Below are 113,146 nucleotides of genomic sequence, written 5' to 3'. Positions count from 1 at the left end.
GATTGATGTAAGCGTTCATTGCCGCGGGAACGTCCGAGTTAACACGACTGCTGCTGATTGATACATATTCGCATAAAATCAAGTGACGCTGGATTGCGGAAATTCTCTTTTCCCTTTTAGGTCAAAAGTGTCATTCCAGGTGATTGCAATTATTACTGATGTTTGTTTGCTAAATAAATGCTTTACTTGGAACAAGAGAACTCACTTTCACCTGCAAGGATTTGCAAATTTACATATTCAGTGAGTGAGAAGTAGTATGCAACCAACCAACAAACCACCCAACCAACAAACCAACCAACCAACATCTTTTACAAAGAATATAAAATATACTGAAAGCGAACGTGTGCAAAAGTGCACATTGCATGGCAAACGTATCAATTCTTTAATAAACGTGTTGAGCGTCCACCCGGATAGCGGAAGGTCCGGGGTTCGATCCCCGGCCGCGTCATAACAAAAGAAGTTAAAAGATGGTACTTGTTGTTACTCTGTCTGGCGCTCGGCATTAAGGGGCTAAAACAAGGACTGGTCGGCTCAGAGTTAGTATACTGTGTTGATTGGGTTATTCATGTTAAACTGCGACATTGTATCTCAGTGAGCTTGCACTATAAATCGGCATCAGTCCGGACTAGTACAAGCAGCCACACAAACAAACAAACGTACATGCACGTCGCTATATAAGTGCAATAATGTTGGACGCGACGTTAAACCCCATTCCACCTCACCTTTAATAAACGAGTTGATCTTCAGCACATTGATTGTTTCTATTGACACTAAAGTGGTCTGTTCTCTCTGTCAAGAAACAGTTGGAAAACCAGAAGATCTCTGGCATCAAATTTGAAGATGAAGTGACCGCTTTTCTTGTTGATGTTATAAAACATAATCCCCACTGTTGTCATGGATCGGTTTCCAATTTCCCTGTGCTAAAACTATGTCATTTATGACATGAGATGGAAAACTGGTTCTGACACATTTTCCTTTTTATGCTCCTTGATACAGCACCCAAACATGATCCGCTAAAGCTGTTTTCAGTCTAATCCCCGGGTGATTGATATACGTGACAAGGTACTGCTGGGCTGATCTGTTCTGAAGGATTTTCCTACCAAAGTAATCAAGTGTCGGCCGCGTTACTCCAACCAGGGTCCCACAAGGGCGACGTACAGGTTCCATTCCAGTGGCAACTGGATGCACACGGGTTGGGTAACGCGTGACCTAGCGATCTGTGTAAGGGGAGGTTATTTAAGGCAATAATGTAGTTATTGATAAACTTAAAAGCTTATGACACAGTCTGAATAGTACAAGTGACTCTGCTTTAAGGACATAATTAAGGAAATGGTTTTGTCTCCATTAGTAAAACTAGATAATATTAGAACTGATGCAAGACCCGTTGTTACCGTTGCTGCAGATCTAAAGGTAATATGGTTTTAAGAAACGGATACAATGCATCAGCATATACACTCTATAAATGTTTTGTACATTTATCATTTGTCCACTAAACTGGAGCAAGGATGTTACCTGTCTTGTCTTGCTCTATATATTTGTATCAGATTACTACTCGTGTCCTCGAGTTTCACGTCGGGGTGAAAAAAGAATTACTCCGCCGTTCCGACCTATTTGATTGAGAATGTTTGAGAGGCAGACTCACGAATGCTCCATACGCAGGTAATGAAAACGGCTTTTGTGAATTGATACCGATTTGAAGAAAACCTTGAAAGCTGACATAGATAGGTCGCATTGTTGTGTCTTGTGTCGTGCATGCGGGTACTTTTCTTCTTTCATAAAATGAATTGGAAGCTTCATAATTAATTGCAGTGAAGATTTCCTGAAGGTAAGAATTGTTTTTTAACTGAACGTTCGAAACGAGATTGTTTTGGTAAACATTGAAACGAATTTAGTCTTAGAAATATTTTATAGGTGATGTATATGGTCTTATGAGCTTGGGAGTGGGCCATGAGACAGAGGGGCGTGAGGTGAGTTGAGTTGAGTTGAGTTGAGTTGAGGTGAGGTGGGTTTGGGTGAGGTGAGGTGAGGTGAAAATGGGATTTGTCGTCGCGTCCAAGATTTTTAACTTATATAGCGACGTACATGCATGTGTGTGTATGGCTGCTTGTACAAGTCCGGCCGCCATCATATAGCAGGGATATTGCTGAGTGCGGCGTAAAACAACCAATCACCAAACCAAATGTACTAGTCTGGACTGATGCCGATTTATTGTGCTAGCCCACTGAGATACCATTCCGCAGTTTAACATGAATACCCCACTGAGTCACAGTTTACTCCGAGCCGACCAGTCCTTGTTTTAACCCCTTTATCCTGAGCGCCAGACAGGGTAACAACAAGGGCCATCTTTTAACGTCTTTTAAAAGGGTCTAATCCTGACCTCCGGGTGGACGCTCTACCACTAGACCACGGAGGCGGTCAAGAGGGGCATAAACGAAATTGGGATGCGGCGTCTCCCAAATCGGTAATAGCCACACATGTATGTGTGTGCGCGTGACCCCATGTCAAGTTAACAATCATTACTAAGTATACAACACCGCCTCCGTGATATAGTGGTAGAGCGCCCGCCCGGAGAGCGGAAGGTCCGGGGTTTGATCCCTTGCCGCGTCATACAAAAAGACGTTTAAAGATTGTAATTGTTGTTACCCTGTCTGTTGCTCAGCATTAAGGGGCTAAAACAGGGACTGGTCGGCTCAGAGTCAGTATACTGTGTCTGATGTTAAACTGCGACATGGTATCTCAGTGTGCTGGCGCTATAAATCGGCATCAGTCCGGACTAGTACAAGCAGCCACACACACACACATACATACACGTGCATGCACGTTGTTATATAAGTGCAATAATCTTGGATGCGACGTTAAACCCCATTTCACCTCACTAAGTATACACTCCCCTTGCAGCGACTGGTCCAACTAGGCTAACGCAGTGAGTGGCCTTTGACGTCTCCCGATCATGCCATGTCTTATGGCGGAACGGTCAGCACTCATTGCTGGTCATTGCATTTTGGCAATGTTTTTTTCTGGTGTATGTCGTCAGAAATTCACTGCAGAAAAAATCCATATATACAAGCTTGTATATCCTTTGGAAAGATGATATTTCCAAAGGATATACAAGATTGGAATGATGATATATACAAAAATATACAAATTTGTATATATGGTGTATCCAAATTTGTTTTCTTTGTATATATTGGTAAAGGGAGATAATTATTATGTATTTGTGTATAAATATTATATATGTGCAAATTGAAGTGTTTTAAGTTGAGCACTGTGTTTCTTTGTATATGTTGGTAAAGGATGATAATTGCTATGTATTGCTCTATATCTGTTTTGTATGTGCAAAATAGTATCAGCAAGTTACAAAAAACTGATATAGTGGCGGGTAACATTACTGGAATGTTTAATTAGTACTCCACACTGTTAGCGGGAGTACATACTGTCCTTGCAATGATATTGACGGGTGGGCGGTTGAGGCGTCTGGTACTTTTCCTGGCGCGGTGCTTGGTATGTGAGTAGACTTTATGGTCAAATGCACAGAGAGGATTAGCTGTCGGGGGCGATTGCATTGGCGGTAACTTCTGTATTGAAAGTGTTTGAGCTTGGATTCGTTTTACGGGGAGGCCGCGATGTGTTTTGTAACATGCTCTCGTGCACATATGCCAACAGAGTGGATTGCACAGAGGATGAAAACTATTTTATCACTACTTAAAAGTGTTGAATTTGGTTTGTTCTGAGCTGTCGGTTTCATTGTAGATATACATTGTTATAATGTGAAATCTCGGCGGAAACGCGGAAAATCGCGTTTTGTAAAACGGTAGTCCTTGCAAAAATCATCTACAAAATATTATCAAAGATTATTTTTTAAAAATACTACGAAAATATTGTGTTGCCGGACTACAATGGCGGATGGTCCTGTTTTCGTTCAGAGCGTTCAGCATCAAACATGCCGTTATTATTATTCATAACACAATCGTCGGATCTTACGTTTCCAGACATCATACGTTTTCTATCATGGATACTTGCACTGTAACGGGGAATGTAGCGTCACACATAAAAACTGTTAATACTCCGATGATGACTATGTTTATGATGAAGTTGTCTTTTATAAGTGAATGAGATGTTGAGCTGGCTTGGTCTAATTGGTATTGACTCCCTGGAACAAAAATATTGTTTACTAGCATTGTATTATGAGCAACCGGATGCGTAAATAACGTGTGTAATATATTCCCGTATTATATTTTATAATACTTGTTCTTTTAATATTGTTATCAATGAGAGAACGAAGATTACCTTGTAAAAAAACAACAGCATGCATATGTTCTAGCTAAAGGAAACTTGATATATATTCATTTGGCTTAATTTCTACTTTGGAAAACTTAGTTGGCGCTCTGAAAGCTTGACGCTGTATAATTTGGCACGCGCATGGTTGGGTGCAAACCATATGTACATCAATAATAATAATAATAATAATAATAATAATAATAATAATAATAATAATAATACATCATGATGGCTGTTTCAATGTAAAGATTAAGTATTTCTAAAGATATGGAAAATAAATCTTGATAACTGCTTTAATCTTTGATCTTTGGGAAAATAATTAAAAGTGACAGGAACGTGATTTACATAATTAAAATATAGAATAATATACAAATTATAAGAGAGGGTTTGTGATTTATTTTGGGATGAAGTCAGTATTTAACTTGCGCTTTCCGACATTATGCGTATTTCGCACACGGTTAAGAAAAAAAATGCAATTCATTTATTTATAAGAAGTACGAATGCATCAATCCTACATCACAGGACCATGTACATAATTTGTTGAATGTTATTTCGTGAATACACAAATTGCATAACACATTCCCTGAGGACAAACCCAAATTGCCCGTCCCTTTGTGACAGGTGTTAATTAGAGAATGTATTGCCACCACATGTCCCGGCACTTTTATGACATGTAATGAACCTAGTCAATCCCTGGGTCTGTAACAACAACATGGGTCTAATAAAATCAAAGTAACATAAATGTTACGTAATTCGAATTAAAAAAAAGACTGAAAAAATGTAACATAAATATAATTGCCCTTTTGAGGGTAATATAATTTTGGGAAAATATACGTTTTCTTGTATTTATAGACGACTTCACACAAGCTGAAAAATTAAACATATGTTTATATAGCTATATTTACATACATGGCATTAATATGTAATAATAATATTGATCATGTTTGTTAATTTGTACATTTCGTTGTTATTGGTATCCTGAGTATGTTGTAATAATGTGTTCTGATCTTATTTGACGTAGATTACATGAACTAGAAGAGTGACTTTCTTTCATCAGCGTGAAAGGATTACCCACACATATACCCTTAATCCTTTGTCAAACAGAAAGAAGTCATATAGATATCATATCTAACTGGTACTAAAAGTTCACTATCAATCTCCTCTGATAACAAACTTACATTTAATATCCCCAGGCTACAATACCCAGCATGCTCATGGATTAATTATGAGAAATCCGAATGATATCCTGTCTACGTGGTCACACCCGGTGATTGTTAAGACATTCAGACAATATGGCAGTCTGTATTCATTTCCTATATCCCAAAAGTACCCACCAAGCTTCCTTTTATTAACATTGGGATGACGGGAGATATACATATTGTATTAAATAATACATCAATACATCAAAACAGAACAAAAAAGATAGGTCAACAGTGCGGTTGATGGAAAGGGGTTTCCTAAGTAAAAGCTATTTAACTGTTTAATACTTAATACGTGTCTCAAAGTATGTATTAATTCTTACTACTAGTTATTATATATGTGCAAATCCACCCGAACGTCGGATGTACATGGCCGAGTTCAAAATAGCTAAATTAGGCACTGTTAAAATTGTTCCAATAAACCACTGATTAGAAACTCACTCAACCTTTAGAATAGAATCGTTTCTTAATATATTGTAGTTGGGGCATGTGAAAAAATTAATGCAGTGTACCATTGTGACAGCCACAAGAGCATGCATGATGTGTTATCTGAGATGTATTTTTTAAGCCGATGGAAGTTTAAAGTGACAAAATCTGGTATCATGGCTTAACTGAATATAACATTCTCCAAGTTTAATAATCCTCTTTTTCCGGTGACTATTCCAATTATTAATTGTATCAGGTAGGAATGACTTGGCATAGCATTCTGTTCTACAACGTATAGCCTGTGAATTGGTTAGATGTCTTTATATGTAATCACTAACAGCAAAGATGTTTTCCATCTTGTAAAAAGGTGTAATGGCTACGTTGGTCTCATTTGGCAGGTGACCGAATCATCAGACAGACCAATCAAGTGTGACCAGTGTATTCGCCTGGTCTAAACTAATAATTACTGTGCTGCTCTCGACTGTGGGCAGAGTAAGCTATTCAAACTCGTTAAGTGATACAGATTAACCAGATTCCTCTACGCTGGGCAAACACTGGTCTATGTAGAATCATATCGTTATCTGGGACTACGGGTTGACGAGCATCTAGATATGTGATGTGTTTTAAATTTGTTCATAAAAGTTTGTCGAAAATGAATTTCACTTTATTCAATGTTATGTCTTTTATGATCTTAGAAGTATTTTACTTAGATAATGGTCATCTCTTTTGTAACACGTGACGCGTTCATAAAATAACTTCCAATTGTCAGACATCCCATTTGGCAGGTGACCAAATCATCAGACAGACCAGTCAAGTGTGACCAGTGTATTCGCCTGGTCTAAACTAATAATTACTGTGCTGCTCTCGACTGTGGGCAGAGTAAGCTATTCAAACTCGTTAAGTGATACAGATCAACCAGATTATGATTGTGTAAGTGGCGTTTGATCTGTGTCGGGTTGTGGGGGGTGTGTTGTTAGCACAGAGTAGTTTGTTCAGTGATATAGAACATAGGAAATTAAGAAGATTAATAAAAACAAATCGTTGAGGTTGTTTTGCATCATTTTCATTAAATATATTGTTACACAGATTAAACTGCTCCATAACCTGAGTACAATCTCACCCACTATAAGTACAGTATTATATTACATTGAGGAATTCTCTAGGATCGCAATGACAAGGTGCGCCTATATTTTGCAACCTGAATCAATTCCCTGGAGCGTCAAGACCATACTTTGCTCGGTTTAAACAAGAATTGCAGTTAGATCCGCTTTGTCGTAGATAAGTAATAGCGAAGGCCAAACAAACAAAATTTCCCTACATTTCTGAGAGATAGCTACTCTAACATATGTACACAGAGCAGCTAAAGAAAAAAAATGCAAATATATATATATATATATATAATAATGGGATCATCACAAGCATAAATTTTATGAATGCTAAAACTCGCAATAGATGTGTACCCTACTCACACACGAGTCCCACAGGAGACAGGTCAGCCAAAGTGGCCCAGACAGAAGACGATCACACTTAAACACTTAAAGCAAAGCAAGAACAACAACTTTGAGGAATAGTGTCCTTTGCAATGATCTAATGAAATACATCAAAATGTGTGATAGCACTCGTTTCAGTTTATGTTGTATATATAGTGTCTTTCTGATAATGAAAAAAATATAATTTCTTATGATAACTTTTCCGCCCACTGTATGAGTGGTATGTTCCACATTAAAGTTAATAAGAAATAAATATATCCCGTAAAAATATTTTACTTCTGGTGTATGATTTGATTAAAAGTGCATAACTTATCCTGTAAATTCTCAAAATGTCTGCTTTCTGGCCACTTGGTCTGTTCCACTTTAATGAAAGGTAAACAGGTAACTATTTCTTAACTAACCATCCTTGACTAATTCTGACTAAAGGTGTCGTACGCATTTTATATTGATCAAACTGTTATTAAGATCTGTACAAATCTTCTATTTCTTATGTAAAACATAACGAAATACAAATTATTTCATAACATCATATAGTTGTCATAATGAAAATAGTATTAAAGCATTGTTGTCACATGAAATAATAATACTGTTCGGTATCATTAGTAAACTTTGCAACCACATATTATGTGAAACCTTCTATAGGAGGTGAAGAAATTCAATGAAGCAGTGGTAAAATCTAACCATATATACAAAGTTGTATAGTTTTGGAAATACCAACTAAACAAAATTGTATATTTTGGAAATACTAAACATGCAAAATTGTATATTTTGTATAAATGGGTATCTTTTCTTGTGAAAAAAACGTTGGCTGAAATAATGCCAATGCGACGTTAAATCTTAACACACTCACACTACTAGACCAGTGACGAAAGTGTGCCCTCTTGAAACGGACAGCATTAGCTGATAAAGTACCAGATGCCATTGAACAAAAGGACAACACAGGATTCTATGGATTCTATTCTGACATTCGAAATGTGAACATTTGTAAGATTGATGGATTTAACATGAGAATCTATCCAATGTGAGATATACAATTTTGTGACAGAACCTTGACCAAAAAGATACGATTGTGGATGTGATCGAGGATATTATTTCGATTGTGGAAAGTTGGTTACTATTTTGTGTTGACAGACTCCGTTCTATCAAGGAGGGGGATATGGACATTAGGATATTGTCATCACAGATTGTATTGCTGTGAGTATGTTATGTTTCCGAACAGGTAGTTCTGTTTCGTTCCTGTGTGTGAAACACACTGCTTTACTTCGTGGATACATATCTAAAAGCAAAAAAAAGCATGCATGTTCGCCAGGTGTCGACCACCATGTGTCGTTGTTATTCAGTTTGGCTTAAGAGTTAGGATAGGCAGCATCATTCGACACGCGAGTCATTTGGTAATTGTGGTTATAATAGAAATTTGAGAATTCAGAAACTTTGTAAATGTGAATTGAAGTACAATAGTAATTGTTGTCTGTAACTGTTGCTTGAAACTAAAAAAAACTATCGTAAATGAATTAGTGTTCTTTGCCTGTCTATTGCACTTGTACTGTTTCTGTTGACCACACACCAAGTGGAAAGCTATTCCAATAGCTATAAGCTCGGATTATGCAATAAGTGTTAAATTGTCACAAACAGGCTACTGTGATGTTGGTGTAATAGCCTGTCGACTACCATCTACAGATGTGTTAAACTCTGTATACTGTAATGCCCTTGATTAACTGATTGATATATATGATAATCTGTGTGAATTAGGAACAGTTTTTATCTTGGGCGATTTAAATGCTGATGTTTGTAAGGGCAATCTAACAGCACGGGATAAGCTACTTAGAAATGTTGTAGAAAATAGACATCTATTACATGCAGTAAATATGGTACAATTCGGAGGACCAGGATATATACTGAACAAATTAAAAGCTTCACAATCCTAAAATTTTATCATTTTGACCAGTTATCATTGTGGGCCCTTGTTGTGTATTTAAACAGTAATTGCTACGTATTGTGTTCAGATAACATCCGTTTTTGTGCAGGTGAATCGATCAAAATCATGTGCACAGCACTATAGTGGCAAAAGTGTTTTTTTCACGTGCATCTGGTCACGTGGCCATAATACCGCACGTGTTTTCAGCCATACTTGTTAGCAGTCATTAACAAAAAAAGAAAAACACAAGAAAACAAAGTCTTTACGGCCATTTGTCATGCCACACCTTTCAAATGTGCAACGTGTACGTGCCATCGGCATGTTGCAGACGGGGACGTCCGCAGCTCAAGTCGCAAGGACGATGGGTTGTAGTCGACAGACTGTTTATGATTTACAGACGCGTCTACAGCAAACGGGTACCAGTGCTGATCGCCCTCGGCCAGGTCGACCACGTCTGACGTCACATGCAGAGGATCGTCAGATTGTCTTATGTCACCTCCGTAACCATTTTTTACGGCTACATCAACCAGAAATGAACTGTTTAGGGTAAGACTGAGTTCGCAAACTGTTCGAAACAGTCTGAGAACTGCTCACCTTCAAGTAGAAATTTCCTTCAGAATACGGGAGTCAACGTTATATGGACTGGCCGTCAAGGTCTCCCGACCTCAATCCCATCGAACACGTCTTGGAAGCTCTTGGCAGAAGTCTGCACACTCTCCAGAACCAACCACAGAATTTGCAAGATCTAGGCACCATTTTGCAGCAACAATGGCGTCGTCTTCCCAATCATGTGTTCACAAGCATTACGAGGTCCATGCGGAGGCGTTGTGTGGCAGTTGTCAACGCACATGGTGGCCATACACGCTACTGAACTTGTGTGCCATCAGATTCTCGTGCTTGGGATTACTTTTAAAAATGTGAAGTTTTTAATTTGACTCAGTATATTTTAATTTGTGGGATAGGTTTCAAGCCGCAGAGGTCTACAAGCACAGATATGGCTACTGGTCCCGCTTGGCTAGGCCTAGTGCCCTCGCAAAATTGTTTCAAAATTTATATCTCCAAAGTTGCCAAAACTTATAAAATGCCTTAGCTACGTCACAGCTAGACACTGATTTTAAGTATATTAGACTGTTCTTTTGATAATGATAGCAATTATCTCTGGAGTTTATCCAGATTCCCGATGGTTAATTCAGACTCGATTGCCGAATGACAAGGGCGACGCCATGTTTGTATATAAACACTGAAAGTAGTCCCTACTTGATCTTTGATATTTGCATCTCTGTCTGCATATGACCCCAACTGATATCGTTTTTATCCGTTGCCTTTATCTTGCCGAGAAACCTACTCATCATATGATAAAAAATTATATCACGCCAATTTCCAGATTGGATTTGCTCAAAGGTGCTATTGAATGAGTCAGATAATCAAAGAGAGAGTACAGTGAGTGTTGTATGACTGACTTAGTAGTGTCGAGAAGGGACAGTTTGATGTTCTGATTACTCCACACAGACAGCAGATGTGCGTATTTTTCTTGTGACAAAGCATTCGACGAGTTTTCAACAGTCTGGGGGGACTGGGATAGTATTCCACGAGCTATACAAGGATGCTAAAGACTGCTAAATAAGGGTAACAGTCTCCCGCGTTCATCTTATCAGATGTAGTGTCTCGTTCGGGGGCCGGGTATCAAAGGTGTCAGGGCTGTCACATATATTCGTGTTAGCGTAAATCGTACTAACTGTACTTTCTGTTTCTTTCTGATGTTCCTTTCAGTAATAATCCTGCATCGCCTTCACACAATTGGGGCAGTATAGATGTGGTAGCATTCCCTGGCAGTTGTTTACGAGTCGAAATTGAAGCGCCCCCTCAAAAATCGACTGGCTCCCATCTTTTTTGCACGTCACTCAAATTCACGCTAAACAAATGAAAAGTTTCGATTATATACACATCTGTTGACGAACCTACTTTTAACGTATATATAATGCAGGATCTCATGAACAGGATAGACTGCTTAGCCGTCGTCACGAAGCCAGGTTGATGTTCCAAAACAAGGTAGGGTATATCATATGATGTATATTTGTCAATTCACTTTCCACTATGTATACTTTCAACTTCATATTGTAAGAAATCAGGTACTGCTGCAGTATGTAAAGCGCCGTAATCTATGTGTAACTGCTCTGTTAAAAGTCCAAAAGTTAACAGTAAACTAAAAAGCTAAAAGTAACTGGGAATACAAAGTCACTGTGTTTCTATGTTGGTTTGGCGTCAAAAGTAAAAATCTTTTCCCTGTTAAAGCGCCATGAAATCTCGCACAAACGTTAGACATTTCGCTATAATAATGAGTGGAATCATTTCGTAAGGAGACAGTGTTTATTAAAGTCTTACTTGCTGTACAATCGTGACTTCAAACGTTTTTATGTTTTTATTTCACATAAAAAGTGTCTAAAGTCTATTCATAAAATACACCAAGAATAGTGATTACGACGCCTTGATTTACAACGTTTATAGCCTCATTTTCCATACATTGGGGACTTCAAACGGATATGTCAATAAATAGAAGACGAAGCCATTGTACAGTAAAATACACTGAAATACACACACCGCTCGTCACGGAAGCCCATTTCTGGTGTTCCCCACGGTGATATTGCTGGAATATTGCTAAAAGCGGCATAAAACTAAGCTCACTCACTCATACACACACAGGTGCGCGCACACACGAATGCACGCATACACAGTGAATAATTATAATCAAGATTAAATTAGTGGAGTAAGATTAACACTGTTTCAATTGGCTAGCGCTTTCAGGTCTTACCAGTTATGCCCAGTTACAATTTTCAAGTAATCAGTAATGCTTTCAAAACGTTTTATTGCAGACATATGGAGGACATTTTCGATATTGGCACATCAGTGACAAAAATGATGTCCAATTCCCCATTTTGACTTGTACCATATGTTCCTATGTTTTTTCGGGTGAACAATAATTGACTTATATAATTATAACTATTTAGGAATTATTTATCCAAATTGATTGTTTTGGTCGAAAGCTGGTCAGACATTAGTGTCCAAAGCTAGTGAAGCTAAGTTATAAACTGTGAAATATTTCTCCAAAGGTATTGTTTGACCTGCAGATTAAACGGAATATTTATGGAACACAGATCTTGGATCCTAATTAACAGGTGTTTCTCAAACTTGTTTTAGCTAAGTTTTCTAAATTTGTTTCGGAGTTGGTTGAAAGGATGCAAACGTTGCAGTGTTAGGGGAATGTGGTCGTTATGGTATTGATATGTTCACTAGATGTGTGAGATATCTGTTTTAAACTCCTCAGTATGTCTCGAGGAAGATATAGCAGACGGTGTTACGATATGTTAGTTGAACTATATGCAGTCGGGAGAAAACATGGGTTTCAAATATCAAGAATATAACTTTTTCTCAGTCTTCGTTCAAAATATTTCCCATTTTTCAATGTCCATACTTATGTTAACCCAAGGTACACTTTGCTAACAATGCTGCAGTCCTCCGATGTATGCTTTCTTAAACATTTAGCAGATTACATTTAAGATGCCATCAGTCTCTATCTTCACATTTGTACATAATTGCACTCGTGTTCGAGATACTATCATTGTATTAATTGTACGTTGGGCTGAAAATGATGATGATACATACTTAAAAATACCATTCCTTGTCGTCACTGTGATAGTGTTCAATTCTCTACATATTTTTACCCGCCAAGACATAAGTAAGTATCATATTTCATTATAACATATTTTCTTTTTTTTCACATTTTTGTGCAAAGACACTGTGCAATGCGAATTTCCCTTAGGATAATAAAGTCTTATCTTATCTGATGTCTCTTTGTCTTTATGTGAAACCATAGGAAAAATACACCATGGCCAGTGTCAGGCAATGACCATGTTCCCAGGCATGGGCGTTAACTGACTATAAAAGTCCAATTTCCATCCTTGTCGAATTAGGGGATAATGTTACATCTCGAGCTTGATCGAAATCCGAACGGTACGACTCGTCAATGTTTTTTATCCTTCTTACTGGTAGGCAACTTCGACGTGACTCTTATGTTCACGGCGTGACTCTAATGTTCATATTATTCTTATCACAACTTGTGTTAACTGACCGTCACCCGCCATTACCCGTCTCACGTCTCACGTATGCAGTCGCATCGTCATGTACGAGTTCAAGATTGTTCATATCAACCAGGTCTGTGTATTATCGGGAAATAGCGAGTTTAGGATAATTACTGTAGTTAATAAGTATCCCTTTCTATGTGGTTATATGTTTGTAATCAGGTAATAATTCACCTTTTCGTTGATAACGTCATCATGCTGTTTTCAAATAGACCGCTTCTTCCTCTTTATGAATCTGAACAGAGTTTATTATCGTATCCTTCACTTGACTCAACGAAGACGGCATTGCCTAAAAGTCAGGTCGGGTCGGGCCAAGACGGGCCAAAGTGTTATTGGCTAATTACATCATTGGCGGCGATCATACCTACATATTATTGATGCAACATACACACATGACATTACTGAACAGCCACCAACAAAAACGGGCACCATAATTAAGTATTTCGGAGTAAATCACTTGAAAACCAGTGTTGTTGGTAAGCGTCGCTGGTCTAGGTAAAATCGTTAAACGAAATAAGATTTGAAACGTACCAAATACTTCTAGCTATCGAGATACAAATTTTCATCTGTCGGCGTAGCGTTTATATTTATAGGAACGTACTATATCTAAATAAATACCACTTTATAATGTCACTGTTCTTCGTATATAAAGCAGACACGTTGATTAAAGTAGACCTCTGCTCCTCATACTCTCAACAGTCTCACAAATGTTCGGTCTGACTCGGACCGGGCTGTCAAAATCAACTTAAACCTCACAGATGTAACATGAAATGGATTCACACCTATAGATTAGTATTATATCTAAACAAATAAATACCACTTTATAGCGTCTTAGATCGCGGTATTTAGAGAAAACAAGGTTCTCAAAGTGAAGCCATTTCCTCTCTACATTCTAAACATAGTCTCTATGAGAAGTGATTGGCTTGTGTCGGGTCCGACTTGGCCCGGGCTGTCAAAATCAACTTTAAACACACAGATGTATCATCAAATGTGTTTACATCTGAAGCTTAGTATTGTATCTACCTATATACAGCTTTATAATGTCACAGTACAGTGTTTACATCTATAGATCGGTGTAATATCTACCTATATACCACTTTATAATGCCATAGTGTATCGCATTTAAAGAAAACTGCACCGTTAAAGTGAAACTCTTTTACTGTATTTTCTTAAGAAAATCTCTGTCAGAAGTGTTTGTTCCGACTTGGCCCGGGCTTTCAAATGAAAAATGTCAAAATTTGGGGGTGCATTTTGTTCACTCAAGTGTGAAACACATAAAAAAGTTATCTTTAAAATACCAACCCATTTGAAGGTTGCTGAAGGCATCTGGAAGGTTTCCGAAAGGTTTCCAGAAGGTATCCGGATGCAAATTTTCTTCATGTCTTGTTTCTGGTTAATGTTACCCTGTGCATTACCGATAGCTGTTGTAATATTCTGTGTTATATTAGTTGTAAATATCCTCCTCAAACTGAGATATGTGGGCATGCATTGTTCACAAGGTGTTTCGTGACATGGGTATAAATGTGTGAAGCTTATTGCTGGTGTCCGCCACCATGATATTGTTGCAATATTGCTCAAAGTGGCAAAACAGCATTCTCACTCAGAAAAAAATGGAAAGTCATTGGCTATGTGCTTTGGCATTTGGCCCTTGTGAGATTAAAATATTAGTTTGGAACGGTATCAGTACTTATTATATCGGGACAGTGTAGTTTCATGGGAATATGAAACAGAATTCCGTTCTCCCAAATTGGTGCATAAGACTAATGGCATCCATAGAAAACACCTAAATAAAGTACAGAAAAAATATCAATGTCATTTGTCTACTAAGGTGGAACTACAACTTTTGTTAAGTGAGCTGTATTTATAGTAGGAAAACATTCAGGGCATTAGGGCATTTAATATTTGTTCAGCACCTATGTTATGGCTGATCAGTATTATATTTCTTTATGCTAATGAAGCAAAACAAATAATGTTTTTGGAAAAAATTCTTATTGATTGATTATATGGCATTTCATTGGTACATATCACAATGAAATTTGATCAAGCAAGAAGAGGAGCTAGCATAAAGTAACCAGTGGTGTTTGCAAGGCCTTACAGAACAGACGCTTCAATGCCATTTTCTAAATAAACAAATTAGTCAAATCTCAGAAGAATTTCATTGAAGAAGAATATCTAAAGTCAATTATGTTTCTGCAGTAAACCACAAAAGTCATTCAGATTTGTATAGTCAGCATCAGTGTACACAACCTGGACATAGTCACAGTGCTTTGGCATAAATTCATTCAGACTTCATTAGTGTCATAATAAAACCACCTACAATAACACTGATGTGGCATAATTCATTCAGAATCATCACTTTCTGAGGTGAATCTGTTGGTTGTTATCGTGAGGATTGTTCATCATCCGGCGAGTCCCTTGTCTGAATTGTGTGAGCAAGATCTTCTTAAATGTAGCTGGTGTCAGACTGTGAAATCCAGGTACCTGAAACAATTCATAACATCTTTAGAAACTTGTCAGTCAAAAATTATGAAACACACACATATTTACAAATGTTTAAAGTTGTTTTCTCGAACAGTGAGGTATTGACAATTTATCTTGCAACTGATATTTAACCAATCTTTGAACATGTAAATAAGCCATTGCAAACAGAAAAGTGTTCTGAAAATACAAAAATGTATCCGGTCTTCTAAAACAATAACATAAGCGCCGCAAGGTTCATCTGAATTTTGCTTGAATGTTTGCATTACATCAAAATGTAAGGAAAGGTAAACAGGACAATGCAAAACTAAGTTACATAGGTTCTTATACATAAAAACAGAACTATTCATAATAATCAAAACACATGTCATGTCAGTGATCTCAAAATACAACATAATGAGCGAGTGAGTTGGTATAGTTTCATGCAGTTTGTTAGCAATATTCCAGCTATGGGCTTCACACATCGTACCCATGTGGTGAATTGAACCCGGGTTTCAGAGACTGTTTTACCCACTAGGCTACCCTAGCACACCAAATACAAAAGAAAGTACATTAGGAATTCAGACAATAGATATTCTCTCAAAATTCATTACTTCATTAATGGAAGCTATATTGAAATTCAAATTTTGACAAATTAGGATGAGACTGTAGAGGTATTTATCTATGTTATTATGGATATTTAATATCTACCGTTAATTGGTAGTCCATCTTAGACAGTGATAAGAAATTCAACTGAAAAGTACAACCTGAACCATCAACTAAAAACTATGTATATTACATTAAAGGGGCCGGTCATGTATTACCGGTGTGTTCTCATTCATTTTTGACACTACCCTCCCTGAAAGAAAATGCAAAGCACTTTATATTTTATTGTCCATTTTGTCAAAAGCCTCCCCTAGAGACTCTCACTTTTTGGGGTGACCCTCCCTGTTTGTTCTGATCTGAATTCAAAAATTCATGACTCATTATCATATTTTATCATTTATCCTATCTTTTTTGAAAATTATCTTAATGAAGATAACAATAACATGCAAATCTGCCAAAATATTGGTTTGGCAAAATTTAAATTAATCATAATTACTGTTATAAAGTTTTGGATCCATCGTCTGTTTCTAAGTACAGTGAAACCCAACTTTGACTTGTGTGGCATTATTGAATCTACCCAATGTTCTTTATGCATTGATATGCATCTGCACAGAGTGTTCAAAGTCCTTGTCTGACACATAGTGTGCTGCAAGGGAGACATCAGTTTGTGTCCAGCCAAACTGTCTGATAATCTCAAGGGCTGCCTTGGTAGCATCAAGGGATGTAGCTAATCCTAAATAAACATAATATCTCTTCTACAGAACACATGATCAAAGCCTGCCCCACCTTTGATGTTTATTACTTTGCTACTCTAAAAACAGCTAATTAGCAAAATTAACTCAATGTCAACTCATTGTGGACTAGGGATTAACAGGGCAATTAGTGCTGGTGGGTATTAGCACTTGCAATTGTCTGTTAATTACTTAATTGAGTAGTGATGGCTTAGTCAGTTGTGCATTTACAACCACGCTGACTGCTATTCAACATATCAAGTCAGTTTACATGACATCTATTCCAAATCTCAAAATTCCCAAATTCTATATAAGCAGCCCCTAAAACCCCCTCTTAGTCATCTAAGGCGTCGCGATTCGCTGTGCAGAGATGCGTCCCTTGGGCACGCCAGAAACCTATGATTGTGGGTTCGAATCTCGCTTCGCCTAAATTATGTTTCTAGGTTTGTCAGCACCATACCTGTGCTCGTGGGTTTCACCGAAGTGGTAAACGTCTGAGACCTGCATCTTCAGGCTTTCCTCCCAAAATAAGCTGACACGCCGTGATATAACTGGAATACTGTTAAAAGCGGCGTTAAAACCCAACTCACTCACTCACTCACTCACTCACGCTGTGGGGTGTTGTGACTTAATTTGACGGGTGTGTGATTACACGCCATTTTGTGTACTGGTAGCTGAAGGCTCAGCAGAAAATCTCCCGTAGTGCTTCTTCGGCTGCAATGAAAAGAAGCCGTGTTTAAACATTGATCATCATACACATTATAAAGCACACAAATGGCGGGGCTCTTGCTAATATGTTAAATAAGATTGCAAGATGCAATAAGGTGTGTTAGCACTTACCGTTCCTTCTTTTCTTCATCACTGATGTAGAAGCGTTCTAGTAGTTCAAAAGCCTCATGCAGCTTCACTATTTCGATGTTGAAGTCGTTAAGATGGAAGTACAGGTGTCTAAAAAGCTCCCAGTTGATATACATCTCTTCTGCGAGATAGCATAGGAATCTGTGTGCGACTGGATACATGAAGGTGCGGTTGAGGAAGCAGATTGCTGCAGATTGCATTGTATGGTGGTAAGCTGAACGGTATTATCACATAGACCGGTATTGATTTATATAGATTGTTTCGATACGGTTTTATGCAATATAGCTAGATTTACGCGGTGTGGTTGCATAGAATACGACTCTATAATTTTGTACTGCGTTAAACTTTGTGACACCCACCAGGTGAGAGGAAGTGAAAGGTGCCAGGTAATTAAATTAGCCGCGTGCACTGTTAAACTGTGCGAGACTGGACATTATGGGCCTAGATGTAAGTACATAATTACCGTATGTGTTTGGAGAATGACACTGACATGGTAAACCCTTCTGTTAACATATGCTAAATCAAAAACCGTTGATGGGTTTATGTACATAGGTATATACTAATTTGTTAGCGGTTGTTTCTGTTTAATACTACTGGGGTGCCACGTTTAGGGATTAGTGGAGATCAAAAGATAATTGGGGTGGCATATTAATGGATTAGTGAAAATTAAAAGATAACAAAATCAGCAATTGGTAGTTTGATAAATCACTTTTTAATGAGGCAGATGTACAGGGTGATGGGTTACGTAAAAGTTAGCTGTAGTGGTAACCTAGCTACTTGCCTGATTATGACATCGTGCTTTGTTAACAGTTTAGTTACTGATCCCATAAACTCGCAACTAAGTGACTGATATAGAAGATTTAACGTGCGCCTGGCCAGACCATTTAGTGTATTCCGAAAAGGGTGAAAGTGGTGTGTGCAACCCAAGAGGGGGCTTTTAGGGGTTGCTTATATTGAAGTTTTGGAATTTTTAAATTTGGAATAAATGCAGAGGTGGGTGTAGGAGGGAACTAAAGGAGCCGGGTGAGGTGGGTGTTTGTATGTTTATTGGATTTTGGATTGGTAGATTAATTAGTTTTTAGATGCGCTTAATTAGGTCTGTTTTGATTAGGAATACGTCTTGGGCCTTGAAGTTTTCTAGGTTTTTTTTAGGGTTTAGTATTTCATCTAGAGTAGGAACCTTCTTTAGATTGAGGGTGGTTTGTAGTGTGGTTCTGTTTGTTTGGTAGTGGGTGCAGTGGATGAGTGCGTGTTCTGTGGTCTCGGGTTGTTTGCAGTGGGGGCAGTTGCCTTTGGTGTGCCTTTTAGTTTTTTTTAGGTGGTTATTTAGGTTAGTGTGTCCTGTTTGGAGTTTTGTAATTAATCTGACAATTTTTGTTTAGGGGTGTAGGATTTTAGGTTTGGCTAGTGGTTTTCTGAGCACTTTTTTGATTTGGCTATTAGAGTTTTGATATTGATTATGCCATTTTTTGATTATGTTTTGTTTGTTTACACTTTTAATTTCTGATTTTGAGATGGGTAGGTTTAGGCTTATGTCTGGTATTTTGAGAGATAATTTAGCTGCTTTATCGGCGCTTTCGTTGCCGTAAATTCCTACGTTGGCGGGGATCCACAAGAAGGTTATTTGTTTGCCTGCTTTTGTTGGGTCGTTGGAGCTTTTAAGTATTTGGTTTATTAATTTAGGTCGTTTTTTGGTATTTTTGTTTTGGAAGGCTTGTAGTCCACTAAGGGAGTCGGTGAGAATTAGGATTTTATTGTTGTTTTTAGATTGTTGGTTATGCAGGGCTGAGGCCATGCCCATACGTTCTGCCGTGAATATAGATTGGTTGTTTGGGAGTCGGTAAGATTATGTGGATATAACTGGTTGTGTGGTGGACTCCGAAGCCTGTGTGGTTGGAGATCGGGTCTGAAGATCCGTCAGTGTATATGTGACACCAATTTGGCCAATTTTCGTGTATGTATGCAAGTGTGGTGGTTTTAGCTATGTTTGGGTCGGTTTGTTTATTTATTTGGTTTGCTAGCGTTGTGTCTATTTTGGGTATTTTGAGTTTAGAATATATTTGATTTTTTGCAGTTTTGTTTAAGATTTTGAGTTTGGTGTTCATTGAGGTAGTTAGTTATTCTTTGTGATATTGGGGTGAGTATGGGGTGTTTGCGAGCTAGAGCTTGGTTTCTTGGGCTAATGTTTTGTTTAGGCTAAACTCGCGACCGGGATCTACTTGAAATAGATTTGGCTATTTTAGTGGTCCGCGTTTATATATGTGGCTCAGTGCATTAGCTACTTCTGTTGAATCTTTCGAGGTTAATGGCTCAGCCTCCTTGTAGCCACTAGCCACATCCACTACTGTTAAAGTGTATTTTGCATCTTACCTTATCATGGGGAAGAAACAAGAGGTCAGCCTGATGAACTTCATTCGTTGTAAAAATATCAAACTTCTTCCTCGGTATATAACGTGGTGCCGGTAAGTATATTTGCCACATCGCTTGTTTCTTTAACCAATCCTTGGCCACATCTTTAGATACCTTAGCCGCAGTGGCTAATTTTTGTATTGCTCCTATACCTTTCCAATATCCTCGTGGGCGATAGTTAATTTTATTCATTATTAATTAATATTCATGTTTCTTTTAATACGACTCATGACGATCGTTGAATCGCATCAGCATTTTCCCTCTGTAGTAGCAGTATAGGTATATAAATCTGGCTCCAGTGGGGTTGCGGCAGAATCACCATTACCTATACTACTTATCGTCGAAATTGCTATGAAAAATACTTTTCCATGAAAACAGACTATCACTGGCCACTGACAAACATGGGAGCAGTATTAGAATAAGAAAAAATAATTATACACAGTATGACGTGATGATGTGTAAGCATACAGAAAACCTAGATAGGTAAACCTGCACAACTTACTTTAAATACGATGTACTGTGACATTATAAAGCTGTATATAGGTAGATACAATACTAAGCTTCAGATGCATTTAAAGTTGATTTTGACAGCCAAGCCCAAGTCGGACCCACTACAAGTCAATCACTTCTGATAGAGACTATGTTGAGAATGTAGAGGGAAAAGGACTTTGAGCACCTTGTTTTCTTTAACTACCCCAATATGAGACAATAAATTGGTATATAGGTTGATAAATACTAGTCTTTAGATATGAAGAATGTTAAGTAACTTAAGAAGTGCTAGGACAGTTATTAACACGTGTTGATTTGGCCCGGGCTGTCAAAATCAACTTTTAACAGATAGATGTATCATCAATGTAGAGGGAAAAGGGCTTCACTTTGAGCAGCTAGTTTTCTTTACATACTGCCTTCTGAGACTCTATAAAGTGGTATATAGGTAGATATATATTATATTATTTTCTCTTGGAACATCTATAAGATGTACAGCTACATGTACATGTATTTACCAAAAGAAAGAATCTACATTTTTACTTCAATAAATAAACATTCTCTCATTGAACATCTCCAACAGGTTTGTCCATGTTGAGAGATCCACTGAAATGGTTAGTTCACTTGTTACATTTATACAGAACAGAACGATCTCTGTGATTAAATAGCTTGCGTGTGGTTTGTTTGGAAGCATAAATCAACTAACAAACCCCTATCATGTAATTATATTTTCCTGAATAACACGTTGTTTGCATGTAAAATAAATGTCCCTGTTCACCTATGTAGAAAGTCAATAAGTGAAATAAAACTGAGTAACAGACTGTGTATTATAGATCCATAGAAATACGATTGCATAGATGATCAATTCAGAATACAACAGGTGTAAAGTGTGGCTAATTGAAATGTATCTCGATGACTAAATGAAATATGTTTCGCAGGTAATAATCAATAAACAATGTGACAACAACAAGTGAAGGATTGGCAACAGCTGATTGAGTTGATTTTTAGTTTTGCGAAAAAAGTCCGTGGTTTCTGTGGATGAAACTAAGTTTGACAAGGTTACAAATGATCCCTTTCTTTGTCTCCATTTGGCATTCCTCATCCTGTATTGAGGAGAATTGTTTACAGTTAAGTAAAACTCTAATTAAGATTTCTTAAAGCTGTCACGGTGGCAAATTCAAACTTCGATATCATGCTACACAGTTCTATCGTAAAGTCAGATTGGGACCGAATCCGAGCTCGAGATGGCGCTTTGTATTTTTATCTCGAATTTGAAATAAGCTGCGAAATTTATATGCTTTGTTTGTTTGTTTTGTTGTTTAACGTCTCACTCAGCAATATGCCAGCTATATGACGCAGGTCATGCAAAAAAAATCAAGTCTGGACCTGACAATCCGGTGATTGACACCACGAGCATTAATCCACACAATTGAGATAAGATGACATGCATCCAATCAACCAAGTCTGTTCTAACCCTGATCTTCACAGGTCCAAATCTATATGTATTCTTGTGGTCAGGCGGTCGTGATCGGAAAGTAGGTTCGAGAGTTCGGTACACAGATTAGTGGTAAATATCTCTCATGTTGTGACTGATAGGGACTTTGTCATGTTTTGAAGAAATGTCATCACTGTCAGGCTTTTGATTGTAAACATAGCGTAATCTTTACCTCGAACATGCTACTTGTGGTCACAAAATATATGCTTTACTGCATTTCTTCTGATTTTCGTATCAATAACATTACAATGTTTCTAAAGGTTACAGACTCCAAGGATTCATTAAAGTGCATTTTAAGCACCTGAAATTGACAACTCACACTCACTCACCTAACGATTTATACTAAAAATAGATACGAGATTTGAATGACTGACAAATACGTACTTTCTTGTGTTCTCATACATAAAACAGCAGTGAAAACATGATCTAACATGGCTTACTGTGGAAATGTGTGTAGGATTGTAAACTGTCCGTATTATTCCAAATTGCATGCATACACATGTACATGTCTTTATTTGGTTTTGTGTCTCTACCCGCTAACATATGTGGCAAGATACACCTTCCAGGATAGTGGACGATGAAGACACTGACGTAAATTTCTACAACATGTCGAAAAATTCCCAAACAGACAGAATCATATGCTTTCTTAAAGTCAATCCAGCACATTGTTGTTGTCGTTGTCGTTTTTGTCGTCTACGTCACCATTATCCTCCAAGGATAGTGGACGGTATGGACACTGACGTAAACGACACCAAACTAGGCATACATGTAAAAAGGATTTGGAATATTTGGAAATGTGTGCATTTTAATTAATACAAACACTATTTTAAGCCCCAGGAAACGGGATTTTTCTTGCCATGAATAGCGAGTATAACAACTTGGGAAGCTAGCTTGACATTTCGTATACGTAAGTACAGTCCTCATACTGTCTTTGCCTTGTTTCTCCCGATTCTCATTAGTTTCAAAAGAAACAGATAAATGAGTCATAAAAGGATTTCATTGGATTTATCAAAAAGGACCTATCGGGTTTGTTCACTTGGATACGTCTGACTCTGTATGTGGGCGTATTCTAAAGAATTTTATATGTAATTATCATTTTCCATGACGCCCTCTACATATTCTGCGTCGTACCATTGATGGTCTCGGAGTCAAAACCAAAAAGGCGATAGGCGATGACGGTAACAAGAGGATCGAACCATGCCTTAGATACTTTGTTTGTGTCAAGTTGAACACCCACTTTGATACAAAATCACACATTGACGTTTTCGAGTGGGAAGTGACTGGTTCTGGGTCGATTTGAAATGGCACTTCGCTTGGTTGACACCATCCAGCACCATCAACAAAATAAACATTAACATTGATATTCGGTACTACATCAATGGGTCATTTAGGATATATTGAATGACTTGTTTTCAGTCTTGACATGCTTCACAAGAGGATCTTCAGATAAATACATATGTGCAATAGTGCACGATAAAATTCAATCATGAAAGGCCTCCTTGTTAATCACGCCATGGTTCCCGACCTCGTCATACCAAAAGATGTTAACATATGGTGATCATCATCATTATAAACTACTATCATCATCATTATCATTATAATGTTTATGTTCCCGTAGATGCTGATCCTCCTAAAGCTGTGTGTTTCAGTCTGGGTGCTAGTGTTGGATGCAGGAGCACAGGTCGACAGTAAGTAGCCTGCTATTATTTCTACTTTGGTGTGTTGTTTTCCAGGTCTTTTCCGATCAGGGCACTGGGATGAGAACTAAACCATTTTAAAATTGTCTATTTCTTAAATGGTATTTATGAGAAACTGGAATGTTAAAAGGTGTAGAAATACATATTTTATGTTATTATTAATAATTCTGAAGACTTACGTGTGAATATCAGACTCGAGGTTAATTAAGAAAAAATAAACCTGGATGCTGTGTCACATTCCTGTCTTTTAGGCTTGACTGTATTAGATGGTGTATTAAGGAGCGCCTTAAAATCAAAAGAAAATGCCAAAGTCCTACAACCTAGAAGACCGCATGTAACTCTATTCAATAACTTGAACTGAAAATATAGTTATATATTTAACTTTTAGGATAATAATCAGACAATGTTTTTTTTCTCAGTTTGTGGTAGTGCATCAGTGCTAGTTGCCAACTCAACGCCCCAGACACTCCACAACACAGATGGGTTATCTTCAGAATGTATAGTACAAATCACCGTGCCAGCTGGTTCCTCTTTGAAACTTGATTTCACCAGATTTAATGCCACGGCCCATGGTATTGATCTATTTGCGAATGGTGAGTTAAACACAAACGTATCGTGAAAATTGCTTAACTTCAGCCTGCTTCTATAGTGTAGTGGGCAGAGAAGGGGTGTAGTGGGCAGGGTGTTCGCCTTGAGAGTTGTTCAATTGTTCAATCTCCTGGCCGTGTCATACCAAACGATTTTTAAAGATGGCACCTCTGTTTCCTTGCCTGGATCCCGCCACACAGGGAATAACACAAGGACGGGTCGACTCAGAGTCAGTGGATTGTGACTAAGTGAGGCTACCATGTTAAACTGCGGCATCTCCGTGGGCGAGCACAATAAAACCAGAATAATTCCAGGCTAGTACAAGCAGCCACACATACGTGCAGAAACGTTGCTATATAAATGGAATAATCTTGAATACGACGTTATTTTTCATTTCCTCAGTGGGGACCCGGGGTCGAATAGAATGTGTCCTCAGCACCCCACTTCTGGTCGCAAGAGGCGACCGAATTGTGCAACTTGTGTGCCATGGGTTGCCGCCCTGTGTCGGTGGAGGAAGGGAGTCTGGTGGTTGAAGGCACTGGAGCCAGGAGCAGGTGTTCCTTTTGCCCAACACTTCACTTTGATCCTTACTTCATCTAGAAAGGTGGTAGAATGGGCCCGGTTCTATCAATCGGCTGGTCATACCGTGCCTTGTGCATGGTCAATTTCAATTTTGATTATATAAGTGTACTACACAGTAAATGTGGTACATGGCAACCTTGCCTAGAGTCCTATGCCAGAAGGCAGTGGCGCATTGGCCAAACTGGCATTATCGACCTCCAGGTTCCAATTGTCTTCAAATGACTGTTAAAAGGCAGAACCAAACTGACTTTTATTCTGTTTGACATTATTAGCTACCTATGTTGATATAGCTTTCGTATAGCACGCCTGTCGCCCTATAGTGTATGTTGACACTCCATGGTGGGTGGGGAGTAGGGTTGTCATATCTGTTTTCTTTCATCATGGCTTCCCAACAAATCTCTGGTTCTCGTAACAAAAGTAATTGAAGGCACGTTGACACAGATCTAGTTTCAACTTCTGATGATTTGCCAGTGCCACCCTCGTTGGATCCAGGACTATCTCATCCAGATTACCAGATAACTGTTCAATTTTACAGCAGAAACGATTCTCTTTCAACAGCACTAAAATATATCAACAACCAAACTAAACATTAACAGTTAATCAGTTTTTCAGATTCTCTATTTTGTCTTCCACACATGTTCTGTTTGACTATAGATTTATCCATCACAAGGGATAACTATTTCAAGACATCATATATACACATGCACAAAAGTTAAGCGCCACCATATTCATAGTCTCTTGATTTGACGTGTGGGAATCAGAAATACGAAATATGATGATGTATGACTGAATTAGGCTTCAATAGTTTCATGAACCCATATTTGTCCAGATACAACAAGGAAAGCGTGCTTTACGTGTTGCTGCAGTTCCCCTGCCCTATAAAAAGTGAAATTCAAGTTTCAGACACGTGGTTGCATTTTGCTCCTGTGTGAGATTCCACTTCCAATAGAGGTTGAAAATCAGCCACAGTGTGGAGAAAGTTAACGAACGCTGAAAGATGGCAAGTGATAGGCATGAATAATGCTGGCATGTCATGCAGGGCCATTGCAAGACAAATGGGTCGTCATCACAGTGTTATCACTCGTTTGATTGTCAAACATGGTCAAACCAATGATGTCAATGACAGGCTTAGGTCTGGTAGGCCACGAAAGACCTCTAACAGAGGGGATAGACGTCTTTTCAGGACAGTCAGATGCCACTTCAACAGATTTAAGACTGCAGTGGATTACCCATAAGAGACTCTCGACGATGACCGTAAGGCATCACCTCAGAGCGGCTTGTTATAACGCCAGAAGACCAGTAAAACATCCTCAACTGACTGAGAGGCACATGCGGAATCGTCTGATATGGTGTCGTGCCCGTAGTCGATGGAACTTGGCCAACTGGAGACGAGTGTCGAATGCTGCTACGAACTGTTGATGGTCAAATACGTGTTTGGAGGCAACATAACACTCGTTTTGCACCAAGGAACATCCAGAGGTCTAAGCATGTGGCGGGGGATCTGTCATGATATGGGTTGTGTTTCCTTCGGCTGCAAACTTTCGCTGTTGACAATTGTTGAAGCCTGAATGGCCAACAATACCAAGATGCCGTTCTTCGTCCAGTGGTAGTCTCTCATTTTGACAACCATCCTCTTCAGACAAGACCTGTTTACATGGTCGGCAATGCTAGACCACACATATCTCCGTCAGTTTTTGCTTATTTGCATCAAGAAGCTATTGCCACTCTTCCTTGGCCGGCCTGTAGTCCGGATCTTAATCCGACTGAGCATCTCTGGGACATTCTTGGCCGGAAAATCAGACATCGTGATCCCCCAGTTCAAAATCTCGCTGGTCTTGAAGCCGGACTTCATGAAGAATGGATCCGTTTGTCTCTGAGAAGCATTCAACTTCTTGTAATGAGTATGAGTCGTAGGGTTGAAGCTGTGGTCAATGTCGATGGATGATACACACGTTACTGACGTTTCTGTCGTGCAATAGACTCTGCACTCCCTAGGGTGTCTATGTGACACCTGATATGGTCTGCTGATAAAGTAAAAGCTCACAAATATGGTTTGTGGCGCTCAACTTGTGTGCATGTGTATATTAAGAATCTCCATGATCCCAAGTATGCTGATCTACCTTCAACTGTTGTCGATCTATTTTTAAGGTATTGTTATATACAATGATGTCCATTTGATGATTCCATACTACTTGTAAATCTTTTTCTGTGATACGACCAGTTATTTTACTTTCCTTCGTTGGGCGGTCGTGGGTAGCCTATTGGTTGTGCTGGAATACTGCTAAAAGCCGCGTAAAACCATACTCACTCACTCACTCATTCACTACTGTCCTTTTTTGGCAGGTTTAGATGTAAGCCTCAATGTATTTATTATGTTTAACCCTTGATAGTCACCATATGGATGAATGTTGACGATGTGACTTAAAATTTATCTCACCCTCTCATTAGAATTCATTTCATTTCAACTAATTAAGGGGCATTATTGTTGGCCAATGAGGTTCCAGGGACAGATTACTATATCCCCAGCAATATATACATGGTTGTCTACTAAAACTAACCGGGAGGTTCTGTTGTTATAAAATGCTGCTTAAACAGCTCCACATCGGATTGAGTAGGCTTCACTCATCTTTCATTGCTGTGTAATTTTGTATTCGTATTCTTGTCATCTTCTCTGTCACCACTGTGATTTAGGACAATATTCATCGCTGCGAGTGAATGATGATGTCAGACAACATTAATCAATATGAAATTATGCAAATTATCCCTACAAAATAGCCGTGCCATTGAGATAGATTGTTCTTGATTTTAAGTATTGTTCATTCTTGTATAGATCCGTCAGTCAACAGGCAGAGGCTTGCAGCAGTCATCACAAATATGAGAGAGGCCGGAGGCGCACCCACCTACGTTTACCATGGATCTGTCTACATCAGAGTTTATTTCTCATTCACAAATTCGACATTTGTCATGACGTATCAAGAGGTAGACTTCGAAGAGAACAGTAAGTCGTAGCCACAGTGTTTAGTATTTTGGAAACTGGGGGCCCATTTGAATAAAGTTGTGCATTTGACAGGATCTGCTGATCACAGACAAAAAGAGATTCACCTGATTATGTTTAAACCTTTGTTATGTTCATTGTAATTCCTGCATTTTGATTAGCTGAAATGGTCACGTGTTCAATAGTATTCATTTCCAAATGAATGTAAAAAAAAATCAGCCATGCCCACCGAGGATGACTACTTTCACCACTACGGAATATGTGGGAATCCCAATTTTGCTGTTGATGGAATTGCCTTCCTGCTCACCTGTATTATCATGCAAGGGGCTTGTGATCTAAAGTCATGCATTCATCATCCAAACTTGATTCATGTCACGTCACAATATGTATTCCTACGCAGGACATTTTAATCAATCTCGTTATATTTTGTGTCTGCTTTGATTAATATAACTGTTTTTCATTAATTGGGTATGCATAACACATAATGTAATATCGAACCTATTTATAAGGATTGATTCTTTTCGGTCCGTTTTGAGGTATGACTAAAAATAGTGATGTGCACACTTTTGCAAGAATCCACTGTGCCCCAATGAACCGAAAAAAACACAGAGTTAATCATTGAGTAATCACTCTAATATCAGCACCCAACTAGGGCTCGTGTGCGTCCCCAGTTTGTCAACCTGCATCAATTCCGGCTTTTTCCCTTCACTCACTCATTCTCTCACGTTAACTAGGATATATAACCCCAAAACGAGGTCCGTCACAAAATTGCTACCACAACATGTAAACTTAAAATGGGAACTTGAAACAGGTTAAAGGTGTGGTGTTTTTAATCAAGAGTAACAAGCTAGATTAGCTCAGTGATCTTAGGGGAGGAGATGTGGTCATTATTTGCATGAAAGACATCATACCCAATGTATGGATACGATAGGGGTTTCCTTACAGTTTTTTTTAAGTTATCAGAACAATTAGTGAAGTATCATTTTTACTGACCGTGTACCTTGTTGTATGTGATGACATGAGAATAATCACCAATAAGTCATATTCTTCTGTCATACTTCTCCATGGATGATTTCAGTCAAACTCATGTAAAAGAAACACTCAAAACCAGTTTCTTTCCAGCCAAACATAGGCCACAAAATAGAACATTTTTAATGTTTTTTCAGCGTGGGTTAAGTCAGTGCATGATGTTGTCATTGGTAGAATGCTCAAACCTAAAAAGAGGAAGCGGAATTGGAATAAACCCTGTCCCAAGTCTGTCTACCCTACAAGAAAAGTCACGTTTTGTTCTTAATCAGCCAAAGGCCCTCGTCCCTTTACAAAAGCCCAAACAGTGAATGGGACCGCTCCAAGGAAGCGCTACCTAATCGAAATCACCGAGAACGTTTTGGAGAATGTGAAGACTCCCCAACACTGCAGCATTCTGCATTATCCAGATTGGCAGAAGGCCTGTATTCCTGGCCGAAAACCCATGTACTCACCCAATGTCAGATAACCGATTGGGAGGTGCCAAACCTAAGGCACCGAGAACAATGGGCAGTCGGATAGCTTGGTACTTGGGATGCAAGCGTGACATTGCGAAAGTGAGGTCTGCATATTTGCCATGTTTTCCTCAATCTTGTCAATAACATTAGTGTCAAAAGTGATAGAAAATTCAATGATATACATTGGATTTATCAAAAAGGACGAGATCAGGTTTGTTGGAGTTGAAACGGGACTATTCCTAAGAATTTTGTATTTATCATTTTCCATGACGCCCTCTACATATTCTTGGCCGAACCGTTGATTGACCTCTGTGTCAAAACCACAAGCATGGCGAAGACGGTAATACAATCATCGAGCCACTCTATCATGTCGCTTAAGATACTGTATTTGTGCCAAAGCTTGCTATCCACTGACAATGTGTTTGACAGTCTCATTTCATTACATAATCTACATTTCACACTAACATTTTGATGCAAAATCCTATATTGACGGTTTCGAGTGGAAGTGACCGATCTTGAGCAGCAAACAGAAAGGCTTCTGTTTTAATTTTTCAGGCCAGACAACTTCATTCATGTGAAGGACTCTTCAGGGTTGCTCATTTTCTGAACACACTGCACATAAACTCGATGCAGTGCTCGTTCCGATAGCCTCCCCTTGAAAAAAACGGAGTCTGGGCCGATTTGATATGGCACTATACTTGGTTTACATCGTCCAGCAGTACAGAAGCTTTAACAAAATCAATATTGACAATGAAATTCTGTCCCACATCTTTGGCTCGTTTACGAATACGGTTGAATGCCTTCTTTTCATAATTAGTCTTGACATGCTTCACAAGAGGATCATGAGACAAATAGATGTGTGCAAAAGTGCACAAAACCATTATATCCTGAAGAGCCTCAACGTTAATCAAACCACGCCCTGCCATTACGATTGGTAAATATAAGCGATTGAGGGAAGAGTGAGGGGTAGTTGGATCTATTGTCTGACATGATGCTTCGTGTGAGAGTGTCAATACCGTCAATATTCTTGTTTCGTCTAATAACAACACCAATAGGATATGGGGTACAGCATAAGTATTTGTGGCTTTTACTTCAGCTCTGAACTCCAGATTTTGAGTCTACATTTGTACTCTGCCCAAAGTTGTTTCTTGATACAGGCATTCTGGAGTTTGTCCCTAATCTGCTTCCCTAAGTATGTCTAGGCCTGACCTTTCACGAGATGGTCAATAAGTCACCCCCTTCCCCCAGGTATACTGACTGATCTTAACATTTCTACCTTGCCACGTTCCAAATGAAGAATGTTGCATTTGTCGAGTGCAAAGGACATGCCGATATCATTAGACAAGGACTCGACAATCAATGAGGCGAAGGTGCCATGTCTGCATCAATGCATGAACTGGACACAGTCGCTACTGACCATGGGAACTTGCTTGTGAACCCCCTCTTGTGTTGTGGCTCATTTGCATATGCCAGGTGCCCTGTTCTTATGGACTGTTGACCGTTACCACACATTGAGACATTTGGGTAAGCTTTATGTATGAACTACCCGATAAACTACACGACTGGTCGACAAAGCTACAATCAAAAACGAAATGCCCAATTGTTCCCGAGAAGTATAGTGTAGTTTCACCTTGAATTGGCTATTGTAATGGCCAGTGCTTGATACAATTGGGCATTATTGATAAGGGACAGATGAAAGCATCTATGTGTGCCATATGTCTGTTGCAGTCTGTACTCTACCGAGTCTGGTCTTTGCTGACACCACTGTCCAGGAAGTTGTGACGCCCAACTTCGGGAACGGTCCTTATTTTGACAATGCAGATTGCGAAGTCATGATCGAAAGTAGCATCACTGGTGCGAGGGAAGTAAAGGTGGAGGTTATGTCTCACAATTTTGAGTGTTGTTGTGACGGTGTACGAATATGTGACGGTAAGTATATAGAGGTTATCACGCGAGTGTTTTGGGGGATGGAAACTATACTTCATTAGGAATATGCAATCTATTTAGCGAGACTTGGTGAGCTAAATACACAGCGTTTATTCCGTATACCTAGGGCATTACCAGAGATGAAAGTAATACAGAGGGTATCCCAGAAGATGGAAGTAAGACGGAGGGTATCCCCTGAAATAGAAGTAAGACACAGGGTATCCCTACAGATTAAGATAAGACAGAGGTTATCCAATGAGATGAAGGTGACGGAGGGCATACCCTGATATGGAAATAACACAGAGGGTATCCCCTGAAATGGGAGTAAGACGGAGGGTATCCCCTTATATGAAGGGAAGACCGAGGGTATCCCCTGAGAAGAAAATAAGACAGCGGGTATCCCTTTAGATGTATGTAAGGCAGATTGTATCCCCAGAGATGGACATAAGACAGATTGTATCCCCAGAGATGGGAGTAAGACAGAGGTTATCCACTGAGAGGGGAGTAAGACAGAGGGTATCCCCTGAGATGGGAGTAAGACAGAGGTTATCCACTGAGAGGGGAGTAAGACAGAGGGTATCCCCTGAGATGGGAGTAAGACAGAGGTTATCCACTGAGAGGGGAGTAAGACAGAGGGTATCCCCTGAGATGGGAGTAAGACAGAGGTTATCCACTGAGAGGGGAGTAAGACAGAGGGTATCCCCTGAGATGCAGGTAAGACGGAAGGCTTCCATAGAGATGAAGGTAAGACAGAGGGTATCCCCAGAGAAGAAAATAAGACAGCGGGTATCCCTTGAGATGTATGTAAGGCAGATGGTATCCCCATAGATGGAAATAAGACGGATGGTATCCCCAGAGATGGGAGGAAACCAGGGGTTATCCCCTGAGATAAAAGTGAGACAGAGGGTATCCCCACAGATTAAGATAAGACAGAGGTTATCCAATGAGATGAAGGTGACTGGGAGTATCCCCTGATATGGAAATAACACAGAGGGTATCCCCCGAAATGGCAGTAAGACGGGGGGTATCCCCTAATATGAAGGGAAGACAGAGGGTATCCCCTCAAATGGGGGTAAGATGGGGGGTATCCACTGAGATGCAGGTAAGACGGATGGCCTCCATAGAGATGAAGATAAGACAGAGGGTATCCCCAGAGAAGAAAATAAGACAGTGGGTATCCCTTGAGATGTAGGTAAGGCAGATGGTATCCACAGAGATGGAAATAAGACAGAGGGTATCCTCAGAGATATGAACGTTAGAGGCTGGGGCAGAGATGAAAGTAATATGGAGGGTCTCTTCAGAGATTGAAGTAAGACAGGGGGTATCCCTACATATTTAGATAAGACAGAGGGTATCCCCTGAGATGGGAGTAAGCCAGTCGGTATCCCCAGAAATGGGAGTAAGACAGAGGGTATCCCCTGAGATTGTAGTAAGACAGAGGGTATTCCCTGAAATGGATGTTAGTATGCGAGTATGACAGAGAATATCCCCTGAGACTGTTGTAAGAGGGAGTGTATCTCGTGAGATGGGAATAAGACGGAGGGTATCTCCTAAGATTGTAGTAAGATAGAGGATATGCCTTGAGATAGGAGTAAGACAGAGGGTATCTTCTAAGATGGGCATAAGACAGAGGGTATCTCCTGAGATAGGAATAAGACAGAGGGTATCTCCTGAGATGGAATAAGACAGCGGGTATCCCCAGAGATAGGAGTAGGACGGAGGGTATCTTCTGATATGGGCATAAGACAGAGGGTATCCCCTGAGATTGAAGTAAGACAGAGGGTATCTTCTGAGATGGGCATAAGACAGAGGGTATCTCCTGCGATGGGAATAAGACTGTGGGTATTTCCTGAGATGGGAATAAGACAGAGGGTATCCAATAAGATTGGACTAAGACAGAGGTTATCCTCTTATTCGGTGAATAAGACAGAGGGTATCTCCTGAGATGTGAGTAATACAGAGGTTATCCCCTGAGATGGGTAGTAAGACGGAGGGTACCCCCTGAGATAGGAGTAAGAGAAAGGGCATCTCCTGAGATGGGAGTAGGACAGAGGGTATCTTCTGAGTTGGGCATAAGACAGAGGGTATCCCCGAAGATGGGAATAAGACAGCGGGTATCCACTGAGATTGGAGAAGAACAGAGAGTATCTTTTGAGGTGGGACATCGGGTATTTCCTGAGATGGAAGTGAGACAGAGGGTATCCCCTGAGATGGCAGTTAGTCAGAGGGTATTCCCTGAGATTGTAGTAAGACAGAGGGTATCTTCTGAGATGGGAATAAGACAGAGGGTATTTCCTGAGACGGAAGTAAAACAGAGGGTATTCCCTGAAATGGATGTTAGGCAGAGGGTATCCCCGGAGATGGGAGTAAGACAGTCGGTATCCACTGAGATGTGAATAAGACGGAAAGTATCCCATGAGATGGGTGTGAGGCAGAGGGTATCCCCAGAGATGGCAGTTAGGGAGAGGGTATTCCCTGAGATGGTAGTAACACAGAGGGTATCCTCTCAGATGGGAGAAAGACGGAGGGTATCCCCAGATATGGGAGTAAGACAGTGCATATCCCCTGAGATGGAAATGAGACAGAGGGTATCCCCTGATATGGGAGTAAGACAGAGGGTATCCACTGAGATGTGACTAAGACCGAGGGTATCCCCTGAAATGGGAGTGAGGCAGAGGGTATCCCCAGAGATGACAGTTAGGGAGAGGGTATTCCCTGAGATGGTAGTAACACAGAGGGTATCCTCTCAGACGGGAGAAAGACGGAGGGTATCCCCAGAGATGGGAGTAAGAAAGAGCATATCCCCTGAAATGAAGTGAGACAGAGGGTATCCACTGAGAAGGGAGTAAGACAGAGGGTATCCGCAGAGATGGAAATGAGCGAGAGGGTATCCCTATAGATGGAAGTGAGACAGAGGCTATCCTCAGTGATGGAAGTGAGGCAGAAGGTATCCCCAGAGAGGAAGGTAAAACAGAGGGTATCCCCAAAGAGAAAGGTAAGACAGACGGCATTAGTGGCGATAGTATTGAGAGAAGGAAGTAAGATGGAGTCTATCCACATGGTTTAAAGTAAGTCAAGTGAAAGGATATCACCAAAATTGCAGTTTGGAGGGATTTCAATCTCATTATATTCACATCTTTAATTTTGACGCGATACATGTACGCGTGAAGATGGCCACCCCTACGGGACCACCTTTTGCTCACTGTCGAAGCTTCTAAATCGGAACCAAATGAAAACAAAGTAGCACCGCCTTAATATATTATTGTTGTGGATATTTTACACATTCCGTCGTTTGGGGGTATTGGCATGTACACCTCAACGGGTGTATCATAAAGAGTATATCTGGGTTTTGTGGGGATTTTCATTAGCTAAGATGGACATTTCCGAATCGAGGTGTTTAAAACAGAATCATTCAGAAAGCCGGCGGGTGATTGGCTCAATAATCCACAATCCGTGGTTTACATTGGATTGTCAAATTTTGCTCAGGGTTCTCATATGATGTGATCTCCTTTGGAGTGAGTGAGTGAGTTTGGTTTTACACAGCTTTTAGGAATATTCCAGCAATATCACGGCGGGGAACAGCAGAATGGGCTTCACACATTGTACCCATGTGGGGAATCGAACCCGGGCCTTCGGCGTGACGAGCGAACGCTTTAACCACTAGGCTACCCCACCCCCCCCCGATCTCCTTTGGGAATGTGATTAGATTTACATGTGTAGTATCTGAGTATAATATCTGATTTTAAAACGGTACACTATAATCCACACACGATAAACACAATGTTTTCTTTATTTCTTCTTCAGATGACGGCTGTCTTAATTTGTGTAGTACATCCAAAAGGATCTTCCGTGGAAGCAATGTTACAATTCATCATTGGTCAGATTTCCTATTTGCTTACAATGGTACGAGATTAGAGTACACTGTAGGTAAATATCTTCTTTATTATCTTCTTTAACCCCTCCTTTCTCAAAAGTAAACATAGTATATGATTAAAATTAACCATTTATATCTTCCAAATGATTAGATCTGTTTTAGATTTATTGCTTAATGTAATCATAAAAAATGCAAAATGAATTACTTGTTATAGGAATAAAATAAAAGGTCAAAGTTCATAATCAATGGCAGGCCCTATCATTAAACACTATTACAATTGATCAAATCAAAATGTTATTGTTCTCGTTTTTATACTTGGCGTGTCACATTTCCTCCAAACCCAGCATACAACAATTGGACAATATGTGGCATAATGCACGAAATTTGTGTCATCAAATTTGCAAACATAACCACGTTTTCGTTATTTCGTCATTTTGGTCATTAAAATCCATGTATTATGTATATGATTTCGTGACAATAGTGAGGTGACACGAAATGTTAACGCACATGTCGCTACTAAAAAGGTTCTATCCCATTTATCAAACATGCCAACAAGGAATATATATATACATATTAAAAAAATATATATGCTCTTCAAAATAAGAAACACAAAGCCAGATTTGTGTGAGGTAGCCTAGATGTTGTGGAGAGAACATTTGGTCATTGTAGTCCTCTCAGTTATCGGTACATAGGAAAAGTCCAAGGTGAAGGTCAGCTACCATCAATAACGCGTATTTCGCCCGTTGGAATCGATAGCGGCCTGACATCTCCTGCCCATGGAAGAGACGAGTATGCGAATCACCTTCCTTGGATATGTGATTCTGTAGCCCACACTCTGCCTGCAACGCAAAAGCCAACTGCTGCAACGTCTGGGGTTGTGGTTGACTTCGGCGTAGCCGTCTATCCAATTCATCCCACAGGTACTTTATCGGTTTCAAATCTTGGGTTCTGGAGGGCCAGGGGAGAACATCAATGTTGGTGTTGTATAGACAGGATCTTGTGATCCGTGATGTCCTCTTGGAATACACCTTTGCCGTTGGCTGAATTTAGCAGGACATGTGGCAGGAGAATTTCGTTGATGTATCGTTGAGCCGTAAGATTGCCCTGGATAGCGATCAAAAATGTTCTGCCATGATGAAGGATAACCGCCCACATCATAACGCTACTACCACCAAACATGTCCACTTCATGTACGCAGTTTCCGGCGTATCGTTCTCCCCGATGTCTGCAGACCCGTGCCCATCCATTCCCTCGATGGGCGAGAAATCTCGATTCGTCGCTCAACCAGACATCTCTCCATTGCAGTTAACCACCAATGCAGTCGTTGTTGGCGATGTTGTCGACTCAATATGACGCGTCGAACAGAACGTCTTGCTCGTAGACCTGCTGCTCTTAAATGGTTTCGTACAGTCTGGTCGGAAAATCTGTGCAGTCCAGATATTTCTGATGTGGTTGAAGTGGCTGTGATGGTCTTTTCACGTATGTGGCGCAGTCGAATGTAGCGATCTTGGGCGGGGGTGGTTGCTCTTAGGCTTCCCGAACTTTGCCGATCACGTGTTGACCCATGCTGTTGAAACCGATCCCATAGCCTTGTGATGGTGCTCGGCGCTACATTGAAAACACTGGCTTCAGCTGATCGGGATTCCCCAGCTAGCAAGCGGCATTTGACGCTGTTTCTTTGCACTTCTGTTAATCATGGCATGTTGTTGAGCTGTCACTGTTCGATTGACGCAGATGCCAAGCAATAAAAAAACCTGCATTTTAATGCCGTTCATAGTACTGCTGCACGTGCAGCTCCATGGCCCTTTTTTTACTGCACTGGGTGCGTTTTTCCGAATCGTACGTGTTTCCCGACTAATGGTTTGCATGTCCTGGGTGTGAACATTTGATCCCGGAAATTTGTCACTGACACTATAACACGTTAAACCTCTTCATTTTGAACATCTTGGTCCGTAAAGTTTGCTCTTATGGCCAACAATATCGGTTTTGTGTTTCTATTTTTGAAGAGTATAAAATATTATAATTCTGATTGGCTTGCGCCGTTCCGACGCACGTCAGCCTTCGAAAGGGGGACAAGCCGTCTTGTAGGTTACGGCTACTCTCTCACCACATGTCTATTCCCGTTTCTCGTTTGCACAAAACATATGTCCTTGTTACGTTGTAGCGTTAAAAAGTAGCGTATTAGAACACTTAGAACATATACCTCGTATGGTGGAGTAATCCAGTTATATCACGGCGCGTCAGCTTAATGTGGGAGGAAAGCCAAAAGTGATGCAGGTGCCAGACGTTACCCCTGGGTATGGTGTATGGTGTAGCACGGATGTGGTGCTGAGAAACCTAGAAAGATAATCGGGGCGATTCGGGTTTCTGGCCTGCCGAAGGGGCGCAACTCTGCAGAGCGAATCGCAAAGCCTTAGACGAATGGGCCACCCGTGCCTCCTATGATAAAGTAAACCTAACTCACTCACTCAAAGGAAGAGGCCTTCTGCCTGGGTCACGACGGCGATGGTCATCACGTGACGATGTAAAACCGTCGAACCGAGGCTTGTTCGACTCCCGTCCGACCGAGGGTTATGGTGTATGGTGTAGCACGGGTATGGTGCTGAGAAACCTAGAAAGATAATTGGGGCGATTCGGGATTCGAACCCACAATCATAGGTTTCTGGCCTGCCGAAGGGACGCAACTCTGCAGAGCGAATCGCGACGCCTTAGACGAATGGGCCACCCGTGCCTCCTATCATAAAGTAAACCTAACTCACTCACTCAAACGAAGAGGCCTTCTGCCTGGATCACGACGGCGATGGTCATCACGTGACGATGTAAAACCGTCGAACCGAGGCTTGTTCGACTCCCGTCCGACCTTGGCGCGTTGTGCCTGTTTTGGTCGTTACGAGTTGAGTTAAAATTAGGTTTAACGTCGCGTCAAAGATTATTGCACTCAATAAGCGACGTGCATGCACGTGCGCGTGCGTTTGGGGCTGCTTGTACTTGTCCGGACTGATGCCGATTTATAGTGCTAGCTCACTGAGATACCATGCCGCAGTTTAACATGAATAGCCACTCAGACACAGTGTACTGACTCCGAGCCGACCAGACCTTGTTTTAGCCCCTGAATGCCAAGAGCCAGACAGGGTAAAAAGAAGAACCATCTTTTAACGTCTTTTGGAATGACGCGGCCGGGGATGGAACCCCGGACCTTCCGCTCTCCATGAGGGTGCTCTACCACTACACCACAGAGGGGATCTGGTCGTTACGAATAATAATGACGAAAAATATCGAATATGGGCATAGTGAATCCTAGTGGTATAATTTACGTTGTTCTTACTAATATTCCAGCTTTATGACGACGGTCTGAAGTAATCGAGTCTGGACCAGACAATCCAATATTTGCCATAATGGGCATGAAAACACACGCAACTGGAATACGACGACAAACATCAATCAATTCAGTGAACATGCCTAACTGATCCAATTAGTTCCCTTTACAACAGACATTGATTGCTGAAGAAAACTTCTAACCCAGATATTCACGGGAGAGGGAAGATGAAATGGGGTTTAAGGTCGCGTTTCAGATTATTGGACTTATATAGCAAAGTGTTTGCGTGTGGCGGCTTTCATTAGTCCAGATTTCAGTCAGTTTTATAGTGCCACTGAGATAGAGCAGGCCCACTGAGATAGAGCAGGCCAACTGAGATAGAGCAGGCCCACTGATATATGTTGCTGTTGACCAGTCCTTGCTCTCGTCGAGCGCCAAGCACCATCATTTAACATATTTTGATAGCATGCCACACTCAACAATATTCCAGCTATATGAGGGCGGTATGTAAATATTCGACCCACCTCCACCCCTACCAAACAAACAAAGAGGTAATGTCCTTTTGTGGATCAAGCCTTTATTTCATGTACTTATATTGGACGTCCGTTGCAGATTTTACTGACTGGACTCCGTGGAAGAGCAACGCCTGTTACTTTGACTGTACCACCAAACAACGCCTTGTCGACGACACTAGAACAAGGACTTGCCTCAAGGACAGCTGCATGGGCGAGACGAACCAGAAACGAACCCGGGTCTGCAGAACCACGTGTAAGGATTGCGTCCTCGGGAATTAGGTAAAGCTTATGAACAATACAATATTTGGTTCCAGACAGGATATGTTTAGGACTAATGCATGGAGGAAGAGCAGAACAGTGGGTATTTTACACAACACAAGTTTTCACAGGATATCCAACATGTTTCGCGAGGACATATGTTCTTTGAAGAAACACGGGAACACATGACACACCATTTTGATCACTGATGTGGCAAAGTTTGAAGTGTCCTACACCTGCCTAACACAACACTTCCTGAAAGCGCCACCAATGCTGTAACCCGTATCAAACAACCTCTGATAAAGCGTCTCATGACACTGTTTTGAAATCGTCGTAGAAAGAACACATTCAATTGCACGGCAAAGGTGAAATCACACCAGATGCTGGCGCTGATCGTCACAAAGAAAAATCTGGCTTTTGGAAATTGAAATAAAAACTCTGGTCATGGTCTTGTGTATACATGCTTCTGAATACTTTACATGTATTGTCATTCTAAATCTTAATGCATAAATCTCGAATGCACAAAAGACATCATATGTTAAAAGAAAATCATGTTATTTTTGTCTCTTCTAAATGTCTTTATAAACCTCAAGTGACGGCATGCCTTTCTTGTCGTGGCGGGTTATGCCTCTTAAAAGTAAAAACCAGGAAATCATGTTAATTAGCATTACCTTCAATATGTGTACAGATTATGGAGGTATTAACGTGTAAGCAGGCGTGCATACCATGTAAATTCGCGTTGAGGATTTACGCAAAGCCTGTACGCCCGTTTATAACTACATAGCCGAAGTAAATACGTCAACAAAAATAACTCCACAGACTGCATATTTTCACCAGGAACAAACACAAACTGTAAACAATAATTATCATTAGCGGCAAGTGATAAAATATGTAACTGTTTTGTATAATGGAAGACGCCCTTTCATGTTTTACAGTTCCGGTCTGACAGAATACAAAGAATAATATTCTGAAAATGGATTCAAGATATGGTTGCGCATTCATCACTGACTAGAGAGGGATTCACAAAGCTGAAAATGTTTCGGTGCAAATACTGATATTTGAAAGTATTTCTAGGGGAAAATCAACACGGTATCTGCTTATATTATTTGAAGACATGTCTATCTTAGAGGGCCAACGACTTTTGCATTTTGTTTTCTTTTAACTTGCTTTCGGGATTTACAAAGAAATAAAGCAAATGGTATACGTCTCCTGGCCTTCTTGGATTTGCTGTTGTGCACAAGTGAGCTAATATTAGTTATTCTGTCATGACATAAAAGAATGTTTGGGGTATCACGGGGCATCAAATGGTATCTAGTGGTATAGTGTCCGCCCGGGGAGCGGAAGTCGCGGGTTTGATCCCCGGTCACATCATACCAAATGACTTGAAAGATGGTACTTGTTGTTACCCTGTCTGGCGCTCGGCATTAAGGGGCTAAACAGGGGCCATCTTCCCGAGGCAAGAGAGTTAACTGATTTTAAACGTCCAGTTTCCATCTTTGCCGAACTAGGCTGGAATTCGGGGGCTCGATCGTAGCTTCACCAGTGGCTATTATGAGTTATGTCCCTTCTAAGCCTCTGCTATGGACCAATCAGGTTCCATCTCTCGTATCAGCCGCGCCCAGTCAAGACGATCTGATCGATAATCAAGTTCTATATTGTGATTAAATGGGTCTTACATCGCGAAGTGCATCAAATCAAGTGAGCACCTTGATTAAAAGCATGAAGAGATTAGGAAAATATCTGTTGACAACGAGTTGGCGGTGCACATACTTTGCAAATCCTGCAATCGACCGAAATCTGCATGACAGTTTACGAACCGGATTTCGATTTCGGTGCGCTATTTTAATTGGACTATGCATAGAGTCGTTAGTCCAGCCAACATAAAACTCTATAATACCAGCCTTGATCGGCAAGGGAGGAAACTGGTCTTTTGCAGTCAGTAAACTCTCTTGCCCTGGGAAGATGAACAGGGGCCGACGGAGTCATCATGCTGTGTCTGAGTGAGGTATTCTTGTTAAACTGCGGCATGGTATCTCAGTGGTATAGTACTATAAAATCGGTATTGGTCGGGACTAGTACAAACAACCACATACACACACGTGCAATAATCATGAACGAGACGGTCAACCCCATTTTACCTCACCTCACACAAAAGGCGAGTGTAGGGATACATTCATAGCCTACATCATACATACACCAATGACTACAGATAACCCATCACAACTATAAAAGAACATTGTCGGATAGTTTGGGGGAGGATTTCGATGTCCTGGACCTTAAACCTGACTGGTTTGTGATGAGATGGCAACTAGTTTGTTAGTTTGTCTTGTCTGGGGATGAACATTTATAGTCAACTTGGGCTGGCCCAACGACTCACTGTGAAGCCAGAGGAATTCGTTATTGATCAGTGAATACAAAAAAGTACCCCCTCCATGTCAGTAGAGAAAAGTCACTCGCCATTTGGCCCCTTTGTTTACAGCAACGAAATATACGGCCGAAAATCCAGCCAAGGTAGGCAAGGGTGGAACTTGGACGGCTATAGTTAGTTCACACAATTGATTCGGGAAGATGAAGTAGGTCAGCCAATCAGGTTGGCCGTGCCTAATTCCGCTCGCCTTTCGTGACTTTTTTTCAAACTCAAATGTGTGTTTTACAACAAGTGTGGCATGTACAATATACGGGAGGATGAGGAGTGACAGAGTGCATATTTGTCAATTGTTATGTGTTCTTAAATGCGATTCCAAACCTATGAGTAGTGATGTTGAATTTTTCTCACTGAAGCAGAAGCGTGAATTCTCCTTCACCTGGTGATTTTGTTTGGAAACCCATTATATGAGAGACATGAACACTTCTGTAAACATTACTGACTAACTGAGACATCAGATATTTTGTTAAAGCGTCGAATATTTTGATAATCCACAGAAACCACCTACCCAGCAGGTGATATGTTTTGAATAAAAAAAAAATAGACTTCAAAACGCAAATTGCTTCGCAGATTATTTGAATTCGTTTTGCACTCTCCCTTCCCAAAAAACTGTATCCGTGCTTTCTTGGCGCCTATAATTGTGTGCACCAATTTATAGAACCGTTCGAAGTACCTCTTTAAATGTTATTGAGAGTGCGTGCGTGTGTGAGTGAGTTCGTCATAGTTTGGTTTAACACCGCTTTGAAAGTAGCGATTGCAAATATATATCAACTCCATGTGTGAGAAAGGTTCTGCGTGAGGCGTTAAACAACAAACAAGCAAACAAATTCTGACGTTTACCACTTTTGTTTAAAACCATAATCACGATGTTATGATTCGGAAACCAGTTTGTTATAAGTGGGATCAAATCGTAGTCCTGAACCATTCGTCAGATAAAATCTGATGACATATAAGAGATAACGTCAGTGTTTTGAGGTTCTACCATGATGACAACTACACATGGTACACAGGTCAGCGATCTCAGAACGTTCCGAAAAGGAGTCACAGATCTTGATAGGTGTAACACATTTTACTCAAGTTTTAGATGAATTACTTATATTCCTGCCTGTTTAAAAAAATGTTGTTAAATAACACTTTTAACACTTTTAATAACACTTGTTTCTATCTTTACACAAAATAGATACATATTTATATACTCAACAACAAAAGCTCCTGTGACACCAATATTTTAGTTTATTTTTCAAAGAAGTAAAGTTTGGTTTTCAGTGTTGTAGTACATATATGGAATCAAGTGCTACAGAAAAACATGTATTCCATGCAAAAGTTTACGTTTATGCAAGCCCCATGCATTTCACTACCCAAGAATAGGTATAAAAAAAACATGTGCGTTCACGGGATCCATATGCATTGTTTAGCATCATGCTGACAACAACCACTCAGAAAAACAACAAAATACGCAATTTATTCAACATTATTAAATGCCACGCCTGTCCGAAAATGAGCGTCTGCGAGCCATTGGTATGCTTGAAGCAGGATCGAGTCAACGTGATGTTGCAAGACAATTTAACGTCCACAGAAACACCGTTTGGTGTTTATGTCAACGTTGGCAACAGATGAAAGCAGCCAGAGACCATCCTCGGAGTGGCAGGCCATGCATAACCAATAATCGACAAGACAACTGGATTCGAACAACACACCTACGAAATCGATTCCAGTCAGCAACAGTGACTGCAAGAAGCATCCCTGGCCTTCGACGAATATCTTCACAAACCGTACGTCGCGCCTCAGATGTGCAGGGATTGTCGCCAGAAGACCAACCAGACGTCCCATTTTGACAGGAAACCACCCTCAAGCACGTCTACATTGGTGCAGTCAGCGTCTACGCTGGACGGCCATGCAAGCGGGACAAGTTCTATTCACTGACGAGTCTCGTTTTCACATCAACCACAGCGATGGACGGATTCGAGTGTACCCACGTCGAGGTGAACGTTACGTCAATCATTGTGTCATTGAAGATCGGTTCGGGGGCGGCAGCGTTATGGTATGGGTTGGGATTAGAGCAAGACAGAGGACCCGTTTGATAGTGTTAGAGGGAAATCTGAATGAACAGCGCTACCGCGACGTGATCATCGGCCCAGTTGTTCTACCGTTTTTGCGTCGTCATGGCCCAGGCATTACCTTTCATTATGACAACGCCCGGCCTCATATTGCCCGACTTGTTCAGGATTCTCTTCAACAAAACAACGTGAATGCCATCCCTTGGCCGGCTCGCTCCCCTGATCTCTTACCAATCGAGCACATGTGGGATGAGATGGATCGGCGCCTTCGACGTCAACCACGTTTTTTACAGACACTCCAGGAACTTCGAAACATGCTCCAGCAAATATGGACAGATATCCCACAGGTCTTTGTGCGACGCCTGGTCCATTCCAGGAGACGTAGATGTGTTGCTTGCATCGCAACCAGAGGTGGACACACACGCTATTGATTTGTAAATTGACATTTTGGCATGTTCATGGTTTTTTTCATGGAATCACGCATTTTCTGAAGATACTATGGCAAATTAAACCATTTGAACACTTACTGGATTCTTTTATCTGTTGCAAACCGAAATTGTTTCAGATTTGGTAAAAAACATAACTTTGCATTAAATCTTATTCAATGTTTCAGGAACTTTTGTTGTTCAGTATATTTACTGACAATATATAGAGCTGCTCATCTTCCCGAGGCATCGGGGTTAACTGACTTTAAAAATCAAATTTCCACCCTTGCCGAACTAGTCTGGAATTTCGTGACTCAATCGTTGCCCCACCATTGGCTGTTACAAGTTACGCCCCTTCTATGTCCCTCCTATTGACAAATCAGTTTCTCTTATTTCACATGCATTTGCTTCAAACAAAATGGCGGCGCCCAGTCGACACTGTCTGATCGATTTTCAAGATCTATATTGTAATAAAATAGGTGTTACCTCTTGAAGCGCACCTGTTACCCTCACTTGAGCACCTTGTTTGAAAACATGAAAACATTTCCAAATATCCGTCGACGCCCAGTGCATGGTAGTCTGCAATCGACCGAAATTTGCACGTCAGGCGCTATGTTGTTTATGGATTGGTTGTCTATTTCGTTTTGCGATTTTGATTGGACTATGCAAAGACTCGTTTGTCCAGCCAAAATATAACTTTATAATTCGAGCCTTGTTCGTCAAGGGCGGAAACTTGACCTTTATAATGAGTTATCTCCCTTGCATCGGGAAGATGAGGATTGCGGTAATGTCAGCCTATTTTGGAAGGAGATTCGGTGAAAATAAAGAATGAATCAGTCGGCGATTCAGTTATCATCAGACGAGGACCTTATTTGTTTACTTTAAAGAGAGGACTGGGCAAGCAGGAGGTAGAAAACTCAACATGATCTGATGCGTAATTCTTTCCGTGTCGAGGTCGACGAGGTCGGGTTACAGGTTATCACCAGCACATACAGAGATGGCAAAATCCAACACGGTGATCTTCTGATTTAAAGATCCGGGTCAGAACTGGTCTTCAGCAACTGGCTTTCTGATTTGCTGAAAATTGGCAGTGCTCTAATTAAACAAATTGGCGTGAAATGTGAAGAGGATTAATATTTGAGCATTTCAGAGGAGACATTTTGACAGCAGAATTTCCAAAATGACAACATAGAATTTCTTTACATTTTAAATACTTGTTTTTAAGATAAATACATTTTTCTTTTGAGAAATGATTGACATTTTTTTTGTTACTCAATTAAAACAAACATATTGTGAAATTCAGTTTTTGTAAATTCGTATTTTGAAGTATAAGGGATACCAATTTCACCATGACGCACATTTTAGTCGATTTACGTTTCATGTTACAGTGGATCGCAGTGTCCCAGTTGCAGGTATATTTTTTCAGATTCACTCAAATAGTAGTGTTTCCAATCCAATACGTAACAACACAGCTCATTGTTAACCACCCGACCTTCACCTCTAATAAATAACCAGTGATGTACAAGGTGTACAAGTTGGCGTATGACATCACAACCGGTGATCAACATTTACAAAATGGCGTGTCCTCTGACATCATTATGCGAGATTTTACGAGGGGAATTTAATTTATTCAGGGATCGATAATACATAAATGTGCCTTATAAGTATTCAGAAACCTTCTGATAATCCACGTATTGTTACTTGTTTTTATGTTTTTACGGATTTTTACAGGAAAATACCTGTCAATAGGTGGGAAAAACAATTATGTTCCCTGAATTAAAAAAGAAACGTAAAAGTAGAAAATTCGTAAACATCTGACAGAGTGTTCAAATCATCCATACAAAATCAATGCCAAAAATGATTTGGTCATTTCTGCTTAGACTGGATTGATTTGTGTGGAAAGAAAATGTAACTGTAGAAGTTTTGTGAAAAGATGGGACAATCACGAACCCATAACCGTGTGAGAGCCTGGTGCCGAAACACACCAACATGACATGTATGCACGTTTGGTTTTCATTTGAATGCCATCACAATCTTACAGCAAGTGAACTGCAAAAATATGACACAACGTACCCTTACCAGACGCGGCCGACCACGTATTACTACTAGAACCACCACGGTCACCTCACTGAACCAAATCTTGATATCTACCCGTGAAGATCCGCGTTACTATTATTAAAGATCTTCAATAACCCATGCTTGTCGTAAGAGGCGACTAACGGGATCAAGTGGTCGGGCTCGGGGACTTGGTTCATGCATGTCATCGGTCCCAATTGCGTGGATCGATGCTCATGATATCATCACTTGATTGTCTGGCCCACACTGCATTAATTACAGACCGTCGGTTTTAAATTTGAATGTTGCTGAGTGCGGCGTTAAACAACAAAAAAACATTGCCAGATATAAGAAATTCGAATCATAACTTTGGTATATCAATGTGATTTCTTGGAGTATACTACAACATATAAGCTGCATGTACCAGACAACAATATTGTTGCCTTACATGTCTATCATGTATTTAAGTTGATGGATATATTTCTTGTTTGTGAATTATTCCACCATGACTACGTGAAATACTCGAATTTGGTTTGACAATCCATAACATTTGACATAATCAATTTGGATTCAAAATAATGCGTCTGATTTTATGACCGTTTCACTGCGCAGTCTCACTACTTGAGTTTGACCATCAACACGGCTGAAATCAATACAACATACGTGATGGGTTTCGGATTTGTTTTAATTCTGCATTTTTTCCATATGTGGTTCGAACTTGGCATAATTCAGTGATGATGAGCTTACCTCTATCATAGCCAGTTTAACCATTTCAGGTAAATTAAGCCCAGAAAGTTTAGCATCATAAAACATTGTGAAAATACATAAATCGAAAGAAAATATCGTCTCCTTTCAAATGTCTTTCTGAATATTTCGTTACAAGGTAACAAAAGTACATAATTTTTTTTCACCTCATTTAAAAATATGCTACACGTTCGGTTTCAAATAAATCTAGAGACCATCAGTTCGGTCTAACATAAATGGAAATTTCAAACACTGTGCGTTTATCTCCTAATTATTTCAAGACATCTTGGCTATGTTGAAAACTAAACCTGACATTCTGAAATGCCGCATTCCTTATTTGTACAGCAAAGGGATAATTGGTGTGAAGAGGTGATTTATTGATATCAGAAATTCGAAGATATCACAAAAAGAACATCACAAAGTATAATATGACATATCATTATCACATTCAGAACCTAAAAGCCCCTTGACCAAAATATCGTTTCCATTTTGTCAATCGCATCAGAGATTCCGATTTCTATGCAAGAAGAAACATGTCAGTTAGGAGGGAAGGGCAATTGGTGCCCATGGGGATGCCTATTCTATGCCTCAATCTTCTCTTCAAACTTTATCTATGATAATAGAAAACGTCAACACAAGAGAATAACCCGTTTCGATAATCCACCCAAACATATCGCATTTGGTGCAAAAGGCGAGATAGCTGTGCCAATTCTTACTAATTGATTTTGACGTTAAAAGATGGATGTGTAAGTATTTCTATGGTTCCACATTTATTAATATAATATGCCGCCATAGATCAAAGAATACGTTTTTCCTTTTTCCTGATTTAGTTGTGTTGAATAGTGGTGTACCATCATGTTTTGACAGAATGAAACATTTCTGCGATTCAAAAACATTAAAGCAGATTCTTTGTTTTACTTTAAATTCTCCGGATGAACAGTTTGTACAAATATAGTTCACAATATCACAGTCTACATTAAAATTGTGTAATGAAATTCTAAGTTTACATTTAGCTCTGATAAGTTAAATATCTTTCAGTCTGTAACAATGATTTTACTTTGCGGTAACTGCTAAGATAAGATGATTCAGAAATACTTTGGTGCCACTGTTGACAAAATATATCCTGTAGTCTTTGCTTAAATGAATATAACAATAACTGTGGATCTCCCTCATCTTGGGGAATCCATACATATGAAAAGCCACTAACAAATAATAGATTTCTCACATCTGAAACCCAATTATTTTTACCATTATCACGAAGTGCCTATAACATTTTGTGACACTGATATGGGTATCTATCAGGCATTTAATCCAATACTTAATTACCCTTAATTGGGTGGCTACAAAAATATTATTACGGCCTGTTTCACCAAGGATTGCTCTGTTTGAGGCAAACTTACCAACACCTAGAAAACATTTGAAATATGAAGTGTGAACATTTTCAGTTGCAGCGTAATACAGCTTCCCATATTTCAAACACCATACAAAAGTATAGGCATAATTTTGCCTTCAAAAATGGCACATGTTTTGAAAAAAGAAACACAACTATTTTTCCTGAAACATTATAAAAAGGCATAATGGCTTTCGATTCAGTTAATTGCTTACATGTCATAGACCATGACAATCCAGAGGAGAACATAAAACCTCAATATTTATAGTAAGTGACTACACTCAAGACATATGAACCAAGAAACCATTTTACATGTTTTGCAACAATACCACCTTTTCTAAGGACTACATCATTGAGGTTTTTAGATTCACTTCAAGGCTCCATTTCGAACAGTAACTCTGTAACACATTTAACTGTTTTTGCAAGTCATTTACAGAATAGAAAAAATTACATCATCAGCAAAGAGAAGGAGCATATTGTCCATTATTTCTTGAGTTAAAGATATCCAATGTTGACACAGTATACTGACCCGACCTATCCTTGTTTGATGCCATTAATGCCGATTCCAAGGCAGAACCATATTCTAATGTATTTTGGTGTGACACGGCCAGGGATCGAACCGCTCACAGTACAGGCTCTCTTTGTGAGGATTTCGGAGAGCGTCATACGACTCTTCCTCAAAAGTTGTTTGAAACATTCGAGGTCTCAGCTGTGCTTTCACAAATCTTTATGTGTAGTTCATGTCCGAATTAGACGCGGCAGTGTAAAAAATGATGTCCGATCAGATTTAATGTTTTGACTTATACCATGTGTTTTCCGTCCTTTCAGGTGAACAATTGACTTGCCTTTGTACGTGTTTGTGTAATATGCCCGAAGGTGATGAGGTGAGGTGAAATGGGGTTTAACGTTGCGTCCAAGATTATTGCACTTATATAGCGACGTGCATGCCCGCGCGTGCGTGCGTACGTGCGTGGCTGCTTGTACTAGTCCGGACTTATGCCGATTTTATAGTTGTTAGCCCACTGAAATACCATGTCGCTGTGTGAGACGAATACCCTACCCAGACACAGTACGCTGATGCCGCGCCGACCAGTCCTTGTTAGAGCTGCGAAATGCCCAGCGTCTGCAGGGTAATAACAAGTACCAGCTTTTAACGTCGTTTGGGATGACGCGGCCTGGGATCGAATCCGGGCCCTTCCGCTCCCCGGGCTGACGCTATATCCACTAGACCACGGAGGTGGTTGACACCTTGGAACTGACGAAAATGGAGAAGTGAACTGATTGTTTGTTGTTTTACGCCTCTCTCAGCAATATTCCAGCTATATGACCGCGGTCTGTAAATAATCGAGTCTGGACCAGGCAGTTCAGTGATTTACATCATGAGCATAGACGCGCGCAATTGGGATCGATGATATGCATCAACCAAGTCAGCGAGCCTGACACTCGATCCCGTTAGTCGCCTCTTACGACAAACATAGTCGCCTTTTACGGCAAGCATGGTTGCTGAAGACCTATTCTCTACCCGGATCTTCACGGGTCAATGATCTTTTTGAAAAGGCGAACGAAAATTACGCTTTATCATGACAAACAACTAATCATGAAGTGTATTCAATGTACAAACAAAATTGGAACCAGATACAGGAACTGGCTGTTGACTCTCGGTGATGGATAACATTATTTTTTATGCTTTACCAGTTCACTGCTCCTCCTTCGTTACAAATCGTTTTAATGCTCATTTTAAAATGGGAAGATTGGTACACACATTGATCTCCGCTAGAGCCTCATTGGATGACTAAGGAATAATGCTGACGTCTTATTTTATGCAAATCAAGATCCTTGACTATGTATGGGGTCACGTTGAACATTTATCAACAATTCAGCGCACCTTATCAACAGCGTAAAGAAACTTAAACTGACACGTTCTAATGTCATTTAATCTTAGTGCCCTTCTTTATAACATATGAGACTATCACACATGAGGATAAATCCCTTTTTTCAACACACTCGGGAACAGCAATTGCCTCCAAAATAATCCAACCCCTACCACCCCCACCAAACCCAAAATATTAATGAAAGTAAAATAGAAGAAAATTAATGACCTTAAATAATAGATTAGTATAATCTATTAGTACTTATCGAAGGTTTGTAGATTGATATACGACCTGATGTGTATGGTCAGAGCTACAAACATTTAAAGTCGTTTGTTTGTTTGTTTGTTTGTTTGTTTGTTGTTTAACGCCGCACACAGCATTATTACAGCTATAGTCTGGAAGGTAATTTAAGACACCGACGTTTACTACAATATTTGTAAAACTATTGGACCTACTCCAGTCAAAGTTGGTATGAGATTATTAAACAGTCATACATAACTGGATATTACATTCAAAGACAATCGGTGCATAAACAAAATCTGTCTATTTTTCTATCACTATATTTCATCAACAACCAGACCTGTTCGTCACGGGTAAAACATTGAAACAGCCATCTGCATAATGCTACCCCTGCGTCACTCATAGCCTTATGGCTGGACGTTACTCTTACATTATATGTCCACTTTTGGGAATATACACTGCTTATGTAACGTGTGACACATAAATAAACGAGAGAGAGAGAGAGAGAGAGAGAGAGAGAGAGAGAGAGAGAGAGAGAGAGAGAGAGAGAGAGAGAGAGAGAGACCGAATGTTTACTCGACGAATATTTTAAAAAGCGTCATACGTCAAAACGTTCAAGGCCATAGTAAAACTTTCAAAATGTTTTATTGCAGACATTTAGGGGTGTGACCAACGGGTGTGCCATGAACACACACGACCGGGTATTAGGCTAACGTGTAAATAGAGACATAATCTAAACAAATAGATGTGAATCGTAAGTTAATGATCGGCCATGGACGTCTGTGTACCAGACCATAGACATAAGGTTGTCTCGTCCTAACGCGACGACAGTGCATGAATGATTCCACAAGGAACAGTCTAGCCTTGATGACGAGCCAACAGTAGAACAGCAGTGATTTTAGCAGTAAACATCTGGTGCCATCACTGATTTATCATAATCCATACATTTAACTTTCACGGCTATTTTGCCTTGTGCTCCCATTGGAATCTGTTTGTCGGATACTCGATACTGGTTGTTCTCTGGCGTTGACGTTTTGCATTGAGGTACGGACTTGTTGTATAGGTCAGCGATTGATGTAAGCGTTCATTGCCGCGGGAACGGCCTAGTTAACACGACTGCTGCGGATTGATAAATATTCGCATAAAATCAAGTGACGCTGGATTGCCGAAATTCTCTTTTCACTTTTAGGTCAAAAGTGTCATTTCAGGTGATTGCAATTATTATTGATGTTTGTTTGCTAAATAAATGCTTTACTTGGAACAAGAGATCTCACTTTCACCTGCAAGGATTTGCAAATTTACATATTCAGTGAGTGAGAAGTAGTATGCAACCAACCAACAAACCAACCAACCAACAAACCAACCAACCAACATCTTTTACAAAGAATATAAAATATACTGAAAGCGAACGTGTGCAAAAGTGCACATTGCATGGCAAACGTATCAATTCTTTAATAAACGTGTTGAGCGTCCGCCCAGATAGCAGAAGGTCCGGGGTTCGATCCCCGGCCGCGTCATAACAAAAGACGTTAAAAGATGGTACTTGTTGTTACTCTGTCTGGCGCTCGACATTAAGGGGCTAAAACAAGGACTGGTCGGCTCGGAGTTAGTATACTGTGTTGAGTGGGTTATTCATGTTAAACTGTGACATTGTATCTCAGTGAGCTTGCACTATAAATCGGCATCAGTCCGGACTAGTACAAGCAGCCACACAAACACACATACGTGTATGCACGTCGCTATATAAGTGCAATAATGTTGGACGCGACGTTAAACCCCATTCCACCTCACCTTTAATAAACGAGTTGATCTTCAGCACATTGATTGTTTCTATTGACACTAAAGTGGTATGTTATCTCTGTCAAAAAACAGTTGGAAAACCAGAAGATCTCTGGCATCAAATTTGAAGATGAAGTGACCGCTTTTCTTGTTGATGTTATAAAACATAATCCCCACTGTTGTATCGGTTTCCAATTTCCCTGTGCTAAAACTACGAATTCATGACATGAGATGGAAAACTGGTTCTGACACATTTTCCTTTTTATGCTCCTTGATACAGCACTCAAACATAATCCGCTAAAGCTGTTTTCAGTCTAATCCCCGGGTGATTGATATACGTGACAAGGTACTGCTGGGCTGATCTGTTCTGGAGGATTTTCTTACAAAAGTAATCAAGTGTCGGCCGCGTTACCCCAACCAGGGTCCCACAAGGGCGACGGACAGGTTCCACTCCAATGACCTAGCGATCTGTGTAAGGGGATGTTATTTAAGGCAATAATGTAGTTATTAATAAACTTAAAAGCTTATGACACAGTCTGAATAGTACAAGTGACTCTGCTTTAAGGACATAATTAAGGAAATGGTTTTGTCTCCATTAGTAAAACTAGATAATATTAGAACTGATGCAAGACCCGTTGTTACCGTTGCTGCAGATCTAAAGGTAATATGGTTTTAAGAAACGGATACAATGCGTCACCATATACACTCTATAAATGTTTTGTACATTAATACATTTGTCCACTTAACTGGAGCAAGGATGTTACCTGTCTTGTCTTGCTCTATATATTTGTATCAGATTACTACTTGTGTCCTCGAGTTTCACGTCGGGGTGAAAAAAGAATTACTCCGCCGTTCCGAACTATTTGATTGAGAATGTTCGAGAGGCATACTCACGAATGCTCCATACGCAGGTAATGAAAACGGCTTGTGTGAATCGATACCGATTTGAAGAAAACCTTGAAAGCTGACATAGATAGGTCGCATTGTTGTGTCTTGTGTCGTGCATGCGGGTACTTTTCTTCTTTCATAAAATGAATTGGAAGCTTCATAATTAATTGCAGTGAAGATTTCCTGAAGGTAAGAATTGTTTTTTAACTGAACGTTCGAAACGAGATTGTTTTGGTAAACATTGAAACGAATTTAGTCTTAGAAATATTTTATAGGTGATGTATATGGTCTTATCAGCTTGGGAGTGGGCCGTGAGACAGAGGGGCGTGAGTTGAATTGAGGTGAGGTGAGGTGGGTTTGGTGAGGTGAGGTGAGGTTTGTCGTCGCGTCCAAGATTTTTGCACTTATATAGCGACGTACATGCATGTGTGTGTATGGCTGCTTGTACAAGTCCGGCCGCCATCATATAGCAGGGATATGGCTGAGTGCGGCGTATAACAACCAACCACCCAACCAAATGTACTAGTCTGGACTGATGCCGATTTATTGTGCTAGCCCACTGAGATACTATTCCGCAGTTTAACATGAATACCCCACTGAGTCACAGTTTACTCCGAGCCGACCAGTCCTTGTTTTAACCCCTTTATCCTGAGCGCCAGACAGGGTAACAACAAGGGCCATCTTTTAACGTCTTTTAAAAGGGTGTAATCCTGACCTCCGGGTGGACGCTCTACCACTAGACCACGGAGGCGGTCAAGAGGGGCATAAACGAAATTGGGATGCGGCGTCCCCCAAATCGGTAATAGCCACACATGTATGTGTGTGCGCGTGACCCCATGTCAAGTTAACAATCATTACTAAGTATACAAGACCGCCTCCGTGATCTAGTGGTAGAGCGCCCGCCCGGAGAGCAGAAGGTCCGGGGTTCGATCCCGTGCCGCGTCATACAAAAAGACGTTTAAAGAATGTAATTGTTGTTACCCTGTCTGTTGCTCGGCATTAAGGGGCTAAAACAGGGACTGGTCGGCTCGGAGTCAGTTTACTGTGTCTGATGTTAAACTGCGACATGGTATCTCAGTGAGCTAGCACTATAAATCGGCATCAGTCCGGACTAGTACAAGCAGCCACACACACACATACATACACGTGCATGCACGTCACTATATACGTGCAATAATCTTGGATGCGACGTTTAACCCCATTTCACCTCACTAAGTATACATTCCCCTTGCAGCGACTGGTCCAACTAGGCTAACGCAGTGAGTGGCCTTTGACGTCTCCCGATCATGCCATGTCTTATGGCGGAACGGTCAGCACTCATTGCTGGCCATTGCATTTTGGCAATGTTTTTTCTGGTGTATGTCGTCAGAAAAAAAAGTTGGCCAGCACGGCGCTCAAATTGCACAACTATTGGCTGAAATAATGCCGATGCGACGTTAAATTTTAACACACTCACACTACTAGACCAGTGACGAAAGTGTGCCCTCTTGAAACGGACAGCATTAGCTGATAAAGTACCAGATGTCACTGAACAAAAGGACAACACAGGATTCTATGGATTCTATTCTGACATTCGAAATGTGAACATTTGTAAGATTGATGGATTTAACATGAGAATCTATCCAATGTGAGATATACAATTTTGTGATAGAACCTTGACCAAAAAGATACGATTGTGGATGTGATCGAGGATATTATTTCGATTGTGGAAAGTTGGTTACTATTTTGTGTTGACAGACTCCGTTCTATCAAGGAGGGGGATATGGACATAAGGATATTGTCATCACAGATTGTATTGCTGTGAGTATGTTATGTTTCCGAACAGGTAGTTCTGTTTCGTTCCTGTGTGTGAAAACATTTCACGCACACACTGCTTTACTTCGTGGATAGCATGTTCGCCAGGTGTCGACCACCATGTGTCGTTGTTATTCAGTTTGGCTTAAGAGTTAGGATAGGCAACATCGTTCGACACGCGAGTCATTTGGTAATTGTGGTTATAATAGAAATTTGAGAATTCAGAAACTTTGTAAATGTGAATTGAAGTACAATAGTAATTGTTGTCTGTAATTGTTGCTTGAAACTAAATAAAACTATCGTAAATGAATTAGTGTTCTTTGCCTGTCTATTGCACTTGTACTGTTTCTGTTGACCACACACCAAGTGGAAAGCTATTCCAATAGCTATAAGCTCGGATTATGCAATAAGTGTTAAATTGTCACAAACAGGCTACTGTGATGTTGATGTAATAGCCAGTCGACTACCATCTACAAATGTTTTAAACTCTGTATACTGCAATGCCCTTGATTAACTGATTGATATATATGATAATCTGTGTGAATTAGGAACAGTTTTTATCTTGGGCGATTTAAATGCTGATGTTTGTAAGGGCAATCTAACAGCACGGGATGAGCTACTAAGAAATGTTGTAGAAAATAGACATCTATTACATGCAGTAAATATGGTACAATTCCGAGGACCAGGATATATACTGAACCAAATTAAAAACTTCACAATCCTAACATTTTAACATTTTGACCAGTTATCATTGTGGGCCCTTGTTGTGTATTTAAACAGTAATGGCCACGTATTGTGTTCAGATAACACCCGTTTTTGTGCAGGTAAATCGATCAAAATCATGTGCACAGCACTATGGTGGCAAAAGTGGTTTTTCACGTGCAACTGGTCACATGGCCATAATACCGCACGTGTTTTCAGCCATACTTGATAGCAGTCATTAAAAAAAAAAAACCACAAGAAAACAGAAGTCTTTCCGGCCATTTGTCATGCCACACCTTTCAAATGTGCAACGTGAACGTGCAATCGGCATGTTGCAGACGGGAACGTCCGTAGCTGAAGTCGCAAGGACGATGGGTTGTAGTCGACAGACTGTTTATGATTTACAGACGCGTCTACAACAAACGGGTACCAGTGCTGATCGCCCTCGGCCAGGTCGACCACGTCTGACGTCACATGCAGAGGATCGTCAGATTGTCTTACGTCACCTCCGTAGCCGATTTTTGACGGATACATCAACCAGAAATGAACTGTTTAGGGTAAGACTGAGTGCGCAAACTGTTCGAAACAGTCTGAGAACTGCTCACCTTCAAGTACGACGGCCATACTGCGGGCCGATTCTGACTCAATTACACAGACGTCAACGTCAATTGTGGGCACAGCGACACTTACGATGGACTTGGAATCTAGTCGTCTTCATTGATGAATCCCGATTTAATCTTCGACTTGCTGATGGTAGGGCGAGGGTGTGGAGGCGCCGTCATGAACGATACGCCCAGTGTTGTGTACAGGAAGTTGACAGATTTCGAGGCGGAAGTGTCATGGTGTGGTGTGCTTTCTGTGGCAATGCACGTTCCAGGCTTCTTGTCATCCATGGCAACCTCAACGCTGCTGCTTACTGCGACCAGGTTCTGGCACCAGAACTTTTGCCTTTTATGGCAGCGCATGGACCCGGTTTGATCTTCATTCCAACACGACAATGCCAAACCCCACACAGCAATTTTGACAAGGAATTTCCTTCAGAATGCGGGAGTCAACGTCATGGACTGGCTGTCAAGGTCTCCCGACCTCAATCCCATCGAACACGTCTGGGATACTCTTGGCAGAAGTCTGCACACTCTCCAGAACCAACCACAGAATTTGCAAGATCTGGGCACCATTTTGCAGCAACAATGGCGTCGTCTTCCCAATCATGTGTTCACAAGCATCACAAGGTCCATGCGGAGGCGTTGTGTGGCAGTTGTCAACGCACATGGTGGCCATACACGCTACTGAACTTGTGTGCCCTCAGATTCTCGTGCTTGGGATTACTTTTGAAAATGTGAAGTTTTTAATTTGACTCAGTATATTTTAATTTGTTGGAAAGGTTTTGACTCAGTATATTTTAATTTGTTGGAAAGGTTTCAAGCCGCAGAGGTCTACAAGCACAGATATGGCTACTGGTCCCGCTTGGCTAGGCCTAGTGCCCTCGCAAAACTGTTTCAAAATTTATATGTCCAAAGTTGCCAAAACTTATAAAATGCCTTAGCTACGTCACAGCTAGACACTGATTTTAAGTATATTAGACTGTTCTTTTGATAATGATAGCAATTATCTCTGTAGTTTATCCAGATTCCCGATGGTTAATTCTGACTCGATTGCCGAATGACAAGGGCCACGCCGTGTTTGTATATAAGCACTGAAAGTAGTCCCTACTTGATCTTTGATATTTGTATCTCTATCTGCATATGACCCCAACTGATATCGTTTTTATCCGTTGGCTTTATCTTGCCAAGAAACCTTCCCATTATATGATAAAAATTTATATCACGCCAATTTCCAGATTGGATCTGCTCATAGGCGCTTTTGCATGAGTCAGGTGGTCAAAGAGAGAGTACAGAGAGTATGACTGACATAGTATTATCGAGTAGGGACAGTTTGATGATCTGATTACTCCACACAGACAGCAGATGTGCGTATTTTTCTTCGGACAAAGCATTCGACGAGTTTTCAACAGCCTGGGGCGACTGGGATAGTATCCCACGAGCTATACAAGGATGCTAAAAACTGCTAAATAAGGGTAACAGTCTCCCGTGCTCATCTTATCAGATGTAGTGTCTCGTTCGGGGGCCGGGTATCAGAGGTGTCCGGGCTGTCACATATATTCGTGTTAGCGTAAATCATACTAACTGTAGTTTCTGTTTCTTTCTGATGTTCCGTTTAGTCATAATCCTGCATCACCTTCACACAACTGGGGCAGTATAGATGTGGTAGCATTCCCTGGCAGTTGTTTGCGAGTCAGAATTGAACCGCCCCCTCAAAAATCGACTGGCTCCCATCTTCTTCGCACGTCACTCAAATTCACGCTAAACAAATGAAAAGTTTCGATTATATGCACATCTGTTGACGAACCTACTTTTAACGTATATATAATGCAGGATCTCATGAACAGGATAGACTGCTTAGCCGTCGTCACGAAGCCAGGTTGATGTTCCAAAACAAGGTAGGGTATATCATATGATGTATATTTGTCAATTCACTTTCCACTATGTATACTTTCAACTTCATATTGTAAGAAATCAGGTACTGCTGCAGTATGTAAAGCGCCGTACTCTATGTGTAACTGCTCTGTTAAAAGTCCGAAAGTTAACAGTAAACTAAAAAGCTAAAAGTAACTGGGAATGCAAAGTCACTGTGTTTCTATGTTCATTTGACGTCAAAAGTAAAATCTTTTCCCTCTTAAAGCGCCATGAAATCTCGCACAAACGTTAGACATTTCGCTATAATAATGAGTGGAATCATTTCGTAAGGAGACAGTGTTTATTAAAGTCTTACTTGCTGTACAATCGTGACTTCAAACGTTTTTATTTTTTCATTTTACATGAAAAGTGTCTAAAGTCTATTCATAAAATACACCAAGAATAGTGATTACGACGCCTTGATTTACAACGTTTATAAATGGCCTCATTTTCCATACATTGGGGACTTCAAACGGATATGTCAATAAAAAGAAGACGAAGCCATTGTACAGTATAATACACTGAAGTGTACATAACGGAGTTTGAGGTATTGAGAAGCCACTAAAACAGTAAAACTAGAATGTAAAGCATAGAATACAAAAAAATATTTACCACACTATTTGACACATATTGTATCGCATACACACACCGCTCGTCACGGAAGCCCATTTCTGGTGTTCCCCACGGTGATATTGCTGGAATATTGCTAAAAGCGGCATAAAACCAAGCTCACTCACTCATACACACACGCGCGCGAACACACGAATGCACGCATACACAGTGAATAATTATAATCAAGATTTAATTAGTGGAGTAAGATTAACACTGTTTTAATTGGCTAGAGCTTTCAACTCTTACCATTTATGCCCAGTTACAATTTTCAAGTAATCAGTAATGCTTTCAAAACGCTTTATGGCAGACATGTGGAGGCCATTTCTGATATTGACGCATCAGTGACAAAAATGATGTCCAATTCCCTATTTTGACTTGTACCATATGTTCCTATGTTTTTCCGGGTGAACAATAATTGACTTATATAATTATAACTATTTAGGAATTATTTATCCAAATTGATTGTGTTGGTCGAAAGCTGGTCAGACATTGGTGTCCAAAGCTAGTGAATCTAAGTTATAAACTGTGAACTATTTCTCCAAAGGTATTGTTTGACCTTCAGATTAAACCGAATATTTATGGATCAGAGATCTTGGATCCTAATTAACAGGTGTTTCTCAAACGTGTTTTAGCTAAGTTTTCTAAATTTGTTTCGGAGTTGGTTGAAAGGATGCAAACGTTGCAGTGTTAGGGGATTGTGGTCGTTATGGTATTGATATTTTCACTAGATGTGTGAAATACTGTTTTAAACTCCTCAGTATGTCTCGAGGCAGATATACTAGACGGTGTTACGATATGTTAGTTGAACTATATGCAGTCGGGAGAAAACATGGGCTTCAAATATCAAGAATATAACTTTTTCTTAGTCTTCATTCAAAGTATTTCCCATTTTTCAATGTCCATACTTATGTTAACCCAAGGTACACTTTGATAACAATGCTGCAGTCCTCCGATGTATGCTTTCTTAAACATTTAGCAGATTACATTTAAGAAGCCATCAATCTCCTATCTTCACATTTGTACATAATTGCACTCCTGTTCGAGATACTATCATTGTATTAATTGTACGTTGTCCTGAAAATGATGATGATACACACTTAAAAATACCATAGTGTTCAATTCTCTACATATTTTTATCCGCCAAGATATAAGTAAGTGTCATATTTCATTATAACATATTTTCTTTTTTTTCATATTTTTGTGCAAAGCAACTGTGCAATATGAATTTCCGTTAGGATAATATAGTCTTATCTTATCTGATGTCTCTTTGTCTTTATGTGAAACCATAGGAAAATACACCATGGCCAGTGTCAGGCAATGACCATGTTCCCAGGGATGGGCGTTAACTGACTATAAAAGTCCAGTTTCCATCCTTGTCGAATTAGGGGATAATGTTACATCTCGAGCTTGATCGAAATCTGAACGGTACGAGTCGTCAATGGTTTTGATCCTTCTTACTGGTAGGCAACTTCGACGTGACTCTTATGTTCATATTATTCTTCTCACAAATGTCAACTTGTGTTAACTGACTGTCACCCGCCATTACCCGTCTCACGTCTCACGTATGCAGTCGCATGGTCATGTACGAGTTCAAGATTGTTCATATCAACCAGGTCTGTGTATTATCGGGAAATAGCGAGTTTAGGATAATTACTGTAGTTAATAAGTATCCCTTTCTATGTGGTTATATGTTTGTAATCAAGTAATAATTCCCCTTTTCGTTGATAACGTCATCATGCTGTTTTCAAATAGACCGCTTCTTCCTCTTTATGAATCTGAACATAGTTTATTATCGTATCCTTCACTTGACTCAACGAAGACGGCATTGCCTAAAAAGTCGGCATTGCCTAAAAGTCACCTTGGGCCGGGCCAAGACGGGCCAAAGTGTTATTGGCTAATGACATAATTGTCGGCGATCATACCTACATATTATTGATGCAACATACACATGACATTACTGAACAACCACCAACAAAAACGGGCACCGTAATTAAGTATTTCGGAGCAAATCACTTGAAAACCAGTGCTGTGTGTAAGCGTCGCTGGTCTAGGTAAAATCGTTAAACGAAATAAGATTTGAAACGTACCGAATACTTCTAGCTATCGTGATACAAATTTTCATCTGTCGGTGTAGCGTTTATATTTCTATGAACGTACTATATCTAAATAAATACCACTTTATAATGTCACTGTTCATCGTATTTAAAGCAGACACGTTGGTTGAAGTAGACCTCTGCTCCTCATACTCTCAACAGTCTCACAAATGTTCGGTCTGACTCGGACCGGGCTGTCAAAATCAACTTAAACCTCACAGATGTAACATGAAGTGGATTCACACCTATAGATTAGTATTATATCTAAACTTACTTACTTACTTACTTTGGAGATTTAACGTGCGCTTTCCGACTGATGCGTATTTCGCACACAGGCCCGGCCAGGCCATTTAATGTGTTTCCGAAAGGGGCGAGGGTGGTCTGTGCAACCCAAGAGGGGGGTTTAGGGGTTGCTTATATAGAATTTGGGAATTTTGAGATTTGGAATAGATGCCGATGGGGTTGGGGAGGAGAACTAAGGGAGCTGGGTATGGTGGATGATTGTTTGTTTATGTGATTTTGATTTGGTAGGTTATTATGGTTTTAGATGCGTTTTATTAGTTCCGTTTTGATTAAGAATACGCCTAAGGTCTTGAAGTTTTCTAGTATATTTTGTGGGTTTAGTATTGCTTCAAGAGTGAGAGCCTTGTTTAGATTGAGGGTGGTTTGTAAAGCGGTTCGATGTGTTAGGTAGTGTGTGCAGTGGATGAGTGCGTGTTCTGGGGTTTCTGGTTGTTTGCAGTGTGGGCAGTTACCTGTAGTGTGTTTTTAAAATTTTTTTAGGTGGTTATTTAGGTTGGTGTGTCCTGTTTGGAGTTTAGTGATTACTCTGTCGATTTTTTTGGATGGATGGAGAATTTTTGGTTTGGTTAGTGGTTTGCTGAGCACTGTTTTGATTTGGCTATTTGAGTTTAGATATAGGTTATGCCATTTTTTGTGATTTTTTGTTTGTTTACACTTTTAATTCCTGATTTTGAGATGGGTAAGTTTAAGCTTATTTCTGGGATTTTGGGGGATAGTTTAGCTGCTTTATCGGCGTTTTCATTACCGTATATTCCTACGTGGGCGGGTATCCATAAGAAGGTTATTTGTTTGCCTGCCTTAGTTAGGTGGTTGGAGCTTTTAAGTTTTTGATTTATTAATTTATGTCGGTTTTTGGTATTTTTGTTTTGGAGGGCTTGTAGTCCACTTAGGGAGTCAGTAAGTATTAGGATTTTTTGGTGGTTTTTGGATTCTTGATTGTGGAGGGCTGAGGCCATGCCCATTAGTTCTGCCGTGAATATTGATTGGTTATCTGGGAGTCGGAAGGATTGTGTGGTTTTAGTTGGTTGTGTGGTATGGACTCCGAAACCCGTGTGTTTGGAGGTCGGATCTGAGGATCCGTCCGTGTAAATGTGACACCAATTTGGCCAATTTTTGTGTATGTATGCTAGTGTGGTAGTTTTAGCCATGTTTGGGTCGGTTTGTTTATTTATTTGGCTAGCTAGTGTTGTGTCTAGTCTATTTTGGGTATTTTAAGTTTAAGGGTGAAGATATTTGATTGTTTGCAGTTTTGTTTAAGATTTTTAATTTGGTGTTCATTTAGGTAGTTTGTTATTCTTTGGGATATTGGGGTAAGTAAGGGGTGTTTACGAGCTAGAGCTTGGTTTTTAGGGCTGATGTTTTGGTTTATTAAGTTTTGGATGAGAGGGTTTGATTGGGACGCGGCCCAGAAATTTAAGCTTAGCTGTTCCCTGCGTAGACTTAGTGGCATTTCTCCTGTTAAGGCCTGAAGTGAGGTGTAGGAGGTGCCATGTTAGGTGCGTGTAATGAGTTTGAGCGTCTTAGATCGCGGTATTTAAAGAAAACAAGGTTCTCAAAGTGAAGCCATTTCCCCTCTACATTCTAAACATAGTCTCTTTCAGATGTGATTGGCTTGTGTTGTGTCCGACTTGGCCCGGGCTGTCAAAATCAACACAGATGTATCTTCAAATGTGTTTACATCTATAGATCGTTGTTATATCTACCTATATACCACTTTATAATGCCATAGTGTATCGCATTTAAACTGCACCGTTAAAGTCAAACTCTTTTACTGTATTTTCTTAAGAAAATCTCTGTCAGAAGTGTTCGTTCCAACTTGGCCCGGGCTTTCAAATGAACTTAAACCTCACAGATGTAACATGAAATGGATCACATCTATAGCTCAGTATTTTATCTACCTATATGTACCACTTTATAGTGTCTCAGATCGCGTTACAGGGGCAGAATATTTCCACAGCACCCTATTGCTGGTCGTAAAAGGCGACCAACGTGGGCAGCCCGTTAGCCGTGGGTTGCGTCCCTGTGTCGGCGGAGGACGGGAGTCTGGTGGTTGAGAGCACTGGATCCAGTAATTGTGTTCCTTTGCCCAATACACCACTTTGACCCCTACTTCGCCTAGACGGGTGGTAAGATGGGCCCAGTCACAGCAAAAAAACTGTAGGTTTCCGTCTTCCGGAAACCTTCCCATTTTGGATCCGGCCCGGATACCTTCCGGAAACCTTCCCCAAAAAATGTCAAAATTTTTGGGGGTGCATTTTGTTCACTTAAGTGTGAAACATAAAAAAGTTATCTTTAAAATACCAAGCCATTTTAAGGTTGCTGAAGGCATCTGGAAGGTTTCCGAAAGGTTTCCGGATGCAAATTTTCTTCATGTCTTGTTTCTGGTTAATAATGTTACCCTGTGCATTACCGATAGCTGTTGTAATATTCTGTGTTATTTTAGTTGTAAATATCCTCCTCAAACTGAGATATGTGGGCATGCATTGTTCACAAGTTGTTTCGCGACATGGGTACAAATGTGTGAAGCTTATTGCTGGTGTCCCCCACCATGATATTGTTGCAATATTGCTCAAAGTGGCAAAACAGCATTCTCACTCAGAAAAAAATGGAAAGTCATTGGCTATGTGCTTTGGCATTTGGCCCTGGTGAGTTTAAAGATTAGTTTGGAACGGTATCAGTACTTATTATATCGGGACAGTGTAGTTTCATGGGAATATGAAACAGAATACAATTGTCCCAAATTAGTGCATAAGACTAATGGCATCTATAGAAAACACCTAAATAAAGTACAGACAAAATATCAATGTCATTTGTCTACTAAGGTGGAAGTACAACTTTTGTTAAGTGAGCTGTATTTATAGTAGGAAAACATTCAGGTCATTAGGACATTTTATATTTGTTCAGCACCTATGTTATGGCTGATCAGTATTATATTTCTTTATGCTAATGAAGCAAAAAAATAATGTTTTTGGAAAAAAATCTTATTTATTGATTATATGGCATTTCATTGGTACATATCACAATGAAATTTGATCAAGCAAGAAGAGGAGCTAGCATAAAGTAACCAGTGGTGTTTGCAAGGCCTTACAGAACAGACGCTTCAATGCCATTTTCTAAATAAACAAATTAGTCAAATCTCAGAAGAATTTCATTGAAGAAGAATATCTAAAGTCAATTATGTTTCTGCAGTAAACCACAAAAGTCATTCAGATTTGTATAGTCAGCATCAGTGTACACAACCTGGACATAGTCACAGTACTTTGGCATAAATTCATTCAGACTTTATTAGTGTCATAATAAAACCACCTACAATAACACTGATGTGGCATAATTCATTCAGAATCATCACTTTCTGAGGTGAATCTGTTGGTTGTTATCGGGAGGATTGTTCATCATCCGGCGAGTCCCTTGTCTGAATTGTGTGAGCAAGATCTTCTTAAATGTAGCTGGTGTCAGATTGTGAAATCCAGGTACCTGAAACAATTCATAACATCTTTAGAAACTTGTTAGTCAAAAATTATGAAACCGACACATATTTACAAATGTTTAAAGTTGTTTTCTCGAACAGTGAGGTATTGACAATTTATCTTGCAACTGATATTTAACCAATGTTTGAACATGTAAATAAGCCATTGCAAACAGAAAAGTGTTCAGAAAATACAAAAATGTATCCGGTCTTCTAAAACAATAACTTAAGCGCCACAAGGTTCACCTGAATTTTGCTTGAATGTTTGCATTACATCAAAATGTAAGGACAGGTAAACAGGACAATGCAAAACTAAGGTACATAGGTTCTTATACATAAAAACAGAACTATTCATAATAATCAAAACACATGTCATGTAAGTGATCTCAAAATACAACATAATGAGCGAGTGAGTTGGTATAGTTTCATGCAGCTTGTTAGCAATATTCCAGCTATGGGCTTTACACATTGTACCCATGTGGTGAATTGAACCCGGGTTTCAGAGACTGTTTTACCCACTAGGCTACTCTAGCACACCAAATACAAAAGAAAGTACATTAGAATTCAGACAATAGATATTCACTCCAAATCCATTACTTCATTAATGGAAGCTATATTGAAATTCAAATTTTGACAAATTAGGATGAGACTGTAGAGGTATTTATATATGTTATTATGGATATTTAATATCTACCGTTAATTGGTAGTCCATCAAAGACAGTGATAAGAAATTCAACTGAAAAGTACAACCTGAACCATCAACTAAAAACTATGTATATTACATTAAAGGGGCCGGTCATGTTTTACCGGTGTGTTCTCATTCATTTTTGACACTACCCTCCCTGAAAGAAAATGCAAAGCACTTTATATTTTATTGTCCATTTTGTCAAAAGCCTCCCCTAGAGACTCTCACATTTTGGGGTGACCCTCCCTGTTTGTTCTGAATTCAAATATTCATGACTCATTATCATATTTTGTCATTAAAATTTTTATCCTATCTTTTTTGAAAATTATCTTAATGAAGATTAACAATAACATGCAAATCTGCCAAAATATTGGTCTGGCAAAATTTAAATTAATCATAATTACTGTTATAAAGTTTTGGATCCATCGTCTGTTTCTAAATACAATGAAACCCAACTTTGACTTGCGTGGCATTATTGAATCTACCAAATGTTCTTTATGCATTGATATGCATCTGCACAGAGTGTTCAAAGTCCTTGTCTGACACATAGTGTGCTGCAAGGGAGACATCAGTTTGTGTTCAGCTTAACTGTCTGAAAATCTCAAGGGCTGCCTTGGTAGCATCAAGGGACTTACTTACTTACTTACTTTGGAGATTTAACGTGCGCTTTCCGACTGATGCGTATTTTGCACACGGGCCCGGCCAGGCCATTTAATGTGTTTCCGAAAGGGGCGAGGGTGGTCTGTGCAACCCAAGAGGGGTTACTTACTTATATTGGAGATTTAGCGTGCGCTTTCCGACTGCAAGCGTATGTCGCACACGGGCCCGGCCAGGCCATTTAATGTGTTTCCAAAAAGGGGAAAAGTGAGTTTGTGCAACCCAAGAGGGGGCTTTAGGGGTTACTTATATAGTAATTTTGAAATTTTGAGATTTGGAAAGAATGCCAAGAGTGGGTGGGGGACGAACTAAGGGAGCTGTGTGTGTTGGGTGGTTATCAAATAAGGTAGTTTTGGTTTTAATATTTTATTTGGGGTTTAAATGCGACTAATTAGTCCTGTTTTTATTAGGTATATGGCTAAGGCTTTAAATTTTTCTAATTTATTTTGCGGATTTAGGATTAATTCTAGTGTAAGTCCGGTTTTAAGATTTAGGGTGGTCTGTAGTGTTGTTCGGTGTGTTTGGTAGTGTGTGCAGTGAATGAGTACGTGTTCTGGTGTTTCTTGTTGTTTGCAATGTGGGCAGTTTCCTGTTGTGTGTAGTTTAGCTATTTTACGGTGATTATTTAGTTTAGTGTGGCCTGTTTGTAGTTTGGTAATTATTCTGTCGATTTTTTTGGATGGGTGTAGTATTTTGGGTTTATTTAGGTTTTTTTTGAGTACTTTCCTGATTTGGCTATTTGAGTTTTGGTATATATTTTGCCATTTTTGGTTGATTTTTTGTTTAGTGACACTTTTGATTTCTGATTTTGAGCTGGGTAAGTTTAAGCTTATTTCTGGGAGTTTAAGGGATAATTTTGCTGCTTTATCTGCCTTTTCATTTCCAAAGATTCCTACGTGGGCGGGGATCCAAATGAACTCTATTTGTTTACCTACCTTAGTTAAGTTGTTTGAGCTATTGAGTATTTGATTTATTAGTTTGGGGCGGTTTTTAGTGTTTTTATTTTTGAGGGCTTGTAGTCCACTGAGGGAGTCGGTTAGGATGAGGATTTTTTGGTGTTTTTTAGATTGCTGATTGTGTAGTGCTGAGGCCATGCCCATTAGTTCGGCCGTGAATATGGATTGGTTGTTTGGGAGTCGGTAAGATTGTGTGTCTTTGGTTGGTTGTGCAATGTGGACTCCGAAACCTGTGTGTTTTGAGATCGGATCTGAGGATCCGTCTGTGTATATGTGACACCAATTTGGCCAATTTTCATGTATGTATGCTAGTGTGGTGGTTTTAGCGATGTTAGGATCGGTCTGTTTATTTAGTGTATCGGCTAGTGTTGTGTCTATTTTTGGTATTTTAAGTTTTGGAGTGAAGATATTGGATGATTTATTGTTTTGTTTAAGATTATTTATTTTGTGTTCGTTTAGGTAATTGGTTATTCTTTGGGAAATTGGCGTAAGTAGTGGATGTTTCCGGGCTAGGGCTTGGTTTCTAGGGCTAATATTTTGTTTTATTAAGTTTTCGATTAGTGGGTTTGATTGGGACGCGGCCCAGAAGTTTAGGGTAAGTTGTTCTCTACGTAGTTTAAGTGGCATTTCTCCTGTTAAGGCCTGGAGTGAGGTGGAAGAGGTGCCATGTTGAGTTCGTGTGATTAGTTTTAGGGCCTGATACTGGATTGAGTCTAGTTTTTTAATGAGAGAGTTGTTTAAGGTGTCGTAAATGGCACTGCCATAGTCTAGTTTGGACCTAATTAGTGATATATAGAGTGAGAGGAGGGTGTTTTTAGAGGCCCCCCAGTTGGAGCCGGTTAGGCATCTTAACGTGTTTAGGTCTTTGCTGCATCTGGTTACAAGGTTTTTAATGTGAGCATCCCAGGTGAGATGTTCATCGAAGATTAATCCTAAGAATTTGGTTTGTTTTTGGAATTTGATTGGTTTGTTGTTTAGTTGGAGGTTTAGGGTGGCGGGTTGCATATTTTTGTGTTTAAATACTATTCCTGTGTTTTTTTCTGAGTTAAGGGAGAAGCCCCATTTGTCAGCCCATTTTTGTATTTTATTTAGAGATTTTTGTAGTAAGTTTTGGGTCATTTTAATGCTTTTAGTGCGGATCCAGAGGGCTCCATCATCCGCGAATTTTGATGTGTTTACTTTGGGGGATAGTCCCTCGAATAGATCGTTAATCATAATATTGAAGAGTGTTGGGCTTAGGATGCTGCCCTGGGGAGTGCCATTTTCTAGGGGACATTGGTCCGATAGCGTTTGGTCTATGCCCACGGTAATTTTGCGGTTTGTTAGGAAACTTTGGATGTAGTTAATTATTTGACCTTTAAGTCCTATTTTTGTAGTTTTTGTATTAGCCCGTTATGCCAAACCATGTCGAATGCTTTGGAGAAGTCTAGAAAGATGCCTGTAGTATATTGTTTGTTAAGTTGGCCTGTTTTAATGTCCTGCTCTAGTCGGGCGAGGTTATCTAAGGTTGAGCGTCCAGGAGTGAAACCGCTTTGGTCTGGATTTATTATGTTGTTTTGTTCTAAGTAGTGTTGTAACCTGTTTTTGGCCATTGATTCCATTACTTTGCATAAGTTAGAAGTTAGGGAGATTGGTCTGTATGAATTAGCCTGGTCAGCTGGTTTATTGGGTTTGGGGATTGGTATGACCAGGGCTTGTTTCCAAGGTGATGGGACCTGTCCGTTTAGATATATGAGGTTATAGAGTTTCAGAAGAGTTTGGAGTAGTTTGGGTGGTAGTTGTTTAATTATCTGGTATGAAGTAAGGTCTAAGCCTGGGGCTGTGCCCTTTTTCCTATTTTGTAGGACGTGGAGTAGTTCTTCCATTGTGAAATGGAGATTAATTTCTAGGTTATTATCTTTTGGCTCTTTGGTAAATTTGGTTTCTGCTTTTAGTTGTTCCTGGAATTTTTGGTTGAAGTTGCTATTGCTACTGACGGCCGAGAAGTGATTTGCTAGGTTATTAGCTTTTTCAGTGGGGTTTGTTGAATTGTTTACGTTGGGAGTTTTTTTATGACGTTTAATGCCCCTAATGGCATGGATTTTGCGCCAAACTGTTCTGGCGTCTGTATGATGGTTAATTTCTTCGCAAAATTTTTTCCAGTCTCTTGTTTTAGCTGTTTTAACTAAGCTTTGTACTTTGTGATTTAGTTCATGTGCTATCTTTAGGTGTTTGAAGTCACGTTTGGCTTTATTGAATGCGGATTTGCGTTTACGCCTAGTTTGTTCTATCTCCTCGTTCCACCAAGGAACCGAGGGTTTGCCTATGCTGGTTGTTTTGAAAGGAATGGAGTTTTTAGCTGCGTTTATTATATAGTCTGTGAGGTTTTTACAGTAGATTTCGGGGTCGTTACTTTCTAGGTCAGCTAGGTTAGCCTGGTTGCAAATGTCCTGAAATTTGTCCCAGTCGGCTTTGTTGTAGTGGAATTTAGGTTCCTGGTTTGGGGCTGGTGATGGGATGTTTACGTCTCCTATAGTTATATTTATGGGGAAGTGGTCACTACCTAGTGGTACCCCGTGTACTTCCCATTGAATACTTTGGGCTAAATCTGGGGTGCATATGGTTAAGTCGATAGCCGACATTTTGTGGTGTATTTTGTCGTATCTAGTAGGTTGGTTGTTATTTAGTAGTATTAGGTCATTTTGTTCTATCCATTCTGAGATGAGTTTTCCGTGTTTATCTATTTTATCTTCTATACCCCAGGTAGGTGGGCATTAAAGTCTCCTAGGAAGATTGTAGATTTATTGCCTATTTGGAGGAGGGTGTTTAAATCCTCAGGTTTGACCTGTTTTTCTACCCAGTGGTATATATTTATGATATTAATTTTTTGGTTGTTATTTGTTATTTGGATACCGTTGGCTTCCAGGTTCGGTGTGTTTATTTTTAGTTCTTTGTAGCTTAAATCTTCCCTGACGTATATGATTAGGCCGCCTCCGGCTCTACCTGGGTTTGTTTTGGCTCGGTCAGTTCTTATTGAGTTATACATTGGTAGGGTGAATTTAGATCTGGTAGAGAATTTAGTTTCCTGTATACAGACTATGTGTGGACCTTTGTCTCGTTTGAATTTAGCTTTTAATTCCTGGCCGTGGGAGGCTAATCCGTTGGCGTTCCACTGAAATATATTTAGTCCTTCCATTTTGGGGGATGAGAGGTTATTAGTTTGTTTTGAGTTTTAGGTTTTGTTTAATTGGTAGCTTCCCTAAGTTGGGAGAGAAATAACTCAAAGGAGAGAGTTGTGAGTTTTAGTTTTTGTGCTACTGAGTGAAAAGCTTTAGTACTAGCATTTGGTGAGTTTTGCTTATGCATGTAGGCTAGGAGTATTGTGAGGTTATTAAGAGTTTTAGTGCTGGTTAATTGAGGATTTTTGCGCCTGAAGTTTTTGTTGGTTTTAGGGGCTGAGAAAGTGATTTCATTTATTTCCTCGGTGGAAGAATACTCGTCTTCGTCGGTTAGGTTGGTTTTTATTGTTTGAGTTTTCATTGGGGAGGCCTGTGGAGGTGTTTGTGGTGTGGGGTGTTGAGTTTGTGCTTGAGTGTTGGGTGTAGCTGTGGTTTCCTCAGTGTTTGAGTTTTTTTGTTGTGGTTGCTTGTGGGGAAGTGTTGTTGCCTTGTGGGCTGTAGAGTGTCTGGCTGAGGGTCGTTGTGTGTCTGTGGTTTTGCTGTTTGCTTTGCATGCGGGTGTTGATGTTATGGGGGAGTTGGTAGGCGGCTGTGTGAGGTGGTGTGTGGAAGTGGTGGATGCGGTTTCTATGTGGTTGCCCCAGATTGAATCCGAGAGTTTGTGTGTGGTGTTTGAGTGTGGTGTGGGGAGGAGAGGTTTGGATGTAGGTGGTGCATATTTTCTTGTTTGGATTTTGGCCGAATCTATGTTTATGTGTTTGTTGGCCTGTTGTGTTAGGGCATGTCTGTGCGGACACTGGTTTGAGAGTGATGTATGTTTTATGCATTTGCAATGGATGCACCAGGGAGAGCATGTACCTGGGCAATCGGTTTGGGCACATTTTTTACATTTAGTTTTTTTGAATGTACATTGGGTGGCCGTGTGGTTATATCTAAGGCAGTTAGAACAATGTTTGACCTGTTTGATGTATGGTTTAACTTCTAGTTTAGTGTGGGCACCGAAAGAGATGTGATTAGGGGCTTCAGGAAATTTAGCAGTTTTTTTTAAGTTTACAATAACGATTGATGTAGGGGCCGTTTTGCCGTTTCTGTTTGTTGTTATCCTGCGGGTGCTTGTTATTTGGGGTTGAGGGTATTGATTTGTGTTTGCTTCTTGGGTGTAGAGTTCTAGGTCTTCGGCTGTTTCTCTAGGGTTTACTCTTATTACCCCTCGGGTGAATTGCTGCCAATTTGGAATTTGTTTTGTTACGGTTACGTGAAAAATTTATACTATTTTTTTAGCTGCATTGAATGAATCTTGATTTGGGAATATTATTTGGTAACCTTTATTTGCTTTTTTGATGTTGCTGTAATGGATTTTTTCGCGTTTAAACCATAAACCTATCCTGTCTGCTGAGAGTTGTTTAGTTAGGATTGATGCTGAGCCTGCGGCGAAAAAGTATATATGTGCGAAGGTGGTGATGAAGGAAGCCGGGGTGGGTGTGGGAAAAGGTGGTGGAGTGGATGAGTCGAGCTTACGTTTTGGGGGGTTTGTGTATTGTGGAGGCGAGTTGGCTGGTTTGGTGGGGGTGGTATGTTCCATGTCTGAGCCATACTCGTCCGGAACAATGTTTTCGACTGTCCTCCCGGAGGTGTTGTGCGCTTCCGCGGGTGTGGGTAAGTCAGGATCTGGGGTGTCTGCGTGTGAGATGATGCGTGTGTCTGTCATGTTTTGGGGTGTTTGATTTGGGTGAGTTGAGATGTGTGGTGCCTGAACCCTAGAGATTTATTTTTTTGCTGGAAGGCTGGGGTTGGTGAGACAAGTGGAAAGCTGGGATTAGGAAATATTTAGTCGAAGGAGTGGAGTGATAGGTGAGTGGTGGGCGTGGGTGGTGAGTAGGAAAAAGCGTGCGTTGTGTTTAGGAGAAGGGGGGATTAGGTGTTTTTTGTTTTTAGGAGTTGGGTCAAAGGGTGCGTTTGAGTGGTGGGCGTGGGTAGTGAATAGAAATGAGAGCGTGCTGTGTTAAGGAGATGGGGGAGGGTAAGGTGTTGGTTTGAGACTAAAGGGTGTGTTTGAGTGTTGTTGTTTTTTTTAAGGATTTAGGGGTTTTGTGATTAATTTGGTGAGAGTGATAAGAGTGTGTGAGTAAGGATGAAAGGGGCTTTAGGGGTTGCTTATATAGAATTTGGGAATTTTGAGATTTGGAATAGATGCCGATGGGGTAGGGGAGGAGAACTAAGGGAGCTGGGTATGGTGGATGATTGTTTGTTTATGTGATTTTGATTTGGTAGGTTATTATGGTTTTAGATGCGTTTTATTAGTTCCGTTTTGATTAAGAATACGCCTAAGGTCTTGAAGTTTTCTAGTTTATTTTGTGGGTTTAGTATTGCTTCTAGAGTGAGAGCCTTGTTTAGATTGAGGGCCGTTTGTAAAGCGGTTCGATGTGTTAGGTAGTGTGTGCAGTGGATGAGTGCGTGTTCTGGGGTTTCTAGTTGTTTGCAGTGTGGGCAGTTACCTGTAGTGTGTTTTTTAAATTTTTTTAGGTGGTTATTTAGGTTGGTGTGTCCTGTTTGGAGTTTAGTGATTACTCTGTCGATTTTTTTGGATGGATGGAGAATTTTTGGTTTGGTTACTGGTTTGCTGAGCACTCTTTTGATTTGGCTATTTGAGTTTAGATATAGGTTATGCCATTTTTTGTGATTTTTTGTTTGTTTACACTTTTAATTTCTGATTTTGAGATGGGTAAGTTTAAGCTTATTTCTGGGATTTTGAGGGATAGTTTAGCTGCTTTATCAGCGTTTTCATTACCGTATATTCCTACGTGGGCGGGTATCCACAAGAAGGTTATTTGTTTGCCTGCTTTTGTTAGGTCGTTGGAGCTTTTAAGTTTTTGATTTATCAATTTTATGTCGGTTTTTGGTATTTTTGTTTTGGAGGGCTTGTAGTCCACTTAGGGAGTCAGTAAGTATTAGGATTTTTTTGTGGTTTTGGGATTCTTGATTGTGGAGGGCTGAGGCCATGCCCATTAGTTCTGCCGTGAATATTGATTGGTTATTTGGGAGTCGGAAGGATTGTGTGGTTTTATTTGGTTGTGTGGTATGGACTCCGAAACCCGTGTGTTTGGAGGTCGGATCTGAGGATCCGTCCGTGTAAATGTGACACCAATTTGGCCAATTTTTGTGTATGTATGCTAGTGTGGTAGTTTGAGCTATGTTTGGGTCGGTTTGTTTATTTATTTGGCTAGCTAGTGTTGTGTCTATTTTGGGTATTTTAAGTTTAAGGGTGAAGATATTTGATTGTTTGCAGTTTTGTTTAAGATTTTTAATTTGGTGTTCATTTAGGTAGTTTGTTATTCTTTGGGATATTGGAGTAAGTAAGGGGTGTTTACGAGCTAGAGCTTGGTTTTTAGGGCTGATGTTTTGGTTTATTAAGTTTTGGATGAGAGGGTTTGATTGGGACGCGGCCCAGAAATTTAAGCTTAGCTGTTCCCTGCGTAGACTTAGTGGCATTTCTCCTGTTAAGGCCTGAAGTGAGGTGTAGGAGGTGCCATGTTGGGTGCGTGTAATGAGTTTGAGAGCCTGATATTGTATTGAGTCAAGTTTTTTAGATAGAGAGTTGTTTAGGGTGTTGTATATGGCGCAGACGTAGTCTAGTTTTGATCTAATTAGGGATATGTAGAGAGAGAGGAGAGTATCTTTGGAGGCTCCCCAGTTAGAGCCAGTTAGGCATCTTAGGGTGTTTAGGTCTTTACTGCATTTAGTTGTTACGTTTTGGATGTGAGCATCCCAGGTGAGATGTTCATCGAAAATAAGTCCTAAGAATTTGGTTTGTTTTTGAAATTTGATTGTTTGATTGTTTAGCTGGAGGATCAAGGGATGTAGCCAATCCTAAATAAACATAAAACAAGTGACATCATCTCTTCTACAGAACACATGATCAAAGCCTGCCCCACCTTTGATGTTTATTACCTTGCTACTCTAAAAACAGCTAATTAGCAAAATTAACTCAATGTCAACTCATTGTGGACTAGGGATTAACAGGGCAATTAGTGTCGGGTGGGTATTAGCGCTTGCAATTGTCCGTTAATTACTTAATTGAGTAGTGACAGCTTAGTCAGTTGTGCATTTACAACCACGCTGACTGCTATTCAACTTATCAAGTCAGTTGACTATGTAACATGCTTCTTGGGACCAAGAAAAAGTATCTTGCTGGATAACATTTTTTGCTACTTTATCAGAGATCAGAAATAATAATAATGAAGTTTTTGATGTGCATTTTTTTGTTGTGTTCACTAGGATGATTAGTAGTAACTGTGTTTGAATTATTAGACACTTTTTATTCCAAAAGAGGAATAGTGTTGGTGAAGAGGCAAAGCTTATTTGAACAACATATACATTTAATAAACAGAAACTGTACAAAAAAAACAGATTAACTGTATCTAGAGTTGAAACTATCATGATGCAAATTTTCACTGTATCAAAGTCATATCTTTTCAAGACTCAGATCAGGTTGTACTGATTGAAGGTCACATAAAACTTGCTAATTTCAAATGACCCATCCCGCACTTATGATTTGGTTTGTTGTTTTATGCCGCACTCAAGCAATATTCCGGCTATATGTAAATAATCGAGTCTGGACCAGACAGTCCAGTGATTGACATCATGAGCATCGACCCACACACTTGGGATCAATGACATGCATCAACCAAGTCACCGAGCCTGACCGCCACCTGATCGCTTTAGTCAACTCTTTAGACAAGCATTGTCGCCTGTTACGGCAAGTATTGGGTTACTTTATATTTGTGTGTCCAAATTACGCCATTATTAGAAATAATATGTATTATTATACACATGAATATGGTATAAAAATGGCAAATATGGTTGACAATATGAGCATTGATCTAAGCAATTGGAGCAGAATTGTTGTGATCAGAATAAAGAAGTTGACATCAATACATTCTCCACCTTTAAGTCCTTATGTGTATCACTCGTAAATAACTTTCATAGGAGTATATCTGTGATATATGTGTGCACATAAATAAATCACTACACAGACGCCCTGTTGTGAGCCGCGATACATTTTAGTCATAGCACAGTTCAAAAGAAGGTAACATCTTCTGGTATCATGGGTGTGGATATTTTGACGTGGAGAGCACGAATTGGGACATTTAAACAGCCTGCTTCACTGAAAGGTATTGTTGTTGATGAATATGACCCCATGTCGCGCTGGTCATGGATGAATGACTTGATGTTTCGATTTTCGTGTATGGGGATTTTACTGGCGATTTTTACAGCTGGCGTTTCGTGTGTACGTGCAGTTGGTAATGAGATTGAACATGGCAATGCTACTTTATTTTGTGCCAAAAAACTCAACTTGTTCGTACTGTACACCCCTTTTGACAGTGTTGACATGTTTACCCCCTTATTCCGCCACTCATCGAGTACAATAAATGGTGATCTGTCACCTTCAGTCTGCCTGGTAATAAGTACTGTCTTGAGAAGACTACTTCTCATTGCTGGTGATATTGAACAGCAACCAGGCCCGACGGTGGAGGAACAGATAATGGGTTTGAAGGATGCACTGTTCAACAAAATGGAGGAAAACAAGAAAGAAATATGTGCAACAGTGAGTGAAGTTCGAACACAGATGATAGCCATTGAAAAGAAATACTATTCACTGGAGGTGATGTGTGAAGACATAAATAGCCAAGTGTCTGAATCACTAAGCTTTTTTACAGAAGTTCGTGAAGACAATAAGCAAATAAAATCTGATTTGGAATCCCTTACAGCACGTTACAACGAGATAGAAGACAGACTGCAAAGTACAGAAGAGGAGATTTCCGAAATGGACGTGATGGACGAGCGTCTCGACAGCGTCATGGAGGCCGTTGATAGGCTAGAGGCCTATAGTAGGCGGGACAATGTCATCATATACGGCATGTCAGAGGTCAGGGATGAAACAGCTGAAGATTGTAAACAAGGTGTATTGGAACTATTGGACTCTGTTAACAGGGATGAACCGATACTTGCAACTGATATTGTCCGATCACACCGTCTCGGGGTACGAGTAAGCGGTAAACCACGACCAGTAATTGTCCGATTTGTCTGTAATGATATTAAAATTAGAGTTCTAAAGATGCGAGGTGACCTCAAAACGTCTAATATCGGGCTTGCAAATGATCTGACAAGAAATGAACGTGACAAACTGAAACGTTTGAGAGAGTAGAACAAGCGCGGATACTACAAGGGAGGTAGGCTATTCATTTTGGACAACGAGGACAAGGCTGAGTCCAATTCGTTCCCAGTCCACACAACCGATCCCACCAACAAAACTCCAAATCAGACTAGGGGTAGAGGCTCGGGGCGCAGGGGCCCAGGATCCATAGGTAGAGGAATCAACACAGACACTAACCAGCTGTCGCTACGATCGAATTCTAAAGGAAGAACTGGGAAAAAGCGGCGTGGCCAGGGCCCCGAGAGTAGTGATAGACAATACAAAGTGTCATTCCTTTCATGGAATGTGGACGGACTTGAAAATAAAAAACGTGATGATGATTTTTTTATCCTTTGTTACCAGTTTTGACATTATAGCTTTGTTTGTAACATGGACTACAGAAAAAGACTTCAGTGCTATTTTTTCTGATTTTCAGTTATATAGTGTGCCTGCAACCAGACTTTCTAAACATGGGCGTTTATCAGGTGGAATTATCCTTTTAGTAAGAAATTTTCTTTATATTGTTACTTTTGAACATAGCATATGCATTGTTTTCTCAAAAGAAATGCTAAATTTGACAGATAATATCCTGTATGTCTTTTCATATGTACACCCTGAACGTTCCAGATGGTATGAAAATAAGGAAAACAAGAATGGTATTGAAGTACTTCAAAATGATATTCTGGAACTGTTTCGGCAAATATCCAAATATTCCTATTGTTTTGATGGGAGACCTTAATGCAAGAACAGGCGAAAAAGTAGATTATTTAGAAGATGACATTTTCCCATTCCTTGATAATAATGGGTGTTACTCAGATTATTTTCCAAGGTTCTGCCAACCAAGATATTCCTGCGATAAAGTAGTCAACATGTATGGAACAAGCCTACTTGAGTTACGCTTACTATTAGACATTCACATAGTGAATGGTAGACTAGGGGCGGATAACCAAATAGGAGAGTACACTTATGTCAGCCCTAATGATTGTAGTACCATAGATTATGTTGTATGCTCATCTGACTTCTTTTATCATATATGTGATTTTGAGGTTGTGCCTCGATGTGACTCTCTACATCTACCTGTAACTATGACAACGCCTGTGGTAAAATGCTTCGCGGAAACGCAATCAACAGACCGTCGTGTTCGATACACCTGGGTGGATAACAAGCAGGAACAGTTCATACATAATATGGAATCGCCCGAAATTGCAACGAATCTGGAAAAAGCGAGCTTGGAAGCTCTTACTGACATAGACAAGAGTGTATCAACGTTTACAGAGGCAATTCTTTCAGCAGCATGTATGTTAAAAAAACGTGGAATAATAATAACAATCATCAACATATTTGTAAAACAATAAAAACCCGTGGCATGATGATGACTGTCTGTTAATGAAACACGAACGCTGTCGTGCACTGAACAAATTTAGGAAAACTAAAGACAATGAAGACTTGCTGAACTACCATCAAATTAGGAATGAATATAAGACTATTTGTAGAAAAAAAACAAGGGGATTACATGACCAGTAAACGTACCACACTGGAGCAAACTACTGAGTCATTCTGGAAGAACATCAAGGACTTGCAGAATACGAAAAGTAACTATAATCCCATAGATTCAAAAGAATGGATGGAATACTTTGAACATTTATTTAATCAATCTGCCATTGAAGAAGATAGTGATTTCTTAAACGACGAAGCTGAACCACTAATAATAGAAAGCAAGGAAATCTCCCGCGACATCCTGGATGGACCAATCACAAAAGATGAAATTATTGACAGTATTAATTCTCTCAAAAACTCTAAATCACCTAAGTCAATTTATGGTAATGTCAAGGCATGTGTCAGAAGTAACAACCTGTTGTCAAACCAATTTCAATGTAATTTAGATGTAAGACAAGGTTGCGTTTTAAGCCCCTTCTTATTTCAATTATTCATAAATGAAATTGTACACACAATGGAACAGGAGCAGCTATATGGAGTACAGATACACCCTGATATTATACAAGTTTAAATATTGCTCTTTGCAGATGATTTGATTTTAATTTCAGACACTATTGGGGGACTACAGAAGGAACTATCTATCTTAGATAAATATTGTGTGGACTGGAGTATGTCAGTTAACATTGAAAAAACTAAAATTGTAGTTTTTCAGAAAGGTGGGCGGCTGAAAAAAAGTGAAAAATGGTATCTAAATGGACAACTTGTGGAAGTCAGACAAGGATATAAATATTTAGGTTTGTTTTTTAGCAGCAGGCTTTCAGGGACACAAGCTTTAACCAACATAGCAGTTCAAGCTAAAATGGTACTAATCAACTTATTAAAATCCGTACAGGTATTTACTTCGATGTTATTTCAACGTTTGAAAGATAATTTTCAACAAATATGGCACAGAAGTTTATGTAATAGCTCCAAAATGTCCTTCTATTCTCATTTTAAATAAACGTTGAAGTGTGAAGAATATTTGTTTTGTGTAACCGTGAGTAAATTCCGGTCATATATGTCAAGGTTTAGATGCAGTGCACACTGGCTGGAAATAGAAACTGGTAGAAAACTTAATATCCCTCGCGAAACAAAGATTTTGCAAACTATTTCAAGTTGGCCTAATAGAAAACGAGTTTCATTTCCTGCTAGTGTGCCCTGCATACACTCACCTACGCCATCTCTATATTCTTTCAAGATATTATTTACACCCAAATGTCCATAAGTTTAACATTCTTTTATCTACAACCAACACAAAGCTGATTATTAATATCGCTAAATATCTGTATCACAGTAAAGAAGAAAGAACACGTATTTTATCATTGTGACTGTTGCCATAAATATGCCATACATTTTGTACAAAGGGCCTGTGGCCTGTACTGTACTGAATAAAGATTTTGAATACATCCTTACCTGAGGCAGGAATAGATAATTTCACAGAAACAATAGTCAAATTTATAGCCAAATACAGGTATTTGAAGATTTTCAGTTGTGGCAACACTTTCAGTAAAACCCATACAGTGTTTGATTTGTAGTAGTAAACTGTTCTAGTATTTTCTGTCTGTAGCTGTAAAGAAGTTCCGAAATTGTAGCGAGCAACTGCTCAGATATTAGGAGGAACAAGATGACATAGATATTAACCTATTTGTAAAATGTACAGCCTGAAGTATGTTGCCACATATCAATAAAATAGTTCAATATTGGCTGATTTATTTGTTGTAATGTAAGGGCAGAAATAGCATCAGTTACTGCTGACAAATTTCTCTTGTAAAACCTTTCAACTTGTTCAAATGACACATCGAAAGGCCATGGGAAAAATTGTGATCTGATAGCACCATGTTAGGATTCTTAAATACAGTTTCAGCTTGACATTGAGTACTTTAAAGCGTATAATACATTCACAATAAGTTAGCTGTGTCTGCCAATCAGAGTCGGCGAGTAAATTGGAGTAGGGGACTAATTTCTAAGGTAAACTTGTTTCAACATTTAACAACTATTTGTGTTTGTATGAGACGATGTGTGTTTAATTCCATATATTTTACTTCAAAGCATGTTATCACAATAAATTGAGTCGGGTATAGGATAAGTTGGAGTAGAGGCTAATTTCTAATGTAAACTTGTTTTAACATTTCACAATTATTGGTCTTTAGGCACGGCGATTCGCTGTGCAGAGTTGCGTCCCTTGGGCACGCCAGAAACCTATGATTGTGGGTTCAAATCCCGGTTCGCCTAAATTATGTTTCTAGGTTTGTCAGCACCATACCCGTGCTCATGGGTTTCACCAAAGTGGTAAACGTCTGAGACCTGCATCACTTCGGGCTTTCCTCACACATTAAGCTGACACGCCGTGATATAACTTGAATACTGTTAAAAGCGGCGTTAAAAGCAAACTTACTCACTCACTCACTCACTCACTCACTCACGCTGTGGGGTGTTGTGACTTAATTTGAGGGGTGTGTGATTACACGCCATTTTGTGTACTGGTAGCTGAAGGCTCAGCAGAAAATCTCCCGTAGTGGTTCTTCGGCTGCAATGAGAAGAAGCCGTGTTTAAACATTGATCATCATACACATTATAAAGCACACAAATGGCGGGACTCTTGCTAATATGTTAAATAAGATTGCAAGATGCAATAAGTTGTGTTAGCACTTACCGTTCCTTCTTTTCTTCATCCCTGATGTAGAAGCGTTTTAGTAGTTCAAAAGCCACATGCAGCTTCAACATTTCGATGTTGAAGTCGTTAAGATAGAAGTACAGGTGTCTAAAAAGCTCCCAGTTGATATACATCTCTACTGCGAGATAGCATAGGAATCTGTGTGCGACTGGATACATGAAGGTGCGGTTGAGGAGGCAGATTGCTGCAGATTGCTGCAGATTGCTGCAGATTGCATTGTATGGTGGTAGGCTGGACGGTATTTGCACATAGACCGGTATTGATTTATATAGATTGTTTAGATACGGTTTTATGCAATTTAGCTAGATTACGGGGTGTGGTTGCATAGAATGCGACTCTATAATTTTGTACTTAGTTAAACTTTGTGACACCCATCAGGTGAGAGGAAGTGAAAGGTGCCAGGTAATTAAATTAGCCGCGTGCACTGTTAAACTGTGCGAGACTGGACATTATGGGCCTAGATGTAAGTACATAATTACCGTATGTGTTTGGAGAATGACACTGACATGGTAAACCCTTCTGTTAACAGATGCTAAATCAAAAACCGTTGATGGGTTTATGTACATAGATATATACCAATTTGATAGCGGGTGGTTCCGTTTAATACTACTGGGGTGCCATGTTTAGGGATTAGTGGAGATCAAAAGATAATTGGGGTGGCATTTTTATGGATTAGTGAAGATTAAAAGATAACAAAATCAGCAATTGGTAGTTTGATAAATCACTTTTTAATGAGGCAGATGTACAGGGTGATGGGTTACGTAAAAGTGTAGTGGTAACCTAGCTACTTGCCTGATTATGACATCGTGCTTTGTTAACAGTTTAGTTACTGATCTCATAAACTCACGACTGACTGACTGGTAACCTCCCAAAACCCCTACATCCCATTTCCCCTACAGCTTAAGACAACAAAGTTCACGGTCCATGGCACTGCTAATCCCTAGTCTGTTACCTATTTCATACAATGGAACAACCCAAGAAACACGAATAGATTGAGATAAATATTAAATTACGATTATGATATTATTCAAAGTTCATAATACATTATAATAAAATGTTCATTTTTCAAAATTCATAATACATCATAATAAATTTCATCTCAAATGTTCAATTCACTCTTTATCCCAGCCTGAGGAAATGGCCAACCGCATCTAGAAACTGCATTGGGGATTTCACCTCTCTATTCAACTCGTCTATTCAAGAGGGTTCTCCTCCTCTCTGTACACTCTCTTCCTGTCATCAAATAGGACTTGGGGCTTTCCTCTCTGTGACATAACAAACTAAACATAGCGAAGCCCAGACATGTTGATGTCATGTTAGTACTTACTTACTTACTTACTTACTTTGGAGATTTACCGTGCGCTTTCCGACTGATGCGTATTTCGCACACGGGCCCGGCCAGGCCATTTAATGTGTTTCCGAAAGGGGCGAAAGTGGTCTGTGCAACACAAGAGGGGGGTTTAGGGGTTGCCTATATAGAATTTGGGAATTTTGAGATTTGGAATAGATGCCGATGGGGTTGGGGAGGAGAACTAAGGGAGCTGGGTATGGAGGATGATTGTTTGTTTATGTGATTTTGATTTGGTAGGTTATTGTGTTTTTAGATGCGTTTTATTAGTTCCGTTTTGATTAAGAATACGCCTAAGGCCTTGAAGTTTTCTAGTTTATTTTGTGGGTTTAGTATTGCTTCTAGAGTGAGAGCCTTGTTTAGATTGAGGGTGGTTTGTAATGCGGTTCGATGTGTTAGGTAGTGTGTGCAGTGGATGAGTGCGTGTTCTGGGGTTTCTGGTTGTTTGCAGTGTGGGCAGTTACCTGTAATGTGTTTTTTTAATTTTTTTAGGTGTTTTTTTAGGTTATGCCATTTTTTGGTGCTTTTTTGCTTTTTTACGCTTTTAATTTCTGATTTTGAGCTGCGTAAGTTTAAGCTTATTTCTGTGATTTTGAGGGATAGTTTAGCTGCTTTATCGGCGTTTTCATTACCGTATATTCCTACGTGGGCGGGTATCCACAAGAAGGTTATTTGTTTGCCTGCCTTAGTTAGGTCGTTGGAGCTTTTAAGTATTTGATTTATTCATTTAGGTCGGTTTTTGGTATTTTTGTTTTGGAGGGCTTGTAGTCCACTTAGGGAGTCGGTAAGTGTTAGGATTTTTTTGTGGTTTTTGGATTCTTGATTATGGAGGGCTGAGGCCATGCCCATTAGTTCTGCCGTGAATATTGATTGGTTGTTTGACAGTCGGAAGGATTGTGTGGTTTTAGTTGGTTGTGTGGTATGGACTCCGAAACCTGTGTGTTTGGAGGTCGGATCTGAGGATCCGTCCGTGTAAATGTGACACCATTTTGGCCAATTTTCGTGTATGTATGCTAGTGTGGTAGTTTTAGCTATGTTTGGGTCGGTTTGTTTATTTATTTGGCTAGCTAGTGTTGTGTCTATTTTGGGTATTTTAAGTTTAGGGGTGAAGATATTTGATTGTTTGCAGTTTTGTTTAAGATTTTTAATTTGGTGTTCATTTAGGTAGTTTGTTATTCTTTGGGATATTGGGGTAAGTAAGGGGTGTTTACGAGCTAGAGCTTGGTTTTTAGGGCTGATGTTTTGGTTTATTAAGTTTTGGATGAGAGGGTTTGAATGGGACGCGGCCCAGAAATTTAAGCTTAGCTCTTCCCTGCGTAGACTTAGTGGCATTTCTCCTATTAAGGCCTGAAGTGAGGTGTAGGAGGTGCCATGTTGGGTGCGTGTAATTAGTGTGAGAGCCTGATATTGTATTTAGTCAAGTTTTTTAGATAGAGAGTTGTTTAGGTTGTTGTATATGGCGCAGCCGTAGTCTAGTTTTGATCTAATTAGTGATATGTAGAGAGAGAGGAGGGTATCTTTGGAGGCTCCCCAGTTAGAGCCAGTTAGGCATCTTAGGGTGTTTAGGTCTTTACTGCATTTAGTTGTTAGGTTTTGGATGTGAGCATCCCAGGTGAGATGTTCATCGAACATAAGTCCTAAGAATTTGGTTTGTTTTTGAAATTTGATTGTTTGATTGTTTAGCTGGAGGATTGGGGAGGCGGGTTTCATGTTTTTATGTTTGAATACTATTCCTGTTGTTTTTTCTGAGTTAAGGGAGAAGCCCCATTTGTCAGCCCATTGTTGTATTTTATTAAGAGATGTTTGGAGTAAATTTTTGACCATTTTCATGCTTTTAGTGCGGATCCAGATGGCTCCATCATCCGCGAATTTTGATGTGTTTACTTTAGGGGATAGGCCCTCGAATAGATCGTTTATCATTATATTGAAGAGGGTGGGGCTGAGGATACTGCCCTGTGGAGTGCCATTTTCTAGGGGGCATTGGTCCGATGTCATGTTAGTACTTACTTACTTACTTTGGAGATTTAACGTGCGCTTTCCGACTGATGCGTAATTCGCACACAGGCCCGGCCAGGCCATTTAATGTGTTTCCAAAAGGGGCAAAAGTGGTGTGTGCAACCCAAGAGGGGGCTTTAGGGGCTGCTTATATAGAATTTGGGAATTTTGAGATTTGGAATAGATGCCGATGGGGTTAGGGAGGAGAACTAAGGGAGCTGGGTATGCTGGATGTTTATTTGTTTATGTAATTTTGATTTGGTAGATTATAGTGTTTTTGGATGCGTTTTATTAGTTCCGTTTTGATTAAGAATACGCCTAAGGCCTTGAATTTTTCTAGTTTATTTTGTGGGTTTAGTATTGCTTCTAGAGTGAGAGCCTTGTTTAGATTGAGGGTGGTTTTTAATGCGGTTCGATGTGTTAGGTAGTGTGTGCAGTGGATGAGTGCGTGTTCTGGGGTTTCTAGTTGTTTGCAGTGTGGGCAGTTACCTGTAGTATGTTTTTTAATTTTTTTTAGATCGTTATTTTGGTTGGTGTGTCCTGTTTGGAGTTTAGTCATTACTCTGTCGATTTTTTTTTATGGATGGAGAATTTTTGGTTTGGTTACTGGTTTGCAGAGTACTTTTTTGATTTGGCTATTTGAGTTTAGATAAAGGTTATGCCATTTTTTGGTGATTTTTTGCTTGTTTACGCTTTTAATTTCTGATTTTGAGCTGGGTAAGTTTAAGCTTATTTCTGGGATTTTGAGGGATAGTTTAGCTGCTTTATCGGCGTTTTCATTACCGTATATTCCTACGTGGGCGGGTACACACAAGAAGGTTATTTGTTTGCCTGCCTTAGTTAGGTCGTTGGAGCTTTTAAGTATTTGATTTATTAATTGAGGTCGGGTTTGGTATTTTTGTTTTGGAGGGCTTGCAGTCCACGTAGGGAGTCAGTAAGTATTAGTATTTGTTTTGTGGTTTTTGGATTCTTGATTATGGAGGGCTGAGGCCATGCCCATTAGTTCTGCCGTGAATATTGATTGGTTGTTTGACAGTCGGAAGGATTGTGTGGTTTTAGTTGGTTGTGTGGTATGGACTCCGAAACCTGTTTGTTTGGAGGTCGGATCTGAGGATCCGTCCGTGTAAATGTGACACCAATTTGGCCAATTTTCGTGTATGTATGCTAGTGTGGTAGTTTTAGCTATGTTTGGGTCGGTTTGTTTATTTATTTGGCTAGCTGGTGTTGTGTCTATTTTGGGTATTTTAAGTTTAGGGGTGAAGATATTTGATTGTTTGCAGTTTTGTTTAAGATTTTTAATTTGGTGTTCATTTAGGTAGTTTGTTATTCTTTGGGATAATGGGGTAAGTAAGGGGTGTTTACGAGCTAGAGCTTGGTTTTTGGGGCTGATGTTTTGGTTTATTAAGTTTTGGATGAGAGGGTTTGAATGGGACGCGGCCCAGAAATTTAAGCTTAGCTGTTCCCTGCGGAGACTTAGTGGCATTTCTCCTGTTAAGGCCTGAAGTGAGGTGTAGGAGGTGCCATGTTGGGTGCATGTAATCAGTTTGAGAGCCTGATATTGTATTTAGTCAAGTTTTTTAGATAGAGAGTTGTTTAGGTTGTTGTATATGGCGCAGCCGTAGTCTAGTTTTGATCTAATTAGTGATATGTGGAGAGAGAGGAGGGTATCTTTGGAGGCTCCCCAGTTAGAGCCAGTTAGACATCATAGGGTGTTTAGGTCTTTACTGCATTTAGTTATTAGGTTTTGGATGTGAGCATCCCAGGTGAGATGTTCATCGAACATAAGTCCTAAGAATTTGGTTTGTTTTTGAAATTTGATTGTTTGATTGTTTAGCTGGAGGATTGGGGAGGCGGGTTTCATGTTTTTATGTTTGAATACTATTCCTGTTGTTTTTTCTGAGTTAAGGGAGAAGCCCTATTTGTCAGCCCATTGTTGTATTTTATTAAGAGAGTTTTGGAGTAAATTTTTGACCATTTTCATGCTTTTAGTGTGGATCCAGATGGCTCCATCATCCGCGAATTTTGATGTGTTTACTTTAGGGGATAGGCTCTCGAATAGATCGTTTATCATTATATTGAAGAAGGTGGGGCTGAGGATACTGCCCTGTGGAGTGCCATTTTCTAGGGGACATTGGTCCGATGTCATGTTAGTCAGTTTCAAGTATCTATATACTAAACCTAGCCATCTCAACTGTAAATCGTCCATCTCAGTTTCTAAGTGTAATAATTTTTTCTTCCTATTGTTATTTTTTGTAATTTTTAAAAATTGTCTTCTCATCATATAGGCATCTTTCATTACACTTACATTATTTACTTTTTTTAAACTTCCCCTAGTCCCCTAAAGCTCTACCCCTTTCATTTCTACTACCTCTACTCCAGACCTTAATCTCTCCTTTAGGTGAGTTCATAATACCAGACAGGTAAATGCCGCGTGTTGTTTTAACTAATTGTAGGGGAACTGGGTTGTAGGGGAAATGGGATGTAGGGGTTGTGGTAGATAACCGACTGACTGATATAGAAGATTTAACGTGCGCTTTCCGACTGTAGCGTATTTCGCACACGGGCCTGGCCAGACCATTTAGTGTATTCCGAAAAGGGTGAAAGTGGTGTGTGCAACCAAAGAGGGGGCTTTTAGGGGTTGCTTATATTGAAGTTTTGGAATTTTTAAATTTGGAATAAATGCCGAGGTGGGAGGGAACTAAGGGAGCCGGGTGAGGTGGGTGTTTGTATGTTTATTGGATTTTGGATTGGTAGATTAATTAGTTTTTAGATGCGCTTAATTAGGTCTGTTTTGATTAGGAATACGCCTAGGGCCTTGAAGTTTTCTAGTTTATTTTGAGGGTTTAGTATTTCATCCTGAGTAGGAACCTTATTTAGATTGAGGGTGGTTCTGTGTGTTTGGTAGTGGGTGCAGTGGATGAGTGCGTGTTCTGTGGTGTCAGGTTGTTTGCATTTGGGGCAGTTGCCTGTGGTGTGCCTTTAAAGTTTTTTTAGGTGGTTATTTAGGTTAGTGTGTCCTGTTTGGAGTTTTGTAATTAATCTGTCAATTTTTTTTAGGGGTGTACGATTTTAGGTTTGGCAAGTGGTTTTCTGAGCACTTTTTTGATTTGGCTATTTGAGTTTTGATATTGATTATGCCATTTTTTGGTTATTTTTTGTTTGTTTACACTTTAAATTTCTGATTTTGAGATGGGTAGGTTTATGCTTATTTCTGGTATTTTGAGAGATGATTTAGCTGCTTTATCGGCGCTTTCGTTGCCGTAAATTCCTACATGGGCGGGGATCCACAAGAAACAAGAGGTCAGCCTGATGAACTTCATTCGTTGTAAAAATATCAAACTTCTTCCGCGGTATATAACACGTGTGTATTTATACGTTTTGCATCTTACCTTATCATGAGGAAGAAACAAGAGGTCAGCCTGATGAACTTCATTCGTTGTAAAAATATCAAACTGCTTCCGCGGTATATAACACGGTGCCGGTAAGTATATTTGCCACATCGCTTGTTTCTTTAACCAATCCTTGGCCACATCTTTAGATACCTTAGCCGCAGTGGCTAATTTTTGTAATGCTCCTATACCTTTCCAATATCCTGGTGGGCGATAGTTAATTTTATTCATTATTAATTAATATTCATGTTTCTTTTAATACGACTCATGACGATCGTTGAATCGCATCAGCATTTTGACATAAAGAAATTCCCTCTGTAGTAGCAGTATAGGTATTTAAATCTGGCTCCAGTGTTGTTGCGGCAGAATAACCATTACCTATACTACTTATCGTCAAAATTGCTATGCAAAATACTATTCCATAAAAAAACAGACCATCATTGGCCACTGACAAACATGGGAGCAGTATTAGAATCAGAACAAATAATTATACACAGTAAGACGTGATGATGTGTAAGCACACAGAAAAACCTAGATAGGTTAACCTGCACAACTTACTTTAAAGACGATGTACTGTGACATTATAAAGCTGTATATAGGTAGATACAATACTAAGCTTCAGATGTAAACACATTTGATGATACATCTGTGTGTTTAAAGTTGATTTTGACAGCCAGGTCCAAGTCGGACCCAACACAAGCCAAACACTACTGATAGAAACTATGTTGAAAAGGTAGAGTGAAAAGGGCTTCGCTTTGAGCACTGTGTTTTCTTTAACTACCCCAATATGAGACAATAAAGTGGTAGATAGGTTGATATAATACTAGTCTTTAGATATATCAAGTGCTAGGACAGTTATTAACACGTGTCGTGTAAGCCCTATGACCTTCGCGAATATCCACTTCCCGAAAACATCCTGTGTTGGTTTAACATGAATTAGTAGAGGGATGCCCAACACGTTAATTAGTGAAAGAAGAGTAGTGAAAGCGTAGTCAAAACACTGTCTTTCCTACCCAGGACCCCTACATGCTAATGTTGGTGAGAAACATTCTCATCAAAGAAAACACACAGTCACGACACTGACTTTTCTACAAGGACTCACGGTATGTAGTCATAATTACCAGTTTATTACATTGTTGAAGATGCATTTTCATTCAAACTCAATTAAATGAGCAAAACTATACGTTTGTGGGCATTTGAGATCTGGCTAGATATGCACGTTTCGTTTTATTATTCTACAATCCGTTTTTAGTATTACCTGCTGGCCCGGCCCAAGACGGGCCAAAGTGTTATTGGCTATATACATCATTATCGGCGACCATACCTACATATTATTTATGCAACATACACACATAACATTATTGAACAATCACCAACCAAAAACGTGCACTATATTTGAGTAATTCGGAGTAAATCGCTTGAAAACCAGAAAGTGGAGCTGTTGGTAAGCGTCGCTGATCTAGGTAACATGTAAAATAGCAATCGTTAAACGAAATAAGATTTGAAACGTATCAAATACTTCTAGCTATCGTGATACCAATTTCCATCTGTCGGCATAGCGTTTATATTTTTGGGATAGTACTATATATAAGTAAAATCCACTTTATAATGTCACTGTTCATCGTATTTAAGCAGACACGTTGGTTGAAGTAGACCTCTTTTCCCTATACTCTCAACAGTTACGCAAGTTTTCGGTCCGACTTGGCCAGGGCTGTGAAAATCAAATCAAACCTGACATACGTATCATGAAATGGATTCACATCTATAGACTAGTATTATATCTACCTAAATACTGCTTTATAGTGTCCCAGATCGCGGTACTTAAAGAAAACAAGGTGCTCAAAGTGAAGACCTTTTCCCTCTACATTCTCAACATAGTCTCTATCAGAAGTGTTTGGCTTGTGTTGCAAAAAAAGTCTGTGGTTTCTGTGGATGAAACTAAGTTTGACAATGTTACAAATGATCAATTTCTTAGTCTTCATTAGGATTCCTCATCCTGTATCGAGGACAATTGTTTACAGTTAAGTAAAATTCTAATTAAGATTTCTTAAAGCTGTCACGGTGGCAAATTAAAATTCCGATATCATGGTACACAGTTCTATTGTAAAGTCAGATTGGGACCAAATCCGTGTTCGAGATGGTGCTTCGTATTTTTATCTCGAATTTGAAATAAGCGGTTAAATTTATATGCTTTGTTTGTTTGTTTTGTTGTTGAACGCCTCACTCAGCAATATGCCAGCTATATGACGGAGGTCATGCAAAAAAAAATCAAGTCTGGACCTGACAACCCAGTGATTGACATCACGAACATCAATCCACACAATTGCGATAAAATGACAACCATAGTCACCATTTAATATAAGCGTTGATTTGTTGCAGATCTGTTCTAACCCTGATCTTGACAGGTCCAAATCTATATGTATTCTTGTGGTCGGTCGTGATTGGAGAATAGGTTTGAGAGTTCGGTACACACATTAGTGGTAAATATCTCTCATGTTGTGACTGATAGGGACTTTGTCATGTTTTGAAGAAATGTCATCACTGTCAGGCTTTTGATGGTAAACAAAGCGAAAGCTTTGCCTCGAACATGCTACTTCCGGTCTCAAAATATATGCTTTACTGCTTTTCTTCTGATTTTCGTATTAATAACATTACAACGTTTCTTAAGGTTATAGACTCCAAGGATTCATTAAAGTGCATTTTAAGCACCTGAAATTGACAACTCACACTCACTCACCTAACGATTTATACTAAAAATAGATACGAGATTTGAATGACTGACAAATACGTACTTTCTTGTATTCTCATACATAAAACAGCAGTGAAAACATGATCTAACATGGCTTACTGTGGAATGTCTCTAGGATTGTAAACTGTCCGTATTATTCCAAATTGCATGCATACACATGTACATGTCTTTATTTGGTTTTGTGTCTATACCCGCTAACATATGTGGCAAGATACACCTTCCAGGATAGTGGACGATGAAGATACTGACGTAAATTTCTACAACATGTCCAAACATTCCCAAACAGACAGAATCATATGATTTCTTAAAGTCAATCCAGCACATCGTTATTGTCGTTTTGCCGTCTACGTCACCATTATCCTCCAAGGATAGTGGACGGTATGGACACTGACGTAAATGAGACCAAACTAGGCATACATGTTAAAATGATTTGGAATATTTGGAAATGTGTGCATTTTAATTAATACAAACATTATTTTAAGCGCCAGGAAACGTGATTTTTCTTGTCATGAATGGCGAGTATAACAACTTGGGAAGCTAGCTTGACATTTCGTATACGTAAGTACGGTCCTCATAGTGTCTTTGCCTTGTTTCTCCCGATTCTCATTAGTTTCAAAAGAAACAGATAAATGAGTCATACAATGATTTCATTGGATTTATCAAAAAGAACCTATCGGGTTTGTTCGCTTGGATACGTCTGACTCTGTATGTGGGCGTATTCCAAATAATTGTATATGTAATTATCATTTTCCATGACGCCCTCTACATATTCTGCGTCGTACCATTGATGGTCTTGGAGTCAAAACCAAAAAGGCGATCGTGCGATGACGGTAACAAGAGGATCGAACCATGCCTTAGATACTGTGTTTGTGTCAAGTTGAACATCCACTTTGATAAAAAATCACACATTGACGTTTTCTAGTGGGAAGTGACTGGTTGATGGTCGATTTGATATGGCACTTTGCTTTCAGACTTGTTTTCAGTCTTGACATGCTTCACAAGAGGATCTTCAGATAAATAAATATGTGCAATAGTGCACGATTGAATTCAATCATGAAAGACCTCCTTGTTAATCACGCCATGGTCCCCGACCTCGTCATACCAAAAGATGTTAACATATGGTGATCATCATCATTATAAACAACTATCATCATCATTATCATTATAATGTTTATGTTCCCGTAGATGCAGATCCTCCTAAAGCTGTGTGTTTCAGTCTGGGTGCTAGTGTTGGATGCAGGAGCACAGGTCGACAGTAAGTAGCCTGCTATTATTTCTACTTTGGTGTGTTGTGTTTCTAGGTCTTTTTCGATCAGGTCACTGGGATGAGAACTAAACCATTTTAAAATTGTCTATTTCTTAAATGGTATTTATGAGAAACTGGAATGTTAAAAAGTGTAGACATACATATTTTATGTTTTTATAAATAATTCTGAAGACTTACGTGTGAATATCAGAGGATAATTAAGAAAAAATAAACCTGGACGCTGTGTCACATTCCTGTCTTTTAGGCTTGACTGTATTAGATGGTGTATTAAGGAGCGCCTTCAAATCAAAATAAAATGCCAAAGTCCTACAACCTAGAAGGCAGCATGTCACTTTATACCTTAAACTGAAAATAAAGTTATATATTTAACTTTTAGGATAATAATCAGACAATGTTGTTTTTCTCAGTTTGTGGTAGTGGACCAGTGCTAGTTGCCAACTCAACGCCCCAGACACTCCAGAACACAGATGGGTTATCTTCACAATGTACAGTACAAATCACCGTGCCAGCTGGTTCCTCTTTGAAACTTGATTTTACCAGATTTAATTCCTCGGCCGATAGTATTGAGCTATTTGCGAATGGTGAGTGAAAACACAAACGTATCGTGAAAATTGCTTAGTGGGCAGAGAAGGGGTGTAGTGGGCAAGGTGTTCGCCTTGAGAGTTGTTCAATTGTTCAATCTCCTGGCCGTGTCATACCAAACGATTTTTAAAGATGGCACCTCTGTTTCCTTGCCTGGATCCCGCCACACAGGGAATAACACAAGGACGGGTCGACTCAGAGTCAGTGGATTGTGACTGAGTGAGGCTACCGTGTTAAACTGCGGCATCTCAGTGGGCGAGCACAATAAAACCAGTATAATTCCAGGCTAGTACAAGCAGCAACACACACGTGCAGAAACGTTGCTATATTAATGGAATAATCTTGACAGCGACGTTATAATTCATTTCCCCAGTGGGGACCCGGGGTCGAATAGAATGTGTCCTCAGCACCTCATTGCTGGTCGTAAGAGGCGACCGAATTGGGCAACTTGTTTGCCATGGGTTGCGCCCCTGTGTCGGTGGAGGAAGGGAGTGGTTGAAGGCACTGGAGCCAGGAACAGGTGTTCCTTTTGCCCAACACTTCACTTTGATCCTTTCTTCATCTAGACGGGTGGTAGAATGGGCCCGGTTCTATCAATCGGCTGGTCATACCGTGCTCTGTGCATTTCAATTTTGATTATATAAGTGTATCACACAGTAAATGTGGTACATGACAACCTTGCCTAGAGTCCTATGCCAGAAAGCAGTGGCGCATTGGCCAAACTGGCATTATTGACCTCCAGGTTCCAATTGTCTTCAAATGACTGTTAAAAGGCAGAACCAATCTGACTTTTATTCTGTGTGACATTATTAGCTACCTATGTTGATATAGCTTGCGTATAGCACGCCTGTAGCCCTATAGTGTATGTTGACACTCCATGGTGGGTGGGGAGTAGGGTTGTCACATATGTTTTCTTTCGTCATGGCTTCTCAACAAATCTCTGGTTCTCGTTACAAAAGTAATTGAAGGCACGTTGACACAGATCTAGTTTCAACTTCTGATGATTTGCCAGTGCCACCATCGTTGGATCCAGGACTATCTCATACAGATTACCAGATAACTGTTCAATTTTACAGCAGAAACGATTCTACTTCAACAGCACTAAAATATATCAACAACCAAACTAAACATTAACAGTTAATCAGTTTTTCAGATTCTCTATTTTGTCTTCCACACATGTTCTGTTTGACTATAGATTTATCCATCACAAGGGATAACTAAATGTATTTCAAGACATCATATATACACATGCACAAAAGTTAAGCGCCACCATATTTTAGTCTCTTGATTTCACGTGTGGGAATCAGAAATACGAAATATACTAGTTGTAAATCTTTTTCTGTGATACGTTCAGTTATTTTACTGTCCTTCGTGGGGCGGTCGGGGGTAGCCTATTGGTTAAAACGTTCGCTCGTCACGCCGAAGCCCCGGGTTTGATTCCCGACATTGGTACAATGCGTGAAGCCCATTTCTGGTTTCCCCCGCCGTGATATTGCTGGAATACTGCTAAAAGCCGCGTAAAACCATACTCACTCACTCACTCACTCACTCCTTCACTACTGTCCTTTTTTTGGCCAGTGAGGTTCCAGGGACAGATTACTATATCCCCAGCAATATATACATGGTTGTCTACTAAAACTAACCGGGAGGTTCTGTTGTTGTAAAATGCTGCTTAAACAGGTCCACATCGGATTGAGTACGCTTCACTCATGTTTCATTGCTGTGTAATTTTGTATTCGTATTCTTGTCATCTTCTCTGTCACCACTGTGATTTGGAGAATATACATCGCTGCGAGTGAATGATGATGTCAGACAACATTAATCAATATAGAATTATGCACATTATCCCTACAAAATAGCCGTGCCATTGAGATAGATTGTGCTCGATTTTAAATATTGTTCATTCTTGTATAGATTCGTCAGTCAACGGCGTGTGGTTTGCAGCAGTCAACGTAAATGCGTTAAACGGCAGAGGCGCACCCACCTACGTTTACCATGGATCTGTCTACATCAGAGTTAATTTCTTATTCGCAAATTCGACATTTGTCATGACGTATCAAGAGGTAGACTTCGAAGAGAACAGTAAGTCGTAGCCATAGTGTTTAGTATTTGGGAAACTGGGGGCCCATTTGTATTAGGTTGTATATTTGACAGGATCCGCTGATCACAGACAAAAAGAGATTCACCTGATTATGTTTAAACCTTTGGTGTGTTCATTGTAATTCCTGCATTCTGATTAGCTGAAATGGTCACGTGTTCAATTGTATTCATTTCCAAATGAATGTAAAAACAATAAGCCATGCCCACCGAGGATGACTACTTTCACCACTACGGAATATGTGGGAATCCCAATTTTGCTGTTGATGGAATTGCCTTTCTGCTCACCTGTATTATCATGCGCGGGGCTTGTGATCTTAAGTCATGCATTCATCATCCAAACTTGATTCATGTCACGTCACAATATGTATTCCTACGCAGGACATTTTAATCAATCTCGTAATATTTTGTGTCTCCTTTGATTAATATAACTGTTTTTCATTAATTGGGTATGCATAACACATAATGTAATATCGAACCTATTTATAACGATTGATTCTTTTCGGTCCATTTTGAGGTATGACTAAGAATACCGATGTGCAGACTTTTGCAAGAATCCACTGTGCCCCAATGAACCAAAAAAACACAGAGTTAATCATTGAGTAATCACTCTACTATCAGTACCCAACTAGGGCTCGTGCGCGTCCCCAGTTTGTCAACCTGCATCAATTCCGGCTTTTTCTCTTCACTCACTCATTCTCTCACGTTAACAAGGATATATAACCCCAAAACGAGGTCCGTCACAAAATTGTTTTCACAACATGTTAACTTAAAATGGGAACTTGAAACAGGTTAAAGGTGTGGTATTTTTAATCCAGAGTAACAAGCTAGAGTAGCTCAGTGATCTTAGGGGAGGAGATGTGGTCATTATTTGCATGAAAGACATCATACCCAATGTATGGATACGATAGGGGTTTCCTTACAGTTTTTTTAAGTTATCAGAACAATTAGTGAAGTATCATTTTTAATGACCATGTACCTTGTTGTATGTGATGACAAGAGAATAATCACCAATAAGTCATATTCTTGTGTCATACTTCTCAATGGATGATTTCAGTCAAACTCATGTAAAAGAAACACTCAAAACCAGTTTCTTTCCAGCCAAAACATAGGCCACAAAATAGAACATTTTTGATGTTTTTCAGCGTGGGTTAAGTCAGTGCATGATGTTGTCATTGGTAGAATGCTCAAACCTAAAAAGAGGAAGCGGAATTGGAATAAACCCTGTCCCAAGACTGTCTACCCTACAAGAAAAGTCACGTTTTGATCTTAATCAGCCCAGGGCCCTCATCCCTTTACAAAAGCCCAGACAGTGAATGGGACCGCTCCAAGGAAGCGCTACCTACTCGAACTCACCGAGAACGTTTTGGAGAATGTGAAGACTCCCCAACACTGCAGCATTCTGCATTATCCAGATTGGCAAAGGCCTGTATTCCTGGCAGAAAACCCATGTACTCGCCCAATGTCAGATAATAGATTGGGAGGTGCCAAACCTAAGGCACCGAGAACAATGGGGAGTCAGACAGCTTGGTACTTGGGATGCAAGCGTGACATTGCGAAAGTAAGGTCTGCATATTTGCCATGTTTTCCTCAATCTTGTCAATAACATTAGTGTCAAAAGGGACAGAAAATTCAATGATATAAATGATTACATTGGATTTATCAAAAAGGACGAGATCAGGTTTGTTGGACTGGATACGGGCCTATTCCTAAGAATTTTGTATTTATCATTTTCCATGACGCCCTCTACATATTCTTGGCCGAACTATTGATTGACCTCTGTGTCAAAACCACAAGCATGGCGAAGACGGTAATACAATCATCGAGCCACTCCTTCATGTCGCTCAAGATAATGTTTTTGTGCCAAAGCTTGCCATCCACTGACAATGTGTTTGACAGTCTCATTAATTTCATTACATAATCTACATTTCACACTAACATTTTGATGCAAAATCCTATATTGACGGTTTCGAGTGGAAGTGACCGATCTTGAGCAGCAAACAGAAAGGCTTCTGTTTTAATTTTTCAGGCCAGACGACTTCATTCATGTGAAGGACTCTTCAGGGTTGCTAATTTTCTGAACACACTGCACATAAACTCGATGCAGTGCTCGTTCCGTTAGCCTCCCCTTGAAAAAAACAGAGTCTGGGCCGATTTGATATGGCACTTCACTTGGTTTACACCCATTTCTGTACCGTTCAGCAGTACAGAAGCTTTAGCAAAATCAACATTGACATTGAGATTATGTCCCACATCGTTGGCTCGTTTACGAATACGGTGGAATGCTTTCTTTTCATAATTAGTCTTGACATGCTTCACATGAGGATCATGAGACAAATAGATGTGTGCAAAAGTGCAAAAAAACATTGTATCCTGAAGAGCCTCAACGTTAATCAAACCACGCCCTGTCATTACGATTGGTAAATATAAGCGATTGAGGGAAGAGTGAGGGGTAGTTGGATCTATTGTCTGACATGATGCTTCGTGTGAGAGTGTCAATACCGTCAATATTCTTGTTTCGTCTAATAACAACACCAACAGGATATGGGGTACAGCATAAGTATTTGTGGCTTTTACTTCAGCTCTGAACTCCAGATTTTCTTGAGTCTACATTTGTACTCTGCCCGAAGTTTTTTCTTGATACAGGCATTCTGGAGTTTGTCCCTAATCTGCTTCCCTGAGTACGTGTAGGCCTGACCTTTCACGAGATGGTCAATAAACCCCCCTCCACCCTCTTCCCCCAGGTATACGGACTGATCTTAACATTTCTACCTTGCCACGTTCCAAATGAAGAATGTTTCATTTGTCGAGTGCAAAGGACATGCCGATATCATTAGAAAAGGACTCGACAATCAATGAGGCGAAGGTGCCATGTCTGCATCAATGCATGAACTGGACACACTCGCTACTGACCATGGGAACTTGCTTGTGAACCCTCTCTTGTGTTGTGGCTCATTTGCACATGCCAGGTTCCCTGTTCTTATGGACTGTTGACCGTTACCACACCTTGAGACATTTGGGTAAGCTCTATGTATGAACTACCCGATAAACTGCACGACTGGTCGACAAAGCTACAATCAAAAACAAAATGCCCAATTGTTCTCGAGAAGTATAGCGTAATTTCACCTTGAATTGGCAATTGTAATGGCCAGTGCTTGATACAAATGAGCATTATTGATAAGGGACAGACGAAAGCATCTATTTAACCTGACTGCTGTAGGCTGAGTGCACTGATTGTTCTCTGGCGTTGATGTCTGGAATTATATTCATTGCAAGGGTAATAAAACCCGATGCAAATGAAAGTGTATCACTTTCATGACTATATTACTATGTGTGCCATATGTCTGTTGCAGTCTGTACTCTACCGAGTCTGGTTCCTGCTGACACCACTGTCCAGGAAGTTGTGACGCCCAACTTCGGGAACGGTCCTTATTTTGACAATGCAGATTGCGAAGTCATGATCAAAAGTAGCATCACTGGTGCGAGGGAAGTAAAGGTGGAAGTTATGTCTTCCCATTTTGAGTGTTGTTGTGACGGTGTACGAATATGTGACGGTAAGTATATAGAGGTTATCACGCGAGTGTTTTGGGGGATGGAAACTATACTTTATTAAGAATATGCATTCTATTTAGCGAGACTTGGTGAACTAAATACATAGCGTTTATTCCTTATACCTAGGGCATTACTAGAGATGAAAAAAATACAGAGGGTATCCCCAGAGATGGAAGTAAGACGGAGGGTATCCCCTGAGATAGAAGTAAGACAGAGGGTATCCCTACAGATTAAGATAAGACAGAGGTTATCCATTGAGATGAAGGTGACGGGGGGTATCCCCTGAAATGGGAGTAAGATGGAGGGTATCCCCTAATATGGAGGGAAGGCAGAGGGTATTCCCTTAGATGCAGATAAGACGGAGGGCCTCTATAGAGATGAAGGTAAGACAGATTGTATCCCCAGAGAAGAAAATAAGACAGCGGGTATCCCTTGAGATGGATGTAAGGCAGATGGTATCCCCAGAGATGGAAATAAGACAGAGGGTATCCTTAGATATGAAAGTTCGAGGCAGGATATCCCCAGAGATGTAAGTAAAATGGAGGGTATCTTCAGAGATGGATGTAAGACGGGGGTTATCACCTGAGATGGGAGTAAGACAGAGGGAATCCCCTGAGATGGGAGTAAGACAGAGGGAATCCCCTGAGATGGGAGTAAGGCGGAGAGTATCCCCTGAGATGCAGGTAAGACGGAGGGCCCCAATAGAGATGTAGGTAAGACAGAGGGTATCCCCAGAGAAGAAAACAAGACAGAGGTTATCCCCTGAGATGGAAGTGAGACAGAGGTTATCCGCTGAGATGGGAGTAAGACGGAGGGTATCCCCTGAGATGGGAGTAATACAGAGGGTATCCCCTGCGATTGGAGTAAGACGGAGGGAATCCCCTGAGATGGGAGTAGGACAGTGGTTATCCCGTCACCCCTGAGAGGGTAGTAAGAGACAGGGTGACCTCTGAGTTGGGAGTAAGCGAGAAGGTATAATCCTGAGATGGGAGTAAGACAGAGAGTATCTCCTGACATTGTAGTAAGAGAGAGGGTATCCTCTGAGATAGGAGTAAGAATGAGGGTATCTCCTGAGATGGGAATAACACAGCGGGTATCCCCAGAGATGGGAGTAGGACAGAGGGTATCTTCTGAGATGGGCATAAGACAGAGGGTATTTCCTCAGATGGGAGTAAGACAGAGGGTATCCCCTGAGATTGAAGTAAGACAGAGGGTATCCCTTGAGATGGGAGTAGGACGGAGGGTATCCCATAAGATGGGAGTAAGACAGAGGTTATCTCCTCTGATGGGACTAAGACAGAGGGTATCTCCTGAGATGGGAGTAAGACAAAGGTAATCCCTACATATGAAGTACGACAGAGGGTATTCCCTAAGATAGAAGTAAAACAGAGGGTATCTATCCCCTGAGATGGAAGTGTGACAGTGGGTATCCCTTGAGATGGGAGTAAGACTGAGGTTATCCCCAGAGATGGTAGTAAGACAGAGTGTATCTTCTGAGATGGGAGTAAGACAGAGGGTATCCCCTACGTATGAAGTAAGACAGATGGCATTCCCTGAGATAGAAGTAAAATAGAGGGTATCTATCCCCTGAGATGGGAGTAAGACGAAGGGTATCCCCTCAGATGGAAGGAAGACAGAGGGTATCCCCTGAGGTGGAAGTAAGACAGTCCGTATCCCCTAAGATGGAAGTGAGACAGTGGGTATCCCCTGAGATGGTAGTAAGACAGTCGGTATCCCCTAAGATGGAAGTGAGACAGAGGGTATCCCCTGAGATGGTAGTAAGACAGAGGGTATTCCCTGAGATGGAAGTGAGACAGAGGGTATCCCCTGAGATGGGAGTAAGACAGATGGTATCCCCTGAAATGGGAGTAAGACGGAGGGTATCCCGTCAAATGGGAGTAAGACAGAGGGTATCCCCTGAGATGGCAGTTAGGCAGAGGGTATCCCCTGATATGGGAGTAAGACAGAGCATATCCCATGAGATGGAAGTGAGACAGAGGGTATTCCTTTAGATGGGAGTAAGACGGAGGGTATCCGCCGAGATGGAAGTGAGACAGAGGGTGTGACTTGAGATTGGAGTAAGACTGAGGTTATCCCCAGATATGGGAGTAAGACAGAGGGTATCTTGTGAGATGGGAATAAGACAAAGCTATCCCCCACGTATGTAGTAAGAGAGAGGTATTCCCTGAGATGGAAGTAAGAGAGAGGGTATCCCCTGAGATGGGAGTAAGACAGTCCGTATCCCCTGAGATGGGAGTGAGACAGGGGGTATCACCTGAGATGGTAGTAAGACAGAGGGTATTCCCTGAGAAGGAAATGAGAGAGAGGGTATCCCCTGAGATGGGAGTAAGACAGGTGGTAACCCCTGAGATGGGAGTAAGACGGAGGGTATCCCGTGAGATTGGAGTAAGACAGAGGGTATCCCATGAGATGGAAGTGAGACAGAGGGTGTCCCTTGAAATTGCAGTAAGACATAGGGTATCCCCAGAGATGGTAGTAAGACAGAGGGTATCTTGTGAGATGGGAGTAAGACAAAGCTATCCCCTACGTATGTATTAAGAGAGAGGTATTCCCTGAGATGGTAGTAAGACAGAGGGTATTCCCGGAGATGGAAGTTAGACTGAGAGTATCCCCAGAGATGGGAGTAAGACAGAGGGTATCCCCAATGATGGAAGTAAGACAGAGGGTATCCCCAGAGAGGAAGGTAAGACAGACGGTATTAGCAGCGATAGTATTTAGAGAAGGAAGTAAGATGGAGTCTATCCACAGGCTTTAAAGTAAGTCAAGTGAAAGCCAAAATTGCAGTTTGGAGGGACTTCAGTCTCATTACATTCTCATCTTTTACTCCGACGCGATACATTTTCGCGTGAAGATGGCCACCACAACGGGTCCACCTTTTACTCACTGTCGAAGCTTTTAAATCGGAACCACATGAAAACAAAGTAGCACCACCCTAATATATTGTTGTTAATATTTCATAAATTCCGTCGTTTGAGGGTATTGGCATGTATCAAAGGGCGTATCATGAAGAGTATATCTGGATTTTGTGTGGGTTTTCATTTGCTAAGGTGAACATTTCCGAATCGAGGTGTTTAAAACAGAATCATTTAGAAAGCCGGCGGGTGATTGGCTCAATAATCCACAATCCGTCGTTTACATTGGACTGTCAAAGTTTGCTCAGGGTTCTCATATGATGTCCCCTCCTTTGGAGTGAGCGAGTGTGTTTGGTTTTACACCGCTTTTAGCAATATTCCAACAATATCACGGCGGGGGACACCAGAATGGGCTTCATACATTGTACCCATGTGGCGAGCGAACGCTTTAACCACAAGATTACCCCTTCCCTCGATCTCCTTTGGAAATGTGATTAGATTTACATGTGTAGTATCTGATTACAATATCTGATTTTAAAACGGTATACCATAATCTACACGCGATAAACACGATGTTTTCTTTATTTCTTCTTCAGATGACGGCTGTCTTAATTTGTGTTATACATCCAAAAGGATCTTCCATGGAAGCAGTGTTAGCATTCGTCATTGGTCAGATTACTCTTGGGGTTACACTGGTACGAGATTAGAGTACACCGTAGGTAAATATCTTCTTTATTATCTTATTTATCCCCTCCTTTTTCAAAAGTAAACATAGTATATGATTAAAATTAAAAATTTATTTCTTCCAAACTGTAAGATCTGTTTAAAAATGTTAAATATCCATGTATTATGTATATGATTTCTTGAAAATAAATATATATATATATATATATACTCTTCAAAATAAGAAAAAGAAAGCCAGATTTCTGTGAGGTCGCCAAAATGTTGTGGAAAGAACATTTGGTCATTGTAATCCTCTCAGTTATCGGTACATAGGAACAGTCCAAGGTGAAGGTCAGGTACCATCAATAACGCGTATTTCCCCCTGACATCTGCCCACGGAAGAGACGAGTTTGCGAATCACATCCTTGGGTATGTGATTCGGTAGCCCACACTCTACCTGCAACGCAAAAGCCAACTCCTGCAACGTCTGGGGTTGTGGTTGACGTCGGCGAAGCCGTCTATCCAAATGAAACTCTATCGGTTTCAAATCTGGGGTTCTGGAGGGCCAGGGGAGAACATCAGTGTTTGTGTTGTATAGACAGGATCTTGTGATCCGTGATGTCCTCTTGGAATACACCTTTGCCGTTGGTTGCGTTGATGTATTTTTGAGCCGTAAGTTTGCCCTGGATAGGCACCAAAAATGTCCTGCCATGATGAGAGATAACCGCCCACATCATAATGCTACCCCCACCAAACATGTCCACTTCATGTACGCAGTTTACGGCGTAACGCTCTCCCCGACGTCTGTAGACCCGTGCTCTTCCATTCCCTCGATGGGGGAGAAATCTCGATTTGTCGCTGAACCAGACATCTCTCCATCGCAGTTAACCACCAATGCAGACGTTGTTGGCGATGTTGTCGACTCAATATGACGCGTCGAACAGAACGTTTTGCTCGTAGACCTGCTGCTCTTAAATAGTTTCGTACGGTCTGGTCGGAAAATCTGTGCAGTCCGGGTCTTTCTGATGCGGTTGAAGTGGATGTGATCGTCTTTTCACGTATGTGGCGCAGTCGAATGTAGCGATCTTGGGCGGGGGTGGTTGCTCTTGGGCTTCCCGAACTTGGCCGATCACGTGTTGACCCATGCTGTTGAAACCGATCCTATAGCCTTGTGATGGTGCTGGGTGCTACATTGAAAACACTGGCTTCAGCTGATCGTGATTCCCCTGCTAGCAAGCGGCCTTTGTCGCAGTTTCTTCGCACTTCTGTTAATCATGGCATGTTGTTGAGCAGTCACTGTTCGATTGACGCAGATGCCAGCCAATAAAAAACCTGCATTTTAATACCGTTCATAGTACTGCTGCACGTGCAGCTCCAAGGCCCTTTTTTTACTGCACTGGGTGCGTTTTTCCGAATCGTACGTGTTTCCCGACTAATGGTTTGCATGTCCTGGTTGTGATCATTTTGATCCGGGAAATTTGTCACTGACACTATAACACATTAAACCGCTTCATTTTGCACATCTTGGTCCGTAAATGTTGCTTTTATGGCCAACAATATCGGTTTTGTGTTTCTATTTTTGAATATTATTATAATATAATATAATTCTGATTGGCTTGCGCTGTTCCGACGCACGGCGGCCTTCGAAAGGGGGACGAGCCGTCTTGTAGGTTACGGATACCCTCTCACCACATGTCTATTCCCGTTTCTCGCTTGCACAAAACATATGTCCTTGTTACGTTGTAGCGTTAGCGTATTAGAACAATTAGAACATATACCTCGTATGGTGGAGTAATCCAGTTATATCACGGCGTGTCAGCTTAATGTGGGAGGAAAGCCAAAAGTGATGCAGGTGCCAGACGTTTACCCCTGGGTATGGTGTATGGTGTAGCACGGGTATGGTGCTGAGAAACCTAGAAAGATAATCGGGGCGATTCGTGGGTCACGACGGCGATGGTCATCACGTGACGATGTAAAACCGTCGAACCGAGGCTTGTTCCAACCTCGGCGCGTTGTGCGTGTTTTAGTCGTTACGAGGTGAGTTAAAATTAGGTTTAACGTCGCGTCAAAGATTATTGCTGCTTGTTCTTGTCCAGACTGATGCCGATTTATAGTGCTAGCTCACTGAGATACCATGCCGCAGTTTAACATGAATATCCCACTCAGACACACTGTACTGACTCCGAGCCGACCAGTCCTTGTTCTAGCCCCTGAATGCAGAGCGCCAGACAGGGTAAAAAGAAGAACCATCTTTTAACGTCTTTTGGAATGACGCGTCCGGGGATCGAACCCCGGACCTTCTGCTCTTCGGGAGGGTGCTCTACCACTACACCACAGAGGGGGTCTGGTCGTTACGAATAATAATGACGAAGAATAACGACCCCCGAAGCAATGGACATAGCGAATCCTAGTGGTATGATTTACGTTGTTCTTACTCATATTTCCGCTTTATGACGGCGGTCTGACGTAATCGAGTCTGGACCAGACAATCAAATATTTGCCATAATGGGCATGAAAACACACGCAACTGGGATACGACGACATACAATTCAGTGAACATGCCCAACAGATCCAATTAGTTCCCTTTACAACAGGCATTGATTGCTGAAGAAAACTTCTAACCCGGATCTTCAAGGGAAGATGAAATGGGTTTAAGGTCGGGTTTCAGATTATTGGACATATATAGCAAAGTGTTTGCGTGTGGCAGCTTTCATTAGTCCGGATTTCAGTCGGTTTTATAGTGCAGGCCCACTGAGATATGCTGCTGTTGACCAGTCCTTGTTCTCGTCGAGCGCCAGGCAGGGTCACAACAAGCACCATCATTTAACATATTTTGGTATCATGCCGCACTCAACAATATTCCAGCTATATGAGGGCGGTATGTAAATATTCGACCCCACCTCCACCCCTACCAAACAAACAAAGAGGTATTGTCCTTGTGTGGATCAAGCCTTTATTTCATGTACTTATATTAGACGTCCGTTTCAGATTTTACTGACTGGACTCCGTGGAAGAGCAACGCCTGTTACTGTGACTGTACCACCAAACAACGCCTTGTCGACGACACTAGAACAAGGACTTGCCTCAAGGACAGCTGCATTGGCGAGACTAACCAGAAACGAACCCGTGTCTGCAGAACCACGTGTAAGGATTGCGTCCTCGGGAATTAGGTAAAGCTTATGAACAATACAATATTTGGTTCCAGACAGGATATGTTTAGGACTAATGCATGTAGGAAGAGCAGTTCAGTGGGTATTTTACACAACACAAGTTGTCACAGGATATCCAGCATGTTTCGCGTGGACATATGTTCTTTGAACAAACACGGGAACACATGACACACCAACAGAGAGTTTTAACACCATTTTGATCACTGATGTGGCAAAGTGTGAAGTGTCCTACACCTGCCTAACACAACACTTCCTGAAAGCGCCACCATTGCTATAACCCGGATCAAACAACCTCTGATAAAGAGTCTCATGACACTGTTTGAAATCGTCGTAGAAAGAACACATTCAATTGCACCGCAAAGGTGAAATCACACCAGATGCTGTCGCTGATCGTCACAAAGAAAATCTGGCTTTTGGAAATTTGAAATAAAAGCTCTGGTCATGGTCTTGTGTATACATGCTTCTGAATACTTTACATGTATTGTCATTCTAAATCGTAATGCATACATCTCGAATGCACAGAACACATCATATGTAAAAAGAAAATCATGTTATTTTCTTTCTGTACTAAAGTCTCTTCTAAATGACTTTATAAACTTCAAGTGACGGTATGCTTTTCTTGTCGGGCCGGGTTATACCTCTTAAAAGTAAAAACCCGGAAATCATGTTAAATCCGAGAGATAGCTTCAATATGTGTACAGATTATGGAAATATTAACGTGTAAGCCGGTGTGCATACCGCGTTGAGGATTTACGCAAAGCCTGTACGCCCGTTTATAACTACATAGCCCGAAGTAAATACATCAACAAAAATAACTTCACAGACTGCATATTTCACCAGGAACAAACACAAACTGTAAACAATAATTATCATTGGCAACAAGTGATCAAATATGTAACTGTTTTTGTTTTTCTAACTTATCAGACATTGATATGTGCAACAGCATTTTAACAGATTCTACGTTTCTGAGAGCAATAGGCGAGAGGCGTTGTATCCATATGAGATCAGTCTTCCTAGTGTGGTACTAGTCAATCTCTGGATTTTTTAACGATTTTTATTGAATCTTGTGAAAAATTATTTTTGTCTGTTTTGTATAACTGAAGACGCCCTTTCATATTTTACAGTTCCGGTCTGAGAGAATTCAAAGAATGATATTCTGTAAATGGATTCAAGATATGGTTGCGCATTCATCACTGACTAGAGAGGGATTCACAAAGCTGAAAATGTTTCGGTGCAAATACTGATATTTGAAAGTATTTCTAGGGGAAAATGAACACGGTATCTGCTTATATTATTTGAAGACATGTCTATCTTGGAATGCCAACGACTTTTTGCATTTTGCTTTCTTTTAACTTGCTTTCGGGATTTACAAAGAAATAAAGCAAATGGTATACGTCTCCTGGCCTTCTTGGATTTGCTGTTGTGGACAAGTGAGTTAATATTAGTTATTCTGTCATGACATAAAAGAATGTTTGGGGTATCACGGGGCATCAAATGGTATCTAGTGGTATAGTGTCCGCCCGGAGAGCGGAAGTCGCGGGTTTGATCCCCGGTCACGTCATACCAAAAGACGTTAAAAGATGGTACTTGTTGTAACCCTGTCTGGCGCTCGGCATTAAGGGGCTAAACAGGGGCCATCTTCCCGAGGCAAGAGAGTTAACTGACTTTGAACGTCCAGTTTCCATCCTTGCCGAACTAGGCTTTCAATTCGGGGGCTCGATCGTAGCGCCACCAGTGGCTATTATGAGTTATGTCCCTTCTAAGCCTCTGCTATGGACCAATCAAATTCCATCTCTCGTATCAGCCGCGCCCAGTCAAGACGATCTGATCGATAATCAAGATCTATATTGTGATAAAACGGGTCTTACATCGCTAAGTGCATCAAATCAAGTGAGCACCTTGATTAAAAACACGAAAAGATTAGGAAAATATCTGTTGACAACGAGTTGGCGGTGCACATGCTTTGCAAATCCTGCAATCGACCGAAATCTGCATGACAGTTTACGAACCGGATTTCGATTTCGGTGCGCGATTTAGATTGGACTATGCATAGACTCGTTAGTCCAGCCAAAATATAACTCCATAATACCAGCCTTGTTCGGCAAGGGAGGAAACTGGTCTTTTGCAGTCAGTAAACTCTCTTGCCTCGGGAAGATGAACAGGGGCCGACGGAGTCATCATGCTGTGTCTGAGTGAGGTATTCTTGTTAAACTGCGGCATGGTATCTCAGTGGGATAGTACTATAAAATCGGTATTGGCCCGGACTAGTACAAACAACCACATACACACAAGTGCAATAATCATGAACGAGACGGTCAACCCCATTTTACCTCACCTCACACAAAAGGCGAGTGTAGGGATACATTCATAGCCTACATCATACATACACTAATGACTACAGATAACCCATCACAACTATATAAGAACATTGTCGGATAGTTTGGGGGAGGATTTCGATGTCCTGGACCTTAAACCTGACTGGTTTGTGATGAGATGGCAACTAGTTTGTTAGTTTGTCTTGTCTGGGGATGAACATTTATAGACAACTTGGGCTGGCCCAGTTCACACAATTGATTCGGGAAGATGAAGTAGGTCAGCCAATCATGTTGGCCCGCGGCTAATTCCGCTCGCCTTTCGTGACTTTTTTTCGAACTCAAATGTGTGTTTGACAACAAGTGAAGCATGTACAATATGCGGGAAGATGAGGAGTGACGCAGTGCATATTTTGTTCGGGCACTGACCATTATTGAGTTCCTGTGGGAAAGGTACCTCAGGGTCTATGAGAAACAGATTGATTTACTGAGTGCGTGAAACAGAAGTAGATAACAACACTGTCAATTGTTATGTGTTCTTACATGCGATTCCAAACCTATGAGTAGTGATGTTGTTGAATTTTTCTCACTGAAGCAGTAGCGTGAATTCTCCATCACCTGGTGATTTTGTTTGGAAACCCATTACATGAGAGACATGAACAGTTCTGTAAACATTACTGACTAACTGAGACATCAGATATTTTGTTAAAGCCTCGAATATTTTAATAATCCACAGAAACCTCCTACCCAGCAGGTGATATGTTTTGAATAAAAAAAAAAATGACTACAAAACGCAAATTGCTTCGCAGATTATTTGAATTCATTTTGCACTCTCCCTTCCCAAAAAACTGTATCCGTGATTTCTTGGCGCCTATAATTGTGTGCACCAATTTATAGAACCGTTCGAAGTACCTCTTTAAATGTTATAGAGAGTGCGTGTGTGAGTGAGTTCGTCATAGTTTGGTTTAACACCGCTTTGAAAGTAGCGATTGCAAATATATATCAACCCCATGTGTGAGAAAGGTTCATAATGATGCAGGATTCAGACGTTTACCCATGGTATGGCTGAAATATTGCTGCGTGCGGCGTTAAACAACAAACAAGCAAACAAATTCTGACGTTTACCACTTTTGTTTAAAACCATAATCACGATGTTATGATTCGGAAACCAGTTTGTTATAAGTGGGATAAAATCGTAGTCCTGAACCATTCGACAGATAAAATCCGATGACATATAAGAGATAACGTCAGTGTTTTGAGGTTCTACCATGACGACAACTACACATGGTACACAGGTCAGCGATCTCAGAACGTTCCGAAAAGGAGTCACAGATCTTGATAGGTGTAACACATTTTACTCAAGTTTAAGATGAATTACTTATATTCCTGCCTGTTTAAAAAAATGTTGTTAAATAACACTTTTAACACTTTTAATAACACTTGTTTCTATCTTTACACAAAATAGATACATATTTATATACTCAACAACAAAAGCTCCTGTGACACCAATATTTTAGTTTATTTTTCAAAGAAGTAAAGTTTGGTTTTCAGTGTTGTAGTACATATATGGAATCAAGTGCTACAGAAAAACATGTATTCCATGCAAAAGTTTACGTTTATGCAAGCCCCATGCATTTCACTACCCAAGAATAGGTATAAAAAACATGTGCGTTCACGGGATCCATATGCATTGTTTAGCATCATGCTGACAACAACCACTCAGAAAAACAACAAAATTACGCAATGTATTCAACATTATTAAATGCCACGCCTCTCCGAAAATGAGCGTCTGCGAGCCATTGGTATGCTTGAAGCAGGATCGAGTCAACGTGATGTTGCAAGACAATTTAACGTCCACAGAAACACCGTTTGGTGTTTATGTCAACGTTGGCAACAGATGAAAGCAGCCAGAGACCATCCTCGGAGTGGATGCCATCCCTTGGCCGGCTCGCTCCCCTGATCTCTTACCAATCGAGCACATGTGGGATGAGATGGATCGGCGCCTTCGACGTCAACCACGTTTTCTACAGACACTCCAGGAACCTCGAAACATGCTCCAGGAAATATGGACAGATATCCCACAGGTCTTTGTGCGACGCCTGGTCCATTCCAGGAGAAGTAGATGTGTTGCTTGCATCGCAACCAGAGGTGGACACACACGCTTTTGATTTGTAAATTGACATTTTGGCATGTTCATGTTTTTTTTCATGGAATCACGCATTTTCTGAAGTTACTATGGCAAATTAAACCATTTGAACACTTACTGGATTCTTTTATCTGTTGCAAACCGAAATTGTTTCAGATTTGGTAAAAAACATAACTTTGCAATAAATCTTATTCAATGTTTCAGAAACTTTTGTTGTTCAGTATATTTACTGACAATATATAGAGCTGCTCATCTTCCCGAGGCATCGGGGTTAACTGACTATAAAAATCAAATTTCCACCCTTGCCGAACTAGGCTGGAATTTCGTGACTCAATCGTTGCCCCACCATTGGCTGTTACAAGTTACGCCCCTTCTATGTCCCTCCTATTGACAAATCAGTTTCTCTTATTTCACATGCATTTGCTTCAAACAAAATGGCGGCGCCCAGTCGACACGGTCTGATCGATTTTCAAGATCTATATTGTAATAAAATAGGTGTTACCTCTTGAAGCGCACCTGTTACCCTCATTTGAGCACCTTGTTTGAATACATGAAAACATTTCCAAATATCCGTCGACGACCAGTGCATGGTAGTCTGCAATCGACCGAAATTTGCACGTCAGGCGCTATGTTGTTTATGGACTGGTTGTCTATTTCGTTTCGCGATTTTGATTGGACTATGCATAGACTCGTTTGTCCAGCCAAAATATAACTTTATAATTCCAGCCTTGTTCGTCAAGGGCGGAAACTTGACGTTTATAATGAGTTATCTCCCATGCATCGGGAAGATGAGGATTGCGGTAATGTCAGCCTATTTTGGGAGGAGATTCGGTGAAAATAAAGAAGAATGAATCAGTCGGCGATTCAGTTATTATTCAGACGAGACCCTTATTTGTTTACTTTAAAGAGAGGACTGGGCAAGCAGGAGGTTGAAAACTCAACATGATCTGATGCGTAATTCTTTCCGTGTCGAGGTCGACGAGGTCGGGTTACTTGTTATCACCAGCACATACAGAGATGGCAAAATCCGGTGATCTTCTGATTAAAAGATGCGGGTCAGAACTGGTCTTCAGCAACTGGCTTTCTGATTTGCTGAAAATTGGCAGTGCTCTAATTAAACAAATTGGCGTGAAATGTGAAGAGGATTAATATTTGAGTATTTCAGAGAAGACATTTTGACAGCGGAATTTCCAAAATGACAACATAGAATTTCTTTACATTTTAAATACTTGTTTTTAAGATAAATACATTTTTCTTTTGAGAAATGATTGACATTTTTTTTGTAACTCAATTAAAACAAACATATTGTGAAATTCAGTTTTTGTAAATTCGTATTTTGAAGTATAAGGGATACCAATTTCACCATGACGCACATTCTAGGCGATGTACGTTACATGTTACAGTGGATCGCAGTGACCCAGTTGCAGGTATATTTTTTCAGATTCACGCAAATAATAGTGTTTCCAATCCAATACATAACAACACAGCTCATTGTTAACCACCCGACCTTCACCTCCAATAAATAACCTGTGATGTACAAGGTGTACAAGTTGGCGTATGACATCACAACCGGTGATCAACATTTACAAAATGGCGTGTCCTCTGACATCATTATGCGAGATTTTACGAGGGGAATTTCATTTATTCAGGGATCGATAATACATAAATGTGCCTTATAAGTATTCAGAAACCTTCTGATAATCCACGTATTGTTACTTGTTTTTATGTTTTTTAGGGATTTTTACGGGAAAATACCTGTCAATAGGTGGGAAAAACAATTATGTTCCCTGCATGAAAAGAAACGTAAAAGTAGAAAATTCGTAAACATCTGACAGAGTGTTCAAATCATCCATACAAAATCAATGCCAAAAATGATTTGGTCATTTCTGCGTGGACTGGATTGATTTGTGTGGAAAGAAAATGTAACTGTAAAAGTTTTGTGAAAAGATGGGACAATCGCGAACCCATAACCGTGTGAGAGCCTGGTGCCGAAACACACCAACATGACATGTATGCACGTTTGGTTTTCATTTGAATGCCATCACAATCTTACAGCAAGTGAACTGCAAAAACATGACACAACGTACCCTTACCAGACGCGGCCGACCACGTATTACTACTAGAACCACCACGGTCACCTCACTGAACCAATTCTTGATATCTACCCGTGAAGATCCGCGTTACTATTATTAAAGGTCTTCAATAACCCATGCTTGTCGTAAGAGGCGACTAACGGGATCAAGTGGTCGGGCTCGGGGACTTGGTTCATGCATGTCATCGGTCCCAATTGCGTGGATCGATGCTCATGATATTATCACTTGATTGTCTGGTCCACACTGCATTAATTACAGACCGTCGCAGTCTCACTACTTGAGTTTGACCATCAACACGGCTGAAATCAATACAACATACGTGATGGGTTTCGGATTTGTTTTAATTCTGTACTTTTTCCATATGTGGTTCGAACTTGGCATAATTCAGTGAATATGAGCTTACTTCATCATAGCCAGTTTAACCAGTTCAGGTAAATTAAGCCCAGAAAGTTTAGCATCATAAAACAATGTGAAAATACATAAATCGAATGAAAATATCGTCTCCTTTCAAATGTCTTTGTGAATATTTCGTTACAAGGTAACAAAAGTACCTAAATTTTTTTCACCTCATTTAAAAATACGCTACACGTTCGGTTTCAAATAAATCTAGAGACCATCAGTTCGGTCTAACATAAATGGAAATTTCAAACACTGTGCGTTTATCTCCTAATTATTTCAAGACATCTTGGCTATGTTGAAAACTAAACCTGACATTCTGAAATGCCGCATTCCTAATTTGGACAGCAAAGGGATAATTGGTGTGAAGAGGTGATTTATGGATATCAGAAATTCGAAGATATCACAAAAAGAACATCACAAAGTATAATATGACATATCATTATCACATTCAGAACCTGAAAGCCACTTGACCAAAATATCGTTTCCATTTTGTCAATCGCATCAGAGATTCCGATTTCTATGCAAGAAGAAACATGTCAGTTAGGAGGGAAGGGCAATTGATGCCCATGGGGATGCCTATTCTATGCCTCAATCTTCTCTCCACAAACTTTATCTATGATAATAGAAAACGTCAACACAAGAGAATAACCCGTTTCGATAATCCACCCAAACATATTGCATTTGGTGCAAAAGGCGAGATAGCTGTGCCAATTCTTACAAATTGATTTTGACGTTAAAAGATGGATGTGTAAGTATTTCTATGGTTCCACATTTATCAATATAATATGCCGCCATAGATCAAAGAATACGTTTTTCCTTTTTCCTGATTTAGTTGTGTTAAATAGGGGTGTACCATCATGTTTTGACAGAATGAAACATTTCTGCGATTCAAAAACATTAAAGCAGATTCTTTGTTTTACTTTAAATTCTCCGGATGAACAGTTTGTACAAATAAAGTTCACAATATCACAGTCTTGGGACCTGCGATATACATTTTACATTAAAATTGTGTAATGAAATTCTAAGTTTACATTTAGCTCTGATAAGTTAAATATCTTTCAGTCTGTAACAATGATTTTACTTTGCGGTAACTGCTAAGATAAAATGATTCAGAAATACTTTGGTGCCACTGTTGACAAAATATATCCTGTAGTCTTTGCTTAAATGAATATAACAATAACTGTGGATCTCCCTCATCTTGGGGAATCCATACATATGAAAAGCCACTAACAAATAATAGATTTCTCGCATCTGAAACCCAATTATTTTTACCATTATCACGAAGTGCCTATAACATTTTGTGACACTGATATGGGTATCTATCAGGCATTTAATGCAATACTTAATTACCCTTAATTGGGTGGCTACAAAAATATTACTACGGCCTGTTTCACCAAGGTTTGTTCTGTTTGAGGCAAACTTACCAACACCTAGAAAACATTTGAAATATGAAGTGTGAACATTTTCAATTGCAGCGTAATACAGCTTCCCATATTTAAAAAAACATACAAAAGTATAGGCATAATTTTGCCTTAAAAAATGGCACATGTTTTGAAAAAAGAAACACAACTATTCTTCCTAAAACATTATAAAAAGGCATAATGGCTTTCGATTCAGTTAATTGCTTACAT

At 40.1% G+C, this 113,146-nt stretch overlaps 2 protein-coding genes across 4 annotated transcripts; both read left to right on the top strand.

Annotated features, from left to right (window-relative positions):
- The first annotated feature begins 11,330 nt into the window (after positions 1 to 11,330).
- On the top strand, positions 11,331 to 40,889 carry LOC139447255 (uncharacterized). Its single transcript, XM_071228523.1, has 8 exons — positions 11,331 to 11,357; positions 24,105 to 24,174; positions 24,603 to 24,776; positions 28,184 to 28,351; positions 31,561 to 31,761; positions 35,563 to 35,685; positions 39,561 to 39,742; positions 40,657 to 40,889. The coding sequence occupies exons 1-7, from the start codon at positions 11,343 to 11,345 to the stop codon at positions 39,740 to 39,742; spliced, it is 933 nt and encodes a 310-aa protein (XP_071084624.1). The 5' UTR covers positions 11,331 to 11,342; the 3' UTR covers positions 40,657 to 40,889.
- Positions 40,890 to 58,517: 17,628 nt separating this feature from the next.
- Positions 58,518 to 105,962, top strand: LOC139447254 (uncharacterized). 3 transcript variants are annotated; one of them, XM_071228522.1, is made up of 8 exons: positions 58,518 to 58,591; positions 91,547 to 91,616; positions 92,036 to 92,209; positions 94,125 to 94,292; positions 97,661 to 97,861; positions 101,329 to 101,451; positions 104,384 to 104,565; positions 105,690 to 105,962. In XM_071228522.1, the coding sequence occupies exons 1-7, from the start codon at positions 58,577 to 58,579 to the stop codon at positions 104,563 to 104,565; spliced, it is 933 nt and encodes a 310-aa protein (XP_071084623.1). In that variant the 5' UTR covers positions 58,518 to 58,576; the 3' UTR covers positions 105,690 to 105,962. The 3 variants fall into 3 exon arrangements, with proteins under 3 accessions (XP_071084623.1, XP_071084621.1, XP_071084622.1); XM_071228520.1 differs by lacking the exon at positions 58,518 to 58,591 and adding an exon at positions 81,263 to 81,343 and having other exon boundaries at positions 101,329 to 101,447; XM_071228521.1 differs by lacking the exon at positions 58,518 to 58,591 and adding an exon at positions 90,900 to 90,919 and having other exon boundaries at positions 101,329 to 101,447.
- Positions 105,963 to 113,146: the final 7,184 nt, after the last annotated feature.

Source organism: Haliotis cracherodii, unplaced genomic scaffold (genome assembly GCF_022045235.1).
Source record: "Haliotis cracherodii isolate W230 unplaced genomic scaffold, xgHalCrac1.p SCAF_7, whole genome shotgun sequence".
NCBI lineage: Eukaryota > Metazoa > Mollusca > Gastropoda > Lepetellida > Haliotidae > Haliotis > Haliotis cracherodii.
Note: the sequence above shows the minus strand (reverse complement) of the source record. Positions and strands in the feature narration are given on the sequence as shown.

Coding starts and splice junctions, on each gene's coding strand:
- LOC139447255 (XM_071228523.1), top strand. Junction 24,175..24,602: donor TGCAGGAGCACAGGTCGACA/GTAAGTAGCCTG, acceptor TTTTTTTCTCAG/TTTGTGGTAGTGCATCAGTG. Junction 24,777..28,183: donor TATTGATCTATTTGCGAATG/GTGAGTTAAACA, acceptor ATTCTTGTATAG/ATCCGTCAGTCAACAGGCAG.
- LOC139447254 (XM_071228520.1), top strand. Junction 92,210..94,124: donor TATTGAGCTATTTGCGAATG/GTGAGTGAAAAC, acceptor ATTCTTGTATAG/ATTCGTCAGTCAACGGCGTG. Junction 104,566..105,689: donor ATTGCGTCCTCGGGAATTAG/GTAAAGCTTATG, acceptor CATATTTTACAG/TTCCGGTCTGAGAGAATTCA.